At 37.9% G+C, this 133,729-nt stretch overlaps 2 protein-coding genes across 8 annotated transcripts in view; one reads left to right on the top strand and one right to left on the bottom strand.

Annotated features, from left to right (window-relative positions):
- MACC1 (MET transcriptional regulator MACC1) overlaps window positions 1-2,862 on the bottom strand; it is a 35,122-nt gene extending 32,260 nt beyond the window's left edge. The window contains exon 1 of the mRNA XM_068209327.1: window positions 2,705-2,862. Within this exon, the coding sequence (XP_068065428.1) occupies window positions 2,705-2,707 (3 nt within the window). The 5' untranslated portion in view covers window positions 2,708-2,862. The remainder of the gene's footprint in view (window positions 1-2,704) is intronic.
- Window positions 2,863-49,249: 46,387 nt separating this feature from the next.
- On the top strand, window positions 49,250-98,809 carry ITGB8 (integrin subunit beta 8). 7 transcript variants are annotated; one of them, XR_011005170.1, is made up of 16 exons: window positions 49,254-49,962; window positions 64,738-64,823; window positions 67,424-67,598; window positions 70,058-70,304; window positions 72,061-72,226; window positions 74,972-75,130; window positions 79,944-80,039; window positions 80,133-80,222; window positions 82,812-82,946; window positions 85,821-86,226; window positions 87,329-87,554; window positions 89,067-89,170; window positions 90,285-90,448; window positions 90,542-95,216; window positions 97,683-97,808; window positions 98,050-98,159. XR_011005170.1 is itself a non-coding variant. In XM_068209280.1 (15 exons), the coding sequence occupies exons 1-15, from the start codon at window positions 49,833-49,835 to the stop codon at window positions 98,699-98,701; spliced, it is 2,409 nt and encodes an 802-aa protein (XP_068065381.1). In that variant the 5' UTR covers window positions 49,252-49,832; the 3' UTR covers window positions 98,702-98,761. The 7 variants fall into 7 exon arrangements, 5 of the variants coding, with proteins under 5 accessions (XP_068065417.1, XP_068065410.1, XP_068065381.1 ...); XM_068209280.1 differs by lacking the exons at window positions 90,542-95,216; window positions 98,050-98,159 and adding an exon at window positions 98,603-98,761 and having other exon boundaries at window positions 49,252-49,962; XM_068209289.1 differs by lacking the exon at window positions 90,542-95,216 and having other exon boundaries at window positions 49,253-49,962.
- The last annotated feature ends 34,920 nt before the right edge of the window (window positions 98,810-133,729 follow it).

Genomic DNA, 133,729 nt, shown 5'->3' with positions numbered 1-133,729 from the left:
AAAAAAAAAAAACACCTATTGCCTCCTGAAATTGCAGACTTGAAGGAGATGAGCTGAAAATAGTTCCAGAAAGAGGGCAAGAGATGAGAAGAAAAGGTTTCCATAGAATTTAAAAAGATCTCAGGTAAAATTTGACTAAACATTTGGGGATAGCAGCAGTATATGGGACACCAGGAAAAGGATGATATTCAAGTAGCTTTTTTATCTTTCCAAATCATGTTCTATTTTCCATTGTGCGATCTGTGAGGTAAATTACAATTCTGTGCAGTAGGAGAAGTGATAGAAGAGTCTATAGTTCCAGATAGAGCTATGTTTATTGTTTTACAAATTTTCTTACAAGTATGCACCATGTTTGTGGTGTAGAAATATGATGAACTACAGCCACCACTACTTCAGAATTCCACTCTTCAGACAGGAGGACATCCTCTAGAGATCATCAGATTAGGTTGACTAATTTGCTGTTCTGTCCAAAAAAAAAAAAAGCCAGTCTTTTGACTTTTACAGCAGTGTGATTTATATTTCTGCACTGTATCAGTTTTTGGTGTTTGTTCCACATATTTTGTATCCATATTTCAAGGGTGGACTTCCCTGCAGGGACTTATGCCAAAGTTTACAGTAGCATGAAGACATGTACTTTCTGGAGGATCTTGAGTTCATCTATTTTGAAAAATAGAGAGGAATGGCATCCAAATTCAGAGACAGTGAACATGAAAGGGTTTTTTTTTCCCTTGGATGCCACTCATAGAAATTTCTCACAGATAGCCCACCAAACACAAATGATCCAGGGCCAAAGGGGGAAATCACTATGATACAGAGTTACAGAAACATTAAATAACAAAGAAGTGTGCAATTGAACCCAATTAGCCATAATAACAGGAGAAAGACAAGGAAGCGAGACTGCACAAGAACTTAAACCAAATGTTTAAATGTTAAATAAACCTTCTATTACAACATATTGTGGCAAGTCCGAAGAGCAAAAAATAGTTGAAGAGTGTACAACATAAGTATTTTGGGGAACAGCTGAGGGAGCTGGGGTTGTTTAGGCTGGTGAAAAAGAGGCTCAAGGGGGACCTTATTGCTCTCTACAACTACCTGAAAAGGAGACTGTAGTGAGGTGCGGGTCAGTCTCTTTTCCCAGCTAACAAGCAATTAGGCAAAAGGAAAGGGCCTCAAGTTGTGCCAGGGAAGGTTTAGATTGGATATTATGAAAAAATTCTTCACCAAAAGGGTTGCCAAGCCTTGGAACAGGCTGTTCAGAGAAATGGTGGAGTCACCATCCCTGGAGGTATTTAAAAGATGTATAGGTGTGGCTCTCAGGGACATGGTTAAGTGGCAGACGTGGCAGTGCTGGTGTAATGGTTGGACTTTATGTTCTTAGGGGTCTTTTCTGACTTAAGCAATTCTTTGATTCTATTACTCTATATAATTAGCCTGTTGAACACACTCCCACAGGATATTGTTGTAGTAGTGAATACAAACGTAGGTATTCCTGGCTTTTAATGTACCCAAGGCAAACACCATTCTCTGGATTCTAACACGTCAATAACCAGCTTGAACTTGTGCTGTTAATCCCATTGCGTATGTCCCACCCAACACAGACACTCTGCAACTGTTTTCAGAGTATAAATTCAGTGTTGGGGCCTTTTATATTAACTACTGTCAAATACATGATTTTGAGCCAGGAAAGTGCTGCCAGTGTGGCAACTTGTGCCTCCCAAGATCTCCCCAATAGCAATAATTCCTTCACTTCTCCTTTCCCTATATCAGTTACTCAGGAGGACATCTATTTCCCTTTCATAATAATGCCAGTCAAAAGTTATTCCCAAACTGTTAAAATTTTGATCTTTCTTCTTAAAAAAATACCTTCATATGAAAAAAAGAGGTATTAGCTGAGTGGTAAAAACAGGTAGGAAAAGAAGAACTGTTTCTTTTTTTGTCTTTCATTTAAATCTTTCCATTTTTAAACAGACCAGCCAGTTCTGCTTGTTATTTTTTAGCCATAAAGGGAGTTGGTTCAAGGTATGTCAGCATGATAGGTCTTGCCTCCATTTAGGCTGGAGGTATTACTTTTCAAGGATTCTTTTAAAAGAGAATGAAAATTTTAGTGTCCAGAAGTATATGTGCTCTTTAAACTCTCTTTCTCTGACTTCTAATGGCTGCCTTGTTCTCAGGGAGGATTATTAGGGGGTGTTCACCATTCTGATCTCCAACTCAAAAGAGGGAGGCCAACCCAACAGCTGCGTGCATGGACTGTTTTAGTTCATACAGTGCTTCAATAAAACCAAACCAACCAATCAACCAGCAAAAAAACCAAAGCCCACAGAGGTGCATGTGCACACACACCCCGATCTACAGCAGCTCATTTCACAGAAGTAAAAAGACAGAGAAGGTGAGCTTAAAACTGATTAAAAATTTTAGGAGGGTCACCATTACTTATGTTCTCAGCAAAGGCAATCACCAGCACTTAGCAAGTGCCTTCCTTCACACATCCCAAATCACCCTGGAGTACGATATCATGCAATTCAAAATGTACATAAGTTCTGCACTTTCTGCAGTAGCACCTGGAACTAGCAATGGCCAAAATATAGTACTGGACTGATGAAACAGTACTAGGCAAAAAAAACGACTCTGATATTTCAGACCCTCCAATGTATTTTAAATGTAACCAGCAAAAGATACTTGAAAGGAAAAAAAGCAAACTCACCATTCTGGAAACTAAGAGCTTTTCCCTGGATCCAAATTATGTTTTTGTTCAAGACATCAGTACTGTTGAAGGAGCACTTATTCCTGCTCTGGCTTTGAAACACTCCGGCGTGCTCAGGGTTCAGGTGGTGCTGGAGCACACCTGGCGAGCCTCCCTCTTCGGAGTGCTGAGCAATGCCTGCTGGAATGTGCAGTCTAGCAGGAACCTGGCACCTCTGGTACAAACAGACAGGCGTGAACCATGGGACTACATTACCCATAATTGCCTTGAGCTGGTTTATGATTACACATGAAACCAGGGGAGGTGGCGTGGAAGTTTCACCTTAGGGGGGAGAGAGATAAGGAGAGGAGAAGGAGGAAGCATGTGCTCCTTGTGTGCCACTGGAATGGACTGAGGATTTTCTACTTTCACATGCCATGCTGCAGATATACTGAACTGCTGGGAGGGGTTCAAAGAGTGGCCTTCTGATTAAGGTCAAGTTAGAAATAATTAGATTTACTGGCACTGAATACTGTGACTGAAATTGCTTGAACCTGTATGACCGGTTTGGGCATCTCTGTGTATGTGAGAGAATCAGACAACTGGATATAAGGAAGCAAGTGAAGGAGGGGTGGCAGTGGCCTAATATATATCCACAGAGGAGGGAATACAGAAATTTGGCAGGGTGAAGCGGAAAATGTTTCTTTTTAGCCCCATGTCCTTTAGGAAATAGTGAATTTTCCCATATGTTATATTGCAGGTGTTTTTTCAGTGACTTAAGAATTTCAGAGAATAAAGTTTAGAAGGACAAAGGTTACAGGAACAGACAGATAAGAAAAACGTGCCAGGAAGGTCACAGGGACTCGGAGAAGGGATGATTTGCCTATCCTGTTTTTATTTGCTACCTGTGGGTTTGTGACTCAGGACTCACAGCAGAAACCCCCTTTTCATGGAAAGAGGTTTCACAGGCTTCCTAAACCTGCATTCAAAAAGTTGAAGTATAAGTCAGATAGGATAAAAAAAAATTGAGAAAGGCAGAATCCTGGCTGTTTATGAATAGTGTTAATTGGTGGGAAATTTCCAACAAATTAGCAACCTGCCAAAATAAGTGGTTATGGTTGATCTGACAGCAAAGTGAGGTGAAACTCAGCAAACAGTTTCATCCTGAAAAAAATTAAGTTGAAATGGCCAACTGTTTCAACCAAATGTGCAATCCATTGCAGCACCACTCAGAGAACTGAACACTTTCTCTCCCACCCAATCCAGCAGACAGCCATTCCCACCTCACCATATGTGACAAAGATGAAGAAAGAGATGCCCCATCTCCAAATGATTTAAGCAACAAGATAGATTTTGAGAGAGCTTTATCCTGCTGTCAGAAGTAGGATGTTAGAGTAATATAGCATGGCTATTCCCTCTGTGCTAAAACTGCCTGTTAGAGAAAAATTAGGTGATTTCTACTACCCCTGCTTCTCTAAAGGCATAGTTTGGAAAATCAAGATTTGGAAATAGAAAATGTAGGACCGATAAGCCCTGTCAGACACCAGGAAGAGAAGGGAAAATTTTCCAGTGACATTTACTGGTTTACTCAGAGAGCAAGCATTTCATTTTTGTTATATGTTTCATTTTCTGGGTTTTTGAGTTTTCTTGAGGTAGGTGATGTCTTTCATGTGTGTCTAATACTAATGACAATAACAACCCAAACCAGTTGAAACTCACTGTGATACTAATATAATCCGATAATAAATTAAGATTTTGGTGACCTAAACTCTAAATTTCAATCCTTTTTCTGTTATGTCAGACTACTCTTTAAAATTTCTGTTTAGGTAAGGTACCTTCCCTAGGCTTCATTTCTCTGAATAGAACTCATTCCATTCAGAAAATTTCATTCCTCAGAAAAGAAATGTTGCTTAAAAGTAGAAGTATTTTCAGAGCCAGATGTGTTTATCAAACAATTCTTCTGAATAAAGAATAATTTTTAAAAATACTAGTGGTGTTTTACCTTAAACAGAAAGGTTTTAAGTTTGGGCTGATGATTTTTAACATCCCTTTTTGTAGGGATTAATCAAAATTTAATTAAAATAGCATTCCTCCCAGCTGTTTCTCAGGTAGAAAATGAGTTTAGAACCCATAAAGCTGCAGTTGGGACCCTGGTGACTCACATAAAACATCTACAAGATTTGAGTTGATTTCTGGGTCTCATAAAGCTATAGAATCATAAAATTATTTGGGCTGGACAACTTGCACCAGATCAGGTTGCTCAAAGTCCCATCCAATCTGTCCTTGAACACTCCCAGGGACGGGGCATCCACAACTTCTCTGGGTAACTTGTTCCAGTACCTCATCACCCTCTCAGTATGGAATTTCTTTCTAATAGCTAATCTAAACTTATTGTCTTTCAGTCTAAAGCCTTTTTCTCTAATCCTATCCCTACATGTTTCTTTTATAAGTCCCTCTTCAGCTTTCTTGTAGCATCCCTTTAGGCACTTGAAAACTCCTAACTACAAAAGGGCCCAAATATTAACCTAGTCTATCTGGGTTTTCCCTGCAAGGGTGACCATCTATTAGTTCCCACATATTTATTAAAGTCTGCCACTTGTATCTTGTTGCATAATAAAGTTTACCTTGAAGGTATCTAAGCCAGGTATTTAAAAGACAGCACTGCAATAGTCTGCTACCACTCCAGAAACAGTTCTGACCAGTCTGCTTTCATTTTCAGATTCCTCAGAAACCCAGACACTGCAACAGCTTTTTTTTGAACATAATTTGATGAGACACTGCAGTTTTCTGCAGTTTGACTCGTTTTCAGAGCAAAGTCTTACAGAAAATGTTTAGATTCCTAGGCCTTAGGAATGCTAAATAATATGTGGACAGTTAATAAGAGCTTTCATGGGTTTAATTAACTGCACTGGTTGTACATGCATGCTGTACACACAGACAAAACCAACAGCAGACAATGACAGGCTCACCTGGCAATGGTTTTTTTTTTGTTGTTGTTGGTTTTTTTTGGTTGTTTTTTTTGCTAAGTTTTACCCACTTCTCAGATATATTTCTGTCATTGAAATTCGTGGAATTTAGGGAGAAATCTCCTGGAACAGAAGAGGAACAAGTGTGGATAATTCCAAGATGGGAAGTCTGGAAGCTGGGAGGACATGTATAGGTAAGCCCTGGATGAAATCCAGACGTGGTGGGTCAGTCCATCTGAGCCCAGAAAAAGTGCAGCAATAGCAATAGAGCTGGTCTCCAGCAGCTGCCAACTCCAGGGCAAAAGCAACACCACAGAACACTAACCTCGCTTTGGAGGTGTGTGAATGCCACCAAGCCACATCCTTTGGCTTTTGTAATCTTACTGGTAATGGTGGCAGTGTTTGGGAGCATAAAAAATCACACGCTGGCTTGAAGTAACATAACATTCATGGGAAGTAACAACCATGTCTTTGCTTCTTGCCTGATTACAGTATATGCATTCCCCTTCACTGATTTTGTATTTAAATTACTGCATATTTTGATAGCTAAACCTAGCAATGACTGTAGGGTCAAAGGGCACACTTAGGTTCTGTGTGTAAACATATTTTATTTGCTTGCAGCAGATGGAATAGCTGGGGCAGAACGTAGCATATGCTCTTGGACCTGCATCTGTTTGCTGCAGTTCTTATCCGAAGAATGGGAAACACCAAGCCCTCACTTTACATTGTGATTCATTCTCATCCCATTGATTTCAGTTGTTCCTAAAGTCCATGAGAAGAAAAATACAAACTCCTTGCCCATCAAGACATAGAAGAGGGGCACCATTAACCGTAGGCTACGTGACAGTTACCGCTATAATTATTTCCAACACAAATTAGCTGTGGTCACTACGCTATGATTTATGATTGTATCTGGGAGAGGAGAAAAAGGTTCAATGTCAGGACATTCTGGATAAAAAGAATCCACTCAGACATGGTCAAATATATGATTCTTCCCCTGCCCCTTCCCACAAATGGTAGAAAAACTTCCCTGGAAGAAAACATTCAGGCCAAATGTATTTACACATGAGGTAGCAACTTGGACATTCCTCCCAATAAGATAACAATTAATACCCAAGAGAAGCATGGGGGTGAAAACTGGTCTTCTGACAGGACTATGCTAGAAAATGTTTAATAATATAATAATGCTGGCAAAAGCAGTTCTGGCTGTTTTTACTTCTTCCAGGCCTCTGAGTATATTCCATACCAACAAAGCACTCCTGCCAGTTCTGTATCACATTAGGGCTCTTGCCAGTATCAAACACTGCCAAAAATCACATTCTTAAGAGATATGACTTACACTAACACACGTATCTAAAACAAAGCAGGCTTTACAAACTCTAATGAATACTCCACCCAGGCAGGCAAACCCACTTTTCCTGATAAATAGTGAACCAAAGGAATCAGAAAGATTTTACCTGTTTTCTGAAGGGCAGGATACAGTTCTGGGCAATGTTAAACATCAAAAAAAAAAAACAGCTCTCAAAGTATATTGCATCCCCAGCAGGCTGTCTCTCAGACTTTAGTCAAGATGAAGATGAAGATTTGATTTTAAAAAATCTGTGACATCACATTTTAATGAACGTACAGAACGTGTGGCAAGAATACCATAGTATGGGAAGCTACAGCCAAAGCACAAGTGTGTACTGAAACTGCTCTGCTGAAGGCAGCAGCAGACCAAACCCCAGCAATGGATTTTGTAAGGAAGATGCTATATTGAGCAGCAAAATCCTTATTTGTACTTACTAGATCTGCTTGCATGCTAAAAAAAAAAAAAAAAAAAAAAAAAAAAAAAAAAAAAAAAAAAAGATGTAAGTAATAGTTTCTCCATAGAAATCCGGACCAAGAACTGAAATGTGAGTTTGTTTTTTGTGGGGGGTTTGGGTTTTGGGGTTTGTTTGTTGGTATTTGGTTTGCTGGGTTTTTTTTGGAGAGGGGATTTTGTTTGTTAGATTTGGTTGTTTTTTTTAAAAAAAGAGCTCCCAGCTCTACAGAAAAAAGAATTGTTCTGGCTTTCAACATATCAAGGAAACAACTTATATCAACTTGTACCAACAGCTCAAGGAAAACCATTGTTTTCTTCTAGTATTTATATTAATGAAGAAATGAGTATATCATATCTTAATGCTGATGGAACATGAAATTATATTAAAAAGAGAACATATTTTTTAATTAAAAAATCTTTAAAGAGAATCATTCAATCAATGATAAATTAGCTGGCAAACTGGACTGAAGAATATCACAGCAGGAACATTCCTGAATGGTGAACATATGGTTGCCAAAAGGGACTTGGAGGAAGAGCTCTGAAAGTGGTAGAGAAAGATCTCTTTCTCTATTGAAATAACAAGTGGGTTGGAAGTTGTGCCCTAGGGAAAGATTCACAAGATATCTTTTGTACCATGAAACATTTGTTTCCTCTCTGTAACTAAAGCTGTTTAGTTTGGTTGGTTGCTAGATTACTTTATGCAAAGTGTGTTCATTAAACAAAGATTTTTTTTTTTTATACCATTTTCATTCTGTCTCTAGCAAACCTCTCTCCCATAGCCAAATCTGCGGCACTCTGCAGGAGAGGTTCGCTTAGTCCATTCTTACAGAGAAAAGGTACAAAGAGACCTCAAAAGAAGGCAAACAAGTTTGGCTTGAGTTTATAATCCTACCACTTCAGTCAGTAAAACAAAGGCAAAGACCCCCATGACTCAAGCAGTATTTTGCAGAGACCAGTCTTCAAGTCCCTGAAGTAATGCCTCCAGATCCAAAGCAGAAGCAGCAGCAGAGATCAGGGCCACATGACACTTCCTCCTTGGACAAAACAATAACATCTTTCAGATTGGGAAAATCATATTTCAGTCCTAGTTCCTCATTAAATCCCACTACGCTTATATTACACGTCACCAAGGAAAATATTCGATGTGACAGTAAATAAAAATCTGCAGGCAAAAGAATGGGTCAGGGCCAAAAAGTTCATGTCTTAAACAGCAATGAGCAGTGATAAAAAAAAAAACCAAAACTGTTCTATCTCAGATTATCTTGTATTATTTTTCTAGAAATTATTAGCACACTGTACTCAGCCACACTTGAGTAGAATATAGCTGATTACTAGAGAAGGAGAAAGTAAGATTTTTCTTGTTACTTTTAGCCTGGTTTCCTCAGGAAACAGGGTCTACATGCTCATGCCATTTCTATATAAAACTCTAATTGATCCTCCCCAGTAGATTGTGAATTCATAAGCCAGTTCAGCCTAATGCAGGCACAGAAATCTCAGATGGGGTAAAACACTAGGTTTTATGAAAAGGTTAATCCAAGCAAAAAAGAAAGCTAAGGATATCTGTGGAGGAAATCTTCCTCTATTATCAGACCTCAGAGATTCACAGAAAATTACAAATGAAAGAGGGACGGAAATCAAAGCACAATATCCAGAGAAGGTTTCCTTTTTTAACAGGAAAAAAAATCCAGTTCAAAACAGAATTTCAAAAGAAATTTGAATCCTAAAGCTGCTCTTCCTTATAGGAACACAGAGACATAAAGAGCCAGAATCTGATCTCATTGTAGATCCCAAGCAGCTCCGCTGAATTAAGTAGTAGGTGGCTTGCTTTGACCGTGTACATTGTCAACATGGACCTGTTTTTCAGCAATGAGTATGTTAAGAACTTGAAAATCTGGCCATGGGTGCCTTGCTCTGGGAGACAGGAGATACCAGACACCCTTGAGAGACAAGCCTTTGTTAAGGTGCCTGTATGGAAAGCAGCTGCTTCTGAAAATCAGATTTATGACATCAGGGTAAGACCTGAAATATGCACTGTAGCACCATTAAAATCTTAAAACTGATTTTCTTTATGTTAGATAGGGGTCGCAAACTGATGTAAATAATAAGGATTTCATATTCTTTATGACATTTAAAGATGAAATTAAGTATTTACTAGCTTGGGTTTCTCCTTTTTGCTTCAGCTTGATAAAAATGCAGTTTTGGAAAGGCTCAAGGCATTAAATTGTTTGGGTTATACCTTCTTACCAACTTATTGATCTTACCAATTATTTGCCAGATATCTATCAATAGCATCATAATTATAATTTTTACCTGTAAATCAGCTATTCATCCCTTTAAAACAGGTTTTTATCTCCACTAATATAGGAGATAATAAGCCCTGAAAACCTAAAAACCACAAATTCACTGTTTTCTTCATTGTAAAGTGAGAGTTAGTTTTTGGGTTTTATTCCTCCATTTGAGAACCTTTCATCAGTTCAATAGAAAACATTTCTCCTAAGTTTAAGGATGCTTTAGCCTGTATTAATCATAAACCCAAATGCAATTGTTTTATGAAATGTGGTGTAAAGAGCAGATAAATAAGAAGTCAGCCAAGAAGTTGTGAGTGCAGCTAAAAGCTGATTTCTTGTCCCTTCTCACAAGTACCTGGCTTCCTTAATTCAACAGCATGGAGCTGCTCACTGTGACATATCCTTGAAATGTGATCTGTTAGAATAAGCCAGATGACTGCACGTATCTGCAATGACTGGAACAATTCTCTAAGGTTACAACATTTTTGACCTATCATATCTGGTACTTTATGTCTAATACCTTAAGTATCCATTAGTCAGATTTACTGTGTGATATGGTAGATATGGAAGTGTAAAGGTTACCTTTCCAGTGTTGTGTACAACTAGAAATAGCAGTTAAGCTTTCAATAATTTTTGTAGTATAAAAAAAAAAAATATCTTTACAACTATCATAGAATTGTATGAGATATCTGGATTGATCACATTTTATTCATCAATTACTTACACGTCATTTTTGAAGATTAAAAAGGTACTGGGTATAGTTGTATTTTGCTTAGATAATTTGATGCTATTTATTTTTATAGTGACTCTAATCAGTGAAGTTCTACTAGGCCTTTGTCACATATTTTTGACATAGAATTGTGCATCTGAGCTCTTAGGTTTCGTGCATTCATTTCCTGGAAAAAAAGCACTCTGTTTCTCAGCATCAGGTACATCAAGCAAAAGAAAACTTTTTATAACAATGCAAAGGAAAAAAACCCCACCGCTGATAAAGAAACTGTTCAGCTATGTATTCACTTGGGTGCTTAATCAGGTTTTTAAGTCAGCAAAACATCAGCTAATCTTGTTGTTGTTGATGCATATTTAACCATGTATTTTGGTGTTTTGTTCTTTAGGAACAGTATTATCATACTTACATTGCATATGTATGTTTTTTTCTGAGCCAGAATCAGAGCTCTGGAGTATGTATGTCTCAGCTTCCCAAGCAATCAATGCTGCACCATCCTGATAATTCTGTCTCACATTTTAATAACTGAAATTTTCAAAAAGCTCTACAAACACACACCTGACCTGAAAAGACTTCTTCTATAACTGGAACTTTTATCCTTTAACAAGGATATGAGTACATGACAGTTACTCCTAGCTCAGTGACCCCACTCCTTTCAGAAAAGGCCCGGCTTTGTCATCCTTGTAACTTAAAAGCAGGACCTGGCTTTAATTCCCAACTGACCTCACAAGGCTAATCTAAAGCTAACGTAAATGCCCAGAAATGGTCTTTAATGTTGCCTACCAAAAGGAAAGATAATTTCTGCCTCCCTTAGGAGTAATAGGGCAGGAACCTAAGAGTATTTCAGGTGAAAAGTAAATATGAGATCTGGCCAGCTCTGAGCAGAGCTGCTGTTACCTCTGTGCCGATGGTACTTAAAAGAGAAACTCTTATTCAGTAATACCTCCAGTTGCCTCTGATTACCATAATGACTGCAATTAGTGCCTACACCACCAGAGCAGTGTGTGCTAGTCCAGCAACCCTCCGCCCACGGCTGGCACCCCCAGCCATTTCCTGCAGCCCACGAGGCGGCGGCTGCTGAGCATTCCCTTCCTGTACTGACACTATTTGCACCGAGGCTGCTAATACAGGAGTAATGGTAATGCAAGGACACAATATTCTGACTTCATCTTCCAGTAACATCGTATTTCTCCTTGTTTCTTTTCTCAGGTTTTCAAAGGATCTGGCTAGAAATTATTTTCCACCTTAGAGAAAGTCTTCAAGGTGCAATAAACAGTAGGATTTAAGTAGAGCATATGCTGAGAATGCAGTTATAAAAAAAAAAGTAATAATGCTAGATCTGCTAGCAGTCAGGGCGAGTCTGCTGAAGTGAAGGGAATAATTCCGGTTTGCATTTTCTGAGGATCTGATCCCTACTGAAGCTGTTAAACGTGGAATATCACTTCAGTACACTAGGTGCCTGTTAACTGAAAGACATGGAAATAGAAGTATATTTCGTTTAGAGATCTTTCTGGGACCTGTTCTGGAAGGCAGGTCTCTGCAAATCACTGAATATTTTGAGCACTGACTAGCTCAAGGGAGTTGAGCTCAAAAATCTTGCAAGGTTCGTTCCTCTTGCCTTCATTTTGAATGCAATGATTTATCTTTGTTGACACCTACAGGAGCAGATAAGATCAAATAATTAACTGCTTTAAACTTCTTTAAATGACATGGGTGGTTTCAGTAAACATTTTCCGTCAAAATAATACAACCAATGCTTAACCTGGCATCTTCCAATGTCACACACAATTCTTTTTGGTTTTTAAATCCAGTGCAGTGAGGAAGCTGTGATTATTCAGAGGCAATGAAATTGCAGTTCCACTGATTGTGGTGTTAACAGCTGCAGCTTTGAGGACTTCAGACAACTTTTGAGTTTCGATCAGCAGTGGTGCTGCCTTGTGGCTGGAAGCTCAGGTAGGAACAGGGAATAAAAAGTTAGGTAGGTAAAACTACCTCAAAAATGGTAAGAAAAAATAAAAGTCGCATTTCAGTAAATGCATGCGCCAAAGTTAATCAGTCTAAGATGATTTAGAGTCACTGGAACACAGGAGATCTATGAGGATTCCCTTTGCATGCATTTCTTGCTGAAGGCGAACTTCAAAAACATACATAAATTGGACAGTGACGCTGCCATACTTCAGCAAAACATACAGGCTACAGTAATGCAGATGCAAAAACATGTAAGAAATGCTCATAAATACTTGCACATGTAAAGCCTTACAGTTTTGTTTTTATATTACTAACTACTCATTTCACTTGGTTAGTTTACTAGCGTTTTGGACTTAATTTCTAAATATAAAAATGCTTTTTTGGACTAGGGGATCATTATCTCACTTTATTAACAGTGGACAAGTTTAATCATAGCAAAATACTGTTCAAATATTAATCTTTTAAATATGAGGGAAAAGAACAACTAAAAAAACTGAAAAAAGGTTCAGAGACTAGTCTTCCTGATGAGTGTCTTGAAATGGATTCTTCAACAACATCTGCAAGCTGTAACTGATAATTTTTTTTCCCCTCATAAACATGTAAAATCATATACAAGTTCAGTCATGATTTTTAAATTGTGGATCAAAGACACAGTTCGTTATGATGAAGAGAGTATTTAAATACACCCACAAAGAGAGTTCATTACCAGTGCCACCAGGCCCGTTGTTACTGCCTTTATTGCTTTTGAATACAGACACTGTAGCTGCTTGGTTGAACAAATATACATATTTCTGATCTGATATTAACAATCTTGTTGTGAGCTCACACCGTCTTGCAACAGGTACAACCTGTCAAGCCTCACACATGGAGAGGTTGAGGCTTGTGTGTGAATCCAGGCTCCTGTTCCATGGCAGTCTGGGCCACATCTCCTGCACTGACCATGCATTGCCTTCACTCTGGTTCCTTTACCAGAGCTTATTTGCTGACCAGCTACATGTAGAGCATTTAATTGCAGAATAGCAGAGCATGCGGGACTGCCTTCTGTGACACGACTTCTTCCAGGACTCATTTCTCTGGTCAAAACAGTGCTGCATGATACCAGCCCCTTCAACTCAGGTCTCAATCTCACTTCCCCCTTTCCATTATCCAGAATCTTCCTCATGCACTGAATTGGACAAATCATGAAAGGAAAAATACTAATAAAATTATAAAATCTGCCAGTCAGAGCTGCCTTTAAAGACATTCATCCAAAGCGCGTCTGCATGCATGTTTCTATTAAGTTTATATGAATGACCAGATCTTCTATAATTGGTGCTTTTTCTGTTCAAAGCTTGACCGACTGCTGGACATTGGGAAATGTATTTATGAGCCAAGGGAAAATGTCATAAAATACTTTGATGAATTCGAGTGTCTAGTTTTGTCGACACACTTTCCTTGGAACTTTCCTCTTCCTTGGAATCTCAGGCACTTTCAAAAATTCCTAACTTGACAACTTTTTGGTGGATTTGCCCTTGACAAATCATTCCTGCCAAAATATCTGTGGCAGTTCAGAAATTACACCCTTCGCAGATTTTTATCCTTGCTTCTTTGCCAAAGATCCTGTAGCTGGAGCTCTTCTAGCATAACATATCAAGTGAGTGCTCCTCATTGCATACGTAATCTGAAATTGTACTTTGAAAAACCTCCTACTGCAGGCTCATTCAGCCATTTGAATTACAAGGTGCTAAGCTTTGCTTGATATCTTACTTCTAGATTTCAGGAGTGGAGACAAATAAGATTTGTCTTCTTTTGCTGCCACTTGCATTGGAAAGATCTATCATCTTTGGAATTTTTCCATATAACTAAGTATGAAAGAAGGTGACTTTTAAAATTCACAACACTTTGCAATCAGTTCAAACAATCATTTAAAATTCTTTCTTTGCATGTGTCTTTGCATGTGCAAGTGTTCCTATTGCGACTTGTTCTACTCAGCTCAGAAATTAAAACCATTTCTCCTTCACACATATGTTATCCTTTTGGGCAAATTCCTTATACCATCGTCATGACTGTTCCTTTTTTTTTTTAATTTGGCCTGAAAAATAACATCTTGTTTGTGTAATTTGAATTAAATTTTATAGTTTGCTAAACCTCCACAGGGTTGTCACATAAAATAATAGTATTATTACTGTCTGAAGCTATGCCAAATTCCAAGCATGGGTATTACAATGAGCAAACAGAGTCTTTGCCATCTCCATTTTGTTACCTATGTCACCAGGCCATCAGTAGCATTGGAATTCTTACAGAAGTTTCCATGGCAAGTGTTGAGTCTCAGGGCTGAATAAAGTACTGGAACTTTATCACTAAACTTCTCTACACCAAGTAATCTTGAAGACTCCATATGAACTTGTTGTCATTATCCATTTGTGCTCCAATGAAGTCAATTGCTTTTTCTCGGCAAAGTTTGCTCTGTCATCTACCATAACTGGATCTCATTTACAGGAAACCATTGCAAGATCTTAAAATCCATTATTTCTGTTGTCTAATTTTGAGTAACTAGAATTGTACATTTGTTTCTACCCTTTTCCAGTTGTTGTAAGATCACAACAGCTTGCAAAAAGCAGTTGAAACAAGTTGTACTCAGCTTCTGAGAGAGAGGCATGTCTTCAGGTTATTCAATACAGTGACCTTGTGATGAAAATATTTGTCTTACAAGATTAACACCACTTAAAATTTTGCTACAAGTTGCCTTTTTCATTCTTTCTCCACTCAAAACTGAAAATTCATCAAATCTCTGGTATTCCTTGTGGTTGTTTGAAAAGTAAGAGCTTTGGTACTTCAAACTTTTTTTCTGATTAGGGAACCCTTGTCAAGTAAATGTATTTAATCAGAAGTTATTCTTCATAAAAATCTGCACGACCACAGAGATGGCACACATGGTCACAGACTTTGAAATAAAAACTCTGAAGATATTGAAATTACAGTGAGCAGAGCAAGGGTTTCATTTCCCTGAGCTGCATGGAAGGAAAGGCCTTAGTGATCTCTGATTAAATGTTTCAGCTGTCTTCCTGGGATCAAGTACTATTTTTATTTGTTTCAGGTGCTGATACGTGCAGGCCATTACTGCATCAAGAAAAAAAGGTTTACATTTGGTTAGAAATATAATTCCTTTTTTTAAATTAAAGCATTTAAAATACATTCAACTTTAAATATATTTCATTTTATCTTCAGGAAAACATTATATTTTCTCATTATTTTTTCAGTCTCTACTTATTACACTTCTAAAATATATAGATCTCCTGATAAATGAAACTGTCTAGCTGAACTTGGATTCATTTGTTAACTGTTGTTTATAGGTACAGGGAAAGGGAAAGTCAGAAAGTTAGGCTTGTACTTGAGGGGAAAAAAAAAGAAAAAACAGTTAAATACATTTACAGTAAACATTTTTTTCCTTAAAAAAAAAAAGTTATTTGAACTTCATAAAAATTCCTCTATTTAAAAATATTTCCAAGAGAAGTAAAGTAATTAAGCAGACATTTTGACTAAAAATGTTGACCTCTTCTTCTATTTAAGCCATTCTAAAATCACAACAGTTTGGGAAAGTGATGCAGGTTTTCAGTGACAGCCTAACCTCACCACAAGATCCACTCTTAAGAAGTGCCTCATACGAAGTTCCCAAACAACATCAGCCAAACTTTCAATAAGTACCAGCCTAGCTGTAAATGCCACTTTACTTTATGCTGAATTTTTGAAAAGTAGAAAACCCCTTACTGTTTATTTACTTTTGGACATATCCTGCCATATGCTTCAGGTTCATTTTCATGACAAGCAGCATTACCAGAAGTGAAATATGTCTTTGTAGCTCTAAACATCAGTGAAACATTAATGAATCAGAGAGAAAGAAGTGACATAACAATGCACTGCCAAATTATACTTTCAAATATTTTTTGTTTGTTTAACACTTTGTTAGATATAAAACATTATTTAATGTATTACAGGACTAAGAAAAAGATCTGCATTAAATAAACAGAAATGAACTATCTTCATTCCATCACCAGGAACCCAGTGGTTCTGTAAAGTAAAAAAGCCAGGTTGAAATAGAAAATCTGGTTGCATCCATTAAATAAACAGAAATGAACTATCTGCATTCCATCACCAGGAATCCAGTGGTTCAGTAAAGTAAAAAAGCCAGGTTAAAATAGAAAATCTGGTTGCATCCATGAAGTATGAAAGTTGTATTTTTCTCTACGTCCCTTTCCTCCCACTTCTGATTTTTTTTGTGTCCTTTCTTCAGTCAATATCATGAAGACCAGCAGTAATTCACCTATAAAAAATAAAATCTTTACATTGTTCTATGCGTTCTGAAGTTAATAGGGGTTTAGATTTTGAGTTTGCATATTTGGATATTACTGTCATGTTTAGTAATAAAATTCTCACTTCAACATTCATAATGACTTTATGTATACATTATAACATTCATAATATTATGAATTTTTTTTGTTGTTACTTTTTCTATGAAGCTTTTATTCCAGTTACTCATTGGTCAGTAGTACTGATAGTCTTATTAATTTACCCTTTGAGCATAAAGGTTTTAAGTTATAGATTTAACTTGAAAAGTTTTCATTTATTGATGTGTGCACTTACATGCTTTTCAGATGCCATATTTGAAAAAAAGTGTTTAAATTCAACTTCTACAGTAACACGCATTATTTTGAAAAATTGACTCTCTTCTATAACAGATATCACATGGAAAGGTGAACAAAAAATGTGATGAAGTGTTTTTTACCCACACCATATTATGTTCAGATGATTTGAATCAAGAGATTCTTGAATGTGATTTGTATATAAACTTTTGAAACCAGAGTGAACAGACAATTCGAAAACAAATAATACTCTAACATCTTTTACAAACATTTCCACTGACAAAACACCCATGAGTCATATTTTTAGAGCTTTGCAATAAAAAAGCTGCTATAACAGGGCTCTATTCCACACGCACACAGAGAAATGCTTGGAAACTTACATTAGTTTGATAGTGGAATAATTCTATTCCAGAACATGTTCTTTTGCCAACTTCCCTTTTTTTTTCCTATGGAAACAGCAAAGCCTTCCCCATGAAATACAAGGCTGGAAACACAGTGTACTCAATCACCAGAAAAGCATGTACATTTTCACAGAGCCTCCTTTTAACAGGATAATGCAATTTAAAATAAAAGTATATTTTTCTTTTATTGATATTTCAGTCAGTGAGCTCATATTTTAAATGAAAATTTTATGCTTGTCATTATATGTAAAATACATACTCTTGAAGAAGAAAACAGAAATAAAAAAGAAGTTTATAAAGCATATTCTAACAAACTTAGAATTTTGAAAACCTTATGAAGCCTTGATTTTGTTTACGTAAAATAAAAACCTAATCAATTTATCTCTGGCTCACATATTCCAATGTATTTGTAGACATAAGATTAAGCAAACAAACGTAAATCAGGCATGTTTCTGCCTTCCAGAGTTTGCTCCAGGATCTTTTTAAGAGTGCAGCAGAGAGATGCTGCACACTACAATTGCTTGCAGGTGATGACCTCCAGAGCACCCAGCAGTCCTGGCACCCTGCCACCTCTGATAAACTCTAAAATTTGCTACACAGAACTGCACTACTGAGATTCTATCAGAAATAGTGCCAACAGGCAAGAAAAAGTCCAGAGAAGTGAGGAAAGTATTCTATCGAAATATTTGCCTGGCATTCTGCAGGAGCCTCCACAGAGCTGTAAGATAGGCCTGGGGCAGGTCTGTCCAAGTGTAATCTGTTTCAGAGAAATTACGTGGAATGTTTTATCTGGGGAGGCAAAACAGATACCTCAACAGTTCATTCTAACTTTACGATCCATGAAAAATGAAGGATCCCATAAACTTCAGAAAAGTATTTGAGACAAAGATTATGGCCAAGCCTATGAAGAAAATTTATAGAGCCAAGACCAGTTTAATATACTACAGCAGCAGAGAGCAGGCCAGGGATGGTTTGTATCACTGTGCTAACACAGCTGAAGTGTTTGAGAGAAAGGGATGAAAGAATTTTTAATGGAAAGAAAGATGTAAAAAGGCTTCTTAGGGCCATGTGATAACTAACTGAGATGCATCAAGGAAAGACTTGCTACAGAGACTTCTCTTGATAATAAAATTTTCATTTTTCCTGCAATGATTTATAATAAGGCAGCATTTAATTTTTTTTCTCCTATTTAAAAAAGTCATGAGAACCCACTTTAAATCCCAATGGGCTGCAGAGAGCAGTACACAGCCCTAATAAGTACTTGAAGGCTGATTTTTTTTGCACCAGTATTGTGCTGAACATAATTTATTACTAGGTCCCATACATATCATTCCTTACCAAACAGGGTGAACACCTAGTAGGCACATAGGAAGGTTTCTCGTGGAAGTCACGACATTGCCATGGAGAAAGAAGTGTGGTCCAGAGGCTTGTGGCTGCAGTAACCTCACCAGCTTCAGGAGCCAAGGATGACAAAGGCTGAGCATTGCTATGATACCCTCTTCCCATGAAATGGAGATGATCCGTGGGTTTTGTTAATGATGTTGCCCAATTATCCAAGTGAGATGTTGCAGGATATCTTTAAGTTAGCAGAGTTTATGCATCCTTTTTCTTCTTTTCCACTCATTGTCTTTGATGTTCAGACTGCACATGTTGTCTTAACAGAGAAAGAAAACCTTTCTTCTTGTTCCAGGGCAGCTTTTCTGTGTTTTCTTTTCATAATACTGACTGAAGATCAAACTCACAGGTTCACACTTGATCACTGCCAGATACACTACAAAAAGCTGCAAGTGTCATTTCTGAAAGCCTACAAATACTTGGGGGTTGGTTACCTGTTTCAGCTCTGCATCTGCTGATGCAGAACTGGTAACCAACAGGTAACCAACTGCTAACCAATTAACAGGTAACCAAATGCTTTTTTGCTTCTCTAAAATAGTAATTATACTCCAGAAGAAACCATAGAGAAAGGAAAAGAATGAGGACACGTTTGGGGTTTCCTGAAATGTTCCTCACTGGAGGACTTGTAACAGGACCTTACGGGAATTTGAGACCTATTAATCCCATGGTCATTAAGATCTGGAAAGAAAGTACCCCCTGGAACAGAGTTAAAAATTCTTTGGAATCATGTAACTGTGAACCAAAACCAAATTAGCTGCAGTATTTCCTAACTTCCGAGCCCTTGATTTTGGAACTCAAATTTTCAATGGAGAAGAGAATGACAGGGCAGTGAGCACAAAAAACACCTCTCCGGAGTCTTAATTAGATGGAGGCAACACTGTTTTAATAAGGTATTTGCCAAGCCTCTGTGGGATGTGAAATGTAGCACCTTTTCCTTGTGCTAATGACCCTTGAGAGGAAATTGTAATTTTCAGGCTACAAGTAAATGATCAGTAAAATAGTTAAAGTGGCCTTAATGCATGTTTGGTTCTTGGATATTTTGTCTATCTCCACCACTCTGGGTTGAATAGAGCTTTCTAGTGCAGTGCAGGTCAAGTGACTGTTATCAATCTTCAAGTTTCCCATGGAAAATCAGCACTCTCAGAACAAAAAGATGTATTTCTGTATTCAAAAATATGTATTTCTTCTCTATGTATTTCAGCAGCCAGTAGGGATGGCTATTGGCCATTGAAAGTTTAGAGCCACAGTTCTGGAACCAGTGTTTTGAAATACTTATGAAATTAAAGAGAACTGCAGAGATTCTGCAGTGAGAGACACTGCAGTGTCTCTCATCATTAATTGCAGCTTGAAAATAAAAAAGGGGTTTTTTTATTTAAAAATATTTTTTCAATTGTGCTTTGTGGGGACAGTTTGTAACTCAGAAATAGGAATTATTGGTCTTGGGAGCTTGGTAGCAAATTAGATATACAATTAAAATGTTCTCTTTTCAGTATGATTAACCCTTGGAAATTTTTCCACTTGCAGGAAAATTATTCCACTTCTAGCCTTATTTTGCAGTTTTTCATCCTGCTATCTCCTTTTTTCCAGAGGTCTCAGTGCCAAAATATTACAGTTGCCAGCTGGAGCTGCTAAAGGTTTTGAAGGCAGATCTCTCACTGAAGTATAATACTACTGTTTTGCATGAGGATGCTTCTGCGTTGCTCCCTTTATTGTTTAGAATCAGACCATGAATAAATGAAAACTTACTATAAACCCACTTTGACTAAGATTCTTACTTTCTTTTTCAAGACCTTATCAAAGGAAGTAATATACAAAAGAGGTTTTCAAAAAGAAATTAAATTCCAGATTACTTTTGTTGTTGGAGTGCAAAACAATGCAGAGTGGCTTTACCTTGGAGAGAAGTTTTTGCTTCTCAGGCTCCCCAGCATACAAAGGACGAGCAGCTATTCCCAGTCACTTATCTGGCTGCTCAGCCTGCAACATTAGGCAAGAAGAAAAGTGCATTACAGTCACGAGAATACATATTAGTACTAGTTTACAGTCATGGTGTCTGTCAACGCAGTGTACAATTCACAGTCTGCCCCTCCAAAACAGACACCAGATACAAAATGAAAGTGAAAGAGGTCCCAGTCATTTTTACACTGCAGTGCACATTGTTTTTTCTGTAATTTTTAACCCTAAAAACAGTAAAAACCAAGAGGCTACAGATTCTCTGCATATTAAGCTTTGTGCTTTGGCATATGATCAGTGTATCAGCACCTCATACAAAAAATGGACTGACATTTTGAATAGCTCATAAGATTACTGTAAAAATTCTCCTAGTTTTATGTCTAAGCTTTTGCATTTGCCAAACCTTGAATTCAACATTTGTATTTACTGTTTCCTATGTTTAACTTGAATTTAAGAAAGAAAAAATGCAGTCAGTTTTTCTTTCTTGGTAACAGAGTCAAACACATACAACATGAAAAACAGTGTGTATAAGACCCAATGATGCTTTGGGATGGGGGTGTTTTGAAAAATTGATCCTTTATGAAGTGACATGTCCAATTCTCATAAAGGGGTAGGAAAAAACTGGGTAAAGATTTCTCAGTTCATTTGGAGAAAAATGTGCAATTCAAATACATGAGTGACAACTTGCAATAAAGAATGCTTGAACAGTGATTGTACCCTATAGCATGCATTTATTTGGCAGAATAAAAAGCACTCATACAATTCTAAGGACCAGTATGTAGGTGAACAGTCCTGCAACATACTATGTGCTTTGAATTCTCAACAAAAGTAGTGTAAAATGAATGAAGATTCAAACCTTTAGATATCTAACATATTTTTTTCAAAAGGATATGAATCCTTTTTCTTTTATTTTTTTTTCCTTTTCCATAAAGGCATTTCAGCAATTTCTTCTAGCAGTATATTACCTAGCATATTATTCATTGTGTGGAGGGTGCTAGCCTGGAACCTGAGACCTTACTTTGCTCCAGGTTTCCAATATGACCCTGTAGAAGTCAGATTCTTTTTAATTTTTTTTTTAAGAAACTGAAACCTTTTGAATGGCAGACCATATTCTTACTTCTCTATCTTCAGTACTGTTTTTGGGTTAATAAAGTAGAGATTCAAAGGCTTTTCCACCTTACAGATCATAACAAAAACAAATTTTAAAAATTAATGCCGTCAGATACTGAAGAGCTTTTTTAAAAAGGCTGTTAATGAAGCATTATAGATGCAGTCTGCATATTTGTTCTTGCTGGAAAAAATGGTGAAATTATACAAACTATAATTACAGACTTGTCAGTCTCTGTCTTTTAAAGCAAGACACTGCCAGTAAATTAAAATACTTATAATTTAATATATGATAACCACTAAAAAACTAGGCTACTTTTAATTGTCATTACAAGCCTCTTTAATCAGAAAATGTTGGGAGATCTAAAATATAATATAGGTCATTGTAAATGGAAGATTGAGAATATGCATACAGACATAAAGGAGTTCATATAGCTCCCTGTTATCATCGTCCCAGCAGAACCAAGTATTTTCTGCCAGACAGACTATGAAAAACAGACATTTCACATGTGTGCAACTGGAATTGATTTTCCTCTGGAATTACTACATATATGGAAAAGTAAGAACTATGCACAGACTTTCACATACCTACACGTGAATAGAGGAAAGTACACATAGGTATGTGTATCCAATTTATACAGATTGAGAATAGCTAAGAAAAAAACCCCAAAAAACAAGATTTTAAAATGAAAGAAGAATTAAAAATATGTAATTCCACAGTTCTGGGAAAATGAGGTATGGCTCATTATTTTGAGGGTTTGAGTTTGAAACTAATGACTCCATAATAGAAATAACATCAGTAGTTCTCTGTGTCTTGGAATATTGCCTAGGACAAAATAATTATGGAGTCCACGGTTTGTGGCAGCCTTTTCTCATTTTTATATAGCAAAAAATTTAGAATGCATTTAGAGTCCACATAGTGAAAGAACAGGGCCATACACATGCACAAACATATGACATGTATATGCATGTAGTATTTAGCACGCGGAAGATGTGCTGCAATTGATCCCAAATTTCATAGATGTGATCCATAATGCAGATTGTTTATTGCCCTAAGACCCCACACTGAATGATAAAATAAGGAATCCCTGAAGGGTAAAAATCAGGATTTCTAATTCTAGAGCAACATGCATTCTCTTACACATTAACAAAGCACTTCAACATCTTAATCAGCATCATACAAGAAAATAAAATCCTGCTGTAGCTCTCAGATTGTCAACCCTTTAACTGTGGGCAGTGGTTTTAAGTCCCTGATACAGCAAACTCTGATGCAATTTTTTAACATACAGGATTTATGCATTTCATAAGTCTGGTATCATAAACTGCAACCTGTAATGGCAGGCAGGCACAAATTAGGCACAAATTTATTGAACAGACACAGGTGAGAAATAAAAACATCTAGAACAATCATCAGAATAAAACCAGTAGTATAATGACCTATTATGATATGATAATTCAGATCATATCAGATTCACGATTAGTCATTAGAGTTTAAAATACATACTCATGAATGAAAAATAATATCCCTTTACTCTGAACTATTTCTCCAATTAGGAAAACAAAACAAAATTTCAATTTAGACTGTAAGGAATATTTCTTCCAGTGTAGCAAAGAGAACTAATGTGCTTGGATGTATAAAATAGATATTTTTAAAATCTTGCTTAAATTTAGAACTCCTGTATGATTTTTCCAGGGATGCAAACTATTATGGAAGGGTATAAAGCAGAAGGATGTAGGGCAGAAAAATTAATCAGGAAAAGACACCATGACGATTTCTTTGGGAATATGGGAATACTAAAGCTACAGAAGATGCAGAGAAAAAAGAACCTGTAGTGAGAGGAAGAATGTAAAAGACATTTCAGGTGTTTCTCAATGGGAAGACTGAGAGGAAGGATGAAAGCCACCAAAATACAGAGAAACCCAGGGGCGAGGGAGAAGCCACCTCAGACTCAACTTTTCTACATACTTGACAACTTGTTTCATATTTGATGCTTTCTTACTCTCTCATATTTTCCATTAATTATAATTTTAGTTCATGTCAGACTGTGCCTTTATCATCTGTTGACTCAAAGGAGATATCCGTTTATCTCTGATTTCAACCTTTCTAACCTTTCAGCCTCTCTAACCGGAAGAAATATGTTAATTACGTGAAACTTGAAATATTGAAAAGGTCACAAAAACCTGCAGAAGAGTGAGATGTAAATTATACATCTTGAGACAAATGCGTCTGCACGTCAACCTTTTTGCATTCACTCCAGTGCCAAGCTTATTTTAGCCTTCTTCAGGCATGCACTTTACAGACTTCCATGTCACCCTTCACCTCAGTTCTACAGCTCTTTTCTGGTCATTGCTACTTGCAGCTTTCTTTGCACCAGCTGGGCTTTTCAGCCTTTTTCTAGGCTATGCAGCATGCTGTGCAATAGGGAAGGAACCACAGCAGAAAGATGCTGGACATGATGTGAAACCCAGAAATGTTCCTCTGCCAGTGGGTCAGCAGAAAAGATGCCCCCATGTGGGAAAGTAGGGATGGAGATGAAGGCACCCATCTACCACCCATGATGTGAGGCTTGGCAGGTCTGCCCTGCCGTGTAAGTGCCAAGAGCTCTCTCTTCTTGGCTCCTGGATCAGTTTTAAGTCAGATGGGAGTGCCACCTACTGGGTGACCTTCTGAAACTGAGTCATGGGTTTAAGATTAAGATAATTGTAACAGGAATTTATATGGGCAAAAACTCAGCAAGGGCCTAAAATTAAAGAATTGACTAATCAGACTCAATGAGAAGGACAAATTGGTCTTAAGTAGCTCCCCTACAGTTCCATGGCCAGCTTTCTGTCACTTTTAGTAATCCTTTTCCTGCATGCTGGTCAAAAATCTGTAGGGCTTGCCCTCCTTTAAGTGCAATAAAGCTTTTCAGATTCTACCTGCCTGCTAAATCTCTCACAGATCTTAGGGTTTGGCTCCAAGGTGTGTTACCATTGTCTTTTTAAATAAAGGATAAAGAAATGTCCATCAGCTCTTGACAAGGTCTTATACCTACACATATCAAAGTCAATAACAGAATATCCTGTGTCCTCCTAGATATTTTGAAGGAATTTTCCACAGTTCACCCAGTATAACTGTGGACAATCAATGTATGAGATGGATCAAAATCATCTGAGAAGTGTGGTTTGTGTAGACAAACCATTTGCTCAGCCTGACTCAGGGATTCTTAAAGTGAAGAGACTTACAGCACAGATCAAGAAAGGCAGAATTCTGCCTTGGCTGGGCACATCAGAAAACACTAATTTTATAAATTGCTTTAAGTTTTTCTATTTAGTCTCTTAAATATGCCTCATAAAGTTGGCCTAAGGAAATTTAAGAAATAATTTGATGTCTAGAAAGTGTTGCAAGTGGTGTGTAGAAGATAAATTTCTGTTATTTTCCCTGTTAAGGGAGGTAGTCTAAGTTGAGGGTATAAAATGTGGTAGTCTATAACCAGATTTGGGCAGCTGTGAGACACTGGGTACAGCACAACCTTTACCTAAGACTAACTATGATTTCCAAACAAAATTTTATGCTTGATTAGTTGATGAACACATTACACATGAATCCTCAATTGTTATCTGCTGATATTTGGGGGTAAAAGTCAAACTAAAATGCCAAAAATACTAATACTGAAAAGAAAAATGGAAAACTGAAGATGGATCTGAAATAAAAGTGTGGTAAAATCCCAGAAGGTTCATGCCTCATGATAGATCTCAATAGGCTGGTGAAGCATGGCTTCAGAATCAGAAAGGAGGCTGCCCAGGAAAAGTCAGTCACGGCCTAGGATCTGACTGTTGCCAAAATCCACATTGGAAATGGGGAGGTTATCACTTAATTAAATTAACAGTGCCACCATTTCACAATCTGACAGCCTCCTGACAATAGAAAATGGTCTAAAGCATGGCAAAGTACTCCTTGAAGAGCTGAGTGGAGTTAATTAATCAGCTTCTGTCTGAAGCACAGGACACAGCAGCAAATGTGACTGCAGCAAAGAGTAAAGCAATAGAAAAATCACACATGCTGGCATTAGTTTAGGTTTTTAAGATTATGGTCAATGATCAAACATCACAAAGATTTTGGTGGCCAAATAAAAAAGAAGACTATCCTGCTGAGAGGATTTCAAAGGAACTATCTACAGAATGATGAAGTGTAATTGAGAAGAGGGAGCCAGGCTGTTCATAACAATGTGGTGGTGTTGGGATGAGAGACAATGGGCATAAAATGAAAAAGGAAAAGTCCAAACTAGATAGAAGCAAAAGCTTTTATCAGCTGAAACAGGTTGCCTGGTTATGAGGAGGGTGTGCTGTGTCCATCCTTTGTTTTCACAGTACAGCTCAAAGAAGCCTGGTCTTCCCTTAGAGCTGATGTGAGCAGGAAGTTGAACAAGAAGCTTCCAGAAGTTTCTTTCCATCAGAATTTTGTGTGAGTCTAAGATTATATTGTACTGTGAAAACAAAAAGCTGAAAAAGAATTTAGACTCTACGTAATCTGCATGAGGTGAAAAATGCTTTAAAATTGATTGGCAGAAGAAGAATTAGACGTTATGACAAAAACAAAAAGAACACTGTAAAATTTCATTATATAAGGATTATAAGACATTCAAATACATCTGCTCATGTATAAAGATCACACAAGAATTGAAATACTTCGTCTGACAAGCAATGATTGTGAATCGCAATATTCGTTTAAGTGTTAGTGGTCAGGATGAATAGAACAATAAATTGAAAAATTACCACAACAGGAATATGCTAAATAATCTGCAATGTCAAGTTAATCATTGAACTAGATAATGATTAAGCAAGTCACAAAGTATGTATCAGATTGGTGGCTAGCAAGGAGGTCAAAAGAATGACTATTTCACAGAATGAAAATGAGATTTCTTGGGAGTCTTCTGCATAAAAAGGGCAGATATGCAGAGAAATTCTAATCATGGTCTAGGGAACCCCTTTCACAGAATAGCTGTGTGAAATGAAAGTTTGCATAATGGCCAAAATAAACCCAAATTAAAAAAGGTTAAAAAAATCACAGGAAAGAACAGAAAGAACTGAAAGGAATTGCAATGAACTTGAAAGTAATGAATGAGATCTGCTGGCTCTAACACCAGAAAAAGAATATACTTACGTTAATGTACCTGTATAGCACCTGAGAAAATAAAATAGCATGCAATAATAGTCTCATTAAAAATAATAGTCAGGGATAAATCAAGCCAGAATTTCACCCCTGGGTTTTGTTCAAAAATGCTGATAATCTTGAGATGCATTCTAGGAGGTCTATATTTTTGTGAGTATTCCTGCTCTTGGTGCTGTACTAATAAATGCTATGGGGATATGTAGCTCTAGGCTGAATACAACAGATGATGATGTAAAGGGAAAAGACCAAAGAAAACACAGATATGAAGATGTTCTTTTTACCTTAGAATATGAATATTTTAAAAGGGTCTCATTGACATGCTATACTGACACATTTTCTTGCATTTAACCTTCAGCTCATCAATTTCAATAATAATAATAATTATTATTTCCAGCTTGTCTATCTCCACTGAACTTTCCCTTTTTTCTTTCATCTTGTTTTCCCATCATTCTTCTCTAGTCATTTTTAAGGTAACATTTACTATTTTTTAAGAATCACAAATCAAAATTTTGAAAGTTGATTTCTCATTGAAATTGGAATCTAGGAGCTATAATTTCTTAAAAAGCAAAACATTTCAAGGGCTGAGCTCATGGTTTTGAAGGCAGCTATGTTGCTTGGGCTCTTTAGTGGGTGGATATTAGGCAATGAGTTCCCAGGGACTCTGAGCTTTTACATGCTGAATTGCACTGTCCTGGAAGGATAGAGGTCTAGGTAGTCAGGAAGGAGCAAGTATCTGAAGGGCCAGTTGATGAAAAATCTGGGATCCTGATGTCTAGATCAGCAGTCAAAGTCTAAAACCCACTTCATGAAAAAGCCAAATAAGCATCTACAGTGACCAACATTCCCCGGGATATTTCCATTTTCAGCAGGTTAGTTTTCTTTGACAGAAAAACTGCACACCAGAAAATATCCAGCTGTCATTCTCACCTTATTATCATTTCTGCACAGTGGACCTGTACACACAAAATACATATTTTACCATGTCTCCAGCTTCCAGCTTCACAGATCATACATCGGCCCCTGCTCACTGCCAAATCTGCATTTACCTTTCTAGGCAGTTTGGAAGCCTATTTTATTGTAGCATACATGAACCCTTCTGAATTCTGCAATAGATGCTCTGGGTTTTGTGCTAATACAATTTTTTCCTTGTCATAACATTGGGAAGCAGGCATTCAGTAACCACATTGACATCTTGCTCTTCCCAAGGCATTCTTTTGGCAGGACATCAACAATTCATGCTGTATATCACAGCAAAGGGTGTCATGCCCAGTGGTGCTTGAGAGCAGCTTTGCATGGTATGAAATGAAAGACAAATAAAAGCCAACAATATCCTCCTCTCCCCTGCCAAATAAAACAGCAGCATAAGAACTAGAAAAGAGCACTTCAATTTTCATGTGTGTTTACAATATGTTTGTTCCTTAACAGTAAAGAGCTTGCTCTTGAAACAGAGAAGTTATGGTCTCATATTAAAGAACTGTGGTTTTCCTCTTCATTTAGAAAAAAAAAAAACAAAATTATGACAAAGTTTTGGGATGGTACTGAACCTGGTTGATAAAGAAATCATAATATACCAAATTTAAAATCAAAAACAGACAAGATGAATAGGCTATAAATGAAGTTGATACAGAACAGAAAAGCCGAATGCAAAAATGCAGAGACTTCAGGGGAAATATAAGAATTCTAACACTAGGCTCCTGCCTTAAAATAATACCTCATTGTATGGCTTCAGATACTTTACAGTGGGGCTTTTTTTTTTTTAATTAATATTCCTATGCAAAGGAAGTATTATAGGAATAATAGTATAATATAATATATAATATATATAATTATATATATATATAATATAATGTATATAATATATACATAGGAATAGTATATATTCCTATGCAAAGTGAAAGTACAGAAAATAATGTCTGATATTTTTAAAATTTAATTAAAGGATCCTGTGTTGTTTCTATCACACCAACAAAAGCTCAGTCTTAAAGAAAAGTCATATCACTTAACTTTTTCAGTGTTTTTATTGTAAGCTCAACTCCTTGGGGCTCTGCAGACAGAGAATAAAAATACATTCATTTCATGATTCTTTATCTAACATGAAAATGTGCCATTTTCAGTTCAGAGCTTCAGCACTTACATCTAGAAAATAAAGAGCATGTGTATTTGCCTTTATAGAATATTTGAACATTTAATCAAATTTCAACAACTTGAAGAGTAGAAGGTGCCCCAAGGGATTTATTTTCATGGTAAAATCATGTTCCAGTTACATTTTTCATTTTTTTATTTGCCTACATTTTGCTTTTCTGGTTTTTATATAATTCCATTATTCCAAGATGAACCAAATTTGCTTGTAGTATACTTTTAATTTCAAGTGACGTTTAAACTGTTAAACTCCAAAATTATATACATCATTTGGATTTTCCCAGCAAAAATCTGAACATCTGCACAAACCATATTTTCCGTTAGAGTACAATATGGATTGCCCCAAACCAATATTTGATGTCCTATTTTGATGGAAATATCTAGACAAGCATTAATATCACTAGATGTCACTAAACCGTCATTTCCTTTTCAAAGATTCTACATAATTGCTTTCCATTTGGTAAGGCATTCATATTTCAGTAGTTTAGTTTTCATCTCCAGATATGACTTTGTCTCCTATCACAGCTTTGCTTATCATCTATGTTGTGTGTAAACCTTTGTGCTCTACGCTTCAGTTTTGGGGAGCTTTTCTGGTCATTGTGCATAACTGTGTGTGGGGGCAGGTAAAACCTTCTTGTGGGTTTGTTTTTATAAAGTGCTCGGTTTTCACATACTCCAAGTAACACCAGAACTTTCATTTGTGGTACCCAAATGTACTTTTTTAAACTAAAACACTAAACATTTTTTCCCTGTTGATTATATGTAAAGAGACTATTCACATCTGGATTTCTGGGAAACCTGCTTTATGTTTCCTATGTACCAAACTACATATTCTGCTGAAACTTTTTAGAGGAAGCAGAAAATGAATTTGCAAGAGCGGAAGGGCAGCCATCCCTACGGTTCTCATGTCCTACTTTTCAACAAGTAGAATAGCATTGCCTCTTACCTGCCCATTGCTGATTCCTGGAATTCCAGTAATCTTGTTCCATGCTGTCAATACCTAAATAGCTCACTTTCATGCCATGCTCGACCACTACCAAAAAAACTGGCATGTGCCAGAATACACAGTGGTGCCACAGCTTATTTAGAAACAATCATCTGGGTTTGTCTTGCTTGCTGACACTGGAAGTGCATTTGTTCTGAATGCAGTAGCTCAGCTTGTCTAAATGTAATCATTCTAATGCACTGCCTCTGCCTGAAGAATGCATTGCTTCTGCCCTGCCACCAGCCACTGATTTGCTGTCTGTGGTGTGGAGCACGCTTTCTTCGCTTGATGGGATTTTAATATAGCTCTTACTAGTTCCCAGAGGTTACATTTTGCCATGTATCTTTTTGATCTGTCCTTTTCCTGTCTGTTGGTGGCATATATATGCCTTTTTCAATAAAAAACAAAACTTTCAAACTAATTCTTTTTCACAGAGCATTAGCATTTTGCCTTCCTTTTTAAAAAAAGCTCTTAGTTTCACCTTAGTTACAGATGCTTGGTTACCGTTGAAACTTCACCAAAACTTCAGACAATTCCTCCTCCATTTTCAAGATCCAAACCATTTCTGTCCCACACATAAATTAGCCTGGTTCAGACAGCACTGGGAACATTTGTGTATCTTGGAAATTAGGCTTTCCCTCTAAAGAACCTCCATGGTCATGCATACATAAATTCCTTTTAAACTTGACATTACTAGTAAGAGAATTATTCAGAGTAAGCCCTAAGAGCCCAGCTAGGGTTTAGGTAAATAATAGGTACAAACAATACTTCTGAACTTCTAAGGACATTAACAATCTACTTCCCTAACTGAATGAGGAGGTAACAGTTCTTCTTAACCAAACATTAGTGACCACCTTTGGGGAAAAAAATCAGTGTGCTCCAAAAATATTTTTTAGAAATGAAAACACAAGAGAAACAGAGAACTCACATTCAAGCATGAGGTTTTCAAGGAACTTAAACTCGTTAAAGAAGAGGTATTCATCCATATATAGAAGAACTCTGAAGGAGGCAATCTGGTGCCTACTTCCCATTTGATTGAGCACTTATTTGGAAGGGTTTCCAAGTATTTTTGTTCTCTAGCTAGATTAATCCTGAGCACAGATGCATATCTACATTAAAAAAACCCAGTCATTTTCACGCAAAAACTTGGCTGGTGCTAACAACTGTAGAGAAATATTTCAAAATCTGTGCAAATTATTGTCAATAAAACATCCCTGAAGAGAAATCCATTTTCTTTAATAGCTTCAAGATGTAATATTAAGAATAGGATATCCATGAAGCTGATCTATCTAATTTATAGTTGGGATATTTTCCTCTTTGTGTTTACAGAGTCACAGAATGGATGAGGTTGGAAGAGACCACAGTGGGTCATCTGGTCCAACCTCCCTGCTCAAGCAGGGCCTTCCTAGAGCACAACTTCTCTGGTTAATCTGTTCCAGTGCTTGGTCACCTACACAGTAAAGAAGTTCTTCCTCATGTTCAAGTGAAATTTCCTGTGAAGAAGTTTCTGCCCATTGCCTCCTGTCCTATTGCTCAGCACCCCTGAGAAGAGCCTGGCTCCATCCTCTTTGCACCCTCCCTTTGGATACTTGTAGAGATTCCCCTCTCAGTGGTGTCTTGTTGTGGTACTACAGGGAAATGCAATGCTGTAAAAGGCCATGTGTACGGAATTCCACAAGCTACTTGCTAAAAATGAGAGACCTATAAAAATAATGCTTATAATAAAAAAAATTACAGGAGCTATTGCACTTTTATAAATGCAGTACTGACCTTGGCAGGAAATTTCCATTTGGTGAATTACTGTGAAGAGGTCCTTTGATCCAAAAACTTAACAAAGGTTTTTGCTTGTGCCAGGTGGGAGATGCTTATGCGAAGTGGGAGTGGGTTTCAGAGCAGAAGCACTCATCTTTCCTCCCTCAGAAGTTCCACATGGGCTCAGCATACTTTACAGCAATGAAGAAAAAGGAATCTATTTTTACACACTTGTTAGGAATATTAAACTCACATCAAGCAAGATCCCTTTGCATCAGGAAAGTCTTCACCACTGCTTTATCCAAGTTTTATCCAATTTATTACTGATTTACCCTTTTCTTTTAAGAGCACTTAAGTAATATCAAAACAGTTTCTTTATTGTCTTTTATTAAAAAAAATAAGTAAACAAAATGTTACACATATGGCTAACCTTTTAAAAGTTAAAAGGCTTAAAAGTTTCTGAAAACAACAGATCATTTAGGATTAAGAATATTTTATTGTACTTTTGATGAAGAAAACAAGGCATACCAGGACACTGTTTATACTGTTTAAGCAATGTACTAATGCCTCAAATTACATTCCTCTGAGGAATATTTGTGCATCTATATTTTGTCTTTGCTCTGGTCCATTTCCATAGCAACATGTTTGTTCCTATGGAGAATCTGGGTGAATACTTTCAAATTGGACCTGAAAGTTTTGAAAAGATGTTTCAGTTCTCTATAAAATAATTATGAACAAAAGTAATTTAAAAAAAACCTAAAAAAATAAACATAATTTTGCCATTGTTTCTTTTACCATACTCTAGGCATGATTAGCTCTGAACAATCCTTTGATCTCTTTCCCATGATGTTCAGACTGGGAGCAGACTTATCCACATGACTTCAGCAGCTGTTATAAAATCTGGTGGGGAACTTTTCATTCCAATTTCAATGGCTCACTGTATTCACTAATTATGTTGTTATATACACACACATTCCAAATTTTTACTCAGAAGCTGGGATCTACACTTAAAGAAACCCTTAATAAACAAAAATCCCATGAGGAGACTGGGGAAAAGAACAGGGCAAGATGACTTTAAAATTACTTTTAAAATAATAAAGCTCATTTTAGAGGATCTCTTTAAACTCTAGCCAGTATCACTTCCTGTTCATATTTGTCACTGTCCGCTCTTTCATCTCAGGGAAAGATTTTATAGCTGAGAAGAAACATTTATTGCTACAAGATAATAGTGCTAAAATAAGTTTTTTTAAAAAAAGATAACTGCTCTTTAGCATTAATACGAATGAGACAATCATTTCTTCAAATGTATGCACTCAGAGAAGTAAATAATTTTTTTTTTTGTTTTAGAGGATATTTCCATCAGAACCTGCTGGAAAATTAAATGAATTAAAAAAAAATCAAAGGAAAGAAAACTAAGAAAAAAATATCCCTAATTATATATTGTGGGTTTTTATCATGATTTTTCATAGAGTAGTAAGTCTCTTTAGTTGTAAAATGATCCAGCTAGTTTTTCAGTCAAATAATTTCAGGAATTCTCTTGGAATTGCCAAATTTGTCTGACCAAAGTTACCTTTCTTGCAATGCACAAAATAACAAGACTGAAAATCCTGTGTGTAAACTGGCATAAAAGAAAAGACCTCTGTTTTACTTGATTGGTCAGGTGGTGTCAGCCTATTGAATCCAGCTCAGATTATGCCATTCATACAACTTAGAAAATTACTGCAGCAAAGATTGAACAATTTTGTAATATTTTGAAGCAGACCCAACGTCTGCATCATCTGGAGATAATGATGCTTTCATTCTCTTTGCCAGCAATTCAAGCCTTACATGTGATAGTCAGAAAGTTTTCACAGATGGTCCATTCCAACCTGCTCTTTTTCTGCTTCCCCTGGGTTTGTACTTTTTTAGGCATTTCCCATCTGCCTGCTTTAAAATCTTTAAATAGGTGGAATTACTGGTGAAAGGAATGAATACTTTTATTCTGCCTCCAAATTCTTTCCCAATGATGCCACGTGCACATTAGAGCTGGCACACCCATACTTTGAAAAGAAGCATAAAGTTAAGAAGAAAAATATGGACCTGTTTTATATAATAGTGAGTCACTGCTGCATTTTAGTCACAGGCTACAGACAATAAAAGAGAAATGAAGTGTCAGTGATTGAATTAGGAGTAATAGATAGAAGCTTTGTAGAGACAGCATCATCTCTTCTCAACTGAAAAAAAACATGTTCATTTACAGGATAGGTGCCCTGCCACCAGCCAATGAAGATGGCTCTAAAAACCTATATGGCCTAAGTGAACAGGACATACAATCAGGGAATTGGTTCCTGAATATCACTCAGAACAATAAGCTTGAATCATACAAAAATATCTGAGAAATAGCTACAGAGAAAATATAGTATCAATAATTTTTAATAAAAATATTGAAAGAAATAAATTCCTCTTCCACACTGGGGAAAAAAAAAGTAACAGTATCTGTAACAATTGATTGTTAATAATACAAGCCTATTTCTAGTTCAGCTAGTTATAAAAAGGAACACAGAAAAGGGTGGCAGTTTTATTTGGAACTAAGTCTGGTTTCTGTAAGAAAAATGGTGTGTGCAACCACCTCCAGATTTCAGATTGCAATCCACTTGGTTTCAGTAGGAGCTAGAAGGCAAATTAGCTCCTGTGTAAGCTGGATACCCAAAAATATGTTGGTCAATTCCAAGGTACTTTGAATCCAGGCTATTTTTGAAAATCTGGTTTCAGTATAACACAGTCCACTTGCATTTGTAATTCAGTACTTCTGTTGGAAAACTATATGAACACCTGCAGAAAGAAAGAGGAGCATATTTACCAGAACTGAAGGTACTGAAAACCAATTATTAATCAGGTTTGGGCAGCGTTAGTGTTTTCTGTCCGAAATCCAAGCCAATGAGTATATCCTGTGGTGTAACATCTGTGTACCGTGCCACAGCGAAAGCCATGGGCATTCCTCAACTCAGTGGAATATAGATTTTAAAAACAAGACAGTGAAGTACTCTAAGATTATTTTATGCCACATGAAGATAGGGGAATTAACAAGCAAGCCAGGAATAAAACAGTGAAATGTGCGAAAAAACATCAGAATCATTTCAACAAATTTTAGTAAACGCTGGAGGATAGATAGTTCTATGAGATATAATTAAAAGGCTAAAGCCCTTTTCCCAACAAAGAAATATTTGGAGACTCCCCATCTAATAGCAAAGAGTCATGGATAAATAAGTTCTTCTCTCCAAATCCACAAACTGTCTCTAAATGTGTGGAGCTATGATAGGAAGCCCCTGGGAATACTGTACATGCTTTTGATTACATAATAGCAATGTGATTTTAAGTGTAGTTATTCTGGTATCTGTGTCATACTTGAGGTTGTATGAGGCTACACAGGATAAGAGTTAAACAGCTCGTGAACTGAGCAAAACAAACCAGATGACTATTTATCAGTCTTTGGGACTGCATATATTTTGCATAGTCTCATCTCACTCTAAACACTACACTGTCCTCATGAAGGACACCGTGAAATGTCATGTTAGAACATGTCCTTTCCAGAAACATCTTCCTCTATATATATCTATTAAAGAAAGACAGGCTAGAGAAATGTGCTTTCCACTTGGAAGATAAAAGGAAAATAACTAAAGTGGTTTAAAACCTGTAGAAGCCAATTCCACTTATCGTTTGCATACATAAGTTTTACCTTACAAGAGTAAAAAGAATTTTATGGAGCCAGAATAAGGGCACAACATACTATATCATTTGTGTAAGAGACAGGCTGACATTCCCACTTACCAAAATCATAAGCTAGAAGTTAGGACAGTGTTCCAGAATTTGAAACTTGTTAATCCAGAATACATCTTAATTACTACATTAGCTTTTCCACCTTGGGTTGGAGAACTTTTACCCAGAATGAACTACCCAAACCTATGTATTAACAGAAAATATTCTGGTTTCAAAAGAGGAAAAAAATTACAGTTAACTTCTTGATGGCTCTATGGAATTAAGAGCATGATATTGACTGCTAGGATAGGACCTAGCTAACTGGGGATAATATTAACAATCAGAAAAACCTTCCTGTGGAAGGAATTGAAAACAACTAAGATGATAGAATATGAATCAGACAAATGTAAATTTGCATCAATTAGCCAAACAGATGAACCCTTTTGACTCCTTAACACTCCAACTCTTCTTGGTTGACTTTATCACAGATTTCTTCCAGGAAATGTTCTTATTCAACATGAACTTGACAGCATAGTTCAAAGTGATGAACATTAGTTATAACATTGACATTTCACACTAAACACAGATATATATACTCATTAACATAAGATCCTTTATGTGCACCCTTATATACAGACAGGTATATTTTATGTAACAAATATATAAGAAGAAAGACCAAAATGTCCCAACATAATAGCAAAGTTGCTTACTTACAAATTATCTCACTGTCAACATTTCCTAAGGCCTACCCATTTGATTTACTATGTCATGGATCATGCCTTTCTCCATAAATACTCTTCCTCAGCACTTGTTTCTGAAAAGGCTTACCTAGAAATGTAGATGTAATTTCTGCTTTTTCTATTCCATCACCTCCTCTGCAGCTCTGGTCCTCTGTTGTGTTTTGTTTACAGAGTAGGAACACTTGTGCTTTAGCGTTTCCCTCCATTTAATACTGCTGTATAAAGGCTGAGGGTGTTGTCTAATTTGAAAGCCTTGGCCACTTAAAACGTGGCTGTCAGCAGCAGTTGCTAAGAAACTACAACTTAACTGCTTTCAAACATGGTATTGCTAAAGTGCAATTACCCACACCTGCTATTATTATTTATATGAGCTAATGTGTAATTCCTTCGTCACCATACTGGACACGTCCTCTCTTACCTCCCATTCAAATAAGCCCCTTCTTTCTGGTAACATCTGAGATCATTCCTCATCTCATCCAAACAAACGTTTTAAACCACCCCCATATCCCAGATATTCCCCAAGCAGGGAAATGAGCCACAAAATATCTTTATGTAGATCAGAACGAGAGCACATAAATACCCAGCTGGTCACTGTCACTTAGAAAACCATGTTTATGAGACAGAGGCCTCCAAATAAATTTTCCCCTAAGAGAGATTGCATGTTTGAATAGGAGCAGATGGGCATTTTTTACTTGAAGATAATGTTTATGAAGTAATAAACTATTTAACTAAAAAGTAAGTGTATCATTTAGTAACTGTTTCTATTAAGTCAACTTTCAATGTTTTGATATATGAACAGAAAAATGCCAGTAATAAGGAATATACATGCAAGTGGAGTGGGTGTCTTATGGGTGTAAAACTTTTATCCTTACATTTTTTTTCTTGTAAACATCTATTGGTGGCTCTTGAATAAAAATGGCATCTTTTAAAGTATTTTGGCTGTATTCCACACCAGCTCAGCCCATTCTGTTTACTAAGTAATTTCAACCATGTGAATTAGATGTCGCCTTCTTTGCTTTCTGGAGGTGAATGCAAACCTCTTGGAACCAGTCAAGCAGAGATGTGAATGAGTGGAAGTCTGGGCCAGATAATGGGAGTGAACAATTCAAATGCAAAGAATTTGTAAAGCTTGACGCTTGCCCTTTTTCTGCAGCCTGAGATATGCAGCAATGCATGAGAGTAAGGGGGAACAGCCTTAGAAAAAGCATGGCACCTCTCCACAGGTGGGAACAGACAGCCTTGCTCTTCTCTTTCCTTCCACTCTTTTTCCACTCAGAGCTAAGCAGACACAAACCAGAGAACAGGCTATGCAGGGAGGCAGCTGTTAGCCCCAGTCCAGCAACACTTTATTGCAGCTGTATATCTTCCAAAGAGACCCTTGCTGCCACCTGATGATTTAGACATGATGGAAATAGGACTTACATATGTCTCCAGCCCCCCATATGGGCTCACACAAAATAGAAAATGTGAAAAGGAAATTAAGGAAAAAAGAGAGTACGGAAAAAGAAGAAAAAATAATCTTCTTAGCTAATACATACACTCAGGCAGAGCTCACACCTTCACAAACTTCTTCAAATAAAGTAATATATTCTAATGTAAATCTTGTTAGTTACCAGCCATTTTTAACATCTGGTTCACAATCAGGGTACAATTCCCTTTCTTAATGCTGTATTTGGGTATTTGTTCTGCACATATGTAGTTTTTTGGAACTGCAATTTTGAACATTTGAGCCTCTCTGTGGGGTGGTGAGGCAATGTATCCTGCATTAGACTGCAGAGGTAAATAACATGATTTGTAGCTGCATGTGATTGTTAATTATGTAAAGAAAAACTTTGGGGACAGTACAGTAAAACAAATGAGGTTGTTTGTAAATCTATCATTCTCTAGTTTTAACTTCCAAACTATATAATACAAATGCAGTCATATTTGCCTGTATGAAAATGGCATTAATTAAAAAAAAAAGGCAAGTTCTGCATCAAAAGAAATAATTGTGCAGCTATTTAGAAAAAAACAAAGATGCATTTCTTTCCCTAAAGGAGACCCTTGAGCCTACAGCTTCTTTCAGGGAGTATTATTTTCACTAAAAACATTTTGCTGTCTCTAGATAACTTAAGAAAACATTGTTAGAACATATTTCAACACACCTACTGCATAACTGCAGTGGTATAAACTCAGGATAGTTCATTTTATGAAAATCCAACAACCTGCCATTTTCACAAGACTCCAATTTAGAGTGGAATGGGAATAATAAGTTGGAACAATAATTCCATGTGAATGACCACCTTTGGAGATGCTCCAGAGGCATTACTCTGTGGGAGAGGAAGGGGATCAGCAGTCCTCACTGCCCTGCTCTGCTGGCCTTGGAGCACAGGATGTACATGCTAAGGGACCACCAAAAGTTTCCAACCTCCACTCAGATCTGCACACAAATTATTATTCATGTTCTGAGCACAACATGAAGACACTAGATTGAATTCCATTTTTTATAAGAAATTTATCGATAGGAGTAAGACGTTGGGGTGTAGGGTGTGCTTTTAAGCATTCTTTGAAGGGAACAGAGTTTGGTGGAAGGGCAACAGACCACAGAGAGGCCAAGGTGTGCTCCTGTATATTCAGATAGATCCATATTTTTAAAGATTGTTTCACCTGCGTTTTTATTTGTTTTACTTTTGGATGGATTAGAAATTCATTCTGCATCATATTCTGCTTGCTAACTGAGGCAAAGACAATAAAACACACTACTAATAAATCTAGGGATTTAAAATGCAGCCCTTGTCTGCCACCTAAAGGTTTGCTGTACTTCTTTAGAGATACCACCAGACTCCATTCCCATTCTGGAATGCAAAAAAACTTGTCTACTACCGTTATAGGCAACCTCCATGGTCACTATTACTAAAAGAGATTATGAGGTAAAAATATTTTTTCTAAAAAAAACAAAAAGCCCCATCAAAACAAAACCAAGGAAGGAAAAAACACACTGTAGTTCAACAGTACAACAGGAAGAATGATTTCTTGTTTCTGCATGCACTTTCAATTTGAAATAACACCTAAAATCTTAAAAAAAAAAATTAAAACATAGCATTATATTTGATTTTGATAAAATAAGACAGTCAGAACAAAGCAACAGTACAAACTACTGGGCAATGAATGGCTCAAGAACAAAAAAAAGGGTGGTGTGCTCAGCCACCATTTGGGCACAACAATGCGGGCAGCAGGCAGTTCGTGTAGGTCTTATGCTCTCCACTGAGGAGAGATTGATCTCTTCAGACACTGGGAATTCAAGCTCTTTGAAAATAGGAGGAGCTGAGATGGAAAATAAAATCCTGGCCAGGGCTCCTTTTAGCACCAAGAGGCAGAATTCTGCCTCAATTCTCCAGCAAGGTACAACTATCTGATTGTCATCAATTAACTCAAAATCACTGTTTCTTATTCACAGTGTCTGTACTAGCTGGGCAGTACTGACTTCTTTCAGAGTTTTTTTTTTTTTTTTTAATCTATTATAAAGTTTTCATTTTCAATGAACTATCAGTTTTACACAATAAAATAATTTGTTGGGAAACTTTTTTTAATGTATCTAGAATTTGTATTATTGCAAGGTAAATGCAATGCACTTTTGGTCCTTGTATGAGAGGACCTTCTTTTTTCTTTTCTTTTTTTTTTCTTTTTTTTTTTTTTTTTTTTTTGTTAGACTTTAGGCTATTGGGTATGGATCTGAATGAAAATGAGTTCTCTGAAGTGATGCGGCCACCAAGAACAAATGTAAAACTAGCAGAGAAACAGCCTACAGCTTGAACCTACAGTTTGAAATGAACCTGTTGTATTACTAATGATTTTTTTATGATTTCTGTTATATGTTCATTGTATACGTTTTACATCCTGGAGTACAAACAGCAAACAAAAGAATATATTAATTAGGAGGTATTTCAAGATTGAAAAATACCCTATATTATCATAGGCTCAAAGAAATTCTGGACAAGCAAAACCTGTTATTTCCTATGATTTGAGTTTTGAAGTTTAGTCCTTATTTACACATCCAATTCCATTTTGACTTTCCACAGGATCTGATCTGCTTTATTTTTGGTTCATCCACTCCTCTTACAGGAATGACACCTCTCATGTTCTTACAGGAATGAGGACTGACAAAGGGACAATGATGCTCTGAAAAATAAACCAAGAATCTACAGAGAACTAGTGGTTTCCACCCACACATGGGAAGAAGCTTAGTGACAGCGTTATCTTGGCCTCCATTGTAAAAATGAAAACCCACAAGTAATCAGCAAACTCATAACTGTGCATTTTCAATCTGTGATCATTGTGTATTTGCAGTACACCCTAGAGGACAGTTAATAGCTAAGGTTAAAAATCTAGTCATCCTCTTACGTCCTTTTGAGTGCTCCATGTGTCTATGTCATCTGTGGCAGGCACAGTTATATTTGAGGTTATTACCTGCATCACATATTTTGCAATCATAACCTCCCATGGTAGTTATTAGGATAGTTTGTAAGGTAAGGAGCTTGTCACTGGTATCCTCTCATACTGCCTACAGTGCTGGCTGTTCTGTCCTTTATTTTCATTTGGCACCTGTATTTTTCTGTTCAGCAAGGTGAAGTTTTAGTTTAATTTGATGTAATGTAATCTTTACCGATTTCCGTGTCAGCCAGGACACATCTGCAGATTAACTTCATGTGTTCTGTTTTCTCTTCCAAAGCCAAGTCGTATAGTTCTCTTAATCACCTGCAGAGGCGTGGACACTTAGAAGACTGATAGATTTTAAATCAAGGAATTGTAATGGCAAACTTTTCTGATCTCCAGTGTTGTACAGGCTATAAAACTTCACCCAGAAATTTAACATTAATGCTTCTGTTTCATCTATAGTCTATCTCTCATGCAACCACTAAGCCTTTAATTCAAGACCAGCCATGATGAAAAAAGATTCCAAAGAAGAAGTTTTATCAGAAACATTTTTCTTCAAACACAGTTAGAATCACTAAATTACTCTGCAATCTCTATTTCCCCTTATCTTCCAATGTTCATTAGTGTGTCCTGTCACGTGAGGGTTATTTGTTGGCAGAATATCACATTAACTAAATTTTAATGGAAAGAATTATTAGCCTGGCTGTAACTTAATTTTGTAAAATATTTTCCATTTGAAATAAAAATATACGCTCTGGCAAATCCTAAGGTAGCTGTGTACTCTACTCAAGCACATGCTAACAGTGTGGCCTTAATTTTCGTCCAGAGTTCATACTGACTTTATATTCTGCTGAACAATACAATTACTCCTGACTGCCCCAACTCAGGCTAGAACTGTCTTTCCCCAAAAAATTCTCTGTTCCTTAGCAACACATTAATCCCACAGTCCTTCTCATGCTTTACCCTGACTTTAGTCACAGTTGGTACCAGATGCTTCAGCAAAGGTGGAAATCATCTTTAAAGGAACATGTCACGGAGTGGCTGCAGAAGAAATTTCTGTGCAGCCTTAGAAAGTGACCAGTTCTTGTTCTGAGGTACAAAAGGTTACCTTTGTTATTAACTTTTATCCTGGCTAATGTAAAGGCACATACAATTCCTATAAATATCTCATTTATTTTTAAATCCTACAAATTTTACAGCCCACGAATTCCAAGAGTCACTTATATTTTATTTTAAAAATAATCTTAGCTTTATTTTAGCTTAAAGTATGAGCAGTAAAACCAATAACTACAGTTCCACTGGATCCTGGAATTAGACAAGAGAAGACTTATTGATATGAATAAAAAAAATCCAGAAGTAGAGATATCTTTCAGAAGAAGGGATAAATTTGTGTGAGGTGCTGCCCAAACATACATGCTCTTATGCCAAAATGAAAATATTGCCAAAATGAATTGTCTGAGGATAAGCAGGATGTAAGAGGTGAAAAGATATATATGCAGACACATTTGAAACAATTACAAACATCAATAAGCAATGTTTTCTTACTATTTATAAATGTCCCCATCTGCCTCCATTCTTTCCTGATTCTGCACTTAAATATTTCTTGAATTATTTTGTCATTTTAGCAGTGAGTCTAGAGCAGCATTCTGGTGAGAGAGAGGAGAGGATATGCAGGTAAACACCACACAGAGAGCAACCAGGCTGTAATGTGCATACCACGTTTCAAGACTGAGGACAAAATCAGATTAAATTCTACCAGAGATGTTCAGAACCTTTGATAATTCTGGAAAACCACCCACCTCCTGTCCATGTTCTCCATGTCTCCCACTTCCCCCCTCTGCCACACACACAGAGAGTTTGCCTGTGGGATTTTTCCACTCATCAGCCACTGCTCAATGCAGGAGCTTAGCTATGGGCAGGAGCAATTATTTGCACTCAGTTACAAACTTCTGCTTTTGAACTGTAGGAAACTTTTGAGCTTCATCCATACTAGTTATTCTGAGCTAGAAATTAACTTTAATTTCTGTTAAACAGCACCAGTGCTGTTTATGAACCATATCTTAACTTTCCCTTTCAACCTCTAACACCTAATTTCCTCAAAAGATTCTCAGCAGGAACTTTAAATCTTTCAGAAGTCCCAAGAAACATTTCCTACTTACTGTCTACTATTCTATTGTCTATTCTACCTACTTTCTACCAGTTCCTTGTAAAACATAACATAGGAAACCTCTGGGAAATAACAAATGAGCTAATGGTTGTCATGGGCAAATGTGGAAATTTTCTCTGAAAACTTCCAAAAATTTCAGGTCTATTATACTGTTACAGAATATTTCATCTGGACATTTGGTAACCCAAGGTCTAAATCCAGGGGACAGAAAAGGGTGAAACTGCTGTGGAAGCAGGATGAGGAAGAAGATGAAAAGCTGCTTGAGATAACTGCAGCAGCAGCAATCATGACCTTGGGACTCTGTTAGGGAAGTGAGAGACACAGAGAAGGAGTAGGTGTGGAAAGCAAGAGGCCTGTAAGTATCTGATGATCCATTCGAAGTGTCTGGGTGGATGGAGGGTGAGCAGAAAGAATAAAAACTTTTTAATGCAGATGACGAAGAAGGCAGAATGGGAGTAGTAGTCTTCAATGGGGAAAAAAATTAAAAGAGGAAAAAAATTTGAGGAAGAAGAAAATTAAAACACCTGAGGTGTAATACAGTGACTTGATGGGCACCTATGTTGGCTCTCAGCACTAAGTGGAGATTACATACCTTTTTCAAGTACCAGAGAGAAAGGTAGGACACAGGCAACAAGAACAGAAACAAATGGGTGGAGGTAAAATAAACACATGAAGTGCCAATGTTCTGTGGACAGTCTGAGCTTGCAATAATAACAAAAAAAAAGTGTGTGACTTACTAAACTTCACAGTGGCTGTTGTTTCTCTGTAGAAATAAAAGTGCTATTTGTGCTTGTCAAACTATTCTGTGAAATGTGTGTTTTCAGAGTTCAGTTGACTCGGTGTCTGTGGATCTATACCTAGATCTATCAATATGAAACCTGGTCTTCACCCATCCTCCAAGGAGCTGGAAAACAACATCGCTTCAAAGAAGCTATGACTGTTTTCAGGTGGGCTGCAGTCCTTTGTGAATATAAAACTAATTAAAACAATATGCTCTTCTTTCTCTGTTGGTCACTGAAGGAAAACAGGAAAATGGCACACAGATTAGTAACACAGGGTCAGGTCTTCAGCCCTTCAGCCAAAGTCCCACTGAAATAAGGTTAACAAAATAACTCATCTGTTCTTCTGTCTTTTACTTTTGGAAATCAAGCCATGGTGCCTGTAAGTCCATGAAGTAATATCTGGAAAGTATTATGACAGCATATAGAAGAATCCCAGGTAATTTTATACTTCGAAGATAGACCACAGGGGACCTCACCTCTCTCAAGTCAGAAAGACTCTCAAAACAGTGTATTTGTCAAAAGAAAACACTTCTGTCTAAAATATCAGTTCCGTCACATAAAAATACATAGTGGAAATACCAAAAAATCTTAGTGAAACACTGTTCTTTAAAACTCTTCATGTGACAACAGCTGAAATGTTCTTCTTTCAAAATACATCTGTTCAACTAAATATACTACTGGGGTTTTTTAGTAATTACTTCCAGAAAGAGATTTTAAGACCATTTCAATAAACAACTTCAGCTTTGATCACTTGTTACAATACATATTTTTATGGTTTTGAGTATCCTAGAAGGACTACATAGATAATTTCTTATGCTTCCTTGTGTCTAGTCTTTCTTAAACAGAAGACAGGGACACCTTCATTGAGGCCCCCCCGCCCAGAGCTAATTTACAGATCAGCTGTCTGCACTACAGATCTCTTTGGAAATGAGTGTGTAAAACTTAAAGCATTGGGTTTAACCTAGTAAACCCTAAACAGAGTGATACCTCCTCACCTGTGAAATTACTGCTGTTGCTGTCTCAACTCCTTGCTGACCATTTCTGTTGAGAACCCATCTGCACTTTTTTTTTTTTTTTTTTTTTTGCAATAGTCTGAAATATCTCAAGTTTATTGCCTTATAACAGTCTGCTTCAGTGGACTTACCAGAAGCATTGAACACAAGAACATGCTCTGGGATTTCAGGAGGATTACATACTTTATTTTTAATATAAAAATTTTACAATTGAATTGGTTATATAAACAAGGAAGTGTACCAGCATGATATTGCAAGTAATTTTTTCAGAAAAGCAGAATGGAGAAATTTCAGCCACACAGACCAGAAAAGAAAATAATTTTATAGCTAAAGTTTTCCAAATAATTAGGAATAACAACAACATTTAGATGCAGTATACAGAAGTCACCAGGCTGAGTATATGGAAAATAAGTAGTGGTATTCCACCTGTCTCTGCATGACATTGACCAAACTGTTAACAACAAGAGAGTAAATGCAAAAAGGTATTGCTTCAGATGTTCATGCAGTCCTACTAAAGTTGTAAACCTAAGTAAGGTTTGTAAATTCACATAAAATGTCCACCTGAAATCAGTGTAAGCCTTCACAAAAAAAAATTAAATAGATTATTGGACAACGTGGATTACTGTTTTATGGTAAAATGGACCATTTTCTCTTTGTGCCATGGACATCATGAAGTTCAGTAGTATGGGCTAGTAACTAAGGTAGGTATTAATGAAAAAAATAATGAAAAAAACTATTTTGGGAAGTAAAGACTTTTCTAGTTTGGAAACTGGCATTGTCAGTTCTTACAATAACAACTGAGCCTAGAAACTAAAACGAATGTGCACAGTTTTAATATCTTATAAGGAAATGCATCACATTTTTAATCAGATTTTCTTTTTCAGAATTACAAAATAAAAGCACATTTTGTTAAAAAAAATGTGTACTGCATTAGGCAGCTGGAATTATATATAGAATTTTTCTGTATATAATAAACAGCATAGGTGGATTGTTCATAGTCTGCACTTCTGAGGAAGAGGCCTATGACTTCCTGGCAATTGTTTTTTGGAAATAGTAATTGATTTTGAATTACTAATTGATGGGTTATAACGGCTTTGCACAATACACTGACCTTTTTACATAAAACAAATGCAGTTTTAGATTCAAATATTGCATAAAGAAATGAACCCAAGTGATGGCACATGCAATTGTACCTAAGAGACAAGCATATGATTCCTTTAGTTAGTTACACTGCAAAAAAATTCAGATTTGCATGTCAGTGGGGTAAAGTGAACCCAACAAATCCAAAACAATTACTGTACTCTTGCGGGATTCTATACTATTAAAATAGGGAAGTTGGAGGAAAGTAGAATTAATTTAACAATACTAAAATGCTTCTTATGGGGATTTTAATTGTGACTAAGATTCCATGATAATGTAAGAAATCACAAGATCGGATAAATAACACTTTTTATTTTAAAAAAGCTTTTATATAAGTTGCAAAACACCATCAATTTTCCCTTTGCAATCCTGGTTTGGACTCTCCCCCATGAAATGGCACATTACAGATGGTTGGAAACATTCAACCAAAAAAGGAACATGGTTTTTGTAAGAAAAGTTTTGGGGTTTTTGACCAGCTTTAGTTAACATTTGTTGCAGATGCAGTATTTTCAAAGCTGTTTCCTGAAAAAAGAGACTATGCACCAACAGTGTGACAGACTATTGCATTTTGTTTCAATAAAGCAAATGTAAATACTGGAAAGAAGCCACAGTTATAACACTTCAAGGAATTTGGGATACATGTAATATAGTAACACAGTTTCCACCACAAAAATTTGTAGAATAACTTAGGCTGGAAAAAGTCCCCTGAGGCCCAACCATCCCTCTGCTCAAAACAGGTTCAATTATTTCAGTCTGCTTGGGAACATGTTCAGCTAAGTTTCAACTCTCTCCAAGGACAGAGATGCCACAAACACATTGCTTCGAGGTTTCACAGCCCTGTGGATAGGACAATGGATTGAGACTTTAAATCCATTTCCAGTGGTGTTAAATTCCTTGTTACGGGAGTTTAAGAGTTACTTACTCCTATATGTGACCTTGGATGATTCAGTTTCTCTGCAAGCCTAGAATTATTATTCAAGACTCCTGCCTAATTGTATTATTGCATTATAAACACTGTCAAACTAACAATATATTCAAAGATACTATCACTTCAAAGTAAATGTTTTTAAGTCCTTGGATTCCACCACGGAAAGAATGAAGCTAAAGAAATAGGGCATTTTACATAAACCAGCAGACTATACTTTAAACTCTTACAGCAGCCTCTATACATTGAGGCCTAAACCGTTGGTATCTTCAGTTCTGGACTTTTTTAATGGTGACTTTATTCAGGGTGCATAGTTCTCACCCAACAATGGCATCCTTTTCGTTATGTTTTCAGGGTTTAAGTTAATGACCAGAGTGGTTTCATTTTGGTAAACTTATTATCAGATTTTATATGAAAAATATCCATTTTTATTCTTCCACATTAAACTGCAGGTATTGTCTTTCTGCCCAGAATACCAAATCTTTGCATGATGCTCTCATCAGAAGTAGTGCATGTAATGACAGAATCCTTCTTGTATGATGAACAGCCTTTGCTTAGAAATTCAGAAGATAATTCATGCTGTTGAGGACATAGCCATTTCCTTTATGCTGCTTAGGCTAATTTACATTCTGTCTAATAAATAGTTTCATACACAATATATCTGTATGGGATATCAACTGTATCGTTCCTCCCATTAGAACCACTTAGACTATGCAGGTGAAAAATCCAAAATAGGGAGATCCCAGTTTCTGTCACTTTTGCTACTGCTGGCATTTTGTTTAAAGATATTTCCTTGAATTTCTTGATGTATCATCTGAATCCTTTTTTTCCAGATACATTTGAATCACCATAAATTTGCAACATCATGATCTATAAACTAGACATTACAGGACCCAACAGGAATAAATTGAGTTTACTTCACCTGTCACCAGTGTATCTTATTTCAAATAGCACCCAACTGAATTCTCAAAGGACATGTAGCTCTCCACCTACAGTGTTTGAGATTGTGACCTCTGAAATCATAGAGCTTTTAGGTTAAGAATGCCACAATATTTGAAGTCCTGCAGATACTACACTTCTTTCTGAATGTCATTGCATATGGCTTTCTCACATCCCATATCCCCATTTGGGCTGTGACCACTCAAGGAATGACAGTCAGATGTCTGAAATGGGGGATTTTTCCAAAATGAGGCAAAAAAGATGATACATCATTTAAAAACTCCCAAGAGTGGGACCACGAGATTGCTTCATTGCCAGCTCTTCCTCAGCACTCTTGAACAAACTCACCATGCTCAGCTTCTGACCTCTGACATTCAGATGCTAAACCATCCATAGCTTCTCAAGGCTTAGCACGGGATCTGAAAAGGCTTCCGCAGCCCTTCATTCGTAAAGACAGTGAAACAGCACATTGTTTACACTGGTTGTATTTGCAGGATTTATAAACGTACCCTGCATAGACAAACTTGGATGCAGCACAGAGATCCTTTTAGGATCCTGCACGCACTCTCATCTGTTGCCGGTATCAGAAATGAAGGATGCCACACGGCTGGCCATCAGAGACCCGAGGTCGGCACACCTACCCCGTAACGCAGCCGGGCGGAGGCCCGGCCACCGGCGTGTGATAGGGCGAGGTGCCCAGGTGGGTTTTACCTGCCGGGAAAACGCCTCCACCCACAGCCTCCGCGGGGAGCGGAGCCCTCCTGACGAGCACAGGGACAGGAGCTGCTGGGAGCTCCTCCGTGGAGCGGAGCTGGGCCGGGCGAGGCGGCGGCCGAGGTCGCACCTTGGCCCGGTGGGGCTTTCCTGGCCCGCACGGCGCGGTACTTTCCGGACATGGTTAACCTTTGCGTTACTCCCACTGCGCCCCGAGGGGTGGAAACTCCGGGCAGAAATGATTCGGGGAGGGCGGTAAAAGAGGAGAGGTGGTTTTAGGTAGTGAAGTCTTGCCGGTCCGCACCAGGGGCCGGTGCGCTCCTGCCAGCAGGACGCCGCGGGGAAAACGGCGGCGTTCCTGGGGCCGGTGGGCAGCGCCGCGGCTTACGGAGGTGCTGACTGCGAGGGTCGCCCAAGCAATCGACGGTGGGCTCACATCCAGCGAGGGCCGGCCCAGCCGGCGGGGCGGGGCGGAGCGGCTGCCACAGGGCCAAAGCGGCGGGCGAGGTGCGGCGGGGGCCGGCAGCGCAGCGCTCTGCCCGCGGCCTTCGCCCGCCTCCCCGCCCGGGAGCAGCGGCCGTGCCGAGCTCGGGCAGCTGCGACCGAAGCCGCCGCCGAACAAAGGCGCAGGCGGCCGCAGTGACTTCACCGCCGGGCCCGCCCCCGCACTCCCGCTCGCGGAACCTGCCCCGCTGCTGTCTCCTGGCAACCTGCGGGGACCCGCACCCTCCGCGCTGGGGCCGGACAGCGCCGCGCAGCGCCGCCGGCCGCGGTCTCCTGCTCTCCCCTCCCCGTCCTCAGCAGACCCCGTCCCCCCGGCGCGGAGAGGCGGCCCCGGCGGCACCTCGGGACGGCGGCGGGCAGCGCCCACCTGCCCCCGGCGGGGGCGGGCAGGGGGAGGCCGTCCCCGCCCCCCCCGGCAGCCGCCCTCTTCGCCCGAGGGAGGTGCGGAGCTGCCGCCGCCGCTCCCCGCGCGGTGCCAGGAGCCTTCCCGCTCCCCCCAGGCAGGGCGGGCGGCGAGGCGCTCCTGGCCCGCCGGGCTGGAAGCGAATGGAGGGAGCAAAGCTCCGCGCTCGGCCGGGGCCTCTCTACCGCCGGGGGGGGGTCGGTCCTGGTGGGGCGCGGAGGCGCGGCAGGCGCTGCCCCCGAGATGCGGCGGCCCCCGCCCGCCCCTCCGAGCTCCCTACCTGTGCCGGGCCCGCCGCTGCCCCTCCCCCGGCCCCGCCGCCGCCGCCGCCCCCGCGGGGGCCGGGACTGAGCGCGCCGCGGCGCCGAGACGCGGCCCCGAGAAGAGGGCGAGGGAGCGGGAGCAGTGCCGGCCGCGGCGCATGATGTGGGTGCCGCTGCTGGCGTGCCTCACCGCGGGGATCGTCTCCGTGCCCAGGTGCCAGCGCGGCCCCGGAGCCTTCCTCGGGGCGGCCCGGCTGCTGGCGGCCGTGCCGGGACTCTGCCAGCGCTGTAAGTGTCCGAGCGCCTGGGGCTGCTCGCCGTGCCCCGGCTGGTTGGGGCTGTGGCTGGGTTTGGTTCTGACGCGGGGTCGTGCGTGGGCGGGGGGGCTTGCCCGGGCTCGGCGGCTGCCGTGGGGCACAGCGCTGACAGCTGGGACCGGCCGGCGCCACCGGCACTCGCCGGCCGGGCGGGCCGAGCTGGCGGGCGGACGGTACCTGCAGGCAGAGCTGGGCTGGAGCGGCCGGCTCCTGTCCAAACCTCACACCACCAGGGCCAGCCCGTGATTTCACTGCCCACGCCGGGGGCGTCCCGCCTTGAGGGAGCCATGGTAACTCCCGAGGAGCCGGCGGGACTATCGCACTCCAGGCTGCTGCGGGTCCTGAAGTGCACCCCCCGCAGCACTCCGTGAAGCGGCACGCGGAGCCAAGCTAGGGATGAACGGTTCTTGGGGATGGTAACATTCTGTTTTACGTCGTTCATATGGCATGCAGTGGCAGGGTTAAATAGGTATAGAGCTACGAGAAGACTGTCTTCTGTTTACCTTGGGATAACGTGCATGTTGACCCCGGGAACTATGGTTCTGGGGTGAAAAAGGCTCAGGTAAATGTGGGTAACCCCTCGCTTTGTGGAATTGCTTCCCAAAGCCCCCAGCATCAGTTTTGATGTGCGCTGGCTGAGGGGAGTTTGTGCAAATGTACCTTAGATACTGCAGCAGTTGACAGAGCAAGCAGATTAGTCAAGTATTTCATAAAGGATCTTATTTAGCTAGCAGTGATCATAAAAGCAGATCTGGTTGTCAGTCATCTTTCTGTACTTTTTTCTGCTTGTGGAAAAATTGGCATTTCCCAGCTTAAGCCTGGAGCTGATTTAAAATGTTAACATGTAACCTCTGAAACTCAGATTTACAATGGGAACAATGTATTAGTCTTAAATTCTTTATTGCATATGTGACAAATTCATGCCTAATTCAGTAGGATTTGCCCAGTGTATTAAAAACAATGGAATAATTTGTTAACTTTCATAGGATAATTTATTTTACTTGTTTGGCTTCGTACTTTGGATTCAGAACCAAACTAAATGTCAATAGGAAAAATAAAATATATTATTAAATTTCTTATGAAACATGACATCTTGATCTTGTATGTAGTATCCCAGATTTTTTTTTATCCAGTGCAATTGAGTTGAAAGGCTAATTGAAACTTTATGAAGAGGATGCTTCTGTGCCTGAATGCAGTGTTGTGCTTGCTCATGAGTGTAGTTCCTGGGTACACACTACTGCAAGTAATGCATCAGAACAGAATGCCACAGGGGGGAGGTTGTGCATGGAGCTTTTGTGCCAAAGGATGCTTGCTGTCTTTGTTGTGCTTCATAGTGAAAATATATATGGGTGATGCGTCATGGGTTATGTGTTTATTGTGACAACAGCCCTCAGATTGGGCAGACTGTAACTCACATAGACCTTGTTTTTTCCTTTTCATTTGAAACCTCTGCTAATTCATGAAAGCTGAAAGGCACACTGAATTCTTTCCTTCATACATAATCACTTTACAGGCTACAGCCGCAGTTGAAGCAAGAAGAGTGTTTTGCTTTGTTTGTCTGTGAATGAACACGTGAAATTTTTTGTTATTATTAATGTTGTTTGTGATTTTTACATTTGGTTGTGATAGCCAGTGCAGCACCACCTGGATTCTTTGAATGTCTGCAGACTGCTTTGAGAGAGACTGGGCAGCAGCTCCATGTACAGATATTTGGCAGCATGGCTTTGTTCAAGCAGACACTCCTCTTTGCTTCTGCATCGACAGTGCTGGGCATGGAGAAAAGCATCGTGCTGTTCCTGTGCCATCAGCAAGTCCAGTTTATTTATGTGCAGAGTTGGCAGAACCTGCATATCTCTTGCACTGAATCTCCAGTTCTAAAAGAGACTGGAATTAATATGAAATGTACATGGAACTCAAATTTATTTCATTCTTGTTGGAGCATTTGTGGCTCTTCTAACTGAAACATTAAGAGCTTGATACTACCTGAGGTATTTGTTCTGCAAGCTGCAGTTTGAGATGTGAGTCATTGCCTGGGGATAAGTAAAGGTAGAATTTGGCATAGGGTTTGAAGTTACAAGGAACGCAAAAGGAAATCGCAAAATGCTGTAAATTTGTAATTCCCAAATTACAGGTTCTGTAAGCTCAGATAAAAAGAGTAGTGTTGCTGCCTTCTACAAAGGGTCCCTTGTTCAATAAGTCTCACCAAAATGAAATTTGCAGTTCAGTAAGCCAATTATAACAAATACCTGACATAAGAATCAAGCTAGTTCTGAAGGGATTTCTACAGATCCCTACATTTATGTTTGAACATTAAACCTGACAAACTCCTAAAGATGTAAACCAGTGAACTGAATAAAAGCTGGATTCTACAGCAAGAGTATGTGTATGCATTGTACTAACCAAGTGAGTAAGTGCTCACTTCAGTGAAGACAGTTCTCTTGCCTTGCTCAGAAACCAACTGCTGTAATTCTTAATTTTTACCTGCTGTATAAGCACATGGGTTATATGGGGCTTAAGTACAGAAGAATGACTGATTGGTCAGGGTTAACAGAGGACATTGATTCAAATCTCTGCAGTGTCCCAAAACCAGTTATAATTAATATTAAAATCAGAAAACTAAGGTATTTGGTGCTTTCCAAAATACTCAGGGAGTTATTCCTCTATGAAGCTCAAGTAAACAGAATGTACTTGTGATGTGCAAAGAGGGGTGGGATGGAATGAAAATCTTTATCTCTGAATAAAAGTTGGAGAACAGTCACACAACAATTCTCTGAGATAGTTGTGATTGACAGGTCTCTTTAAATGCCAACTTAAAAAGTTTGTATTTTCAGTCTTCTTGGGAGTGTCATTTGGAAAGACCACTGGGGAATCATCATGAAGGGGTCAGTTGTTAACTGATTTATGCCAATAGCATGACTTTTGATTCATTAATTTTCTCCCATCAAGGTCTTTGGTGCTTCACCAGTCTTGTCACATCAGATTTCCATGTGATCCCTCTAGTAAGAAAGTTTTATAAACCATTACTCATGTTACTTCTCAAAGGAATAAGAAAAGCTATTCAAACCACCCATGGAAGATTTTGAAGAGAGGTGATGGGAAATGTCCCATGATACGCACCCAAGCACACAAAAAAGTCTGAAATAAAAGATACATCATGATAGCTTTAATTGGTGTTTGTCTGTTAATTCTCGTGTACCCATGCAGCCCATTTTCTCTTGAGACTCAGTGGAAGAAACTGAGTTGTATGGGATACCCAACATTGAGCCAGTTCAGCTTTTCCTGAGGCTTAAAACAATCCAAGAAAAAGAGAAAATCCATTTTTCATTTCCTGAGTCTGTGTGGGTGATCTCCTCCCTAGGGCTAATGGACCATCGTTGGGAAAGCCAACCTTTTTGGAGCCTTCGGGAACCAGCCTTTGGGGAAAAACAACCTGGGTGTTTGCGAGAGCTGTAGGTTGCAGTTCTGAGGAACAGTGAGGGAGAGGTTTGTTCATGTGCGCATTGCTCAAGGAGCATATTTTGCCAATAACATGCCTACATTTGCTTTGCAAATTTTACACTTCTCATAATCTGTTGCAATTTCATGTCTCTTCGGGGGTCTTACGTGGTAAGGTATTTTTTTATTTATTTTATGATTTTTACAAGTTGAATGAAACTCATAGTTGCATGTGTAGTGTTTACAATGTTTTCATGTTACAGGTGTTTGAGATGAGTCTGGGAAAAGAGAGGAGAGGGGCAGTTTATGAACTAGAAGAGCAATAACAATACTCTTGATGCTCTGGAAGGGTTGCCTCTGTCATTTTGGATATGCTGTTGCTGAGGAAAGTTGTCAAGGCAGTCTGAAGATTGCACGCATCAGAAATATCTCTACAGTTTGAAGAGGCAGTTGCTTCTTTTCAGGCCTTTAAACTTTCAAGGACTGGAACTGCAACCACTGAGAAAGCAAAAATTAGACCCCCTTAGTCAAGAGGCCTAAATGAATAAATTTGATTTTCCATGCAATCTAAGTTTAATTTATTTTCCCAGACCATTGGAAAGATGTCAGAATTTGAACTTCATGGAAGCTAAATAAAATCTTCATTAAATGACCCCCATTCCACAAGCGGACATTGAAATGTCAGATTATAACCTCCCTTATACTTTATAGAGCACTTAAATGCAGGTAATATTTTTCAAATCCCTATGAAGAATTTGTGATGACTTATCCATGTTGTGTCTTGAGTTTGGGACAATTAGAACTAATTACTAATTACCATAGGAGAAGAAAAATTGAAGGTATTTTATTTACAAATTGTGTAAGTTGACATGGGCTGCTGATATTTATCAAGACCTTTTAATAACAGTTAACAGTTGGACCAGAGGATTTAAAGGATCTTTTCCAGCCTAAATGATGCTATGATGCAAGGAGGTACTCCTGAGCCTACATGTGCCTTTCTTATCCTCATCTCTGAAAAGTTCCCCTACTTATATGAAGGTGAAATCATTCAGGACAAAAACTTGAAGAACAGAAGCCTCAGACAGGTGCATATAAACTCGAGTTTTTCCTCTATATATATATCAATATAGAGGATTAGTGGTGGACTTGGCAGTATTGGGTTAAGTGCTGGTCTATGTGATCTTAGCAGTCCTTTCCAACCAAAATTACTCTGATTCTATCCTATGATTCTTTGAATAGATCTGATGTAAGAAACATTAACCTTAATGTGTAAATTAAATCTACCTGTAAATTAAATTACCTACATGATTCTTTTTTCAACAATGTATATTTTAAAAACTGAATACAGAAAAAGTATACTTTTTTAGATCAGGATAGGTGTATCTAAGGCAGTGATTGGGATTTAATGAGTTCTGTCAGGGTAAGAAGAACAAGTGGAATAGCTTGGTGTTCTGACCTTTAAAGTTTGCTCAGTGTTCTTAAAATATATTAATGGCACTAAAGTCATATGTTATATTTTCAAAACTTATACATGTGAACTATTTAAAGCTTTTACTGTAACTGGTAATCCAGACATCTTGGTATAAATTTGAGTTCTCATGAGGAATTTACTGAAAACAGAAAAATGGACAAGGATATAATTTCCATTTTGTTAATAAACTTTCTGTGTTTTGAGGGTTTTTAAAAATAAAATTCTTAAGGCCTCAGTGTTTCTCATTCTACTTCCATCCTCCTTTTCAGCAAAATCTTGTTTTCAAAGTTTCTGTATCTCTTCTACTAATTGCTGACTTCTGCCTAACCAATGGAAAGATGTAAAATTCTTTCTCATCTGCTTAAGCAAACATAATTTTTGATGGACAAAGTAGGATATGGTCTGTTATTCCTTTCTAAGTACTTGAACTCCATTAATTTTTTTCCTTTTGGCAGTTTGCATAAATGAACTTGGGCTATTTAGTGTAACTTTTGGGAAGGAAGTGGGGCTCTAATGAATTAGTTCACTGTACACTGTAATGGAACCTTTCTCCAAAAAGAAAAGTAAGCTTCTTGCCAGCCATTCAGGATTCTCCCTTGTTCTGGTGGCAGAACAAGAATAACCCCTTGAGCAAAATGTAAGTGTTTCAGGATGATCAGAATTTACAGCATTAGAAAGCTGCCAAAAAAGCAACTTCTAACTGAGGCTAAATTGGCCTAAATTGAAAACTTTGCAAAGCTCATAATTGACTTTTTCCTTTACATGTTTTTCTGCTTCCCATGACTTCGTTGTCATATGCCTGTGGTAACTTCTTGGTATTTACCCATGGTGACAATAATAATAAGTCTTAAGTATTTATGGTCATCGAAAGATACTGAGACAAATATTTTAACTATAATTATTGGAGAAAGAAATTTCTGTAGCTTTAGGCAGGTTGAATGATGTTCCTGGATGTTTGATTTTCATTTTACTTCAGGCCTCTTCTCTGCCCACTGATTTGGGAGTTATGTTGTTAGCAGGAGTAGTTCATTGGTTTCAGATATTGAAGACTTTAGTATTTTTGGTGTTTTGCAGTTGTAGCAGTGTTATGAATACAGCTGCATGATGTATGGTGGCATCACAAAAGTAGTCCAAGTCTGATTAAACCAGTAGCTGCCCTTTCCAAAATAAATTCTGATCCTTCTCGATGTTCAAGGGAATTAAGCTAAGTGAATTCTGTTTATTCTGTACTTGATAGTACAATTTATTTCCATCTTATCTCTGCAGGGTGGAAAGGGTTAGTACTGTGCTGAGGACAACTTGCTTCTCTCAGATGGGAGCTTCTTCCTGGAAACAACCAAGTTCCCATCTTTTTGTTCAAACAAGACTACTAGGAAATAAGAAAACTTGTAACAACTTACACAATGGCACAAATGGCACAAAGTAACTAAATAAAAATAATGACATCAGCAAGCAGGCTCTTCCAACCTAAGCAAAATTGTTGGAGTGCATTTTGCTGTTAAAAATGTTGTGGCATTACTTCAGAACATTAAATAAACCACTACCTGTTTAAAGCCTAGTATTTGCACGTTTGAAGTCTGTCCCTTAGAGAGTGTTTAAGTTGCACCTGCAGACCATACACATATGTGAATAGTTTACTTATACTTAGTATGTGATTCTGCATATTTTATAGCCCACTGTCATGTTTTGTGTAATCTTTGCCCCCAAATTATAAAAATTTAACAGGCTAAACCTAAAATAGAGGTTGGCTAGTGTCTGTTCCTAGACAGGTGGGTTGGGTTTTGAGGTTTTTAATTATGAAAAAAATCCCAGAAAGTTTTTTACCAATTTGTCTCAGGGACAATAACCATCTTTGGAGATTGAAAATCTTATTGAAAAGCAAAATACTGAAATAACAAATACCAAAGACTTGGTATTCTAGAAAACAGGAAATTTTTTTAAATAGCCCTCTTGTATAAATGCTCCTCCCAATCTTGGGGACTACATAAAAGTCCTTAGGGAGTGGTGGTTATCCTTTCTGATACCAGTCTTAGCTTTTATTTCATATTCTTGAGTTTTTCTCATTGTGAGTGTAAACTAAGTATGTTCAACATTTTAACTCTGACCTGTCCTCCTAATCCACACGTGCACAGCTTTTGGTTTGTTTCAGGAAAATCTTCTGTAAAAGCACAGTTCAGTTTATCATTTTGTGTTCAGAACTGAGGGGCTTGTTCCCCTAGGTTGTCAGCTTTGGGAATTTCGGTCTAAAATGCAGAATAGGTTTGTTCCAAACCACCATGTATGCAGATAAAATAGAGTGAAGTAAGCTGTTTGCATTGCTATGGACTAAGAATCTATCAGGTTGTCTTTGGTGACACTGTGTGGGAAGAAATAGCCCTGAGCTATTCTTAGCAGTTGCTGATCCTCCGCTGGGTATGTGAATGAAGAGACAGTGCCAGGATGAGGTCATGCTCCTATGGGGCAGAAAGCAACAATTTGGTGATGATTAGATATGTAATAAAAGGATACATCAGAGAAACAGTTGGGGGTTGAAGGCCTGGTTTGAGGAAGTAGAGCTATAGAAGATGGTGGGAGATAAAGCTTGGGCTTGTCTTTTATTCAAGGTTGGTCTTCTTAAGCAAGCAGAAAATAGTCATTTTTATCTACCTTTATAACCATCATGACCTCCTAATTAGGTAAGACTTTATAGAATACACAGGAACATACCAACCATTCTGGGCTTTTGATGGGCTACCTGCTAGCAGTGCTTACTAATACAAAAGAAATTAAATTAGCAGTGATATATGGCAGTAGCCATTCCAGGCTTTGCTAAAGCATGACTGTATTCAAGCTGGTCAACTCCAAGGGAGCTTCTAGCAGCTGTAGATGACTGGAATACAATGATTCCTATGCCCATGTTCCATCCAAGGAAATAGAATTAACACAACTCCACACATCTTGAAGTTTCCTTGAAATCAAGTGATAAAAAAAAAAAAGAAAAAAAAAAAAAAAAAGAAACATTTTAAGCTCTCTGGTTCTGTACACTTTGCATTTTTATTGGTGTAAAGCTGTGCAAACAGGACCATCAAACCTGTGCCATAGAAGCATGAGCTTTTATGACTGTGGGAAATTAGACTGTTCTAATGATATAATCCTAGTAATTTTTCCTGTATGCTTTTATTTGCAAGAGACAGGATAGGTTAGTTTCTGAAACCAAGTAGTCTTTGACTCATTGTTTGCAGGCATGAATTGCATCAACAAAATGTAACCATCTCCCAGAAAAGCAGGAAGTTTCATAGAAATGAGAGGCTACAAGTAAAGTTGGCCAAGAAACAAAAATTGTGTTGTGAAAAATTTCAAGGTTGCATTGCTTGTTTTCATTCTGTATTGTGGCTTGGGAACAAAGTCAGACTGGAGTAGTCAATGGCTCTGTCTCCCATAGTCAAGGCCATGTCTGAGGCTGTGGTTTGAATGTTGTGTTTTTGAGTCCTAACTGTGATACCAGTAGCTACTATGGGTAGTACCTTTTCGAAAATGCTGTTATGTACATCGTTCTGAAAAAAAAAATCCTCAAAATTGATATATATACATGTAAAACTTGGATTGCTATGCATCTGTTTGAGGCTTATGTTCCCCAGGTCTACATTGTGAATAATGTGCAACATTCATGTAAATGCTGGGACTTTTCAGAGATGAGGATAAGAAAGACAAATGTAGGCTCAGAGAATGTCAGGAGTATCTCCTTGAATCATAGCATAATTTAGGCTGGAAAAGACCCTTCTCTAGTTCAACCGTTAATCCAGCAGAAGCCCACCACTAAAGCATGCTCCTGAGCATCACATCTACATGTCTTTTAAATACCTCCAGGAGATGGTGACTCTACCTCTTCCCTGGGCAGCCTGTTCCAAGGCTTAACAGCCCTTTCAATGCAGATATTTTTCCTGATATCCAGTCTAAACCTTCCCTGGCACAACTTGAGGCCATTTTCTTTTGTCTTATTGCTTGTTAGCTGGGAGAAGAAGCCAAGCCCCACCTTACTGCAGCATCCTTTTCAGGTAATTGTAGAGCATGATAAGGCCCCCACCACCTTCCATTTCTCTAGATTAAACCACTCCAGCTCCCTCAGCTGCTCCTCATACTACTTGTGCCAGACCCTTCCCCAGCTCCATTGCCCTTCTCTGGACATGCTCCAGAACTTCAATGTCTTTTCTGCTAGCAGCTTTCCAGTCCCTTTTCCCCCCAGCCTGTAGTGCCTCATGGTGTTGCTCTGACTGAAATGCTGAAACCCGCACTACCCCTTACTGATCTTTATATAATTGACTCAAAGCCTAATGTGAATCTCCTTCTCTAATTACAGAAGTGTCCATACACTTTTTGGGAACTCTATGTCTATGTGCCTTTACAGAGCAGACTTACAAAGCATTTTCTATCCTTCAGCATCAGATATGATGGTTTTTCTGCCAGGGCTTTCCCAATGCTGTGTTGACAGAGGTGCCCTCCCCTTTTGTCTGCGCTGTTCAGCTGAAATCCAGTGTCAGCTCTCTCCAGTGGCGTCACTCAGACTTTGCACAATGTGCGAAAAAGGAAGATCTTTGTGGTTTTTCCTTTGTGCTTTGCAAAGGCGCAAACTCATGCAGGGCAAACTTCTGCATTGCTTAGCATTCTAATGGCTTTTTAAGTCACCTGTGGAGCTGGCATTAATGACCCTCATGTTTAAAAGGTACTGTCTTTATACGGTAATGCAGATTAATTTGGGAACCCCAAAACTCTTGGGGGAAGGGGTGGGGGGGTGTATATTGGCAGAGTTAGGAATGGAAAGTCCCTATCAGTTATCAGGACTTGTTGACTAGTGATTCTTTTCACTGTATTCATTTAGATGTGCAAAACTTCTTATTAGATTCTCACCTCTGCCTCTTACCATTTCTGTGACTGCATTATGGTTTATCTCTTCCAGTTCCATTTTTCCTTTGAGGAACACCGTAAAAGTTGATTAATTTGTTTTGGAGGGTTTTTTTATCTTGTTTGTTTGTTTGTTTATTTGTTTGGAAAGGTGTTTTTACTCACATGCCAGGTTTACAGAAGTATTTTTTGAGAGCTCAGAATTTAATCGTGTTTTGCACCTTTCTTTTACAAATCTTTATTTTCTTAGCAAAAACATGTTTCTGCCATACAGAGTTTTAGTTTACTGCTTCTTTTGTTGCTGGAAAAAAAACATTTTAAAATCAGTGTGCAGTTTAGTTTCTTTCTGTCTGAATAGTGAAACTAAAGTGCCCGAAAATTAATGACGAAGTGAAACAAATTAACAATCTCATATATAATAGAAAAAAAACAAGAGAGGAAAGAAAACTTGTTTGGTATTCTTCTTAAGTAATCTTAAAATTTTCTTACAAAGCATGAAAAGTGTACAGTATTCAAGTTGAAATCTCCTTTCCTGGGCAAGGTTGAGTACCTCTTAAAGCTGATTTTGAGGTATAATATGTAATCTTATTGGAAAATCTGGTGATGACATAGTGTGTTTTTAAGGCATGGCACAAAAGGCAGAGAGAATTATTTCTTGTTTGGAAAAAAAAAAGAGGGGAAAAATCCCTAATTCCAGGACTGGGTTTTAGGATTGGCAGTTAAAGAACAGACACTCATTTTTTTTCCAGTAATCTGAGCAAGTAACTATCCAACATAATAATCAGGGAAAAATAATCCCTCCTCTGTAGCATTTTTATAGTGCTTTTCATTGTACCTTCACGCTCAGCCAAAGTGAATGGAGGAGCCATGTGTTAGGTGGGACAGCCACTGTCTGTCCCCTCTGCAGGGTCATGTTGCTCTTCTCTGAAGACAGAAAGGTGAAGGTGCTGCAGTATACTGCATAAAAGCTGCAGCTTTCCTCATAAATTAGGCCATACACAAGTTAGCGAAGGCCTCATTCATTATCTGTGCAGAGGGATAGCCTGGCTGATTGCTGCCCTGGAACAAGATTAGATGCACAATTAAAGGAAAACCAGCTCCGTGGAAGCTGGATATTTTCCTATGTTCTTGCCTTAATGAGTGTTCACCAGTCTGAGGGCCATGATCAGGGAGTATAAGCTGCAAGGTATATTTTGGTTTTCTCTTTTAAGAAAGCAAGTGGTACACCCTCCAAAACCAGCACACGCATGTACCAACTGTGAAGCTGACACAAATCCAAATTCTTGGCTGTACTTGAACAAAGTGCTGTCTGTTTAAAAACCTGTTTAACATCCCCTCTGAGAAGCCAGAGTGCTTTATTGCTATTTCATCTCTGAGATAAATACCCTGATTGTGATAAGGTTGCCTTCATAATAAGGAGGCTGGATATAATTATAACATATAGGATGTTTGTCTTGCCTTGATTCCTCTTGTTGCAGAGAGTTTAGGCTTGCCACACCTGTGATCACTGTAAATAGCTGTAGTTGTTGGAGCGTGGCTGTAATTTTGTGGAGTAGGCTGGAAAAGTGTAGTTTAACCTGATGCACTTTTTATTATATGCATATGCCTGTGCAGTTCCCAGCACAGAATTTGGCCCTTGTCGAAAATACCTTTTGGCATACATCAGTTCAATCTAAGCCAGTAGAAACTAGCCCTTAGCTTTGGCTGAACAGTAACTCAGTCTTGTCTGGTCTCTGTTTTTGGTGAAGTGGCAGGAAAAATCTCAGTTCTTTTTTAAGTCAACTCATAAAAAAATCATTTCTTGCTTTACCATGATTTTGTTAAAGCAACTGAAAATTTTATACTTCAACAGTCATGGTTTTAGAGTAGATTTACAACTAAATAATAAATATTTGATTAATGAAAGCATGTCCATAAATGTTACTGTTATAATGGACTATGTACTTGGGAACCAGAATAGTGATGTAGAGAGAATAATAAGTAAAGAAATTAATTCAACTTTTTCAAGTTTCTCTTTATTAAAACCACAAAATTTCAACTTTTTGTTCCAATGGTACCAATCTTCTCTACTGCCAATCTGTGACTTCATGTTGTGAAAATTGAGCTCTTGAGACTGGAGAGTTATCAGCAAAGAGCTTTGCATCCAGGAATACTGTATATCTCATTTGTTAAAATGTTTTATCTGCTGTGATCACACTGAAACTGGATTTTAAGATATGTTTTCTGTCTAAGCAGTCTGCAAAGGCACACAGACCCCCCTGTGTTTTACTAGACAGGTATATTAATAAATTAAATCAAGTTTCAATAAATTCAATAAACTAACCATACAAAAAAAATGGGACAATCATTTTTCAGTCAGTTTTCCAATGCATCTGGAAAACAGCACATAGACACATATTTTTGGGTTTTTTAGCAAGTGAATATTAAAAAAAAGGTGTTAATATTTTGTTATGTGGTCAATGGCATTTAAATTATGTGCTTTGCAGATAGGATTATATGTCTTAAGAAAGGAGTATCCGATATTATTGCAGGAAATTAATTAGGCCATACTTATTATTTGGCTTACTTGGTTTACTGATTGCAGTGACAAGGAATTAATCGTCCTTATTCCTTATCTGAATAGCTAGAAACACAGGTTTCTCATTTTTTCATGTCAGCTATTTATTCTTATCAGAACAGCTCTATCTTTTACAAAGAATATTAACTTGAATAGGTAACTTCAAAGTTCATGTATGAATTTTCTCCCTATTTTGCTCCATTTTGGTCTTAAAACCACTATTATGCTGCAGATCAGCAACTTATATTTTTCCTTGTCCTTTGACACTTTTATTGAATTTATCACTCTTTTTCATGTAACATCTTTCATATCTGCTGTCTTTGGTACCCAGTTGAAGATGGGGGAGGGGGGTGTTCTTGTGCCAAGAACAATTACATTCCTTTTATTTTTACTCCTTCAACAACTTTTCATTCTGAGTCTTTGCAATTTATGAATACTGTCTAGAAAGTGATCTGTGGCAAGGTCTACAAGCCTGTGCATGTCAGTACCTACCCAAAATTTTCATACTTTTTTTCCCTCTCCTGCAGTATGTGGTAACATTTTCTATGGCCTCCAGGACTGCTCTTTCAGAGTGCAGAACTAGAACTGCATAAAGTGCAGTTGCTATCTTCTTATAATTACAAAAAAAGTTTTATTGTGTTAGTGCTGAATGAGCTTGCTCTCATTTCACATCCAACTAAAACTTTCTGTGCTTGTTTTTATAACAAAAATAAACAAAAAAAAACCTTTCAGATTTTGTCTTGTTCTTTTCTTTCTCCTTAGCAACTCCTCCTTTATTTATCCCTACCAACCTCTCCCACCCTTCAATCAGTTTTCCCTGCATTCCAGCACCTTCCTGGGCTGCTTTTCAACTTACTGTTTATATCATACCTCTAGCTCTCCTTTTAATTTATGCTTTTTTTTTCTCACATTGCCTTCATGGCAAAAATTGTCAGCAGTAGTTGATATGAAATAGAAATATCAGTCTGACCTTTGAAATTAGTTAAATTGCCACTAATCTACACATTATCAGTATAATGCTGCAAGTGTGCTGCACTAAGTTTGTTAATATTGGAATATGTGTTGTTGATAATAACAATGTGCAAACTGTGATTAGTGCCTTGCATCAGCCATCGTTCTAAATGACCTCTTGAAAACTAGCTGTTTATATGATGTTGGATCTCATCTTATGATCCATAGCTGAAATCAGCAAAATAAATATTAAAAAAAGGTATTTTAGTACATATTTTCCTAATACAGCTGTTCACTGGGAGAAGTTTGTCTCATTACCTAAAAAGAAAGATGGTTTGCATTATTATTGCAGGTTGGAAAGAAATAATCTGAGACAGTGCATTTTGCCAAAATTTTGGATGAAATCCAAACCTTTCATCAAACTGTTTTGATATGATGATGCATGCTATCACAGTGGACCAATTAACATATGTAACCTTCTGTTGTATGCAGAAATTAAATTTATTTTGTTCCCTTGATATTTTCTAATATGACATGCTGAACATGCCACAAAGCAGTGTTGTTTAACAGCAGTACTACCGAGCTGTGCATTTTGTGCCCTCCACATAACTCCTCGCAGGTGACTTCTGTCTTGTTTAGAGGTGCACTGCTCTGCAAGAGGCTTGTGCCCAACATGCTGAAAGGATGCACTAATGCTGGCATTCAAGCTGAGCTGACCAAGTCCCTTGAAAAGATTCTTCTTCTAAACACCAACTGCCAAAGTTTCATAGGAAAGAGTAGTAACTTAAGCAATGATCTATAAAACAAAGATATGAAAAGGATATAGAGGACTTTGCTGGTAGACATGTAAGTAGGCACACTTTTTGCAATTGTTGGTACAGAATGATGTGTCTTCAATCTGTGACACATGTAGTGTTGGATTCATTTCTATTTGCTTCTGGAAAAGAAAATCTTCCTCTTCTGGGAAACTATTCATTGCAAAAATGAATATGCAGAGGGGGAATATTTATAGAAGGTGAGAAAATACTTTGGGTTTCATGAGAAGTGAATAATGAATAATTCAGTCAAGTGTAAATGACTTAAAGGGAAAATGTCTGTGAAATGATAAGCTACCTAGTAAATTCTTTTCTGTTAGGCAGTAAATCAGCAAAATACATGCCAAAGATAAACTTGCACTTCAAAATTATTCTAAATCGGGATCTTAAAAATTTGGCCTTGTGAATGGAATTTATTCAATCTGTGCATATAGTTCTAGACTGTAGATAAAAGAAAATTGTGTTCCCTCGCCACAGTGCCTTTGTTCTGTTTTACTTCTGTTTTACTTCTGTTTTAATACATTGTCATCACTCTTAATCTGGAGAAGTAATTTTTTAAATCTTGGTTTAAAATTAGGTATTTTACAATTTCACATATCATCATAAATCATGAATGTTTGGGTTTGTATTTCATTGCAGCGGAAAACAGATGTGCCACTTCAAATGCGGTAACATGCACAAAGTGTCTTGCTTTGGGTCCAGAGTGTGGATGGTGTGCTCAAGAGGTATGGCATTTTGCTTAATTGCATTTGACTTTATATTTTAGCTGCTTGTGATCTTTATAAAGATAAAGACCTTTAAACTGAGAAAATTATAGTGAGAATAGCAAGAAAATCTTTAAATGACCACTAGAGACAGAACCTGAGAAATCATGTGAAATAGATTCTGTTTCCAAAGGAGAAAATGCAATCTTTTATTTGGAAAATTGCAGTAATTTTAAATAAAGTGAGACTTTTTTAATGCATTCCATCTGCTTTGTAGACAGCTTTGGCAGACTTACAGTAGCTTTGAGAGTTTAACAGTTTTTGGCTTCAAAAGCAAAATTACTTATCAGTATTTTGTATTAAGTCCTTATCATATATGAAAACAAGTCTATACATATATGTCTACTGCATTTAGCAAAAGGTTGTACTAACAGTGGAATTGACTTCAACTTCACCTTATATTATGATCCTGTCACAAATGGAAAAAATTATGCTTTTCTCATTTTGACACTGGAAACTATCAGTTCTGAGACAGCACAGAAGATAGATCTTAAGTAGCAAGAACTATTCTGAAATTATTGTTACTTTGCAAACTGTAAGAATATGGGAATTTCTGGTTTTGTTTGACAGAAAAAAAATAACCCTCTTGATAGCGTGATTTTGAGCAATCACATCAGAGGAGCAAGCTTTTGAAGAATGTCTCTGGCAATCACAAGCTCGTATGCTCTTTAAGGTCACGTGGAAATTGCCAGTCGTAGCTTTCAGGTTAGCAAAGAAGGGAGATAAGTTCCTGGGGTGTGTCTGGCAGAGATAAGAAGTGTAAGGCACTTGCAATATCTGAGATATTATGTCTTGGAATCATTAACTTAGTCTGCCAAAGGTACAAGGCTAAGTAATACAAGGATGGGTAGAGGCATGCAGGGCTTCTCTTCCTGCAGGAAGCTTAGCACGTGTAGATGGCACAATGGATTACAGTGTGGAGGGGTTCGTTATTCTGGCACGGTGTCCTGTCTTGCAAAGGGCAAAACTATATCCTCCTCCATCTGCATTTATTACAGAACAGCATTTGCTAACTTTCCAGTGCTATGGAGCTGCAGTAGGTCCCCTTCTAAGTAGGCACATGGACTCGGCTGGTGTTGCTTCTGCTCTGCTTGTCTTGCTTCACTTCTCAAGTCAATCTTGAGAGCTGTTCATGGATACCAGGGCTTTGTCAAACCCTCTTAAATGGCTGGCTCACCTACACACCATCCATAGTTATGGAACGGCATAACCCATATTATTGCAGATGGAAATATTGCAGTGCAGCTTAGCCTGCCTGCTTAATGAGAAGAATCTTTTTAATAAGATAATCAGCCCTGAGGAACTCTTGAGATGCTTTGAATTTATACTCACACACAGTGGACCTCAGAAGACACTACAAATCTATTAGTCATTACTGGTAATGAAAGTAGCTAAATTCTTTACACAATTAAAAATCTAGCTTTTTGGAAAGTATACACTAAAAACAGTATATAAATCGCAGTAAAAGTAGTCTCTGTTGTTTTTAATAAGGAAGGTTATAGAAAAATTATATCAGAGATTAGCTACAAAAATAAGCTTTGAAATTTGAAAAACAAGATACAGGACTGTCCTATTTCATTGTTCAGGGGCTTTCTCTAGTCTTTACAGGGTCTGGATGACTATTTATTATCTAATACCATTGGCTGTATTTTAGATTTCTTATTTTCCTCATTTGCATCTGAAAGATCAGAGATTGTCCTTTGTTTGGTTGGTCTCCAGCTTTGACTCAGAGGGACCAATACTTTGAAAGACTACAAAAGATATTGTCTTTTTTTAATTTGTTTGTTTTTTCCCCTGCATGTTCAGAATTATATTAATCATCAGATTAGTGGTCAAGAAGGAATTTTGCATTGGATCATTTTGGCACAATTTTTGACAACTTTTCTCTTTCAGTGCAGCAAAGGATGGGCTGCTTCTGATATTATCCTTCTACTAATCACTTTTCTATTGCCACAAGGGCTTTTATGTTGGTGGAATCTTAAACTGTCCACTCCTGTAATTATACATGGTTTCCTCTTTCCGGGAATTGAAATTATGTAGTTTGGCAGGTCTTTGGATTTTGTGTAGTGGGATAGACAAATTCAGGCTGGCTAAATCTAGAGCTGACCTCTGGTGTTCCTAGTAAATATCAGCCTGAGTAATGTTACCAGTGGATTCTTCTGAAAACTAACACATTTTGATGTTGTGGGAATGACGCTTTCTTGCTAAAATGAGCTCATAGCATGGCACAGAATATTTCTTAGTGACATAATAACAGTGTGTAATTTCCTTTTTCTCCAAAATAAGTTATTCTGATTGTGCAAGATCCTATTTCTCATTTTAAAAAATTTTCTGTGTAGAAAAGGGTCAATGTGGCAATTAGGTTTAATGTCTAATTTAAATATTGCATAATTGCCATTATTAAAAACATATGGCTTCAGGAACTTGTTTTATGATTTATGCAATTATAGTAGCATATTTTATTGTTTCAAAGACCAATATTTTGGTTTTCTTCGTCCTTTGAAGTTAGTATAGGTTTTTCAGCTCAGATTGTTTTGTACTTTTTGTTTCTTATTAAACAGGATTTCATGGCTGGCACAACACAGAAGGGACGCTGTGACACTGTTTTCAACTTAATGAAAAGAGGCTGCCAATCAGATTTGGTTGAAAACCCCACGGTTCATGTCACAATACCTAGTGACCATGAAACAAATACACAAGTGACACCAGGAAAAGTTTCAGTCCAACTGCGTCCAGGTTGGGTCGTCTCTAACACATTGATATTATAATAAATTTAAAATAAAAGCAATGCTTCTAAGTACAGATATTTTGTGAAGAGGCATCTGGAATAATTATTTGGAAGAATTATGCTATAGCAGTGTATTGTAGAACTGTGTGTCTCCCATATTCAAGTATCATCTTCACCAAGAATTGTTTCTGTCAAACAAGCTGAAGGTCAGAATAATGCAAGTAATAAGTGGAAAGGGGATCTTAGGTAGTCTTTCCTGTTTTCTTATGTGGTTTCTTGATTCTTTAGCCACTTACACTAGCAATTTTGCCCTACATGTGTATAAACTACTTCTTCTGAAAGTAAGTAGAGTTATTATCCCTAAATTCATAATTAGATAAATTTCTTGATTATTTCTTTACTTTCAAGTGCATTGACTAGACAACGAGAAAAATACCAAAACCATTATATAAGAAAAGACTACATTCCTAAAGAAGACTTAGGTGTTCAATGCCTGAATTTTTTTATAATTAGTATATCTCCATTTGCCCTCAGCACAAGTCTAGTTAAATCAGTGCTCATTCTCTGTCTCTAAAAAAAATGTAGCCAACAGCAGAAGTGAAGGTGATATAAAGGGATGCAGGGTGATCTTTCACTCAATAAAATTCAATTTTTTTATTTATTTTGCAAAGAATAATTGGAGAAAGCAATATTTAAAATTTAAAATTATAATTTTCTGTCAATTACGAGGAAAAAGGAAGGATATACATGAGTGCAAAGGACAAAGGATCTCTGGTTTTCACTCTATATAATAATAAAACAGTCAAGGTAACATCAGCACTTCTCCTTTCCTCACTTTCCTTCCAAAGAAGTGACTGATACTCTGCTTTGAGAAATGGTTTGACAACTGTGCTACTGCTAAGCTCTGTCTGTAATCACTTTTATTTCCAAAGGCATACTGGATTCATAGGAAAAAAGCTAGCTTTCTAAAATTTGGTTTCATTACCCTTTTTTCAGTAAATAATGAAATTAAGTTTGGATTTCCTTATGTATTGTAGAAGTTTTTGCATCAGGGAGGCAGAAGAATGAAATTTCAAGGACTCCAGAAGAAAACTTTTTATATCTAGATATCTTGCCTATATTTTCCACCTTGGGGAAATACACAGAAATACCACTTTAGTTTTTCCTCAAAACAGACATTTGATACAGTATAATCACACAAAGATGCTTTTGTTTTGATACTGGGGGTTTTGTCACTGTTTACATATACTCATCATTTAGGATTTATGTGGGAAAAAATAAAAGCTGCGCTCAGTATCTCACTATATGCAAACTGGAGACCTGCAAGGGTCATTTACAAAAAGTAATTCAATTTACATTGGCAAAGAGGAAACATAAATTACAGCACACTGAAATTGTTTTCCTCACGCAAGACCTAATACAGACAAATCCTGACATTTTCAGATGGATTATGTTCAAAGACCATTGGAAGAAAGTACTTTGTATATTTAAGTTTTCTGAGTCAGATCTCTGTACTGGATGTACCTTTTGATAGTTTTTATTGAAAACCTGCATCGTTCTTCTGTAACGTCTTCCTTCCTCCTGTCCTTTGCTGTATCTTCATTGCACAATACTGGATTAGATTCTCTACTCATCACATGAAGATCCTAAACTCATTTCTGCTGTGAGGTCACGCTTTGGATGACATAAAATGATGGCTAATTTGAAACTGTGCATTCCTGTACCCACTCTGCCTGTACAAATCACTTCAGTCATTTTGCTGACATTATAGAATATTAGAAAAGCAAAAATGTGAGGACTAGTTTTAACAGCTTCCAAAACATTAACATCTATCATCCTGAAATAAGAGTTCTGTTTTGTATATGCCAAAAGATGGATTTTTTTAATATGAAAACATTTTTAAAAAAAAATATATATTTTGATCCCACGGAGTTTTCTCATCAAATCTTTGGAAGCAGTTTGGTATAAACTTTGAAACAGTATTTACGTGAGTTTTTGAGGCTGTGCTCTCCTTGTGGTGTGTATGCAGTTTTAGATTCTGTCATATGACAAACTATTTGCAGGGTACATTTACATACTTTGAAGTGACAACCTTGAAGTGACTGACCCCAATTTGTATGCAGATCTGTGTCCTTTGTAAGCCACAACTGCTTTTTGTTATAATGCCAAAGGGATTGCATAACCATGAATTTAAAACAAAATGGGGAGAAGTCAAATTTTTACAATAAATTGCACAGTGCTCCTGCAAGGAAAAAAACCCAAGATGTTCTACAAAACACCCCTTTATGGCTTATTTTTGAATGCTTCTTCAAGGTTTCATTTACTCTTGGGAGATTTTCTTGTTTGCTTGTTTTTCTCTTTGCTGACACAAACAACTTGTGCTGAGATTGCTACAAAAATAAATGTATTTTTAAGCATATCCATTCAAAAATAGTAAATAAACATGTTTGTTTATTTTTTTAATCAGGAAGTGAAGCAAACTTTATGTTAAAAGTTCATCCTTTAGAGAAATATCCTGTGGATCTTTACTATTTAGTTGATGTCTCAGCCTCTATGCACAACAATATAGAAAAGTTAAATTCCGTTGGATTTGCTTTATCTAAAAAGATGGAGAATATTTCTCTTGATTTTCGACTTGGATTTGGATCCTATGTGGATAAAACTGTGTCACCTTATATTAGCATTCATCCAGGTAGAATCCATAACCAGTGCAGGTATGTAGTCTTTTTACATTTCCTGTAGCACTGAGATGTGTATTTAATGACAGAAATATGCATTTTATCTACTTATTTTTAAAATTCTTCAGAATTTATCCTAGTTTCCTTTAACCATGGTTCTTTGTCAAAGTTCCTAAGGAAATGCTGAAAATTGTTTTACAGTGATTACTTCTGAAATACCTGGTGAATGATTTCAGAAAAACTTTCTGTATCAGAAAAAAATGTGCTGTATTTTCTTTAGCAAATCAAGCCAAAACCCATGCTGCTTTGGTTGTGTTTAGCATTTCATTTTCAATTCAACTGTTGTGGTTTTCATTATTTTGGATATGATACCTAGATTCATCACAAAGTTTTTACTTTCTGACCTAGGTACTTTCTGGTGTATGGTCATGTATTCATTAACTGTTTCATGAAAATTCTACTTTTGTCAACATGATGTGGTTTCTTTCAGCACATTTAATGAACATAAGCGATTCTCTGATCTACTTCTACAGTTCTAATGTGAAGGAACTCCTCTTGTAAATACAAAATGTTCTGGCCTGCATTTCTTTGTTCATGCCATGCTTTATATACCTTGGGTTCAACACTTACATAAAGTGAGGGATCACTTCCAAAACCCCTGGAAAACAAGATTATACACAACAAATTCAGAGCTGTATAAATGATAGTAGTTGGAAAAGTGAATATTAATTCTTCATACTTTCTTGCTTGCCTTTCCTGGGAAGACATGATCCAAAGTTCTGTGAAGTCCCTAAGTACCTTTTGTGATTTCAGTGGGTTTTGCATTGGTTCCTAGTAGTGGAATTCATTCTAGAGATGTGACTATGAATAAAGCAGTCATCTAGACTATCTATATATAGTGAGTGGATATTGATTAGCATTTCTAGGTCACTATGTATTTTGCCTAAGAGGAGACATCTGCAGAGGTATTATTCCTTTCAATGCCAGTTTCTCTTCTTCAACTGGACCTTGATTGGAAGGAGAACAGGTTACAGTCTGGATGCAGTAGAAATTAAGAGAGTTGAAACCTGCTCAGCATCTCTGAAATGGATGAGCACTTCAACTTGTGCGTAAATCACGGCTGTGAATGGGTCCCAGGTCAATGACCTAAGTGCTGCTTCACTAGCTTACCTACTATAAAAATCAGACTTTCTCCCTTATATATAATTTGAGAAAGTATCATTTGCTGTGATGTTACTGAAAATGGATTTTCTCATCTCTTTGATGAGGTAATTATTATTAATATAAATATTAATTTTGTGTACAGCTATATAACACTAGTGGATATAGGAACTTGGATTTTGTTATAGTTCAATAGCCTGTGTAGCAACCTATTAAAATATCTTACTGTTACAGTATGATAGTCCTTTCTCGGGATAATGAAAAGCAAAGTTGTGCCATGCTGTAGATATTCCAAAAGGGTTTATATACTCCCTGAGATCATACCATCCCTCTTGTTGCATTTTTTTGTTCTGTATAAAGCAGTACATATATACTGTTAACATATTAACTAAGTTATTATAAACACAATTCCATAAAATACAAGATAATATACACTTTTTGTAGTTAATTATAACTACTTCCCACTGAACTTAATTTCACATGGAATTGCTCTTTTTTTCTGTAAGTGTTTTTTATTCTGCACTACCTACATCTTCATTAATATCAGGATTTTATGGGTTAATGGGGATTCCATATTTCCATCTCCTTCAAAGGAAAAATAAGACTTTTGATTTGTTTTGTGTTTGTACAGTGACTACAATTTAGATTGCATGCCTCCTCATGGTTATATTCATGTGCTATCCCTGACTGACAATATAGCAGAATTCAGAAATGCAGTGAATAAACAAAAAATTTCTGGGAATATTGATACACCTGAAGGGGGTTTCGATGCGATGCTCCAAGCAGCTGTGTGCCAGGTAAGGAAGGAGCTTATTTACAAAGGAATAAAGAAATAGTAATTCAGGCATGATTGATAGATAGATAGATAGATAGATAGATAGATGATTGATAGATAGATAGATAGATAGATAGATAGATAAACTGGTGGTCAGTGTTCCTGAATTCAAAATGCCAGTGCTATGCCTGATAATACTAAGAGTTTTTCCTCCTTTTCCATTATTTCCCCCTTAAGTATAAATTTCCAGTTGAAACTGAAAAAGGAGAGCATGAGGGAACATCTTTCAGTATTGGTTATGGATCTTCAATTTCTGGCTTTAACCAGCCTAACCAACATAGGATGGATGATGGAAGCAACTGCTTCTTGGTTGAACAGACACATGTATTAATTTCAGTCAATTATATAATTAGTTTCAAAAATAATTAAAGCACTGCTCGTGTTCCTCAATGAAGACATACCACTTGACATTTCTTCTCCTTAAGAACTTGAAAATTGAATGAGATGTTTTACATATCTGCTTGTGTAGACAAGGAAAACAGAAAAACTTCTATGTTTTCAGCTTTTAAAGATTTCAAATTTTGAAATAGTAAAAATCAACTAAAAATTAAATTTTGTATTATGATAAAATTTCATCACAGTCTCTCCCATGCAGAAAAGGATAGAAAAGATCTGCATCGATAAGTCTCAACCTGTAAGCATTATCAGATAAAGAGAGTTTGTTTTGCTCTAAGGAGTTAATTTTGGTTGTTTTTCTTCTTATGCATATTAATGCAATACAAATTTTGAAGTTTGGCTGATTCATGAGTTTGGTAATGCTCTATAAAATATTCAACTCCGATTCAAATCACAGGCTTGGTGTGTTTCTCATCTGTTAGAATGATGTCAGGACAATTGTTTTATCTTGTCCATCTTCACACTATTTTTCTGCGCAGTACAATACCTCAAGAAAAAAAAGTAATCCAAACTATGCTAAAAATTAATTGTTTGGTCCAATTTTATTTTCAAATTTTGATGAGCAGGTAAGTGAAAACCACGCCTCATAAACACTGTGATTGAAGCTGTTACAAAAAATTATTCTGGAACTTTGGAAAAATTCCTAAAAATTCAGTGTTTCTCACTGGACACATTCCACACTTATGACATGTGAGTTCTAGAATAATATATGCTTCCAAGAACAATAGAATGGAAACATTCATGAGAATGTGGAGGCTTTCCTGGTAAGTGAACTGTGAATTGAAATGGATGGGAAGAATGTGCAAATCATAATGACCATCATGAAGTATAAATTATATTAATATGCACTCATTTTGTCTACAATAGACCTTTATAACATGCTCCATCTTGCTTTAACCAATACATCATAGTTGCAAGAGGTAGCAGGTTAGGACATGAAGCTACTTTAAAATTGTGATTGCTGTGACATATTTTGGTAGGAATCATAGAACCACAGAATATCTCAAGTCAGAAGGGACCCATAAGGATCATTGAGTCAGACTCCCTGCTCCTCACAGGATTACCTAAAACTAAACAAGTCTTAAGGTGATGAAGTCAAATGATGGAGTCTTACGATAAGAGGTTTTTACAGTGCTGGAGGAGAATTTGGAATGATTCAGGATAAATCCTGCTTACAAATAAAACTTAAAATACTCCTTCTTTAGAGGGGTGCTGTCTAGGAGTGTCCATGGAGACTGATGCCCAGAGTATGAGTTGGAAAAGACATAATGCCCCTCTGTACTTGTTATTCTTGCTGGCTTGAGAAATTTAATCCCCATTCAGAGATAGTAGAGAGTGAGCCTGAGAAGGGAGCTAAATTCTTCTCCATGAAGAAAGGAAGGCAGAGAGTAAGTCACAAAGTGTGGCTGAGTACATGGACTGCATTGCAGGTACATGTTTCACACGGGAATGGTAGAGATTCTGAGTTGTAAGAAGGGGATAAAATGGAAGCAGTGAAAAAGAAGATGGAATAAGCAAGAGAGGGAATAGTAAAAAAGCATATGATGTGATTCCTGTGTGCCTCAGAAATTTGATTATAATCGGGGAGATAAATGTTTTGAAAATACAATTTGGCATCTAAATCAATTTAGGTATAAGCTTACCCTTCTGCATCCTTCACATCACCGAATTCCTAAAATGCATTCAATTCACCCTTGAGGCTATCAGTCCCCAAAGATGGTGAATAAATGTAGCATTTTGCTGCTTAATAAGGAATTTCGCAATTTATAATTGCATTAAGGCCTTCAAACTTAGTTTATTGATTTATGATTGCATACTAATGCACTTTCCAGGAAATTGTGTAGGAAAAGGAAATTAAAGAGTGATGAGAATTTAAATTAAAGTAAAAATAGAAGAGTGCAAGTATCAATATGGATGAATGCATATTTACTGGTTGCAATGCTTCCTAGGACCCTTGAGGATTTTACAAAGTATTGATTTTGCATTTGTACTTAATAGCAACATACACAATATGGCAGCTGTTATCAAGCCCACTATATAAAGCACAGCTGGCATGTATAGTGGGACGTAGTTCTTTAAAAAGCAAAGAAAATGGTAAATGGAAAAAAGCAAAGAAATTGGTAGTTTTCAGATGTAGTGCATTATGTCTATTTCCACACAAAATGCTTTAAATAGCCTGGTCTAAATGCAGTGCTGCCAGGCAGTATAATATCTGAAAGTGGTCTTTCATGTTAATTTTTCATTTTGTTGTTGATACTTTAGAAAATAGGTAGCTACTGCTTTCTTATGCCTAATTTTGTTTTCTTTGTAGAGCCATATTGGATGGCGTAAAGAAGCAAAGCGGCTGCTTCTTGTGATGACAGATCAAACTTCCCATCTGGCCCTTGATAGTAAATTAGCAGGAATTGTAACTCCCCATGATGGAAACTGTCACTTGAAAGATAATGTGTACATCAAAGCTACGAGTATGGTAAGGTATATGTCATAGATTTTGCCTTCAGAGAGGCAGTGCAAAACTGTGTAAACGAGGTTTTTAGACTGCTCTCAAAGCATTGCTTTTATTTCAGTTATTAGAATAATATTTTTCCAGGTAAGCAAAGTGTGAAATGAAGAACTGGTCACCTGGCATATTGGCATTCTTTTTGTGTGGACTAAAGTATTTTGGAGTCTGAAAAAAACAGTACTCGGCAAAGAAGGATATGTTGTGGTTTTGGTGTAGGTTTTTATTAGCATCTCATAAGAATCACACACATTCTGTATAAAACATAAGTAAGAAGTGTGTGGTGTGATATTTTGCACAAGTGGAAGCTGGTAATATGTAGTTGTACAATCATGCTCACAAGACAATGGTAGTGGCTATGGTTTATGATCAGAGTAGTCACAGGAGCATTGGTTGAAAGGCTTGGTAAGAGTAAACCAAGGGGCATTCAACAGCAATAAGCTACCTCAAATGGATGGACTAGCATTAAATGCATTCAGATTTCACCGTAGAAAGACAATGTGTGGTAATACAAACCTCTGTAAAAAGTTGCAGCAAATCTGCTGTAGCAAAGTAACATGCCTTCAACAGATCTTTTAGCTTTCAAAATATTTTCTTCAGTAAAAATAAAGTAGTCATAAGTGACTGAAGAAAGGAATTTTTGCCTAAGAATTGTAGGTTACAACTGCTTTGGGTATTTTCTTAAATAAATATGAATTGTTTATTTAAGAGTCATTAATCACTACTTAATTGCAATGCAATCCCCAGAAAACAGAAGTATGAGCTGTGGTACAATTAGAGCACATTGAAGTTTTGTTCTCAGTGCTGGCTGCCCTTAGTTAAAGTGTACAGCCTGTGTTCAGCAGAGCCAGCAACGTGGAAGTGAAGTCAGTGAGGGCTTGTGTAAGTGAGGTTAGACCTGAATGTAATTCCGGCAACTGTTATTTACAGGGATGGTGGAGCAGCAGGAGGAGGCTGCTGGCTGTTGTGTTATCATGAAATACGGGAGGTTTCTGGGAAGCAGTGAGTGTTTGGGACCTTGCTGAGTGGAGGAGGGAGATTCGGTGTGTGCTAACCCGAAGGTTATTTAGATTTCCGTTTATCTGACGTTCTTGCATTCATATACTCCCTCTGTCGCCTCTTGGATATTTCCTCACAGATGTCAGAATTTTTTTTCCATTCTAATCAGTCTATTCAGTTTATTATACTTAGAGCAAATAATCCTGAAACTTTTCTTTCCCAATGCAGAAATTTTCTGTTTTTCTTTCTTTTTAGTTTTCTTAGTTGCAGTGCTATAAATCAGAGAATGTTTGCTCTGCTTATTAAGTAATTGCTAAAGGTACAAAGCTTTTTGGCGTTCAGGATTCCTTTGCTAAAGATATCTAAAAATATCTTATCTTTGATAAGATATTTAATAAAGATATTTTCTGTTTCAGGAAAAAAAAACAACAAACTGTATTTATTTTCTGTCCAACTTTGAGAATTAATTTCTGTTGCAACTGGAGAAACTCACCAATAGAAAATACAGACAAAATTATTTAATATATTTCTATGCAGCAATGATAGATTGATGGCTGACTGGAAAAAAAGGTGTTTTAACTGATATTCTGCATTCTGGTTCGATAGATCATAATTGAACTGTCCCATATGGAAAACAAAATTTCCATGACGACTACTACTGATGTATTTTATGAAATTGGTTCTTTTAGCCACCCAAATGAAATGACCTTGAAAGATGCTTAGATCTGTGGTGGCACATTTAGATCCATGCGTTTTCTGGCTGCTAACCCCTTTTTTTTTAAATATGTGCTAATTTTTGCATGCCCACATGTTAACAGTAGGCATCAACTTAGTACTAGGAATTGCATTTTCTGGAGCAGATTTTATGACAACACAATAGTGTCTGTAAGGGAAAGTGTGCTGGTTTCTTGCTTTTTTCATCTCATCCATGGTACATGTGATTGTTTTATTCATAGACATCGAACTTCAAATCAATAAGTGAAATCAGGGGGCTGGAATAACTATTTGATATTTAAATGAAATATCATGAAAGTCTGTCAGTCTTTTAGAAAACATAATATAAAACATATTTTTGGGGTTTTTTTCATATCAATACAATTTTGTTTGGCTGTGCTAAATTAAAGACTTCTGCAATTAAATTGTTTTCCTGCTTTGATTCTTAGCTTTGGGTAGTCATGAGAAGAGTGTATTTTGGCATATTTTTATTTCTTATTTTTGCCAGTTTAGAGGACTTTGCTTTATTTATTTGAACAAGCTTAGCCTTTATATCAGAAATGTTTCCACTTAGACATTTTTTCTGCATGTTTCTTTCTAATTTCTGCTAAGCAGTCACAGAAAGGTCAGAAAAAAAAATGCATGACAGGAAAGAAATCTAGTCTCTTTTATTTAGATCTGTGCTTGGTTAACTCCCTTTCTGAAATACCTAACATTTGTATTAGTTATCTTCTCAGCTTAACCAAGTTAAAATAATAAAATAAATGATGCAATTAAAACAAGAAAGATGGTCTAAAATTAAAGTACATTTACCTGAGCAGTAGTGGGAAGAGATAAGATGAAAACACATAAAGTAAAGCATGGTTTTCGCAGCAAGCAAAGTGAGGCTCCATGAGTGACCACTGGTACCTTATGCCATCTCTTTACATGCTTAAAATTAAAAAGCTAGTGTTGGTCTGTTAATGCTTTGGGTTTTGTTTGGTTTGGTTTTCTTTAACTCAGTTCTAATAAAAGTAGGCAAGAAGCTGGACACTCTAGAGAGCTATTGATGGCAAGTACATGGAAGTTCAGCCTTCATTGTGAGCAGAGGTAGTCAGGGGATTCTGTCCCTGCAGCCCTTACATGTCTATGGGTGTCATCTCTTGATTTCAGTAAGCTCCATCTGAGTAAGTTTTTGTTTTATGAAGGCTTGGAAAGCTATTACTGATACTCCTGATTGCAGAGTTTGGCTAGTAGTTGCAGAGTTGCTGAGGAGCCATTTTGCTGGAATTCAGACAGATCTAGTATCATGTGCTAAGCAAGAGGACTGACTTATTTGCCACCATCTCATGATCTCTTGGTACTGCCCCTGTCATTCCCACATTTATGGTGCAGGAGGAGTTTGCAGAACGTCTGGCTTCACTCGTGTCCTGGGACCACTTGGTGTGTCTATGATCTGCCAGCCAGTTGCATGTGGCCTGTAGGGTTGTGCAGCACAGTGGAGGCCCCACCACTATGCTCTGTGCCATGGAGAAGGAAGGAAGGCTTAGCACTGTGTTGTAGACTGCTCTCTCCAGCTGGAGCTGTAAGAAGACCTGTTTGATACTGTGTTATCCACCTTTCATCAGTTATTTTAAGGAACATAATCTTTTACCAAAGCGTTGAAACTTTGAGAGAGGAATGTACCCTGGCCAATATCAAACTGCACTAATAAACTCTTTTGATCTCTCTGTACATTATACAGGCTCTTTATAATGGTGCAAGATGATGGCAAATGAATTTTGCTCTCTTGCATAAGACTCTCTTTGTCTCAGTTGTCTTGCTATTCAGATAATTGCTAGCAGAACTGTTGACTTGCAGGGTGCCTTAAGTAACAAGGGACAATCTGAGGAGAAGAAAGAAGTTGCTCAGGGTAACAGACTGTGTTTGTGCAAGAGAGAGACAATATGGGGCAGATGGTGAAAAATACCAGGAAAAGAAAGATAACAAAAGTATGTGGGGGATAAAGGTTGAAGTACCTGACATAAGTGGAGGTGTCCAGATGAAATCTCCTTAAGTGGAATCACAGGCCAAGGCTCCAATCACTTCTTTCTTTTCAGTCATGAATTTTAAGTGTTGAAATTGCTTCTTGAGAAGTATTCACTTAAGGCTGGTTAATAAGTGGTGATTTTCAGATACAGTTTGGTTTGGAGTACTGTAGCTGGAGGGATCTCACATGACTCAGGTGTACAAAGCCCATTGGGACGACACAGACACCCTTGAACTTCCCCAAGATCTTGGATGAAGAGATAGCAACACAGCTCTTGTTCTCAAATCCATGTCAGCTCTCTCAATGAGAAGTGTAGAAGAGCAGGTCATTGGCACAGGACATGCTGTCATAGGTACTCTACCAAATAGAACAATGCATTACTGAGGAAAGCTGTGAAACTCGTGCCATCTTCTTCAAGCATAGGTGTGGTTAAGAAAATGTAGCAGGTCATCATGGTGAGGGCTGGAGTCATCTGTCCTTAGGTAGGTCTCGAACACGCCGAGAAGAAAGCTGTCAGTCATAAGTGAGATAAGCATTGAATACTGACATTGCCAGAACCTGATCCAGTGGCTGCATTTGATGCCAAAATACACATCTGGGAATCAAACATTTTTAATTACCCTCCTTGCTGTTCCCAAAAGCACACCTCATCTCAGTGCTTCATGTTGTACTTTCTCCCTGACTTTTGCACAAGAGCCCACCTATCATTCCCTGTTCTAGACGGAACATGGACCACGGACCACATCATATCCATATTTCTTTAAGCATTAAACTCAGACCAACAAAATAGTGTTGTAGAGTTAGTCCTCCCACTGTGCAGCAGGTCAATATAGTTGCAACAGATAAGCCCGGCTGATGCTCTGATGATTTTTTTTATTGTTTATTAGGATGGCCCCATCCTGGTTTTGATGTCAGTCTGCCATTCTCTGTACATTTAGGAGTTACAATGGATTGGAATCAATCCAATTTGATTGATTTGGAAATCTATAAGGTGTCATATATGAAATATAAGATTTTTTTCCTACTAATCTGCAATCTTCTCTTTCCTGTTGTATTTTGCAGGAGCATCCATCTCTTGGGCAGCTCTCTGAAAAATTGATTGACAATAACATCAATGTTATTTTTGCTGTTCAAGGAAGCCAGTTTCATTGGTATAAAGTAGGTTAGAAACCTGATTTCTTTTTTCAATTCTGAAGGCACAATATTTATACTTAAAATTAAAACTATGCATAAATTATTTCTTTTTCATAGGATTTGTTACCTCTCTTGCCTGGTACTGTTGCAAGACAAATAGAATCCCAAGCAGCAAATCTCAATGATTTGGTGGTGGAAGCGTATCAGGTATGATGAGAGGGACAATGTTCTATGTAATATTTGTACATTTTTCATCTTTTATAGCCTGAAGTTGGAATGTCCAGGATCTTGTCTTCCATCTGAAGTCCACAAGAATATATTCCCTACTTTTCCTAATGCCCAGGTGGATAGGTGATTCTATCTTTTGATAGTTTTCAAAGTCCCAGGCTGTCAGGGTCTCAAAACCAAGAGCTACTGTTTTTTAGTTTCTAAGGATGCTTGTAAATATTGTGTTTGGTTCCCTGTACCTGTTGCTATGTCACTTCAAAAGACAGTTTATTTATTTGAATTTTGGCAACTCAGATCTTTAGGTACAGACCAGACACCACTGTCTAGGCACCATATAAATTCAGAGCAAAAGCCCAATGCAATATCTGGAGAGTTTTGCAGCATAATTTTTAGAAAATAAACAAGAGATGGGAATTTACAAGGACGTAGTTTGAGAATTGTGGATGTCATGAAAAGCAGTATCTATACTGTAAAAAGCAGTGTAATGACTTGGGGGTTTGAGGCATGGAAGTGAAGAAGAATTTTGATAGGGATTTGGGAGAGAACAATGGAAATCGCTTTGTGAACTCTTGCTTGGAGTCATCAATTGAACATAATAGTTTGGAAAAGAGAAAGTAATAGTACGGGAAGTACCATAAAGTCATTTTCCACACATGATTGACACAGAATGGCAGTTTGAAAGTGAAACAGGCATGTTGTTAGTGAAGGAAAGAGGGTGCAAACAGCTTTGAAAATGAAGCCAAGAAATAGACATTTGAGGTACTAGAGCATGGGAAGCCCGTAGAGCAGCATCTAAATGAATGTGATGGGTTGCATGGTTGAATGCTGTTAAGTTGTGCAGTTACACACAAACATTCAGTTTCAGAAAGCTGAAAACTCAGCTACAAAAGTATATGAAAGGCATCCACAGGTATCACTTTTTTTTAAATTAGTTAGATTTGGGAGGCTGAAATTATCCAGTTTACTTGCTTAACCACAGAATCAAGCAATTTGCTTACAGCAAATTTGCTATAATGAAGAGCCAGCCCCCGTGTCTGTTCTTAATTCATAGAGTGCTTTTGCATACATTTTTCTTACTGTCACGTTGGAGACACTGGGAAAAAGGCAAATACATTCAAAAGCAGAGTTTAGGGGTAGTCAAATTCCAGAGAAATTCTCACAGGTGTTTTACTTTCTCTTATAAAATCAAGAGATCTCATTTTAAATATGGAGGTTTGCAGGAAGTTGCTGGCATAGAATTTTGAAAATTGTAGTCCTTTTATATGACAGTTTTACACTGTCCTTCCTAAATTGAAACACAGTTCTTACCCAGTGCAGGGCAAACATTCAAGGGGAGGAAATGAAATTGTATGAAGCAATTACTTTGTTCAATACAAGCTTCAGTGGGACTTTCCTGGTCCAGCCAGCCCCAGTTTGCTTTAGCTTTATTTTCATTTTTTAGACACTATCTTTCTTCCCATCCTAACCTTCACTGGATTTCACAATTTGAGTTTTTCATCATAGTTTTAGGGGCTTTTTACTATATAAACATAGTGAACAGGTATTGAATGTGTTGCGTTCTAGGAAAAAAATGACTTAGATAAGAAAATAAATTTAGTGGTTATATTCAGTGACAGTGGGCCTCTTGCACTCTTGTTCCAGGCAGGGAAACCTTTGGCTTAGCTATGGAAAACCCTGGCTGAAAATCCCTGGCTACAAAGCCAAAGATGAGTCACTAATTTTCAAAAGGTTACTAAGATAAACATGTGTTAAGATTCGTATAATTGCATTTCCATTTCTAGCAGTAAAAATATCCCACTAAAGTAATTTTTAATAGTAATATGACAGGAATTTTAAAAATCCCTCTGTGCAATTTTCAGCTCATAAATTTGTACAGAGCTTTAATAAATTTTTAAATGGCCAAGGAGAAGTATTTCTTCTGTGAAGGAAGCAGAATTTTAGGTCATGTAATAAATACAAGTTACAAAGTAGCTGCTTTTTTCATTATTTTTTATTGCAAAATCAGCCAATTATTGGCTTATATAGTCTTAGTTGACCCAGAAAAACCAGTAAGAATAATCCCAATAGCCTTTAGGTCACCTTAAGGTTTGTTCAGAGAAAAATTTTCTAAGATAAATGCAAAATATCAGAAATTGTTAAAGTGTCAAGTCAATTACGAAACTTTTCTGCTGGATAACAGTGGTTGTATGTATGTTTACTGTTGTATTTTAGGTGTGTAGCTAAAAGGCAGCGTGGACTCAAACAATGAGCAGTTTTTGTTGCACGTGGTTGTTGGAATAAATTTTCAAATTGTGAAAAATGCAGTCTCAAAACCATGTTAGCAGAGCTGAAAACATTTTTATCTGGAAAACCTAATCCTCTTTATCAGAATTACCAGTTCACTGGTTGTGTATATTTGGAATGTAATTGGGTCTCTACATGGGAAACAAAGCTTTAATTCATTCCTTTATTCACACAGACAAGCTTTCTTCATTTTTAGTCAGACATAGGAGCCCTACTTGGTGTTAGTCACTAATATACATTATATTTTGAGATGCAGTGCAATTAAAACTTGTTTTCTGGTTACAGAAACTAATCTCTGAAGTGAAAATTCAAGTGGATAACCAGATCCAAGATCTTCATTTCAATATCACTGCTATCTGTCCTGATGGAAGTAAAAAAACTGGCATGGAAGGATGTAAAAATGTGGGATATAATACAGAAGTATGTTGATAGTTCTCATTGTTCAAGGAACTGGAATACTTATTTTTCTGTTTGGTTGGGTTTCAATGGTGTGAAATCTTCTAGGGATTTACTTAAACTGAAAATGGACTTATGTGATTAATGATCACAGGCTCTCTATTATTCTCTGGGTTTATTTTTCCTGAATCTTATTTTAATTCTCACTAATCCCATGGAACTAAGGCTCAAAGCTTTTCCTGAAAGCTAGCATCCATTAAAACTTTCCTTCTTTGTCCTCCACTGGGCACAACCACCACATCCATTGTGATGAAATCTGTACGTAAAGAGGTTGAAAGATAATCACCCAGTGGAAAAAAAATCACTGGAATTTGTGTTCCTTGGGACTGTACTAGATGTCACCTCTCTCTCTTCTTGCTTTAATAGTCTTCCTGCACAATCAGGGTTGTGGATAATTGGTTTATTTTATAAATCAAATTAATAAAATAATTTATTCCCATTTGAATTTGTGGCACCTACTGAATGAAACAGAGCATCATGCACCATGAAAATGCAGGGGAAGATGTCTGGCTGAGGTAAAGAACATAGTTTTCTTCCCAGAAAACTTCTCTTTGCCTTGATATATTTATTTAATTGCTTGGAGTACTGGAGTAATTCTTTTTGCTTGCCAGGAAGAAGTCTGTGTTTCTAGAGAGCAGGGTCAAGGAGTTCTTTCCTGCTTGACATGTACATATGTCTCAGCTAGTGTGAGAAATAGCTTGTGTCTGTGTGTAGAAATAGCAAAACAAATTAAATGTGTGAATTGTAATGTGAATTTGAATGTATTTTATGCTCTTTTGAATTTTGTCTGCATGCTGCCAATTATAGCTTCTACAGTTTACGGGAGATTTGCTGGTTTTATTCTTAATGCGTCTTTTCCCCACTGTTGGTCCCTGGGCATGTCATAAGAAACAGGACTGGAATTTGTTCTGTTTAATGAAAACAAAAATATTTATATCTGTTTCTTTTTAATAAAAAGCCAAGCCAGTTTATTGTAAAAGATTGCATGTGGTCCTAAACCTCTGTGTCTGTTGAAAATGAGCCATCGTTAAGAGATTAATTTTTTTTAACCGTAAATCCTTCTTTCAGTATTTGTTTACAGACAAAATGCTTTTCCTTAATTCTCACATTCCTTTCATTGTCTAATCCTTCTTCCTTCCTTTTCTTACCAAAACACAAAGTGGATTAAATTCTGGAAGAATCCTGTGGCCTCTTCGAGGTGCAAAACTAACTTTGTCTATTAGCAAGTGTCATGGTGTCGTAATTATTTAGTCACCACAGGTTCAATCTATCTGCTGCTGTGTTCAGAATCAAATTTCACAACTCATATGCACGACATGATTTTCCCTTCCCTCCTGTTTCCCTGCTATTTTTCCAGTACTGTTTTGTACATGAAGATGATGTTTTCTGGCAAGGCTCTGTGCCGAATAAAAAGCACATTCCCTAGCTGCAGCCTGTCCTCCCCGCGTGATATGCACCTGCTGTATGAATCAATTTCTCTATAGCCAGACTTTTGCCCTGCAACCCAAAGGAAGAAATCTCAATGCATGGAGAGTGTGGGCTACTGAGGGGTTATGTGTGTAGTGGCACATTTGAAAAATGAGAAGAAAAGCAAAGGGTGAGACAAAGCCTGTGTGCCCCCTCAATATGACATTAAGTGCATGTTTCTGCACAGCATTCTTCTTCTGTTGTCCATGTAGGCAGCCGCAGCCCCACTCGCCACAAAGCCACCATTGTCCCCAAGGGCTGGGTTGTTCTCATGTGGGGGTGCGGCGGGAGGGAGAGACAGTGATGAGAGATGAATGGCCTTAGTATTTGCCTGTAGTTTCAGCCTCATATGTAATCAGTTTCTCCGGGTTTCTCCTTTTTTATTTGGAAATCTTTTTCTTTTTTTTGGTAGTAAAGATTAAAGGAAATTGTTTCTCTTGTGTTCCTTTCTCACTTTTTCATCCTGGTTACATTTTCTTTGTGAGGAGATGAGAAAGAGTTGCTTTACATCAGGAAGATGAAAAAATTCAAAACCTTAGAGAGAATACCCTGATAGAAGCATACTGGTCAAAAAAAAAAGCTGAGAAATAATTGTAAAATACAAGATTGATCTATTGTCTGTCACACATGTCAGAGCTGTCAAAACCTTTTAGGGTGATTGATGGAAACTCTATGCAATCACCTAACTACCAAAATGATCCTTAGTCCTGTGCCAGAACTACAATAAGCCGTGGGAGCTGCTGTTGTAGTGGGCACTGCTGGGATGAGGACCTGGAGGATGGTGGTGATGGCCATGACACGGCCTGGAGCCAGGCACTGGGTCCATGGAATTGGGAAAAGTAACTGCTAACATGTGAGCCATTTCTGGGTTTTAGTAGGGGTAGCCAGGGTCATCCAAAATCCTGTGTGGTTTAGATGTACATGACCAATTCTGCAGCTGACCAATTCTTTTTATGAAGGGTATCTATGTTTCTGTTTGTGTATTGTCTTGCTCAATCTAGTCTCAACTTTTACCTGAATATTCCTGTGATATAACAGAATATACAGAGTAAATAACAGCAGGAGGATGGTGATGATATTTCTATTTCCATTTAATTTGTATTAAACTTGTCTTTTGCAACTATGCTTTCTTAACTTGAAAAGTGGACTTCTGTCAATCCTCTATTGTAAGGATTTTAACTGTATTTGTGATGCCTATCATTACTTACATATCATGTTTGACAAGTGACCACTGTGTATTTTGCTGTTATCAGCTAGTGCACATTCATAAACAATATAAGATTCTGCTTTATTTATGTGTTAAAAATTTTAAGCATATGTAAGCAAGAAAATAATAATAATAATGTTAAACCTGTTTTTATTTCTCCTTAGGTACTTTTCAATGTATCTGTTACAATGAAAGGATGTCACACAACTGGAGGAAGAAAATATGTCATACTTAAGCCTATTGGTTTCAATGAAACTGCCATTGTCAATGTGCAGCAAAGCTGTGCCTGCCAGTATGGAGACAGCACAGGGCACAAACGAGTGTGGGCTGATGAAACTTCTCCTGACAGCAAACAGTCCCAGTGCAGTGACAATAACTGCAGCTCTAGCAGAGACACGCTTCCCTCCGACAAGTGCAGGCAACACCAGGACCAACCCATCTGCAGTGGTCAAGGAAATTGCATAGATGGAAAATGTTTCTGCTACAAAAACAAGCTAGGCAAGGTGTATGGCAAGTACTGTGAAATGGATGATTTTTCCTGCCCATATCACCAGGGAAACTTATGTTCTGGTAAGTTGCAATGTTTATGTCTGTATTTTCTTGGTTTGTTCTGTTTTCTGAGGCTACTTTACATGATGCAGCTGAAAACAATGATATAAGGCTGTCAAGAACAAGAATTGTTTGTGCAGAATTAGTGTGGGAAATGTCCTGAACATCCTGCTAGGAATTCACACTCCTGGGCTCTCCTCACCACAGGCATACGCACTGTCTTTTAAATTTCACCACCATTTTCTGGGGGATACATTGATTTTTTTCTGAAGTTTAGCTATTTTAATATTTAAATCTCAAAATTCTTAATAAGTAATGATACTGATTTCTCAAACAAAAAACAACATTATTCCAGGAAGCTAGTTGATACATTTCAGTCTAATGAGAATGTGAGATACTGAGAGATTAGGAAGGGATCATAGCTTCCAGGTGAAGTTGTGATTTTCTACCACTCTAAAGCAGTCCTGTGAGTCATACAGTAGCGCATGATTTCAAATACTGGTATAAACATGAACACTGTAGGGAATGCCTGCTTCAGAAAGGAGACTCTAAGTGAAACAGAGTTGTTAGAAATTCTTATTCTTTTTGTAGTCCACTTTATGGTAGGGAAGAGGAAAAAAAAAGTAAAAAAGGAAAAGGAAAAAAAGGAAATGGAAATGGAAATGGAAATAAAAATGGAAATAAAAATGAAAATGGAAGTAAAGAACCTGGCCTGTGTGCATGAACTTTATACTCCTTCCACTGAATCTTGCTGTTTATTTCAATAGAATGTTTTCTTGCTAAAGAGAAGTTTGTTTTGTTTGCCTGAAGACTATTTTCCTGGTCATTGTGTAATTGCTAATCTCCATTGTTTTGATCCAAAGCAAAAGAGCAGAATTTTAGTAAAAGGTTTTAGGGTGACATCATAGTAGCAACTTTGCTCAACTTAACAATGAACAGCAGCCTTCAATATTGATCATGCCAGTAACTTCATTCCAAGTTGTTAACTTAAAAACTAATTTGAAAGTCCAGGTCTAAATTTTATCTGTTTAAGGTAAAGCACAAGCAGTACAAATGTATCCATCTAAAATTTATTTTCTGTGTTTTCATGGAAGCATATGACTCCAGACTCTCTGTGTTATAGGTAATGGTGAATGTGAAGGTGGTAAATGCAAATGCTTTGCTGGCTGGGAAGGTGATCGTTGTGAGTGCTCATCACAATCAGCAAAGCACTGCCTGAATTCAAAGGGCCAAATTTGCAGTGGAAGAGGAAAATGTGTATGTGGAAAGTGTGAGTGCACAGATCCAAGAAGCTTTGGCCGTTTCTGTGAATATTGCCCTACTTGTAACAAAGCCTGTGAAGAAAACTGGTATGTTTCTTGTGCTAGACTTTACTTTTTCACTCCCTAGTGTTGACACATGAAGAAATATTCCTGCTTCTATTTCGTAGCTATTCAGATTCTAGGAATTTGGTACAATTCATACTTGATACTTCTCTGTGTAGTTGGATTCACATTGACAATTAAGAGAATTGCATGTCAGCATCTATTTTAACTATTCTTCATATGAGATCTCCTGGGCAGGAAATAAAACCATAAATTTGTGGTTTTAAAAATGGAAAATAGATACAACTTTTGAATGCCACCAAGTCAAATAATATTCTCCACATTTGTTTTTACACTCTCCTTGTGCTTCTCAGCTGAAAGAAAGCCGTGTGGAGCTAGAGCAGTACTTGTGCATTGTCACTGCCATTGATCAGCAGAGCAGAGCTGGTCTTACCCAGAGAACAACATTCTTCATTCCTCAGTTTCAAAACACTTAGTCTTTGCCATGCTAGTCTTAAAGCATGTAATTTTTCCTTACTCATGTAAAGGATGGGATAGCGTGGCGGTCAAAATGAGCAAGTCCAGGAGGAGACAAGCTAGACCAGGCTCTCAGTGGTGCACTGTGTGGTCCTGGCACAGAGAAAAAATGAAGCCCCTTCTTTGGGCACAGCTCTTCTACACCCTCTCATCACACATGTAAGGCTCTGCATCTCACTGTGGTGCAGAGGGTGAAAGATCAGACTTCCATTGGAAAGGTCATTGTGATCAAAACAGAATCATTTTTTATTTGTATTTATTTCAATTACAGTTTATCTGGTGAAAATGCTGGAGAACCAAGCTTGGCCACATCTGGAAAGGTTGATGCTAAGATTTCGCTAGATAAAGTGCAATTAACCTTTCTGGCTTACACTTATTCGAAGTCACTGTGAAATATGTGCCTTTAATAAATTCAGAAGATGTCATATCTTCATTAAAAATTCAATTAGGGCTTTTTTTAGGATCTCTTATGACATCTGTCTCCTTCAGGGCTATACAGTGAAGACAGTAAGACTGAGAGCATTGCCTCCCACTTGTCATGCTCTCTCTCTAAACTGCCCAGCAGTGCAGACTTAACTTGTCTTTGTCTTAACATAGCACCCAAAAATTATTGACAAAGCTGTGTTTCCTCTGCCTACCTCTACCCTTCAGTTCCAGAGAGCATCCAAATGAGAGTGATAGATAAGGAAAGACTAGAAAGTGGAGGCTGAAAGCTGAAGAAAACTGGACCTTAGCTACACTCTTGCATCACAAAAGACAGAGCAGATTGGGTGAAGGTGGCTCAAAGCCAAAGACATGTTTTAGTTTGCAACTTCTGACTAGTAGGTTCTGAGAAACATCAGAGGGATAAAATGCTGAGAGAGGCATCACATTTCAGAAAAAATTAAATAAATATCGCAATGTTTTTACTAACAACAGGAAAGCATTATGTGCAAGCAATACGTCAGCCTGTAGATAAAATCTTTTAAAGGGGAGTGCAGAGAAAGACATAGGTTTTTAATTATAATTTTTATTTTACAGGAACTGTGTTCAGTGCTATCATTCTAACAATGCATCTCAAGTCATACTTGACCAGTGCACAACTTCATGCACTTACCTACTGCATTATATTGATAATACTTCAGGTAGGTGGCATTTTCTAGGTAATTTTAATAAGACATTAAAATCTATTGTGATTAGTAATTGAATGTGCCAGTGTTAGAATGTCTTTCAGAAGTTTATCACATTACTGAAATAACAAAGAAAGAAAGCAGGAAAAATAAAAATCATTCATAGCTTTAGGGACAGTAAAAGATAAATAATAACAGGAAATAAGATTGTCAAGCATTGCTAAGTTCAGTTTTCCCAGCTCCTCAAGAAGTCACATCTAATAATGATGAATCCTGCCTGAGCAATGCTTAAAGAAATATTTATAAAAATTTGTTATGGCATCTGTATGTTTTATTACATTGACCATGCTTATAGTAGTTGACATTACCAGAAACAGGAAAGAAAGAAGTAGAATGCTTACCTCAACTTCGGTAATGTTTAAAAGTTCCTTTCAAGTATAAAAAACAGCAGTTATGAGGTCTGTGGAAGAATAAAATCTTTTTAAATAAAATCTCACAAAGTTTAATCACTCTATACATCAGTTAAAATGCAGGTAAATGGTTACCTTTTGTTACTTAACATTTATATAAATTAACATTTATATAAATCTTTTTATATTAGAGTTCATAAATGAGAAAACTAATTGTGAATACTTTTTTCATAACTTTAGTATTAAGGGAAGCTTTCTGTGTTAGTCTACCAGTGAGGAGGACAAGGATTCAATAAAACACATTTTGTTTCAAATTTTACCAGTGATCTTCACTGTTGTCTTAAATTCTCTCTGCCCCAAACATCTCTAATATTTCATCCTCTCTACTTCAGCTATAAACTCACTCATCTGCAGAGAATTTATGGTGGGCAATACAATGAAGCCTGAGTCTTAGTTCAGTAGATTAAAGGAATAGTTGTTTCACTATTTTTCTACAATGGATCTTGATCTGAACCACCTTTCTTGATATGCCCAACTTTAAAAGCTTGCATATGACAACTTTTCCTCTTTATTTCCCTTAATTTATTTTCACGTTAATTTTTACCAGGCTTGTATAACTTTTGTGTGACATTACTAAGCAGTGGTGGATATGCCTGTGTTAGAGGGATGTGCCTGTCCCATACATTAGGCTTTACCCTTGTGTTCTCCTTTCATTGCAGATTGTTTCTCTGGACGAAACTACTTTAGAGTCTTTTCCATAATCTTTATAGTTACCTTTCTGATCGGGTTGCTTGTTGTCCTTATCATCAGGCAGATAATTCTGCAGGGGAGTAGCAATAAAGTTAAATCTTCATCTGATTACAGAGTATCTTCAACAAAGAAGGTAATTGATTTCAGAGCCATCATCTTCAATAATCTTTTTCTTGCATATAAAAATTAGCTAATTGCTGATAAAAATTGTATCTTCTCCTTCAAGGATAAGATGTTTTTGCCTACAGTTTGTACAAGAACAGTAACATACAGACGTGACAAACCAGAGGAAATAAATATCGACATCAGCAAGTTGCGATTAAACGAAACTTTCAAGTGTGAATTCTGAAGACTGCAAATGTCTATTTCCATCATGCTCGACTTTTAAGAAATTACCTTTTGTACTCTGTGAGAGTCTTAACTGTTGCCATATGGGTTTGTGTTGTGCATTTTGTTGAATACTGTAACAAAGTGACATGTAAACATATTCACATTATGTGATTATGTTTGGAACTATAGCTGCTGTATTTTTTAAAATTTTTTTTGAAAGAGAAATGTGCGTTACTACTGTTTAGAAACATTAGTGTTGATGTAGCACTTTAGCATATTCTAATTTATTTAGTTATGGCCTAGAATGTAGATACAAACCGGTCTGACGAAGCACTGATCTCACTCTACATGTAGCTAGTACTGATGTGCTCTGTGGGAATGGACAAAAGCTGTGATTGAAGTATTAACATTGCTGTATATTATAGCAATAGCTGAAACTATTAAAATGCTCTTAAATAGAGTAAATGGTACTTTTATAGTTCTCTCAGTTGACAGATTCCACTGATTTGTCTGCTTATTCCTCTTATCTTTTCCTCATAAAAATGATGGTATTAAATGTGTTTAGTTCCTGGTATAGGTGTATGTTGTGTGTGTATACATACACATATGCATGCACACACAAGTAAATTATATATTTATAGGGGTTTTTGCATGGATGATGTCACTTAAGGATAATTTATATCCAATAAAGAGTAATTTTAAGCTTTTTTACTTGTTTAAATATAACGCCCCTATTTTATGCAAAATTTAAGGTGTTTGGAAACTGAGTGGCTACAGAAAATGAGAGTTCCTCTACACAACAGCATAGTGTACAGCAGACTATGCCTTTAGAGTCAGCAGCATCAAATCCATTGCAAATAGATAAATTGCACCAGAGCTGTGTTTGGTTTGCTAGCTACATATCAGTGTTTTGCCAAATAAGGACTTGGATCTTTTTGTATGATGTCAGGCATAAGTCTGATTTTACATGTGATTTTTTTCTCTATGTAAATTAGTTGATGAGATTAGGTTTTCTGAGTTTTTTTGTAACCACTTCAGTTTTTTGTGACTGTGCATTGAGAAATGTGTCCAGTGTGTGATGGAGAAAAGAACCTGCAATTTAGAAGAAAGTGAGGAAAATAAGAGTCTTTTTCCTAAAAGAACACATTAATTGGCTTTATAAATATGGATCAGATTCTGCCTTCAGAAATGTGCAAAACTCTTCCAAACATGATGGGACCAATATAAGCTTATCTGAGAGCAGAATGTGAGCTACAAAGTAAAGCAGAAGCATGTTGGTTTTTTTTTATCCCTGAAACCAGCTAGAGTGGTAGAATGCGTGTTATTATTATATGCTTGTTGGAAGCATCGGTCTGATTTACTAACTCTATGCTGCTGAAACCCTATGAAAATCTGATCAACCTCTAATGCACTAAAACCTTGCTGGCAAAAAGAAAAATCATCTCAGAAGACAGTGTATAATTTCAACAACATTTATTACTAATACTAAATACTGTCACTATTTGTCATAGATAAGTTACAGAAACAAAGCAGGACTTCCTTATGTGCAGTCTTGAGAAATTACTTGTATTTCCCATTCTGCATTTCTTCTGTAAATTCCCACTGAAACCTGAGGACTGTGAGGATTGAAAGGAAGGCAGGGTGTAGAAAAATGATGAGTGTTTTATGAGTGTTAAGTTTCTTGGGTAATGGATTAAGTGGGATTGAGAAAAATAATATACAGACAATGGGCCTTTCATTAGTCATAAAAGCATAGGGATTAAAAAAAAAAGTGTAAAATGGACTATTAAATGTTTTTAAAGCAGTCTCCAAACAGGTCCTGAGCTTTCTACCATACAGGTAAAATTATCTCATTTAACAAAAACAGTGTTTCTTTACACTGACCCTGACTTTAGTGTTAGCTTAATTGTACAATCATAGTTATAGGTTAATTCTGTAGTCTACCAATTACACCTTAAACTCTCATTTTCTTTTAAAGTGTATAGGACCATTTTCTTCCTGTGTAAATGAAAAGATTTCAAACAAATGGTTTTGGTGGGATAAAGATAAAAGATTGATAAAGGTTAACCTGCTGTTACCCTTGTCACAATTCATGGCTATTTGTGAGTGGGAAACAATCTCTGGTTGTCTATTTAACTTAAATTTAAAAAATGCTTAGTGCAGTATATCTAAGTATATAAAAAAGAGGTTAATTATGTTCTTTAAACAGTGTGATAAACCCTTTAAAAAAAAGATTCCTCAGAATCTATTTTCACCTCATAATGGACTTTAAAGCATGTACTAAAGCATTTACTGAACTGATAACTATCTTTTTTACATTAGAAATTACTTTTCACTGTTAGAGGGAGTTCAGTTTTGTGGGTAAGGGATAATGGAACTGGGTTCTTGGTGGAAAAAAACTTGAGCTGTAATACCCATCTTCCAGACACATCACATCATGCTGCTGCTGCTTTTCTTCTGTAGCACTTGGCATTGGACTGCTGCCTGTGGAGGGGCATGGCCAGTATTTCCTTATCAGACACCTGCCTGAATGTTTAAAATGTTCTGATCAAATAGAGCATGCTCACAGGACAAATTGCACTGTAAGTTGCTTGCTGTCCTGGGATTTAAAAAATGTATATAAATTAGCAACAAAAAAAAAAAAAAAAAAAAAAAGAAAAGAAAAAAAAAAGGAAAAAAACTTTCTTGCATCTCCCGTATGGTTTTGCTGTATTGTGGAAGAGGCTGGTGAAAGAGAATAAGCTGCTGCTAATGTGACAGGTCAAGGCTTTTAGAAGGCCCGTGGGGAGCTTATACAGAGCAGGATTCTTGGGAGGAGGCTTTGTTTCTAGGGATGGAATCTATCCATGAGAAACTCTGGCTTTGCTTGGTACTTGTTTCCCTCTGCCTTTGACCATGTTTTTCAGAAGAGCTGCTGCAGGAGATGAATAGCTCAACAAAAGCCTCACTATTTAGGGAGCTGTGTTCCCTCAGCACATGACCTTAAATGAGAAAGCAGCCTTTAATTCACAAGGAATTTCTTCAGTGATTGCAGAAGGACTGTGCTTCTTATAGTGCTTAATATGGGAGATATTAAAGACAAATTAGTTCATATTAGTTTTCAATGTATTGTACGTCAAAGATGCTCATAAAAATAGGGGAAAAAATAACTAACCTCAGAATAGAACGTTCCAAAGTTCTCAAATAACACTTCTTATACTGGGCTTCTGCAAAAGAATTTTAGAAAGAAGTCCAATAATTTTACTGCATGCTTATATCCAAAAATATACCACCAGATACTGCTGCATCTCATCATTGGTTTGGGGAATTGTTTTTAGATTTGGTCCCATAAATGAAGCATGTGCATGACTTTTCACAGTATATTTGTTACTGTTAAAATCTATATGTATACTTTCAAATTTTTTAACCTTTTTTAACCTTTGTCCCATTATTTGCCTGACACTTCAGAAATTGCATGTTTATGTAATTAAAAAGTATGAATTTTACTTCAGATTTTTTTGACTATAAAATGAAGAAATGCTATTAAATAGCTATTTCCAAGCATAATGACTACACTAATAAGATTGCTGCAGAAATGTGTGGGAAAATAGCTGTTTCATCCAGAAAACGTGCACATGGTATGCAAGGAATTTTCATTGTGCCCAGCTGAAATTCCCTTACATTTGCAAGGACGTTAAAAATGAACCTTAAAAAGGAAGGATGTTCGTATGGGCATAGTTTACATTTTAACTATTATTTACAACTGGATTTATTTTTTTCCTCTCTATGATGTCATGAAAACCTGCTATGTAAAGCATTCTTCTGACTGCAATGGAAAAATATTATTTTCCCAATCTGATCATATATAATATTTATTTCCTGCTTAGTGTACATGTTTTACAAACCATGGGAGTAAATGTGTGAAACAGCTTCTAGCAACCCTCCAGCCTAAAATAGACATAGGCTTTGGTGATGCCCAGGGCAGAGACATGCAAGGGCACGGCTGCCTGTGTGGAGACTTCCAGAGGAACAGTGCTGGGGCTCCCCACAACATCCCTGCAGAAATGGTGCTCTGAGATCTCGCTTCACCTTTTGTCAGGACAGGAAACCTCTTCAAAGTAGGTTGGCTTGGCAGTGGTGGTGCCCTAGGTTTGCAGCACAGGCACTTGGCCCCATACTGGAACTGCATTGTGTGCAGTCTGAACCCTAATGCTGCAGGCTTTTCGCATCTTTACTCATCAAAAATGCCTGCACACGAGCCAGCAAGGGACAGCCTGTACTTGGGGATGCTGCAGACCTCCATTAAACCTCCTGGGGAGCGTTTGGGCACCTGCCCGTTGACTTCCCACCAGCCCCTGGATCTCCACCAGCCAGCCTTAAGGAATGTCAGCAGTGGCTATAAAGGGCACTTCTCACAGAGGCATTTGTGCTGAGTCAGTGCTGGGTGACTTCTACTCTACCCCGACTGCGAGTGACATGTGGTGACAATGTCCTGGCTACCATTTTGCAACAGAGGGGAAAGCAGAAATGAAGCAATATTTAAGAAAAACACTAATTTTTAATTTTGAACTTGAGACTGCTCTGATGCACAGGTATCTGTTGGCTCTTACAGAGAATTGAAATTCATGGAGGGGGGGGGAAAAGGTTAAAGTTAACCAGCAGGAATGCATCTTTATTGCATGCCAAATCAGTGGGGTTTCACTGAGAGCAAGCCAGGTCAGAATGGTTGGCCTGTCTGGTAGTGGGGGGAAGAAAAAACCTTAAATTTCTAGATTCTTAAGCTTTAGTAATGCTGTTCTGAATTGCATGTTCTCTTTTTTTCCGTTTCTGAACATGCTTTAAAAAAAGGTGCCTATTAAAAAAAAGGTTAATATCTGGCATTTGTTAAAATAGTTACTTCTGTTCAAATTCTAACATTTCACCCTGATACCTATATCATATTTGGGCTGTTTCAGTTGTATTTTGAAGGGAGATGTTGAAAAATTAGATCCTTTTGCAGAGGCATTAGCGTTGGATGAATTCACTGTGCTGACATCTTCACTCTTACCTACTACTGCTTCAAAAATAATGCTACTTTAAAGTGTCTTACTTAGCAACTGTGTGACAGCTATTAATAATACTGCAGTTTTAAACTTTCTATTTAACATATACTACCTTTTGTAAAAAAGAAATATAGAGAGATAAATAATGTGTGTCTATATTTTATGCATAGAGAATTTTAGTAAGGGAAGAGGTTTTAAATTTGATAACTTCTTACTGCTCATTTTACATTTTAAATGATACTTTTAAATCACTACTTTTGTTCATCTGGAAATATAATGAATATTTTATTATTTAAAGTAGCATACTTTTATAGCTGTTTTATTAATTTCAGTTGACTACTAACTTCTATTGTGATATTTATTAATTAGTTACACTGTAGCATATTGAGATGTTTATTTTTCTATCAGAGCTGTAACAACTATGACATGGCATTATTTTAATGCAACATCATTGTACTTGCTCTCTAAAAAATAAAATCAATATTTAATCTGTACTGATTTTTCATATTTTTAATATTAAATATATCTGTGACAAGAAAGAGATGTTCACCTGCTTTTAAAAGTATAAAGCACATTTACTGAGGTGCACCGATATCTGCAAAGGGAAGAATATGATTGTGGTTATTTTAAAATTGAACAATACGTGTCCAAAGAGATAAAATACAAAGAATACCTTGTTGATCAGATGTAGGCAAACGGGTAGATGCACATTCAGGATGAACTTTGAGAAGATGGGAAGGAACAAAACACTATTTATCAGTTTGGAGGTGCAGCTGGTTTACCTTGCCCAACCCATCTGCAACCTGAATGCACCAGGAGGTGCTAGTACTTTGTGGAAGACAAGAAGATACTTCCTGTGCAAATACATTCTCTAGATTGATAAGTGATTGTGACAGCCTCTCTTCTCCTTTGCTCTGTTGGGTGGTAGAGGAGCTGGATTTCTGGGAATGGGTAAAGCTCTGCAGATGCCTCATCTATGCTGCTCACTGCACACTTGTGTCACTTCACGAGTACTGGTGAAAACATGCCACTGGTGGGGAAGGTGGTACATTATGTCCTTGTGCAGAATCAGTCATAGCATTTGCTTTGCACAGTGGCACAAAATTGCTCTTGAAAAGGACTTTAGATATGCCCTGTATAAGGACATTTAAAACGTGCTGTGGTGCCTCAGTAAGAGACATCTGTGGCACTAAGACACCTGCCAGATATCACTGGTAAAACTGCCCATCCATGCTGCTAACATGATCCAGTTTTTGATTTAGGAGTGAGAGAACTAGAATCAAGTGACAACTGATGTGTTCTCAACTATCATGTAGCTTAGTGTCCAATAAAAGAGAAACACTAAGAAAAAGTCAAAACTGGAAGGAAAAAATAGTCAATATCACAGGGAAAATCTGTAAATCTTTGTTCTTCTTTTATCAAAGCAAGGAACATCATCTTAATATATGCATGGTAAGACTATGTCTGAGAAATTTCCTTTTGCACATGCCATAATCAACCTTCACTGACACCCAGAGCAAGCAGAAGCAACGAGTCCTATAAACAAAAATACACATTTTCCTTGAAAGATCTTTATTGGGAAAACATTAATGTTATCATTACTCAGAGTAAACATAGACCTAGATCTGAATTTCAGATGTAGAATTCAAGCATATAACTTGAGCCAGAGCTATAGGCCTCCATTTTGCCATTTAGCAGTAGCTTGGAGCTGAGGTTTTGTTAACACTTAAGTCTCCCATAGCCAGTGATCCTGGCATCAAGTGGTGTTGCATTTCCTGTATGTTGTGAAATTATGGTAAGTGCTCTGTATAAAATCTTTCTTTCTCTCTTCTGTCCTATGTTCTGTAATCCAGTAACTCATTCATGCCTATACCTTTAAATATCCGGGTCATGACAGGGTTTTTGACACTGGCATTGTATCTAGCCAATTTTTACCCACATATACACAGTTGTCATCAAGAGTATGACAGGACCTAAATGTGTCTCTAACGTAACACAACTGCTATTTTCTTGCAGATGCCATTGCCAAGGAAAAGGCTTGCTGCCCAGACTCTCCAAAGAGAAAAAAAACCTAAATTACAGCCTCTAAAGCTGGAGGAAGAAAGAGATCCTGATTTCAGCCACTTTTTTGACACCAGTCATGTAGGTGTATTCTCTTATAGAATTTCTCTGCCTGCATGATTCCTTTCATGGTAGCTGCAGAATTTGATCCAACATTCAGAGAGAATGGCATTAGGGAGTGTTGGTTTGAGTGAGTATCTGAGTATGCCTCATGATAACCAAAAGATGATGATTAGAATTAAGAATAAAAAACTTTGTTAACAGACTGATTTTGACTAGTAAGGAGTTAATCTGACAAGTGGGTGGTTTCTTTTGCTTTCAGGTTCTGCAACAAAGACAAGAACCTTGGAAATGCATTCCTGCTACCCTGGGTTTAAAACCAAGCAGTTTAATGTATCGTATAAAGTAAATAAAGATCTAGTTTTGCAGAAACTCAGGTGGTCTGAAGCTGTGATTAGAACACAGGTGCTGTCAGTTCTTCTGGCTGCTGATCTTCTGCTTAAGAGTCTTGGAGTGGTCCAAGTTGGGTTGGACTGTACAGAATTCATATAAAGTAGGCTGCCAGTCTGATTTATTAGTACTCAAGAGGCCCCAACATTATCATCTGGTTCCTCATTCCAGGGAAACTGTGGTGGGTGGCAGAAAGCAGAATTTTCCTTATTTTTTGCAAACCATTCTATCTCCTCAGCACAGAGCATAGCATGGTCTCTGATTATTTTCTTGGGCTTGAACTTCATGATTCATGAAGGACAGTTTAATAAAGATGATGTGCATGCAAGCAGATAAAACTAAATTATTAACCACGAAAGCATAACAGTGCCAAGTTATGTCACATATGCTTATTGAAATTGGTACATGTGATGTATTTCTTTCAGCTGTGCAGCTTGCCAAGTCCCCCTTTTGGGGCTCTAAGCCTCATCCTAAGCCTCTTGTTTATGCCTGAGCAATCTGGAGAGCCCAGGACCTGTTTCTGAGTGGTGTTCCTCTGCTCTCAAAACTGTTCACAGCAGAAGCCTTTCTTCCAAACCCCCTTCTGATTTTTTGGGCTTTGACCGTAGCCTTACCACAGGCATTCTGCAAGCATCACTGAGGCTGTAAGATGTGTGGCCTGCTGAGGAGGCTGGGGACATGACAGTGGATGGGTTTTTCATAATATTTTTGGGCATACTTTTGTTTTACTCTGCTCTAGACAAAGCAGGAATTTCAAAGACATATACAACTTAATAATGGTGTTCTCTGGATTGTCCTTGTCTTCAGGAGTATTTATGGGTGCTTCTTTCCTTGAATCATTTTGCAGCTGCACCCAGGCTGCTGTGGTAAAAAAACATAACAGCTAAAATAAATACTTCTTGTCTTTCTCAGCTTCTTTTCTCCTCTTCTTGTGTATCTCTCTATAACTAAATTGAGTTCTACCTGTGTCTTCCTTGAAAATTGCTGACACAGAATCAGAGGGCTTCATCAAGAAACAGCTGATGAGGAAAGTTTTACTTTTGGGCAGAAAAGAGCAAGTCTGTAGTGCAAAGCTAAACGAGCATCTCTGAACTTGGTCAGGTGCAGTCCCATTCCCCTGCTCCTTTCCAGAGTTAAGAAGCTGAGACTATTATCTTGGTGTACAAGCCAGCTCACAGATACCCACAAGAATTCTTCTGCTGTAAATCACAGCTTCTGCAAGGTGTATGCAACACACAAAGCCCAGAGACATGTTTCTCCTCTAATATCCCCATTCTGATGACAATTTTTTTTTTATTTGTAAGTATTTCTTTTTGCATAACTTTGTGTGTGTGTTTATGTGTGTGTGTCTATCTGCATATTCCATCCAAATTAATTTTCCTCAGCATCAAGAAGTCCATCTCTGATTGCTAAGCAGCCTGTCAATCTATATGCAGGCATAGTCTCACACACCTTTTTTGTATATGCTTAAAGTGGCATTCCTCCCCTAATTTTATATGCATAGTAGGATCTTCCTTTTAAAATTCCTGTTTCTGTTAATGGCTAGCTGCTATCATGTTGAAACTGTGACTTGAAGTGTTCCCTGATGTCTTTATTTATTCTTTGTGCTTTTATCCTTTTTGGCTGCTGCCTAACACATTAAACCTAAAGCACAGAAGACAGACACAGCACCTTACCCAGGGATTTTTGGTTCACAAATAGGTTCTAATCACAATGTCAAAAATAATAAATTAATGTTTCCTTAGCCAGTTTTTATCTCATGCCTTTGAAAGCAGAAGCTTTTTCCTCATGCCTTTGATTTTTTTAAAAAGAATCATTTGGCCCAAAGAAAGAAAAGATAATGTGTCAGATCATTTTGCAAATCCAAAAAGTGTCATTCCTGGAAGGAAGATTTATTATTGTGTGACAGACTGAAAGTGTTTCATGCTGTCTAAAATGAAAACCAAGTAGATTAATTTCCAGACCTCAAACCAAACAAACTCTGTTTTCAACAGTTTTGTCCAAGGTTCACTTCTGTGAAATTGCTGGGCACTTGTGGTTCAGTTGAAGACTCTGTTAGACGTGAACATGCTGAGCAGCTTTAAATATCAAATCCATAAGATCCCCTTTGATATCAGATATGTAGCAACACTATATATATCTATATATCTATATCTATATCTATCTATATTTCTATCTATATATCTATATATATATATATATAGTGTTCCTATATAGTTTAGGAACATTAATGTAATATGTTATATTCCTTTTTTTTAAAAAAAACACAACCTCTTACAGAACTTGTTTGGTGATCCAAAACAAGAAGATTTACTTGATGTCCTAGCTGATGTTCTCTCTTGGATCACCAAGAATTTCTGCTAGCAAATATTGTGGAGTATTCTTATATTTTCTATTTGTCCCCTTTTTATCCACCAAAAAAGGTAGTTTGGACTTAAACTATCTGAAAATAATGCAATGCATCATTTACTGTAATTTCCTGTACTAACCAAGAACTTTGCTTGTCTAATTAGCTGGCTTTTTGTCAAATGTGTTATTGTACTCCGTTACTTTTTTCCCCTCCTTTTCATTTGTTTTTTTTTTTTTAATTTATGTGGGGAAGGAAAATTTAGCAAATGTCTGTCAGCATAATTTAAAATATCTCAAAGGAAAGTGTATTACCCAGTCTAATTGCTGTTATTTAAGTGATTTTATACATTTGGTGCCCTTATTCATATGGAATTCAAGTGTTTTCACCTTGCCAAATTTTACTCCCTTATTTGGTCAGTGCTTGGTTCCTGCTTCTTCCTTAGGTCAATGCAAGTTCTTGCCAGCAAAGTCTGCAATTGTCCTTTGAACTAATGAAATAAGGGAATTACTATTCCTCAGCAAGCTTTGGCAAAGTGGACAGTATTGTAATTTTTATATGATTACAACACCTGGGATATTGAATTTTTATTGGATATAAAATGTATAGTCAATTTATACACAGCTGCCCTGAAGTCAGCAGTATAACATACCTGAAATTTTGCTAATTCTAAGGGTTATTATGGGAGGGACTTTCTTGAAGAACTTTCTTTTATTCAAGTATTTTTGAGCTCCCCCTTGGAATGATATTTTTAGATGCTTTATTTCCCCCTGGTGCCTCCCTAGAGGTCATTAAAATAGGATTAATTTACAGTATTCACAAGAAAGAAGAATGATGCTGTGCCCTCCTTACCTTAGCAATACAGAATGACAAGCGCTCTCACAGCACCAGAACCATGTTCCAACAAGAGTCCTTACTTTTTATATGAGTACCCCATAAGAATAACCAGGTTTTTTTCAACCCTGGAGTCCATCTAGCATGGTATATCTGTCTCCAGCAGTGGAGCCAAGCTGCCATGGGAAGCATAAGCACACTCCAACTGTGTATTACTTCCATGAAGTCCCCTAGCCTCAAGTTATTTTTCAGCATTTCCTACATCAAATTCCTTTGGCAAATCAGTAACCCTCACTTTCAGGTATGTGCCATTGAACTTACTTTAAAAAAAAAATAAAAATAAAAAAGAGTCAGCCACCAAGTCTGGAACTGCTGCATGAAGAAGAGCTTCCTCTGGTTTTGAATGCAGCACTTGGAATGCAGGAGCTACAGGCAGCCAAGCAAACAGAGGGGACACTGAACCCCAGCCACTCTTCTCTGGAAAACTTGTCATGTGTCCCCAGGTCACCTTTCCCAGACTGTGAAGTCCAGGCATACAGAGTCATTTATACCAAAGCCTGTTCTTATCCTTGATCATCTTTGCAGGACTTTTCAGATCCTCTCCAATCACTGACATTCTCCTTTCCTTCATTACGGATGAAGGAGTAGAGCTATTTTCAAAATTCAGAATGTACACAACCCACCTGTTTACTAGGGATATACTGATGTTTCTTCCTTTTCATTTTATAATGCTAACATTTTTATTACTTCATTAGATACAGAATTGTCTTTTTGTTCTCCTTAACAAAGGTCTTATACTGAATTATGCATACTTTCCTGTTTAGCTCTGAAACCATTGAATGAAGGAAAGATGATTCCTCACAACTCTCTTGCATACAAGTGCTAGAAGTTCAGTTCCCTTTCAGCTCAAGAAGGATCTCTGTCCCTCTCCCTCTCTCTCTCTTTTCTCTCTCCTTCATAACTTCTGCTTTTTCAGTGCATAGCATTATTCCTGGTGAAGCAGAAATCTTTGCCAGACACCCCCTCCAGTATTACAGCTCTGCCTTTCTACTTCTGTCTCTAGTTCTGCACAGGCTATAGTAAAGGCTTCACAGAAAGTTCTCACTAAAATCCTGGTCTCCAGCTTTTTTTACCAGCATGAATATCTTTGCCTTCAGAATTTCCTACCTTCTCTCTTCTATGTGTAATTGATGGTTACCTAAATTCTACCCACTCCAAACCACTACCTCTGAGGTTAACCAGCTTTGCACTTTGTAGGAAAATTGTATGTTTGCCTATATTTCTATATATATGCCTATATGTCTGAACCTTGTGCTGTATCAGAGCATTTTGCTCCTTTTCCCTTCCTGCTGGACATCCTAATTCCAGAAGGGCATTTGCATTAAGAAAGGGCCCATACAGTCCAGGTAAGAGAAACTTATTACTGGAGTCATGCTTCCTTTCACTTGCCAATATGACATTCCCGGTTATCTCATCTGCCAGCCTAGGTCTCAGCAGAAGTAAACAGCTTTTTTTAAGACAAAATATTCAGCAACTGCAATGTGTCCTCAATGAAAGTCTCCATCAGCCCACTTCCCTCTGGGCCAGCTATCTGACTCTGACATCCATACACACATATGCTGGCTTTTCCACAGAGGCAATGCTTACATGACTCTCCCTCTCTCCCTGCAGGAAAGGTGCTTCTAGTGCTCTTCCTTCTTTTTGCCTTTTCGGACAGCTACAGCACCTGTTCCCAAAGAAGTCTCTGTTGCTAGCTTCTCCTTTTTCATTAACTTCCCATAGTGCCCTGGCAGACAGGAGGGCCACACATATCCTGGGGTGCATCAGGCACAGCATCACCAGCTTGGCAAGGGAGGGGAGTATCCCACTCTGCTCTGCACTGGAGAGGCCTCACCTTGAGTCCTGTGTGCAGTTTTGGCCACCACAATATAATAAGGGCATGAAGCTGTTAGAGTGTCCAAAGGAGGACCACAAGGATGATGAAGGTTTTGGAGGAGAAGCTATATGGGGAGCAGTTGAGGTCATTTGGTCTTTTCAGCCTAGAGGAGACTGAGGGGAAACTTCTTTGCAGTTACATCTTCATGGGGGAAGAGGAGGGACAGACACTGATCTCTTCTCTGTGGTGATCAGTAACAGGACTCGAGGAAATATCCTAGAGTTGTGTTGGGGAGGTTTAAGTTGGATATCAGGACAAGGTTCTTCACCCAGAGGGTGCTTGGGCACTGGAACGGGCTGGCCAAGGAAGTGATTACAACACCAAGTCTGTCTGAGTGCAAGAGTTTGGAAAATGCTCTCAGGCAGTTGGTGTCGTGTTCAAGACACATAGAAGATGAAAATGTTATATATGGGCCCTAAACAGTCCTGCTATAAATGATAGCATCTGCAAACTAGATCATTTGGTAAGCAAATCTCCCTGAATTATAAGCTGAAATTTTAATTAGATAAAACTATGAATTGTATGCTGAATTTTTCATTAGATACAATTATGGCAATAGAAAGGATTGTTTCTTAGACAACAGTGAAAATTAAAGAGAAAACAAGAACTTATCTGAAAAAAGTTAAAACCAGGATTATCATATCCTCTACTATGGGGACTATCATCTTAAAAATAGCCTCTTGGGGGGGGTGATAAATCACTATTTCACTCCTAGGTTTTGTTCAAAAGACAAAAGTTTTGAACTTCAAAATTTTGGCAGAGATTCCTCCAATTTTTGGCACAGCACAGTCCCAAATGCACTCCTACATTTGTTGAATCACAAGAAGTAGAAAATTAAAAAGAAGAAAAGACTACTGGGATAAATCTGAAAAGTAAGGGTCATCATGAATGAAATCTGTTAAGGTATTTTCCGTAGTATGAATCTCTACTGTTTTTTCTCATGGGGTGTGTATTTAGATAAGGGTGGACATCTAGACAGGCTGAAAGAAGGGACTGACAGGAGCCTTGTGACACTCAGCAAGAGCAAATGCCAAATCCTGCACGTGGGACAGACTAACCCATTGCACCAATCTAGACAAGGGTTTGTCTGTTGGGGGGACAGCTCTGCTGAGAAGGATCTGTGAAGCCTGGTGGTTGCAAGCTGAATGTATGACAGCAGAGAGTCCTGGCACCAAAGCATGCCAGCAGCACCATCTTGGGTTGTATTTATGAAAGTATAGCAAGGGAAACGATGGAAGAAATTGTCCCCATTTTACTTAGCACTTGGTTGTACCACACCTGGATACTGCATCCACTTTTGGGTCTCAGTACAAGAAAGGCATTGAGGACTTTGAGCAAGTTCAGAGAAGGGTTTCTGAGATGGTCAGGGTTGCAGTGCTCGCCCAGTGAGAAGAGGCCAAGGGATATGGGCTTGTTCACCCTCAATAGGAGGGGCTTCAGGGCACCAAGGAGCAGCCTGCCAGTGCCTATGGACAGGTGTTAGGTGATCAAAACAATGGAATCAGCCTCTTCACCAAGATTCATGGTAAGATAATGGACATAGGCTGGAACAGGAGTTTGAGACTGGATATTCAGAAGAATGTTCATTCTGAGGGTAATTAAGCATTCTAAGAGATTGCTCAGAGAAGCTGCAGGGTCTCTGTTCTTCAGTGGTTTTTAAATCCAGCTGGACAATGTCTTGAGCAAACTTTTCCAACACAGCTTTGCTCTCCTTTGAACCAGAGGTTGGACTTGAGACCTCTCAAGGTTCATTCCAATCTGCATAGGTCTTTGAGTCTGTGAGATATGTGGAGCCTGGTTAACTCCTAAGCATACATCATTGTTCCCCTCTGTGTTACCAAAATTTGCATCAAGAAACTTGCTGTATGCAGGTGGTCAGTGGTACAGCTCACAAAAGTTTGCTAAGGATTTGCTAGGAAGGAAAAGTTGCAATGATCATGCTCCTTTACAAAGCAGACATACTCTTCATTGAAGAAAAAGCTTTGTAAAGAAACTCAATTCAGTGACATTTATAGCATACATTGACTTTGAATGTGTATTCCTTATCCTTAACCTTCCATGGAAGGTTTTTGCCATATGAAGCAGAGAACCATAGTCTGCTCCAAGGCATATACAGATCCTTTTAGCTTCAGTGGGAATAGCATGCACATAGCTGAGGGCATGGCTTGGCCCATGGTCAATAGCCTTCTAAAAGCATTTTTTCCTACTTTTTTTTCTTGCCATAGTAATCTTTTTCCTTTCCAAAGGTTCTGATGTCGTTCCTATTGCTGAAGTTACAGGGCTCAATTTAGCGGGAATATCTTTGAAGTTTAATTAGATTTCTTGAGAAAGACCATGGGTAATCTGGAATACAAATTCACAAGACTGCTTCAGGCTAAAAGTGTCATATTAGACCAAATATTATGCAATTGTTCTGCAATTCATGCTTTCTTCCCACTCACGAGTTGGGTTTGAAAGCTTGTGGAATATATATGACATATCAGAGAAGTGCCAAATGTTCCTTGTATAGTCCATTCTCATATTTCCTATGGAAAATGTTCCTTCTCACAATCTTCCCTTTCCCACATTAAGCCGAAATTTGTCCATTACACCAGGGTAACATCATCCATGTCCAAAAAACTTCAAGGAAAGCCTCAGATGTCCACAACATCTGTTCTGACTGCAACGTCCAAGGTCAGGTACAGACTGCATCCATAGAGCTAGCAAGACAAAATATTATATAATATACACAGCTGTCATCTATGCCCTTTTCCTAGAAATGCAGATTATACAGAATTATCCCCATATGCCTATAAAAACTTGAAAGTTTAACCTCATAGCTGTTCTGAACTAGTCCTGGCCTTGTCCATCTGTTACACTGTTTGCAGTGTGTGTGAAATCAGTTCTGATTTGCCTTTGAGGGCTAGGGCAGAGACCCAGGAGAGGAGGGCAAGAGATTACACATGCACTCTTATGCTTTACTCAGGTAGTCCCTTACAAAGCACACTGGCAAGTACAGGGGAGTGGGGAGAGATGCTGTATCCCACCATCTGGCATCTCAGCATTTCCCTCATGCCCAACAGGCTACTGCATCTGCTTGGCAGCACAGAAGTTGGGCTACAGTAGAACAGCATCTTGTTCACAACTGCAACATTTTCAGCACAGAAGATCCTGAAGTGCATTTATAAACCCTAAGTTAAAATTTACTCTAAGTAACTTCATGTCCAACCATTTCTGTCTTCAGTGGAATAGTGACAGCAAAGCTGGTGTCAACTTGTCCAGATGTGACTGTCTCCAAGGGCTGACCCGAAACAACACAGTCACCAGGCTCAATCTAAAACTGCTGCTCCTTTGGCCTCTTTGCAAGTACACCTGGTAATGGGTCATTATATGTTTCCTTGGGCAAAGTCTGCAAGGGCAAGACTAAGAGGTGACCAATGGCACACATCTTTGTCAGCAAGTCATGGTGATGACAAACCACATGGTTGCAGTCAATGATACTTTCTTCTTTTAATGAATACGGGGGACCTTACGATCCCAGAAGGTAAGATCCTACATGGAGGTGGGATGATATTGCCTTAACCCCACTTTGAACAGACTTAATACATGGAGTTATTTGGACCTACTGGATCCTTAGGCAAAATCAGCTCTTTTTTTTTGGTATCACTGAAATAAGAGTTTTGTGGATAAAAGTCTTCCATTCTGTACATTCAGTGCTTATTTCTTATAAAAGAAATTAAAGCAATCATCAAGGGAACAGAGCACATAGAACTTTACTGATGTTGCAACCCACAAACAGCAAGAGATCCCTTTGTGTGAAAAAAAAAACTTATATTTTGTTACAACCATCATTTTACAGCACATAGCTTTGAGATCTGATTCATTATGGCAGAACTCCAGTTTTATAAATGGCATTTAGAGTAACATTAGACTGACGCTGAGATGAATCTGTCTTTTTAATATTTTAGTAGTTTGTTGTTCTTTAACTGTCAGAGTTATGTGATGGAAAAGTAATTTATGTGTTGAAAAAGTAACAGTTGAATGTAATTTTCACAGCTGTGAGTACACTAAAAGGAGTGCCCACAGGTCTTGTACTGCTGCCTAAGGAAAAAAGTGTGACTATGGACTGAGAACCGAATATGTTATAAAACAGAAGTTTTGGGCAATATATTTGGGATAATTAATATTTTTCATGGTGTGTAAATCTATCATGGGAAGGCTTGAACACATGATAGCTTTGTGAGATGTAAATATGGCATCCATAGAAGGTTCATGAGTACTGGCATGTTTGTGTATCTAAATGTCAGATTTTGCTTTGAAGCCATATTCTCCAGGTCACGCAAATGGAACATGACCACCTGAAAGAAGCCACTCAGGGCTACCCAGCACAAAGCACCACAACTAGACCTCCCTGACCTGTCATGCTTTCCTCAACACTTTTTCTAGCAGCTGATTTATAAAACAGGAGGAGGATGAGAGCAGTACAACAGAGTTGTGGGGCTGTAGCCATGAGGGTCAAGCTCAAGAGAAGCCCCATGGGAAAATCCCACCCCAGTTCATGATTTGGGCCCTGCAAACAGCGCCCTTACTCTCACAGGCCCTCTGCCCCTGCAGCAGTCTCTGCTAATGTAACACACTCATTTTGTCCCCTTCTTTTCCTCATTTTAAACAGTCTGAAGAAAAAGAATTAGGATCCCTAACTCATATGCCTTCTATAGGAGAACTGACTTGTGTGCTACAGACTGGTGGTGTGCCAGGACTTCTCCTTACAGAAAAATGAGTTCTTCCTCTATGATCATGCTTTGGGTTTGTGTAGGAGTGTTTGGTAATATTAAGTACATGCTTTTTTCAGTTTCATCCAGTGGTTTTAGGTCTCAGGAGTACTACTCCTTTCCCCCTTCAAGGGGATCCCTCCTCCACAAATGAACTGGTCAGCTATTCATACAAATACTGTTTATTCTTCTGGTTTTGAATTATGCCTATTAAAGAATTTGCTTTGCTGCGAGAGAGGCGTCCCTGGGATTTGGGACTGGCCACGTGCCATGGTTTCCACATGCAAGCCCTTGGAGCTAGTCTCAGCCTTTCCATTGTGGCTTTGTGCTTTGACAGCCTTCAAGGGTAATGTTACTTATTTATTTTCTCTTTTTTTGATGTGTGTCTGAAACTAGGTATCTGATTGAGTTTTTCAGACTGTAAAACAAGTTTAAAAAAAAGCATGAGTTGTGGATATGATGTAATCTGTTTGCTCTCCATCTACCAGAAATCTCCGCATCTTTCCCTGATAACCCTAGCACACTCCCTCATTTCCCCATTTATTTGGTTGGCAGACAAAGGGTGGAAACAATGCATATGCTCATTGGCAGGTTGGTGTGCCAACAGGCCAGCAACAGCCAACCTTTGGAAAGGGTAGAGGGATGCAGTTGTTCCCATATCTTGTGTCCCCAATTACCATTTTATCCAAGCACCAAACTGGGAGAAATTTTTACATTTAAGAACTGTAGGATGATTTCATCTTTCAGAAGTTATGAATGGCAAGTGGCCAATTGAAAATTAAGTGATCGTACAAATCTCTCTTTCTCCTGCTTTTATTTTTTATTATTGTTTTTCAGGAAACCACATGAGTTAAATCAGCAGTTCTTTAGCTTTTTTCCTGTGGTTGATTTGGGCAAACAATGGTGCCCACCCACTTTGCAGATCTTTCTCGCTGTGTTTATATTTCCTCATGAGAAACCAGCCAAAATTGCTGCTGAAGATGGAGTTGGGAAGGAGAGGTCCCATAAGAGCAATAGGCTGCCAGTAAAGTTTATCAAAAGGATGCTGCTGCTGTTGCTGTGTATTATTGCTGTACTTCCAAGGTTGAAAATCAGTCTTACATGATTGGTTTTTTCTTGAAATACTGTTTGGGTAAATAGGAACATAACCCACAGGAGGTAAAATTCATATTTCATAGCCTTCCATGTTATGAATTATTGACATCTCACTTTTCCTCCAGGGAGGAAAAAGGGTGTGGATCCAAAGAATGTCAGCAAGAAAAAGCATCAAGCAATTTCAGCACACTTGACACCATGAAACAGGCCTTGAAATAGTAAAACCTCTTTTTGAGGGTCCAGAAAGATCAATGGGGAAATAATGGACACTTCCAAAACTTCAGTGTTTAGGCCTATTAATTATAGTATATTTTTAAAACAATAAGTTTTCGATCAGGAAGCCAAATTTCATGTGATAGACCTTTATACTTTACATTTTCAGCCATTTTACTTTTCTTTTTCTTTTATTCACAAATTTGATGACACTGGAGTTGCATAAACAGCACACAAAGCAATGCCCAGTATTGGGAAAATTGCTCATATAGTTGTTTTGGTCGGTTGATCTATTAAAGTAGTGGTGTTAACATCTTAAATTGCATAGTAATAATCTAGACTTCCTACTTAAAGTATGATGGTTTTCCAGTTTGGATTATTACACTGTAAATAACTCCCTTGCATCTTAGTTGATTTGTTTATTCAATTAAATCTGAAGTAAAAACATCCCAGTTTTGCAACAGTTAAATAAAGCAATTGTGCCATCCAGTGGCTAGCTAAGTTAACTCATGTCTTCTTCTGCCACATAATCATTTGGTGTTTCTTTTTTCTTACTCAAAATAATATGTAATTCTTGTAACATGCAATGTTCCATGGCTGCATCCCATTTATATATGTAATAAAATTTTAATTCTATTCAAACTTCTTTTTTCTACACTATTTAAACTGAAGGCCTAAAAGAGGAATAAGATGTGCCATATAATCTTCTGGATCAGTTAGAGATAAGTTACAGTTTATTACACACCTTATTATCAAATATCATGGACTATTGGCAACTGTGAGCCAATAAAAACATAATATTTATCTACTGTGACCAAGCAGCAGGGCAGAACCTTTAATGAGGTGTTCCAATGTAACTTTTTGTAATAACAACTGTGACTGATTTTATAAATTGGTTCATGAAACATCTCTGTGACTGTTTAAAAAAAATCAGAGAGGGCAGACAATATGACAAAATAATCTTAACGCTGTGATTACCTTCTTAAATGTCACACTCATCTCTTGAAGATAATTTCTAAGGCAGTTCTCTGGAGCCTCATGTAAGATCTGTGTCTTGTTGCTTGAGTACTGAGTAGATTAGGAAATGTGGCCACAAGTCACAACTTGAAAATATGTCATCATTTCCAAACCAAAATCCACTTTGATCACTTCCAAGGAAGAAGAATGTCCCTGATTACAACATTTTGTCAGTGACCCACAAGCCTGTTTTGGGGAAAGTTTCATTGCACAAATTAACTTATGGCATCCATGTGAAGCCTGCAGTTTGGACAAGCACAACACTGTGTGCATGGGTGTGGAGGACCAGGAATAAGCATGTAGGTGTATTTTGTCTCAAGTATTCTGGCTGTTGTGACAGGAAAGTTGTGATCAGAACAGAGGGTTCCACAGAGGTGGGGCAGCACGTTGCTGACCAATTTCTTTCTCCATCTTGAGACTCACTTCTACTCTCCCCTGACTCCCTTCCTGGAGAATTCAGACGGGCTGACGGCACAGATGCAAACAATATGGCTGAGTATGTGTGATGAAGTGGGAGAAAAAATCAGTTTTACATGAGAGGCTTGCACCAGAAAAGCTATGAAAGGAAGTGCATCAGTCCCTCTCACTCTTTCTCTTTTTCCTCTTTTTGTCTTAATCTCACTACTCCAGATCCAAACTATCCCTATTGCAGGACTGTTACAGGATCTAAGGACTGATGATCTTCTTGCTTCTCTTTCTCTTTTCCACCTTTATTTCTCTCCTCTCTTTCTTTGTCTTGTCAAAGTTCAACTATCATATTCTACCCCGTACATTGCACTCAAGTTTGTTGTGGAAGTCGGGAGCTTTTTGAAGTGTGTTGTAAAAGTTTAGGGCTCAATAGAAAACACTAATGAGACTAAAGAGTGGGCTGGTTGCCAGAGCTAAGACAATTATACAGTAAAACCGATGAGAGTTCCCAGACAAGTGGACTGCTGTCTTTGTCCAGCATAATGGGAATTCATAGCAAACACTGTTCTCCCTATCAAGTTGGTTGTGACGGTGGGAAAGAAAAAAATAAGCAACTGCTTGGTGGAAGCAAAATGCAAGCGAAGAATCTCAAACATGTATGGTGCTACACATAGTGCTGTATTTTGGAAGAGAAACAAATTCTGATGGACTATTCTGGTTCCTTTTCTTACTCAAGTTGTTTGTCATCACCTTAAAACATTAACCTTGTGCAGAAGAGTTGCACATCCCGGAAACTGTCACCAGGAGAAACTGTCACTCATTAAAACAGAGTGGGGGCCCCATGCTGTGGGTACGATTCATGAAAGGACTTCTCCCAGTCCCAGCACACAGTGACAGCTTGCTTCTTGTATCAGAGCCCTGTGTTCTCCTGACCATGGCAACATATTCTTTTAGCAGATAGACTAGCCATTTATTTTCACTTGGGTTTAATTGCAGGTTTTTAGCTCTTGGGCTCTTCATGTAGTCCAATGGTATAGTTCTTCCAGGAGCAGCACAAACACATGTTGTGATTCCATGCAAAACTCTCTGTCAGGTACAGCTGCCAAACCATCTTCCATCCTGGCACGTCCTCCACACTGTCCCTCTCCACATTGCCAGCACAGATGTGACTCATTATATCTCAAACTTATCTGTCAAGTATCAAGGCATTCCCATCATATTTCTTGAATGCAAGCAGAAATTCCCCTATGCTAGGACTTCCAAGGAAATCTCTCTGCAATGCTGCTCTGCCTCTCAGGGATGTGAATTACCACCCATCAGTGTCAAATGCACTTCACCATGATGAGATATGAGAGATTAGTTAACATGGTGACAATCCTTTTGCTGCAGAGATACAGGAAAATAGATCTCAGCAAAATTGGATCTTGCCCTGAAGTTTAGAAAGTATCTATAGATTTAGGCTGTCTTTTGAGAGGGCCAGTACAAGAGGAACTTAAAACAACTGGAAAGAATCCAGCATTTTTGGGGCTTCTTAAAAATGAGGCAGCAAAATCACTGTTCATTTTTGAAAATGTTGCTGGGCATGCTTTGTTCCTTATGCATACAAGTTCACATTTACAAAACAGTGATTATACACACTGTGCCACGACACCTGAAAATGAGATTCATACTGTTGCTTTTATTTTAGATATCACTAGCTCTTCCTAATGAGAGAGATAATAATAAAAATATTATTATAATATAATAAACTATATCAAATATAATGTAATATAAATATATAGAGACCATAATACATGTAACATAAAATATAACAAATATAATATATAGATTACTTATGCTACATTATATAGTATACAGTATACAGTCCATTGTATTGTATCATATAATTTCTAATATATACATGTCTATTCCCAGAAAACAGATTAATAACAGCTAAATGCATATATTCTCTGCTGGTTGTTTGTTGGTTTTGTCTTTTCTAAATTTTTACAAAAAGCAAATGTTTAAAAAATGAAACAAACAATCAAAAACCCACAAAGCCCAGCATCAAAATGTCAGGAGGGATGAAGAACCAAGACCTTCTCAAGCCAATTTTTTCTCAGCTTCTCAGCTGCAAAACTCTAAAGAGACTAAATGATAATTTTGAATGTTTGTGTTGGAGAAAAAAAATCATTCTCAAGAACAAGACCCAGCCTTCCAAGTCAGATAAAAATCCACTGCTCTGCAGCTCTTTGAAGAAGAAAAGTGTTGACAGTTGTCACTATTTCACTCCAACTGAGTGTGTGTCTGCTGGGCAGACCTCTGCCACCCTTCCTGAATGAATTCCACTTATCAAATCCAGCTGAAGTTGGGACCAGGTGCAGATACAGAATTGTGGATGAGATCAGCATTGCTGTGATAACCATGATCAAAGGAGAAAAAAAAAGATTTTGAGCTGTCTTGAAGAAACATTAATGAATTTCTAGTGAAGAATTTTTACTGGACAGAGGACCTAAGGTAGTATGTCAACAACAATCCTCATATTTAACACCAAGAGAAAATATTAGTGTTTTAGCCTGGCCCAGTAGTTAATAATAAGCCAAATGAAAGGAAATTATGGTAGGGATATTTTTCCACTTTCACCCTCTTGCTGGAAGTGTTGGCACAGTTTTTTTTGAGTCAAATCTCAGTAGGGAGTAGATAAGGCTGTGTTTATTAGCCCTCTGACTCCTAACCCTGCCCTGTTAAAGCAAAGCTAGAGCTAGTATGGACCTGCAAACAAGGAGATATTCACTGGGCTGAGCTTTCATTCCACTGGAGTATGTGCAGCTTGAGATAACTCACTGCATTCAGATTCCTGTGTGCTTGCTTTTCTTGGTTCCATATTAAGTCACTCCACTCCTTTCCCATTTATTTTTAGCTTCTTAAGCCTAACTGTTTACGTCACTTGTTCTTGGGGAGCTCTTGACCCTAAACTTGGCCAATGAACTCCTGTCACAATTAAAGCTCATCTATGATAGTTTTGATATGCCTGGGCCACCTTCCAGAGTCTGCAATGTTAATGCACAAAAACAGTGATGAGGCAGACTCATCTCTTTGAGGGTGCTATATTTGTCCCATCTATAGCTTATCTATTACAGGATATAACAGCCATGCCTGACCTCTTCTGAGGACATTTTATTGGCAGTGTGCAATTGTCATTTCCACTGATCATGAAGAGCAATTGCCATGTTATCAAGTTCATAAGTAAACTTTGCCAAAGGCAATCATCAGAGATGATTCTCTGTCTTCTTTCAGCTATGAATTCTTCTGCAGCGGTAGTATTTGTGAGCTACTGTGACACAAATTATTCTCAATAATTAATTTCTCTCACAGCAGTCACCACCCAGGGGAAGATGCATATTCTCTTTTTGTTCTGTCTCATTAGTCACAAGTAATGAGCATGTGTGCAAATTACAACTCTGATTCCTAAAACTTCAGGCAGAGAGGCAGCATCAGAAATTAACTACCAGAACTCTGCAGCAAGTTTACTTTTGTCTGCACTGTTTCATGCTCATATCCAGATCTACAGCTACTTGGTACTCTGCTCACTCATCTTTTCTCGCCATCTACAGTTAAGGTAAACAGACTTTTTCCCCATTGGTAGTATTGTCACCCCATGTATCATTTTCCTCCTGTGTTTTCCTGTTGACTTTTCTAAGATTCATTTTCACTTTTAGAAAAATTAAGGTTTTACTTGAAAACTTTTGAGTAATATGTTGGCTTAAAGATCAGGACCCAATCAGCAGTTACTACTTGCTTTCAGTACTGATACAATGTCTTGGAGATGCAACAGTTCTAATATAATATAATATAATAAATATAATATAATATAATATAATATAATATAATATAATATAATATAATATAATTAATATAACATAACATAACATAACATAACAGTGTACTATGAAAATATATCACATAATAATATATATACTGTGAAGAGATTACCTTCAGGATAGTCTTAGCTTGTAATAGGTTCCCCACCCTTAATCTTTCAAGAAGCTTGTTCCAGAGCTTCACATTCACTTGGTGCCTTCTTGCACATCTGCAGCATTGCTAAAACTTTTGGAAAGGAAGCAGAACAAGTAGACAAGCTGAGGACTGTTAAAACGTTGATTGTGTTGAAATGTACAAGCATTTGCCCACCACATCTGCTGCTGGCCTTCCTATGGCAAGGGAAGGAGATTTTGGAGTGGTTTCCTCAAAACCATTCTTCTGATCCTGGCAACTTCTGGTGTGTAACTGTGGGCTCAAGGTCTGGTTTTTATACATACTTAATCACAATGGGTCATAAATGCATATTGTGTTGTTACAGGTAGAACTACTAACAGGGCAAGTTACTATAAATGGGTAGAAAAGACATAAAATCTTATTGAAACAGATAATCCTTAGTCTATGTTCATAGCAACAAGACATGGTGTAAATTACAGACCAAAGTAGTTCCAGCACTGCTGTAATTTTCATAGCTTCTAAGAAAATTTCTCCTGCTGAAATCTCCCAGTCTTCATGTCCAATTTTGGGTGATTTGATGAAAAGCTATTGACTTTGCTGGGTTTGACTTTTATTTTAGTTTTAGGGAGTTTGATACCATTTTTCCTGGTTCTGGCCAAGGCAGGCTAAACTTTTTGCCGTAGCCTGAAGCAGCATGACCAGGACTGAGAGGCTATTCTATGACCGTCATGTCACTGTGGGCAGTGAGGGAAAGGGGTCCCTTTCAGGTCAGGTAGTGTTATGCAGTCATGTGTTGTGGAGGCTTGCATGTGGTGAGCATTTGCGTGTGAGTCGTTCTCCTCTTGTGTGGTATCAGTATTGTCACTCTTTTTTTTTTTTTTTTCTTTCATTGCTGTTTCCAGTAAATTGTTCATATCTCAACCAGTAATCTTCACCTTTTATGCTTCCAATTCTCCTCCCTACCCCACCACAGGGGAGGGAGAGGGGAGAGAGGGAATTGAGTGTGTGGCATATGCTTTGGAGTGTTTTGGTGGGAACTAAATGTGGAGAATACCATTCCTAGACCACGACAGCCTTATTTGGAATCGGTAAGGCCTCTGTGATATGGTGGACAATGGCTAAAATACAAATATTGTGAGGCTTGGCAGATTGATGACATCACACTCCTCCAAATCCACCAAGGCAAGTGCTGGGAACTTACAATGGTAGAAGCATCCACTGGATGGATGGAAATGCACCCTGAGCTTCACACCACTGCCTGGAACACCATCCTGGGCTTTGAAAAGCAAGTCCTATGGCAACATGGCACCTCTGAAAGAGCTGAGTCAGACAACAGGACTCATTGCAAAAACAGTCTCATAGACACCTGGGCCGGAGAGCACCTGGGTCAGGTTTAAAGTGGGTGTATCATACTGCCAACCGTGCACCAGCCCTGGGAAAATTGAATGGTGCAATGGACTGTTAAAAACGACATTGAAAGCAACAAGGGGTGCACCTTTAAACACTGGGATCTACGTTTAGTGAGGGCCACCCACCAGCTGAAATGGCCCTGCGCAATGAAAGCCTCCACATACCACAGAAGGGAATGAAGTCCCTGAAATTCATATGAGGAACATGTTAGGGGATTAGTCCTGCCTCAGAGACAAACACATCTGTGGGATTGCTTTTGTTCAGGCACCTTGGTGCATTTGGTGAGTAATGCAGACGGACAGGCAAATACGATGTTTACCTCAAAGGGATTTGGTTTTGGGGTAAAAAATGTTTGTAATGTTAAATTGTTTAATGTTAAACTGGTTGCTGAATAACGTTGCCACTCTATGCTCTAACTACCAAGGACAGAAAGTATGGACTGCTCTAGATATACCATCCATGAAGACCTTATGTGGTTTGCAACCACCCGACAGCACACCAGCACTCCTGCAGTGGAAGACAGCTAGGATGGATAGAGCCCACAGTTAGGACTAAATGAACTCAACAGTCATCTTGGAGGGACAGCCATTGGCTATGGAAATTATGCCCATGCTTAAATACATATATGTATATATACATACATACATGAGAGCATACATGAGAGATGTAGGATCTGGGCAAGATGTAAATACTGTAGAATAGGGGATGGTAATGTGAGTGAGCAGAATGTGGTTTGGAGAGGCTTGGCAGGAAGACTAAATCTAAATTAGGGAATATCATTCCTAAACCAGAACACCATTCCATACAGCTTTTATGGAAAGCATTTATGGAAATACCTCTGTTCCATTTAGGCATGACTCACCACAAGGTCCCCACACTCAAATGAGTAATGCGGGGGCAGGGCTGCCATGGTCATCCAGGAAGAGCCCAGCTGTGGGGCAGATGTGTGCCAGCACATGCAGCTGTGCGAGCCAGCAGGGAGGAGAGACCCTGCACCCTATGAACTGCGTCTCACCACATGCAGAATGCTAAGGCTGTGTCAAGGCAGTGGCAGAGCAATTTGAAAACTAGGCCTTTTTGTGTAGGTATGCTTAAAGACACCAGAGTGCTTTACTTCGGATTGGCACAAAACACTGAGTGTCATACAATTATACAATGAGAATATGAAGTTTTCTGATGAGGTTTTCGGAATAGAAAAGGAAACAGGGCACAAAGGGTGCAAAGTTAACACAAATTTCATCACACCTGTTTTAGCACACCTCACTGTCGGAATTCCTGAGTGAATTAATTTTCACAAAGAATCAAGTGAATTTTAAAAAAGTTTTGAATAAAGGTATGCATACATTTTTGAACAAATGTTTTGGAAAAGATAAAGTATTGAATGAAAGACAGACATTGCCATCACACAGCTATTCAGTCCCCTCTCTTGTAATTTGCTTACAAATCACTGGGAGCTCCTCTGCCCAGATAGATATTTCACCCTGATGCTGTAAATTCTAACTGGCCTTAGTAAATTTGCTAGACCTGACCATCATAACATCAGCACAGAGCAAAGCTTGATGTTAGAGTATCATTATGGGCTCAGTTTGTCTATGGTCTTTTGGACCTGCTGCTGTGTCACTAGCAAATAATGCATGTGCAGAAACAGGCTGAACAAAACTTTGCTCCCTGTAAATTTTGACAGTGCAAGTTCTGAGGGAGTTTTTAATTCAAAATTCCTTTTGTAAAATAAAATAGGCATAGAACCCTTCCCGGATTTTTCTGAGGTAAAACCAAAGATTTGGGAACTCGTGGTGACTTAATTGGTTATTCATTTACTTTTCTATTATCTTTTAATGTGTGGTGTTAATTTCTTTCTAAAAACTAAAACAAAGGTTTTTGCTGAGTGTTTGTTGACAGGATCTGGGAACCAGCACCATCAGACTGAATGCTGCTCCTTCCAGTTTTCTTTTGCAGGGAACAATGGAATTGTGTCACTAAATTTTCTTTACTTCTATTAAAGAGGCACAAAGATGCTCTGACCAACATGCAGACTTTTCATTTTAGATGCAATTTGTGAAGCTGTATTAAAAAAATCTGTTAACAGAGAGGAGGAAAAGAAAGTGATTAATTTTAGGGAGAGAAAATAAGGAAATTAGGGCAAGACAGCAATGGAGTTGTGATAGGCAAAGCCCAGGAACAAGCACTTGTCTAAGGGCAGCTGTGGGGACGTGGCATTGCTGACAGTGAGTAGATGTGTGCCTGCCCCAGGATGGATTAAATGCTGAGAGAAAGCAGATGTACAGCTTATTCTCATATAATTTCTGCTTCTTCCAGATATTTACACAGCTGAAGGTATGTTGCTTTGTAGCAGGACTGGAAGACCTGCTCTGCAAGCTCTCCTTCCCTTCTGTCACTGAATTTATGAGCACTGAAGGAAAATCCAGGCATTCATACCAGACAATACAGTCTGCTGTACCTCAAAATGCACTTGAAGGCACCACAGACAATGTTTAAAATGTGTCTGCTCCCAAGTACAAGGTGACATTTTAAAATGTTCACCACCTAGATGCCATTAGTCAATGGACACTTGGGAAAAAAACCCCAAAACACAACAATCTGTTTTCATTAAGAGTTCTTACTCACCAGGTGCCTTATTCAACAACTAATTGACTCCCATCCTTGCTTTCCAGAATGAGTGAACAGGTTTTTGATAAGCTATTATAGACTGAATGCCAGTAATGGAACTCCTTTCCATTTGAACATCTTTGATCAGAAGTAGGTGTAAGATTTGCTTAAAGCCTACAAACTGGTTTGGTCAGCAGGAAGTTGCATTTTTCCGTGCAAGAGAAGGGTTGTTTTCAATTTGGAAACCCTCTCTCAGTTGTGGGAGCTGCTCTAGCCATCCCTGCAAGTAAGGGGAGTGTGTGAACTCTCACTGCCCTGTCCAGTACCAGCATCTGCATCTGTGCCCTGCCATACAGGAAGGCATAGTCCTACAGGCTATCGTTTGCTTCCAATGTCTGAATTTGTATTTTAAGTTCAATCAGCAGACTCCAGAGCAATAATCAGGCTCCAGTGATCCACAGCAACGGACCAAACCTCAGAGAGACAGCACAAGACTTGGTTCTCTGTCTGTTCAGCTGCACAATTTGCTTTCTAACCAGCTTCATCAAAGAGAACAAGTCGTGTCATGGTTTGGAGGAGCTGGAACGCTTTGGGAAAATTCCAGGCTTGAAACACAGGCCACAGATATTTATTCAAGACAGAAGTATAAGTCATCAGGATAAGTGATAAATTTAATTTGGTTTTGTAATCCCATTCATCTTTTCAGTTCACAGTTTCTATTTATTGCAATGGGCTTATCCATACAGCACTAGAAATTCTGGTTGAAAATGTGTTTGTTTTCTATACTTTCCCCAATATTTGGACCATTTTCCTCTCTTAGAGCTTCTACTTCTTTTTCCATTTTACTTATCCAATACGCTATTTTTGCATACACTCTGTACTTTTTTTCAGTTAATCACTTTATCAATTTTTACAAGCCAGAATTCAATCATGTGAAAATCTAGCTACTTCTGGGCTTTACTTAATACTTCATCTACCCATCTGGAGTTCTTAACTCAACATGGAAAGATGAGGCTTCTATTATGGCAAGCCTTCTTTCTCCCCTTGTACTTCTGGGGATCCCCAGCAGGCCTTTCAGTTGGTATTAGACAAACTACTTTGAGCAAACAATAGCTTCTTTATTTACATACTTTCATACTGTAATGCCTAATTAAAAGCAGGCTGTACTTTTCCCCCTCATTTAGTGCTAATCAGATAGCATGGAGTAAATATTACCTCAAGCTAAGCAAAGTATGACAGCCATCATATATGGGTTTTGGTGGTTTGTTTATTTTTTGTCATTTTAATGGACTTTCAGAAGTGCAACAAAAAATCTGTAAAGTGTGTATTTGGAACTGTTAAAGTTACACAATGATGAAGTGAAGTATCCCAAGCATTCTTTGCCTGCAATGGGAAATGCAAAACCTGACAAAACTACTTATTTGAAAAGGCAGCCCCTAGGGAGCTGCCACACTGACCACCAGCCATCACCTCGATACTCTGCAGCTCTTCTCTCTGCACATCAGCAGTGCTCCACTACTCTTTCCTTCAGCTGTAAAGCCCACCTCTTCCTGGTACTAGCTTTCTAGAGGGTTTCTGGGTTATGTGGTCTGCCTTTTAAAAACTGCTCCAAAAAATAATTTACAGAAGTGTCAGTTCAAATATGACAAAGTTCTTATGAAATTTTCATGTATGCTTATTACCTAATAGAATGTTTTCCACTGTATTAATAACCTCAGCCTCATTAATTAATCACATAGAGCACAGCATCCCCTAATACCTCAACTTCTGTCAGCTAGACCACTATGCAAGTGCAAGTAGGTTCAAGTAGGTTCAACAGTTTTTTTCTCTGGTGTTGTAGAAGACATTGGGATTTGGCAGAAATGTACTATTCAATGGACTTTAGAATCTTGGATCATTTAAATTGTGAAGGAAGACCTTCTTCTTTTTCTTAGGAATATTCCATATTTTTCTGTTCCACTTCAATTAATGTTGCCACAAGAAAAAAATCTCTCTGATTTACTATTATTACCAAAGTTTACCCTGAGCTGTAGTGAAAGCTGGAAAGCACTTGTAAATGGACGTCATCAGGTTGAAAACAGAGTCTACACTTCTCCAAAACAATCTTTCTTCAGAGACTTAACACTGCTCAGTGATTTAGAAATACTAAAAGCAAAATTTTTCCAACAGCATTTTGGCCTTTCTACTTGCAGTCCCAGCTGAGTCCTTCAGATTTGAGATAAGCAGATACAAAAAATAAACTTTGCTATAAATAGAGCCAACTTGAGCAAACCTCCAAAAATACTGGATACTAAGTTTGGGGTAAACCCAAACACATTCTTTTGTGTCATCCAGTTCCATTATCTAACATTTGATTGGTGCATCAGAAGGAAATCACTATTTCAATAAAGGTAACAGCAGTAAATAGCTTACTTCCAGGAAAAGCATTATCTACTTTAACATTTCTGGGCCATTGGTTTTGATTTGTTTGGAGTTGGGTTTTGTCCTATTCCTTGGATATGAATGTTTTTAATTAGTTTCCTGAAAAGGTACAGTGTGTCTGCAAGTTCTCTGAATTGGCCATCTTCCCATCACGTGACTTAACCATGGAGTCTGTTTTCCACATTTTTTATCTTCCTTCAGGTATTAAACATATAATAAATACAAATTTAGAGAGCCTTATGATTTTTGCAGTGCCAGTTAGGTCTCATGTGATTAACCCACTGAGTAAAGCATGAAATACTAAGAAACAAATGTTCCACAAGACAGGAACTGCACACAGTAAATGAAGCAAATCATGGCTTAATGTTTTATATGAATGTTTGGTTCTGCTTTGTTTCCCTGAGGGTAAATGAATATTTTATTATTTTTGGTTGATATATTGAAAGAGATAAATACACTAATGCTGATTACTAATAACAGCTTATGGACAAAAATTAAGTAAACTACATATATGGGAAAGAAAAAGGCATACACTTCTGCTTTTCTTGAAGTCAACTACATGAGTTTCAAGCTTACCTAAAAAGCTGGGCCATTCTGTTTCATTTACATATTAAGTCCACATTATTTAATGCAGTAAACTGGATCAGGAGGTGATTGAATTTCTAAGTAGCACTTATGTTCAGATCTGTATCAGTGCATCCAATAACTACTGGTACAAGTTACAGCTAAAGTCACAGTTATCTGTAAGAATTTTGCTTTGGAGCACCTGGAAAAGGATCTTGAAGCATAAGAGTGTTTCTGACCGGCAGGGAAACATTAACCCAAACTTTGTGTGATGTAAAGTGAGTCTTATGTTAAGTCAATTTGCAAACCTGCTCTGTTTAGGACAGGATAAGTTTTGGGGAATAGCCTCCTCTACAAAGCAAAACAGATTCTGGAGAAAATTTTCACTTTGCATTAGATTATTTTCCTTTGGACAAAGATTTATACCGATCCCCTGTGCTTGGCCAGGGTTTGTGTCATAATATTTATGCAAACTTGCTTCAGTTTTACTTGCATTTCTCCATGCAGTAAACAAATGCATTAAGGAATGACAGGTACACTGGAATTAACACATCTCACTCTACATAAGATACCAATGGTCTAATCAATAAAAGTCATTAATTTTAGAAAGATCTCACTGCATTTTTTTCTGCTTTCCCTTTGCCAAAGTATTTGTTGTATTCAAAGTTCATGTAACCCCACAGTAAAATCTGGTTCTAACAAACATTTGTCTGTGAGATCTGTGAAAATTCCTTTATAGCCTTCAGCTGTCCTCTTCTTCTTTATGCCTTTCATCATTACATGCCCTATAAAAAGAAAATATTAAAGGACAAATTCTTGCTTGCCTCTGAAGAAAGATCTGCAATACATGTAATAGAATAATTGAAATAATATATTTTACATATGTAATATGAAATGGAATAAAGGATATATCAATAGCTCATAGATTTTTTTTTGAAAATATCTAAATTTTATCAGGTGAAAATAATAAACTTACCCTTGTTGATGTTAATTTTTTTTCAGGGAGTTGCATGCCTTTCAGAAATGTTATGTCTAGAAGCCCTGTCATTTTAGAGTTGTTCTGAAACTAAAGTAAACCTTACTGCCTTAGAGGTAAGATCTTGCCAGCCCAGATACTGGAAATATCAAGGAAATTAGCCATGGGGATAATTTGAGGTAGGAATTTAAAAAATTTTAATGTCTTTTGGAAAATTCCAGATGAAGTGCCACTCTGATAGGAAAAATGTTTCAAGTGTTATAAAGCAGATGTCAAATTTGACTGAAATCATGTCCAGAGAAGATAGGTCAGAAGGACAAGTGTGAACTGATTTTTTTATTTTAAGCATGGAAGACACAGATTTGTGGATCTCTTCTAAGGAAACACGAAACAATTTCTGTTTTCCTGGGCATAGTTTTCCCAGGTACTGAAGGAAGTGATAGAAAATTAATTTTTATTGTGTGTTTGAGACTCTGATTTCTGAAACATAGACATGTCAGGAAATCAGTAAGACTTGATCATAAAGAAGTAAACAATAATTCTTTTCCTTACAGATAGTAAATTATACAACAAAAACTTAAATTCTGTGGCAGGTCTTTTTATCATAAATTAATTTACAATCTTCATTATATTTATGCCAAAAAAAACCACTCACACACTATCACTAAAGCTGGAAATATTCCGTATTGTACAGATTTTAATTTTTTTTTAATGAAATGGGTAGCAACTTTCCAATATCATGCCTGACCTTCCTGAAACAAACATGATTATGGTAAGAAAAAAACCCACCCTTATTCATTAATAGCTTTAGAGTTTTTGTTTTATTTTTGACAAGTTACACCAATTTGAAATGTTGATCTCCCCAGCTCCCAAAGAATGTCCTTTTGCCTGTTGGTGGGCAACACTATGTCTGTGACAGCTAAAACTTTGGGCTCTGATGGGCACAAATTTAGAAAAGTGCCTAAAAATTCTTGGAAAGAAAACAACTGAGACAATAGAAGAACATACACCTGTAAATTTCTCATATCCCTCTGTGTCCTTTTGCATCCTTACATGCCCTTTTGTGATGTTACAGACTCCTGCTCACAAGGAGGTAACTGGACTTTCCCTGGGCTGACTTACCATACAGAAATCCAACACAATGTGGGGATTGTTCTTGGAGCTCTCTGCCTGCTGGCATACATTAACCTGGTACAATAAAAGACCTACTGAGCTGTACCCAGCAATGATTGGTTTCTAAATATTGATCTTTTGCACCAGAGCAACTCCTACCTTCTGCACAGCAAAGCGGCTGAGCAGATTGCCTTCTGCCAGTGATGATTGCTTGAATTAACTGATTAACAGGGGAAAGAGGTGTGTCCTACTCATCACAGGGATGTGCATGGCGAGAGGCAGCTTCTCTATACTGAAAGGTGAGCTGAAACGAACATCACACCCTTTCTGTCACCTTGCATGAACATCAGCGCCAGGTTCCTGGTTCATAACCTTTTATCTCTTTGAAAATATTAAACATAAACCACCCTCTGATAAGCAGTGATAGTGCATTTTGTGAAGGAGTTGTAAAACAGATAAGGCAGTTAAGAAACTTGACTTAAATTTTCCCCTCTGGCTCAAGGGAATTTCCTGTTCCCTGCATACAAAATCAGTCTGTGGGGAAGAGAACAGTAACCAACTGAAGGTGTGAGGGGTACTACAGCTCTTAAATAATTACAAACCATAAGTGATAATAAGTAACAGGAACTGGTGTTATTACTTCAACGTTTTCTGACCCATCCAACAAATCATTAGTGCTTCCTGTCTATTTATGGACCCTTTGGTGAGTGAAGGCATTTTATCTCTCTCTGTGGTTATATTCAGTTATCTGCGTCCCACTGCATAAATCTCTGGTCTACTTGCTAGTCATTTGTTGCCAAAAGTTTTAAGCATTATTTCATTCTGATAACCATCACATTAAATGGAGACCAGATTTAGTAGCAAAGTTCAAACTGAAAATTGGTTGAACTGGTCACTGATTATATGTCTTCTATAACATTCACAAGGGCCTTGTGAGGGGCATCATGTCCCAACATTTTGCTCGTCTCTTGGAAATTATGTTTTTACCACAACATTTCAGATTTTAATGCCTGGTTTTGTAGCTGAAGCTCAGTGCTAACAGTCAGCCTGTCTTGGCTAGGTTTGCTTTACTATGATTAACTCACCTGATCATTTATTCAAATGTTTCCCTTTTTTTGTTTTAATAAAAAATAAGGAAGATAAAAGGTCTTGCTCTTTCACTAGGAAGCTGAAATCACGACAATGCTGTAATATTGTTGCAAAACATCATTAGTCTCAGATGACGGTCACTATCAGACTCAAGATATTACTAATTTAGGGATGTTAAGTAATAACTGCTCCAAGAATAAAATTGTTCCTGCTGTGGGTTGGTAATGGGTGAATCCTAAGCATGACCAGAGATGGGAGGAAAACATCTGGATTTTCCTTTGATGCCCACGGAGTCTTCATTTAGTTCTGTGAGTTCTTCCAGAGCCAGGACTGGGACTTTGCTGCCTTTACACACTGGCAGCACCCAGAGCAGTGGCAGGGCACCGGTCCTTGATGACCTTTGGGGGGCACGTGGCAGGGACGAGCACAACTGAGCCTGGCCAGGAGTGCCCAGGAGGGCTGGTGAGGCCAGTGGTGGAGGAAAGCAGGAGTTATTTAAGGTCGAGGACACAGGGGAGAAAGAACAGCCCTAGGAACTAGAGCAGGAGGTATCCTGTTTGCCACAGTGCCTTTCTATAGGGTTGTTTATTACTGTGTAGCATGCAACAGAGGGCACGTCTTTTATAGCGGGAGGTAAACAGGAATGGCCTCAGCACAGCATTTCAAGTTTTTAATTACATTGCCCTTCACTTTTCTATCACGTGCTCCAGCAAGAGCCCAGCCTGCAAATGCTGGTTGAGCAGGCTTGTACATGTGCATGACCCTGCATACTGATAATTCACCAACTTCTTCAGCTGTTTCTCATTATCTTCCCTCCTTTACTCTTTGTGTTGTTACCGGGCTAAGACATAGCTTCAGCTACTGAGATATTTTTCCTCTGTTTTAAATAAATCATGCGGGACAGTAAATAAAAAACAGAAGGTGATGGTTCCATAAAATGAAGTAGTAGCTTTTCTGCAGTTTACAGCCCACACAATGCTTTTCAAAATATCTGAGCTTTAAACAGAAGGTATGTCCTGCTGCGGCCTTCCAGGCCTGCCACTATCTCCTGACCAGCCTGGTACAGTTCTGTTCTTCCTTAAGAAAGGTCAAGAGTTTCTTTCATACACCATAACAATAAGCAAAATATGCACAGATGTGACTCATTTTAATAAGTTCTTCTGCAGAATTGAAACCTTGGCTTTAACACGTCTGCTAACACCACAGAAATTCTAGCTCCTCTTCTGTGGGCAAATGCCTTTCCCAATTGAAAACTTGTATTTCTGAGATCTTGCCCACACAGTTCATCCTCTCAGAAGAAAATAAAATTTTATTGAATTTTGGTTTTCATCTGCTGACTGGTGTTTAGTACTATGTACATATCTGGCTTTTCTGTTTGTAGAATTTGGGCATTTCACTCTTTCTTTGTATTCTCAGAGCATTTCTGTGGATCAGGAAAGGTGTATTTCATAAATAATAAATTTCATAAATAATTAAAACTTCAGTAAAATCTCTGCCTTTTTTTAAAGTAAATACAAGATCCAGATCACACTGCCCCAGATCACACAAGTTAGAGGTTGAAGAGTTAAAAACGCAAACAAATCACCACTTTCTGGACCATCTCATGTCTAAGAATTATTTTCCTAAATATTTAGAGCAAAGTTCTTATTGTTATAAGCCATGGGGAGTTATATCATTATAGGAATAAGGAATATCACATAAGGAAAATTTTCTGTGGCGTTCCAGTTTAATTCCCCACATTAGTATTCTTGAATCAAGGCTCAATCAACCACTTCAGTGTCTGATTAGCCTCTCTTGTGAACCTTCTGGCTTCATGGTGATAGAACTTTAATTTAATTCAGGTTATGTGCATAAAAGCAGATGGCTGGTAATAAAATAGCACTTCTTAATTTACATGGTCATGCATCCTCAATACCCAAAGTTTAAAATGTTATCTTAAGGAAACTATTTTGAACCTTTGTTTTGCAATATTTTTAGGAAAGCTTTTCCAATGGGGTAATTTGAAGAGCATAAAAATAATCCAGCCACTTGGAGAATATTCTTTTTAAAAAATGTTGCCTTTTGTAGCTATATGAAAAATTAATTTGCCCACACACTAATTTTAAATACATTTTGAAAATTTCCCTGAATTCTGCATTTAGTGCAAGGTATTCTTCTGACCGAAATCCATAGGAAGAGATTCCTTCTTCAAAAAGTGACAACCATCAGGAAATAACCTGAACACAATTAAACACCATAGAAATATTGAGTTTGTCGTGACAGCAATCATTTTAGAAACACTTCATGGATTTTCACTCTTGCAATTCACCTGTATGGAATTTTAAAGATACATCATGTTTTATACTGTCCCTGTGATACTTAGAAATAAAGCAAAGAAAAGCAAGATATACCACTCTCCCTGACTCTACTCAACTAATAACTCTTTCCTGGCAGTTACAGTGGAAATATTATGCTATATTGGTATAGATAAATTTAATTATTTTATTTCTTGTGTTAAATCTACCTTAATGGGTAGGATAAGTCTTGACTGTAATAATGCAGTCTTTCTTTTTCAATGAGGATATTTTACTGAAGACAGCAAATTTTATGCAAAACAGTAACATTTCTGGCTTTTTATAAAAGAGGCCATCAAAGCAGGGAATTTAATTATTTTTTTAAACTGTGGATTTAGCTAATCTCTTTTCATGTCTACAACCATTCTCACAACAAGCCACATGATTTTTCTGCATGTAAATACTCAAATCGCTAAATGCAAGTCCATATTTACCAATGCCACAAATCTTTTTCAATGTTGTTGATTACTTTAAACTCACATTATTTTCAAAACACCAGTTGGCACATAAAATGAAAATCGTCAGAAGGAAACCCCCATATGCACAGCTTTTTATAATGGAAGGTTTAACCAAATCAGATGTTCTTTTTTTCTGAAAGAGTAAGCCTTATGTACCAAGTCTCAGATAGCAAGAGACGCAGTTATCCTAAGCTCAACTTAATTTTTTCCTCTCCAAGAGAATGACAACTAAGACTACTGTGATTCCTTCAGAGTAACATTTCAAGGGGATGGTAGAGCAAAATGGATTATGGACTTGGTTTATTTAAACAAAAACATGCTTACTGAAAGTTTTTACCATCCTGAACCATCATCTTTCCAGGCTTTCCCCTGGAGAAAAATGTGTTAAGACTTGCAAAAACACAGTGATCTTCACTTACATTCACCAAGGGACACCGTTCCCACCTTCAGACACATCACTTCAGATGTCTGCTTGTAGAGATTCCTACTCCCAGAACCACACTCGTGACCCACATCCAGCAGAGCAGCTATTTAAAGATTGTGCATCCCACACGATGCTGAGCTTTGGGTAGATAAGAGCTTCTTGCCCTCACTCTTGATTGTTTAGCACTTCAGTAATTTTTGGCTTTGTCTTGTTCCATGGTTGAACTTTTATGTGCTTTTGTCAAGAAAAGTATTCCCTGCTGGATTCTGGTTAAGGCTATGATAGGTTATTCTGGGGTCTTTGGCTGGAAAAGACACAATAATAGTTTTCTTGATTAAAAAATACATAAATATTTAAGATATCAGGAGAAATATCTGGGTTCTGAGCTTATTCATTTTTATCATGTGTATAGCTAGGGCAACATTGGAGAATGTTGTATTCCATGGCATTACAGTACAAATGCCTTGGAGGCGTAAAAGTGATGAATGTTCAGATTGTACCTTCTTATTGGTAATAGGATAGCATCCAATACAAACAGCAAAAAATAATCCAATGCTTTTACAGTGTTACTGGCTGAAAGTTCCTCCTGATTGCCCTCTTGGACATATGGTAAAAATTTACCTGCAATTCATTAAGAGCTTTTCTGAATGACTTTAAAAAGGGAAACACAGTGCATATTGACTTCAGGGATATTTGGCAATGGGTATTGGGTACTGCTGGGATCTTCTAATTATTTCCATAAGTATCAGTTCATCAGAATAGTACAACTGGGTCATAGTGAATGACACAGATTGTTGTAAGGAGGAACAAGAGGAAAAAGTCTTTTTTTTTTTTTTTTTTTTTTGTTTACCTAAACAAATTTGTATCCCTAAATAAATCAAAACAATATTTGAGTAGCAACCATATTAGAACTGAATTATGCCTTTGCTAATTTGAAAAGGCTAACTATTTCCTGAATCTTTGAGAGATATTCAGGCATGTTCTTGTGCATACCTTGGATGCATGGAATTCTACTTTAAAGGAAATTACTTTCATCCCACCTTTTTGTCAGCCATGTTAATTTTGGTCCAACCAGAAGCTCTCTAGAGTTCTTGTAGTCTGTTTAGAAAGTGGTACAACAGAAGGAAAGTTTAGTGAGAGCCCAGGCATGACTGTGCAGTGATGCATGCAAACATGTACACTTACATAACTAGTTTAATATTGCAAACACGTTTAGAGCTAAAAGTTCAGCCCTGCATGAAAACAGTACAGAGTCCTGATCTAGAGTTTACATCACAACAGGAACCAGGATCTGTATCTCACTAGCTCCTTTAGTCACCTGAGGACTCCTCAGTCCATGTAAAGGGCTTCCTTCACTCTTGGGAGTGTAAATTGTTAAAGATTTCACTGGACAAAACATACTCCTAAACCCTGTTCACCTGTCAGCTGAAGGAGTGGATCAGGAACTTATGGGAAATAGATGTAGTTTTAGACCCCATTCTTCAGAGTATGCAAATAACCAAGGTCAGTGAATATTGTTACTTCTCAAAGTGGAAGGAGGAAGAAGTAGGAAAGGGAGATAGTAGTGATACCTGAAAGACTACCTACTCAAAAGGAAAGGAAATTCAGAAGATGACAGCATCATCCTTTTAAGCACCGGAGTTTGATTAAAGCAGCTTTGGGACATGGAGTTCTCACTCTGCCTCTCACCACAATTTATCTACCTATGCAACAGACAGATGTGATACTTTATTCCTCCCCTCAGCCCTGTCAGTCTTGTTACCTCTGAACCAGAAATCACTGCCATCATAGCCAGCATCCAAACTAGCCACCAGACACTGCCGTCTGAAATGCAGGAACCACCAGCTGGCACGAATCCTACTGCTTTTTTCTGAAATACCAAAACATTTTTCTTCAGAAGAGAATGCAGCCAAGTACATGTGAATGGTCTGTTATGGAAAAAACCTAACTACCCCAAGGCAAAACAATATTGTGACCACATAACACAACTTTATGAACAGAAGTAATAACTCTCTAATCTGAGAGATTTAAGCCATGTCTATAATTAGGGTAATTTATTTTGGTGATCAATTGTAATTTGCATGCAAGTAGTGCAAGGCAGATGCCTTCAGAAATTTTCCCCATCTCTTCTGTTCTGAGACAATTTATTATTTCTAGAATGCTTTTCCCATTCATGTCCTCAGGGATTATATATCTTGGAGGTGACTATGAGATATAAAACTAGGGGATAGTTTAGATTTTCAACACCTGAGGCATGCCAAAAGAAATGGGAACTTTTAAACAGAAGAAAATGTGGGTTTGAAATGAGGGAAGTGGTGATACCAGCTGCACAGGCAGGTGCTGTGTCTCTCAGAAGAGGGGACAGGTAGGGTGCAGAGCTGGGCGGGGAGCAGATAGGAAAAACTATGATTTAGGAAAAACTATGCTCCCAAACATCAGCACCAGCTCAATCTGGAGACAGGCAATCTCTCAATCAGGACTTGTCCATATATGTTATTTAAATGATATATATGTATAAAACGCTCTATTATTGGAGGGTGAGATGGTAAAGTAAAAGAGAGAGGTCCCTGCCCTCAAGATTTGGCATTATGTTAAGAAATACAAATATTTAAAAGAAATTGTCACTTGGTAATTCCCTTTGAGAGTCTGAGATTAAAAAGTGAATTTTCTCTGTGCTGCTTACATCCTGCCCAGCACTATGCAGCACATTCAAAATGTTGTTCAGTTCAAAGACAGGAGCTTGGCTGGTGCCATCCTTGTAATAAAGACATCTGATATTTTCTCCACATTTTTTGTATTATGAACTGTTTATAATTCACTATCACCTAACTTTTTGATGTGAGATGGTTTGGAGTGCTTGAATAAGACATTTCAGACCTGTTGGGATCTGTGATATTTAGATGCTCCCGAGATTGTAGAAAGTCTCTGTCTTTTAGCCCCGCTGCCAAAGAAGGAGTCGTAATTCATCTGTGCTGGTTTTCAAGGTTGTTTATTCTTTCTTATCTAAAATGTTTTCTCTCTGACCTGCAGCAGGTCTGTCTCGCAGGACAGCGTACGGGGCTCTGCCCCTCGGTGGGATGTTACAAACACTGTATACTAGAAACTATGTGTGGTATATTTACAATAACGTGCCAACATCTATCACCCATGTTGAACAGTGTCCCCAGCCTAAACCAATAGAAAAATGCCAACACCACAGTGAAACATGGGGGGCATGAAGAAGAAGAAAAAGGACAAGGCACACCCAATTTTCCTCCATCTTGCCCCCTTTGAACCCCTTATCTAGAATCCTAAAGTTCTACTTTTGCACCCATGCCACACTAATTACTACTTATATCAAACACTCAGAGCTTGTAATTCATCCTGTAAGATTGAGAAATCTTTTCCATGGACAGAGATCAGAGACAGTGTCTCTCGGGTCTCTGTACAGGAGGGCTTCTGACCCCCTGCCAGGGTCCCAGTCCTTCCAGGGCAGCCAGAGGGATGCCCTGGATTTCCACACAGACCCAGAAAGGTTTAATTTCATACAGCTTTGTTCATCCTGGGGTTATATTCATGAAACACTATGAAATTGTACCAGTGAAAAAATTGTATCAGGAATTATGTCTACACTGCTGAAAATATATCCATTACGTGTAGAAGAGGTCCATAGACTTCATGGTTTTAACAGCTTTTATCAATTTTGCTCAGAAATTGTCCTTCTGGATGGCCACATTTCTATGGAATACCACTTAGCCTGAGTTTCCTTGGCATCTTGGCAGTGATGTTATATGGAAAGAAAAAACACAGAGAAACATTTTTGTTGGCCAAAGCTAAGGATATACATTGCATTCTCTAGAATGTATCATGTCAGTGCAGAAACGAAGCCACAAGGACAATGTTCCAGGATGGCAAAAGATGAAAAGAGCAAAAAGTGTTCTATGGAAATAAGCTCTTGGGAGTAAACTCAGAAATAAATATTTCCAAAACCAAACCCCACTTTTCATCTGAAAGTGAAATAACTGATGTGCTACAAAAAGAAGACAAAATTTATATTCATTTCAATGGGCCATGTCAATGACCCTCCCCAGGGTACAGACTGGGTTGTGAAGTCACTGCCATTTGTCCACTTTCCCATCTTTCGCCAGTGGAAACCTTCACCAAAACTGTTGCCAGCTGTTCCACAGACTCAGTTTATTGCTAAACTCTTGTCTTTAATCACAATGCAAATTGTTTGTGATTAAACCACTTTCATTTTGTTTTACCCTTCATTATGTTTATCAGCACCAGAGAGAAAATGGAGCTGATGAAGATCTCAAAAGACAATTTCATCTTCTCCCAGTCTTCAAGGCAAAATAATCTATACCAATTTTTTCCTTATAGACAAAATAGCTTGACTTTAAAAGAAAAAAAAAAAACACCACAAATAAATAAATCAAAAGTCTAGATACCAAGAGTTTCATCAGTTATCTGGCCCAGCATATTTAATTTTTTTTCTTTCTTATCGTAATTAAGTAACACAGTAGATGTGGAAGACACTGCAATAGTCTTTCAGATTTTTCTAGAATTGATTGCATATTTTCCACTGTACGAAACCCAGTTCTTTCCACAAGGGCCGTATCTTTCATATGCCTTCAGTTTCACTTTCTTCCTTAATTCCTATCACCCACATTTGTCTTGAAACAAACAAAATTAGGCACAGCACTCCAGCTCAGGTCTTGACAGTGATACAGACAGAGAAAAGAATACTCCATATGTTTCACATGTGACTCTTCTGTGCTTTTGTGAATTTTGTTTTTTTTTCATCCCAGTTTGACAGCATTGGCTTCTATTCAGTTTTCCTTCCAGTACATCTTCCAGATGCTACTTTGTAGAAAAGCTTCCTGTAAAGTCCTTCCCAGCTTCTGCTTATTAATAGATTATTCCTACATAAAAATCTCATGCTTCTGCGTGAAATGTTCTCTTATTTGTGTTTCAAGTTCATAACAAGTTTCTATTAGTTACCAATTCTTTTTATCCCTTTTGCCCTTGGGCTGCCTTTCCATGAGTAACAATAATCCTATTGAGTAAAAATAATCTTATATTCAAGCTTTCATTTATTCTGTTATTATTCCTTTCTTTTTCTCTAAATATGAACTACCACTCTCTAAATACAACTACTACTACTACTACTACTACTAATGAACTACAGAAAATTACCATCTCTTTTATGGAAATCTCCTTCCTTGATCTCATTCCATTTCTCAGGATGAAATGTAGAAATGCCCATCTCCAGTTACTTCTTTTGACACTCTTTCAAGAGAATTTTCTTGAAAGAAAATTCTGTTCCTGTCACTTTCCAAGAATTTAAGGGGCATTTTTTTACCTCTTGTCTCTGTTGCCTACATAATACTCCTGAACTGAGAGCTGAAAACTCATTGTTGTGTCTTTCTCCTGATACAGGATGGAAGGCCCTAGAATTAATTACCTGCTTACATAAGGCAGTTCCTCCTCCTTTTCCCTTTCTTTCCTCCCTATCTTTCTGAAATATGGATATAACCACATCCAGTCCCCTCAACTATCTCTATAGATCTTTACCAACTTAAGTCACCATTTCCGTAAT

The sequence above is a fragment of the Anomalospiza imberbis genome, chromosome 1 (genome assembly GCF_031753505.1).
Source record: "Anomalospiza imberbis isolate Cuckoo-Finch-1a 21T00152 chromosome 1, ASM3175350v1, whole genome shotgun sequence".
NCBI lineage: Eukaryota > Metazoa > Chordata > Aves > Passeriformes > Viduidae > Anomalospiza > Anomalospiza imberbis.
The sequence above is the reverse complement of the archived record's forward strand: the minus strand, read 5'-3'. Positions and strand labels throughout refer to the sequence as shown.

Bases quoted from the DNA above. Each gene is read 5' to 3' on its own strand.
- ITGB8 (XM_068209280.1), top strand. From the start codon at position 49,833: ATGATGTGGGTGCCGCTGCTGGCGTGCCTCACCGCGGGGATCGTCTCC. The intron at 67,599-70,057 runs GTTGGGTCGTCT...TTTTTTAATCAG, and splicing joins TTCAGTCCAACTGCGTCCAG to GAAGTGAAGCAAACTTTATG. The intron at 90,449-97,682 runs GTAATTGATTTC...ATTTTCTTGCAG, and splicing joins GAGTATCTTCAACAAAGAAG to ATGCCATTGCCAAGGAAAAG.